The 144,179-nt window shown below is 33.9% G+C and overlaps 3 pseudogenes; all 3 read left to right on the top strand.

Moving 5' to 3' along the window:
• The first annotated feature begins 8,937 nt into the window (after positions 1 to 8,937).
• LOC149554493 (cellulose synthase A catalytic subunit 7 [UDP-forming]-like) lies at positions 8,938 to 16,660 on the top strand (annotated as a pseudogene).
• A 1,883-nt stretch (positions 16,661 to 18,543) lies between these two features.
• On the top strand, positions 18,544 to 37,384 carry LOC149554492 (putative cellulose synthase-like protein H3; annotated as a pseudogene).
• Positions 37,385 to 58,441: 21,057 nt separating this feature from the next.
• LOC149554491 (ABC transporter C family member 3-like) lies at positions 58,442 to 121,916 on the top strand (annotated as a pseudogene).
• The last annotated feature ends 22,263 nt before the right edge of the window (positions 121,917 to 144,179 follow it).

The raw sequence follows: 144,179 nt of genomic DNA, 5'->3' as shown, positions 1-144,179 counted from the left end.
AAGGAGAGGTTTTCATGGAAAGGATTTAAAAGAGATGTGTTCCAATATGTACAAGAGTGTGTAGACTATTAGCAAAATAAATTTGAACACACTTTACCTACCGAGTTACTCCAACCCTTGCCTATACAAGAACATAAGTGGAAAAGTATCTCTACGGACTTCATCACTGAACTTCCAAAGGTAAATGAGAAGGATTGTATCTTTGTGGTGGTTGAAAGATTGATGAAGTATTCACACTTCTTCATCACTATCTCCTTAGAATTTTAGGCCACCCAGGTAGCCAATTTATTTTTCAGAGAATTTTCTCGTATGCATGGGTTAACTCAAAATATTGTTAGTGATAAGGATGGTCAGTTTATTAGTATTTATGGATAGAATTGTTTTGGTTGGCAGGAACAGAATTGTCGCCAAGTACTAGCTACCACCCTCACATAGATGGACAAATAAAGATTGTGAACAAGTGGCTAGAATTCTACCTCTGAGACTACATTTTGGCACAACAACGAGCATGTGTCAAATGGATGCATTTGGGGAATATTGTTACAATACCACTTACATGTCCAATGGGACAACACCCTCAAAGCCCTTTATGGGTATGAATCCTTTTCATTTATTGACATAGTACTGAGTGACAACAATGTACCAAGGGCAAGGGACTAGCTTTAGGGAGGGCAAGACATCCTAAGATCCTTGAAGGAAAACTTAAAAAGGATGCAGAATAAAAAAAAGATGTACACTAATAGAGATTGGATCAAGAATTTTTTTGAATTTGGAGACTTGGTCTATCTCATACTCCAGTCATACATGAAATCTTCATTGAAGGAAAAAGGGAAAGGAAAAATGAAGCCACATTTTTATTTTCCTTATTGTGTAGCCCACTGCATCAATGAATTTTCCTATGAACTAGAACTTCTAGAAGGAAGCCACATCCATAATGTCTTTCATGTCTCTTACTTGAAGAAAGTTATGAGATAGAAAATCATAGTAACAACAGATCTTTCACCGCTTAATGAAGAAGGGAAGCTCATATTGGAACTAGTCAAGATCATCAATGTACAAGAGAAGACTCTACAAAACCATGCCCTAAAGGAATACTTTGTACGCTAGAAACATTTTTTCTTCGATGATGCAACATGAGAAGGTGAACATATTCTTCATCATCTCGCACTACATTTTCTTGAGGACAAGCAAATTTTGGGATGGGAAGGCTGTAATGTTCACATCATAAAATAAATAATTAATCAAACCTTTTTTTATGTGCCAATTAATTTAGTATATCTCAGACCCATTTTTATTTTATTATTTTTGTAGGTGTGGTCATCAGCTTTATTGTAAACCCTCAAGAAGTTCCTCCAAAGGATATTTAAGTACAACATGTAGGTAGTATTTGATATCTAATTTGGATTATTTTCTTTATACTATGAATTTTAGTTGGGATTCTCTCTTGTTTTCTATTTCTGAAGTGAAAGATCTTCCCTATTTGGCTCTCTTCAGTTTTAGTGAGATTCATCCTCACCCTATTCCATCACTGTATTACTTTTCTTTGGATTTGAAAAACTTGGAATACCATTTTATTTTGGAATATATCTATATCTATCTATGTTTATTATACTCTGGTACCTCTTATACAATTTCATGAGCTTTCCATTCATCTAGAGGGCTTAGCATTACTGCATCTAAAGGTCAACTCTATGTCACATTTCATGCTCACTGAGCACTTTGACCCATTTTTGTACAATAACTTCACCCTCACCATACAAACTCCTAAGAGAAATCATACAACCTTCAATTCCCCCTATATAAATTTCTATCTCCACCATATGGCCCCATATCTAACCCATACAGACTCATATCTAAACCATATGACTCCCTTTCCTCAGTCGTACGACCCATTCAGACTTCTCTATATGGTCTACTAGCTAAGACCCTGATTCGGTGGATAATTTCAGTAAAAATTGAACTGTCTTTAAATCTCCAAATTTTTGCACCATCAAAAATATCTCAGCATCCTGATTCCAACGCAACTTGAACAGAGCAAAAAGGAGTCCATTTGTGCAAGTAATGCTTGGTCAAAGTTTTGGTCAACAGGCAGACTAGAGAGCTAGATAAGGGGCAAAATCAGACCATCTCAAAAGTGGTTAACAATGGATTTCAAAATGAAGAGCCTAATGAGAGCTTTCCAACGGCGTTCGTTTCGTCAAAAACGGACTTCATATGTGAAAGTTATGGCCATTTAAATTTTGGAGGCAAAATGTAACTGTGATGATGTCATCATGATATCAGCAACTCAAGTGATGACACATGTCAAAAATATGAGCAAATAAAATAGTGCCACATGGCACCTCAAGCTCGAATTTGGTGGTTTAAAAATTTGTTGAGGAGGTTTGAAACATCAACCTCTCATTCCCTACTTTCCCTCCTTGCCACTAGACCATGTAAAGCATTTAGCAACTTTATAACAGATTTTCTATTTAAACTATGAATGCTGCCAAAGCCATTTGAAAAGATGCATAGGTGGGAGTTGAACCCATGAATTGGCCGCCCCTAAAATAGCTACATGCCAATACACCACTGATGTGGCTTGTTAAATGCATGGCAGATGTGTTATTTAGTCCATATCAAACAACAGAGCCCCCTTAAAATAGATTTATTTGTTATTTTTAACAACATTAACCCCTAAAATTATAATGCCAAAATATAAAAAATGGCAAAGGGGGTTATTTGAAGGGGATATTTTGTTTTATATCCTTAATTGATTTTGAGCCAATTTAGGAAAATTATTTTGTATAAAAAAAGGGGGGTAGGATGTCATTTTGGAGGGCAATCAAAATTGGAGAATTATTGTAATTCTTGAAGGAGACTTGTAGAGAAATTGATTTTTAGTGAAGTTTTGAAAGAATAGAGAGGTCTTGTAAGGAGATTTTTGAGCCATTCTTGTACATCAAATTTTTGTTGCTGTCGAAGTGCTCGAAGGAATGGACTTGGTGCATTTGTAATTGATTTTTGAAGATTAATCGGATCGGTCGCACTCTATTGGAGCTGACCCAGAGACATAGTCACACTTGTGGTGAACTTTGAAATCAAACTTTGTTTGCACTTTCTATCTTCTTCTCTCTCTCAATTCTATTTATTTCACCTAAAGTCTTTGATGCTTAATTTCATTTATGTATAATGTATAAAGACTTCTGCTAATTTGATTTTATTTAAGCATTCAATACTGCAATTAGTCTAGATCCATCCATCAGATAAGACCCAAACACTCCAACCTCTAGGTCATACATCACCGCTAGTTCACTTTGGGACAAAATTGGGTATACAATGGTATCATGTCTACAACTACACGGATGAAAACATCTCAATAAACTACTCCAACACTATCCTATTAAACTCCACCTATCCTTACAACACATAGGATACTATAAGAAGAATCATTACTATTTATTTGGAGAATATTCAAATGAGGCTATTTATGTACTCTAATAATTTATTAGAAAGTTTAAGCCTGGAGATAAATGAATAGATCCAACTCAATGAACTTGCTAAAAGATATAAATATTTGATAGATAAGATAGTTCATCCATAAAACAACTCGCTAATAAAGTTTGTTTTTAATTACTTTGAAATGTTTTTTAATTTGTAGAACTTTTAGATTATGTCACTTGAACTATGTTTGTTGATGAAACCTTTTTATATAGTACAAAGATCTAGTAATGTTATTCCCTACCAGGGAACCCGAAAGGACAAGACTTAAAGTTACTAAGTTTAGTGGATTTTTTTACATGTCTAGTTTACATAGCTACCATAACTTAAGTTCTCAAAGTCCTAACAGGTTCCTTAATGTTGTTCTTTAGGATACGACATCTAGATTCATTCACCTATCCACCTAATTTCATGTGAACTGTTTAGTTAACTACTTACCACATTTGAAAGGAAAACATTTCATTCTAATTCTATCATTCGAAATAAGAAATATATAGAGAATCATTCAATATAATTTAAATAAGAACATCTTTCTTCTTTCAAGACGAGTTTGCCTATTTCAAACCAATGAAATCATAAGTAGTAACTTTTCAATTCAAATAAGTACAATCCTAACTTCATTTACATCAAGAAATAAACCTTTTCAACATAAGGTGATTTTTTTTTTCTAGTAAACCTTCTTAACATAATAGAGAAAATGGTCAAGAACAACATTGTTTGGCTAGATGCAAGACATTACATAGTGATCCAAAATCTAACATTGATGGCTCCCACTCGCATTCCTATTCCTGTCGAAGGTTAAATTCAAATTGGGTTGTCTGCACCTACCACAGGTTCCTCTCCTATGTTTGTTCTTGTCGAGGCTTCTGCTATTGAGCTGGGTGTGGATCTTGCCATTCCCATCTATGCCTATGTTGGTGTGGGGGTGTTTGATGGTGAGGCGACAACCTCCACTATGACCAAGCTTGATGTGGGGGTGGTTGGTGGTGGGGCAGTGGCTTTTGCTACAACCTTGCTCCTTGCTACAACTGTTAGGGTTTCTAGCCCCCTTCCTACTATATGTGTTGATGGCTCTAATGTAGCCATTCCTATTGTTTCCTCTCCTACCCATGTTGCTGGTCACTTTTCTATCTCCTATGTAGATGTGGTGGCCTTTGAAGCTAGTATTGATCCGGGTTTGAGGATGGGGTCTCATCTGGTAGTGGTTAACTAGGAGGTTGTGCCTGTTCTTGTTAGTAAGTTGATTTAGCTTCACCTTGATTTTGAAATTGTTGATTAGGTCAACACATATTCTAATGATTTCTTTTCTATTTTTTCTATTTATCACTTTAGGGGTATTTGGCCCTCTCTTGTAGAGCTACATGCTTGAATATCCAAAATTTGGAAACCACTCATCTCCGATTTAGTTCAAATCTACCCTATTGCTAGGGATTTTTTTATTATGAAATTTGCTAATGTTGAGGATAGGGATGTTGTCCTATATCGTGGATTCTCTTGGGAGGAATGGTTCCCCCTAATGGCGAAACCTCGATATCTAGCTTTTGACCTGACTAGGGAATTCTTCAATAAGATTCCTCTTTGGGTTCATTTTCCAAATCTTCCCCTTCATCTATGGTAGGAATTAGTCTTGGAGACTGTGAGGGAAGGCCTTGGGGATTCCTTAATGGTTTATTAGGTTTCATCCAATGTCTTTAGGACAATGTATGCTTGTATCCTTGTGGAAATGGATATCTCTAAAGGGATCCCTACTATGACTAAGCTGCCTTCTCCAGGTGGTTCTTAGATCCAACTTCTTGATTATGAAGGTATCCCTTTTAGATGTAGGAAGTGTCACAATACTGGCCATCTTTTAACTTGGTGCTCTACTACTAAGGTCAAACCGAAGAAATTATCGTCTTGGTGGTCGGGGGCTTCAGATGATCATTATACAGTTCAGAAAGTTGGTTTAGTTGAGGAGGGATTGAATAGTCCTTCACATAATGATCTCACTTTGGTTGAGGATTCTGTTGATATCTCAGATGTTGTACTTGGTATCCACTGTATAGTTTTGTATCAAAGTGTAGTTGATGTCTTATCTCCTATTAACTCTGTGGTTCCTAACTCTTCATCTGGGGGATTTCTGGGGGTTTACAAGGATTGATAGAATAAGGCAGGCAAGGTGGACTATAGTTAAAAGGAAAAAAGGAAAGTTCTCCTATCCATCATTTGATATGTCCTTAAAATATCAAAATAAAGGACCAAAATGTAAATATTGATGGTCTATTTGTGCCTTGGGTTTTTTTCCCTCTTATTGGGATCTTTAATGTGTCCCTCTAGTTTGTCAGGTGGTTTTCCATAGTTGTCTTTAATTTTCATTGCTATATTTTTCTTGTCCCATTGTACAAGGTTTTGGGTCCTTTCAAAACCTATTTTTACTTAATCAAAACATAATAGAGAAAATGAAAAATACTGTGTGTGTGTGTGTGTTCATAATACAAATTCCCCATTTACATTCCTTTAAATTATCATCCCAAATTATATCACTTTTTCTTATAGTTACATATAGAACATTATACCTTTTGGGTTTTCAAATTTACATTATTCTTACACCAAATTGTCATAACAGAAAGATATATTCCTCCACACCCAAGCTTGACTTGAAACATGAATAGTACGTCAAAATGATTTACCACCCAATCACATGGACAATTTAAATGACCCACTCTCTCATGCTAGGAGATGGGAATATGATCCACATAGGTTCTAAGAAAATCTAAGATTAGGCTTCATTAAAAAAAAAAGTGAAACATTTACACAGACATCCAAAGACAACAAAATAAGAGAGGGCTTAGAATGCACTAGGCGAGTGTTATTACAATTTCCTTAATGTTGGGATAAACCCTTGAACTTGATGTAGGAGCATCGAGCTTGGATTTTGGTGGAGTTATGATTTTCATGGTTAGGGATGTGTTGGAGACACATTGGAAAACCTTTCCTCATGATTGTATAGAGATTGGATGGATTGAGTTGGAGTTTGAACCGTTTTTACCTTGTTGTTGGAGCTGTGTTTTTTGGTTTCTAGGTGCCTATTGCAAGTTGTGTAACTAATTTTTTGCAATAAATGAGAGGATGAAAATTTCAACCATTAAAGAGGGCCTATATTAATTAATTTTATAAAAGGTTCAAGGTCTAATTCATTATAAGTTGGGAGATATCAAAATTCTCCTGGAGTATCAATTTCTTGTAGTTTACACGATAGGTTTCTATGCATGACTTTCGGGATGGATGCACATATATCCTTAATGAATCAGAATTTAAAAATTTTATGGGTTGTATAGGACCTAAATTACTACCTTATTTTTAAAGGAAAAGTTCTAATTCAATCGGGGCTAGGAGATATCATGATTTTTTCTCAGGTATCAATTTTTGGACATTTAATTATTGTTGGAGGCCGACTTGTGGCTCTTCAAGTATTTAATGGTAGTTTTATTTAATTTTTAATTGCTAGGATAACTTGTGGCATAGTTGGGTATAAGTATGGGGTCTTTTGAAGTATTTTATTCATTCATTTGAAAGAGGAGTGAGTGTGGAGAGTAGCTGAAGAGCGAGTTTTTCCTAATTCTATGGACAGAGCATCGAATGTGAGGTAGTTTACAGGAGGAATATGATGGAGTTGTGAGTGTGTGGATGGAGTGTTTAATGTGATGCAATTTACACTTGGATCTTGGATAAAGTTGGAGCAAAGCTAGGGCTATAGCTAGAAAATAAGGAGATTGCTTGGTGGGCTTGCAAGCACAAGTTTAGATTTCCTTGGTGGTTTCTTCTAGATTGTTGTTATGTTATAGATTTGGGCTAGCTAGGATGTGTTTGGGTTGAATCTTGAGGGATCTTGCAAAAAAATTATTGTAATTGCTTGTATTTGGTCGTAACCAGGAAGGCCTTATAGCCCAACACATTGCATGTAACAATTATTTTATGAATAAATTATTGTAATTTGGTATCAAATCTTGCATTGTTATTGTGTTTCTGCTATGTGGTTATTTGTTGGGGGCTAGGACATCTCCTTGGGGACTCTCCTACCTTGTGTTGCATCAGAACTAATGACAGCATGCCACTCTTATGCCTTTTATAGAATGACATATAGTCCCAATACTCCAATAGGACAAGTGTGGCTCAAATTATTTTGATTAATCTGTTAATCTCAAACCCCTAATAACCCATTCATTTAATTAATATTTCCACTTGATTACAAAATCAAATGTAGAGTCATCCTAATCAGGGCATTGGTCTCTACTACATAGGATCCTCTAATGATCGCTTCTAGGTCCTAGCATCTATGGCAAGCCACTCACCTAGGGAACCTAACCCTACTCCACACTCATACCACAAGAAAATTCAAGAAGAATAAATAAGGAATCATAGCTTTTGATAGTCCTAAACTCCAAATCAAAACATTTTTAGAGTGATGTTTACTTAACAAAGTGTGTCAAACATTTCAACACTTAAGAACACATCACATAATAACATATGAGCCAGCAACATGGAGAATATTTAAAAAACATACTAATTCAACCCTACATGCCTCTGGCGACCTTAAGAATCATGGAACCAATGTAGGAGGTCTAACTAAGTTTCAAGGGACCTAATAGAGGGAAAAGACAAGTCATGAATTTCCATTGTAATATACAAAAATAAAAAGGGCTAAAAGAACCTTCATTGTTATAATAATACTTAACATCTAATTAGTTTAGCCATTCATTAATTCAAATTTAATAACTTAACATCCTAACTAAATTAAAGAACTATTAAAAATTAACCTTCATTGTTATATTAGAAATTTATTATGATATTTATATATTATAAATAGAATTATGTTTTAAAAAAGATTAAGGACAAGAACAAAAGTTGTCATGCCCTATTACATCATTGTATTTTTTGTGAGTAATACTATAAAAAAAATATAAGAATACAGTTGAATAATTAATATTAATAATTAATATTAATAATTAATATTAATATTAATTCTAAAAATAACATTTTATAAACTTCTTACTATTATACACAAGTAAACCTTGTTTGTGTTGATTCATAATATCTTTTATATGTAGTAGATAATAAAATAGTACAAAACTATTTATCTATTTCACATGTGAGAGAAACATATAATTTTCGTCCAATAGTCAACACATATGGAGTAGAAACTAAGCAAAGTGGCTTTAAGCAAAACAGTAGCATATGTTTATGTCATCTACAAGTAAAACCATAAGGAGAAAAAAGACAAAATCATAAGTAGCATTTAAATAACTATTGTACTATTATACTTCAGTAAAATATTTGATACCAGTGTGTATTACACATGGTATTTTTTCTACTATTGTCAAAACAATGTAGAATTTTCTCTTTATATAGAGCCAGAATGAATTGGCTAGAGTACAATCTAGTTAGCTTCTGTAAATGCATTCTGAAGTTTTCTGATCAATGGAGACAAATGCTTGCAGTTATGGTCCTTTCAATGAGAAAATCATATACAAATAGAATCTTAATATAGCTTATGTAGCCCTTCACTTGCTACTTCTACTATGTTTCCTATCCTATTGCCTACTGAATCCTTTCCATGGTTCTTTTGGGTTTTCAATGATAGCTTCTGCATGTGAGCTTTGCTTTTCTTTCATGTGGATTATGGAAGTTTGTTGGGTATAACACATATCAGAGAGGCTTTCAGAAAGGTAGAAATAAATGTTTATTGTGTAATAATATTTTTAGCATCAACTTTTCATATTATACTCTGCAATCTATCATCAGAATGAAAGAGATCAAAGATAAAATATTGTTCTTTTTGTTGGGTATATATGTGAAGCCCAACAGTTATTCTTTTAGTATGCACATTTTATTATTGTTTCCCTCTAATTGTTCATCTCTTGATTTCCTTTGGGACTCTATAAATATGTATTGGAGGTTCATTATTATGTATTGTATTCAAAGAGCTGAAGCTATAGCTGTGATGTAAAGTTCAAACATTTACATTAATAGAGATCTTCCCTGCAGTGTGGACTGTAGCCACAATTTGTGGTGAACCATGATAAAATCATGTGTTTGTGTCTTTTATCTTTATTGTTGTTCTATTCTTTCCAGTTTACACTTTTGGGGAACTTCACAATTGGTATCAGAGTGTGGCGTAGACGCTGGAAATGATTTTGGTGTTTGAAAATCCAGAGTCATGGAAGATTGGCGAGTGCAAAAATTCTTGGGACAAAATTTCAGTTTGTGAAAAGTTCAGATGTGTTTGTTACTAGTCAAGCAAGACTTGGTGGTAGCAATTGATGGAAAAGAAAAGAAATCGGCTACAATGAAGGATGAAGAGTGGGATAAAACTAATGAAAAAGAAAAGGAAACAATATTTCTTTCTTTATCATAGAATGTTTTATTCAATTTTCACAATGAATCTTTGACCAAGGAATTTTAGGATAAACTTGAAAGTATGTATGAAATGACCTTAGCTGCAAATAAAATATTTATTATGAAGAAGCTCTACAAGCTAAAAATGAAGGATGGGACTATGATGTCAAATCACATAAATGATTTGAACACTTTTCTATGTCAAGCAACCTCGGTTGGCATGACACAAGATGATGAATCTAAAGCTATCATCTTGTTGTGTTCATTACCTGATATTTGGGATCCCATTATTACAGTAGTTAGTACTTCTAACTCCTCAAAGAGCAAGCTGGTCTATGATGAAGTTATGAGAACTCTACTTAATGAGGATATGTGGAGAAACAACAAGGATTCCTCATCCGATGAAGCCTTGACGATGGTCAACACTGAAAATAGAGGAAGAAGCCAAAATAGAGGAAGGAACAATCATCATAGAAGATCAAAATCTGCTAGGCACTCAAGGTCAAGGGAAAGGAAAGGGGGAGACTGCTGGTTTTGTGGCAAAAGTGGTCATGTAAAAAAGGATTGTAGAGGTTACAAGAGAGCACAAGAACAAGTGCAAGAAAGTCAAGCCAACACCATATATAACAAAGATGATAGTGTGCTGATTTTATCTACAATGGAGACTACTTCAGCCTCATGGGTATTGGATTCTAGTGCATCATTTCGCACCACTTCATGTATGGAATACTTCTCAAATTATCAAGCAAGTAAGTTTGGTGAATTATACTTGGGTGATAATAAAGCATGTCAAATAGTAGGAAAAGGAGATATTTTATTATTTTGAAAGGAGGTGTTAAATGGCTATTAAAAGATATGTTTCATGTTCCAAAACTAAAGAGAAATTTGATTTCCGTAAGTCAGCTATATGCACAAGGTTTTATCACTTCTCTAACTGATTCATGGAAAGTCACAAAAGGATCCATGTTAGTTGCAAAAGGAGACAAGATTAGGAGTTTGTATATTGTAGAAAATATTGGTGAAGTGGGGGCTGCCATGATAGTTGAAGATAACAATTCTGAATTGTGGCATCAAAGGCTCAGTCACATGAATAAAAAGGGCCTTGCTATTATGCATAAAAAGGAGCAATTGATGGGGTTGAAATCAGTTGACATACAATTTTTTGAACATTGTCTCTATAGAAAATAGAAGCGGGTTAGCTTCTTGAGGACTAGACATGAAAAGAAAGGTACTTCTTTGGGACTTGTTTATTTTGATGTGTTCGGACCCACCAAGGAAAGCTCTATTGGAGGAGCAAACTTCTTTGTCACCTTTCTTAATGATTGCACAAGAAAGGTATGGATTTACATATTGCATAATAAATCTAATGTTTTCATAAAGTTTAAAAGCTTTAAGGCTTTAGTTGAAAATCAGATTGGCCACAAAATAAAGTGCTTGCAAATAGATAAGGGGAAGAGTTTTTCTCATTGGAGTTTGATTTATTTTGTGCGGACAATGGCATCCATAGAATTAAAATTGTTCCATTCACCCTGCAAGAAAATGGAGTAGTAGAGAGGATGAATAGAACAATCCTTGAAAAATCTTGTTGTATGCTTTCTAATGCTAGTTTAGGCAAGGAGTTTTGGATAGAGGCATGTAATACAGTGGTTTACTTAATCAACCGAAGTACCTCTTTTCAGTTGGAATTTGGCATAGTAGAGGAAGAGTGGTTGGGAAAGAAAATCTCATATTCTCACATCTAGGTGTTTGGATGTGAAGCTTATGTACATGTACCAAAGGAGAAAAGAAAGAAGCTAGATCCAAAATCACAAAAAGGCATTTTTGTGGGCTATCATGAAGACCAATTCAGTTTCAGAATATGGGGTCTAGTTGTTAAGAAAATCATTAGAAGTAGAGATGTTGTCTTCAATGAGAAGGTATTTCTAGCATTACACAAGGAAGAAAATATGGTATGTGAATATGCCCCTTTCTCTATTTTTGATAATAACTCTAATGCTGACAGAGATCAAAACAATGTTTCTTCTAGAAATTTATCCCCAAATTCAGCTCTAGTTCCTACCCCTCTTTCCACTTCATCCACTAGCATGTGGAGTCATTCCAATACTACTAGTGAATAGAGTACTGAAGAATTAGGCAATCACAATCTTAATGTGGAACAGGGTAATCAATACACTTCAAATCAAAGTAAAGTAAACAATCCTCTGCTTAAAGGTGGAGATTTTGGGATAGCACCTGTCTTTCATGGCAGTAATATGGAACTTCATAGTTCTAGCCCACATCACCAACTCTTTACTCCACATTCAAATGAAGTTTTACCCACTCATAGCTCCCCTGCTCACTCTTATGGTTAGCAACACACCTTGGATGTAGATATGGATAATATCTTTGCTAAACCCATAGCTCATGTTGAAAGACTTTGTGATAGTTCCATATCACATTCCCTATATGAATAGACCTTTAATATTGGTGTTGAATAGCCTAAAGTGTGCACAAACTATCATGTGACTAAACATGGAGTTAAAATATTTGGAGATAATGAGTGGCTCAACACTTGGCGTCAGGACATTATAAAAGACCACATGCATGGTTCCACCTATCACTAGTCTTAGTAGGTTAGCATGTCTTATTCAACCACTCCAATCGACACTCAAGACACATCAACCGTTCATTCCTGACACCTTTTTTATCGCATGTCACATAGTCCAATGCACAAGGAAGAACTATGATGTCACAAAAATGCACATAAGATTTCACCTTGGGTCCCCTCTCATGCTAAACTTCGTCGCACGTATCAGCATCATATCCACACAGAGCCCAATACTGATGCACATATTCCAAATCACATGTAGACTTCTTTTGATAGAGACAATGTCATTCCAAATGAATATGGTCATTGACAAGAAAGTGATGTGGCTCCAAACATTTAGATGAATTTGGGTAATAGAAATAAGGGGTTGAATTCATAAAACTCTCATAAGGACAATAGGATTGAAAGTAATATTCATTCCAATCCTAATGTGGAGAAAATTCAAAATATTAGTATAAATCACACTAATTCACAAAAGAATCATTTTACATCTTCTAAAGGTAGTGATTATGAGTCGATAAGAAAAAAATTTCATGAAATTGACAAGGGACATACTTATGATAGTATACAAAATAGTGATAATATTCAGGGGTTGAGAAAATCAACAAGATAGAGAAGGCTTCCTGCTCAATTCTCTGATTATGAATTCTTGTACTTCGAAGAAGCAGAGCAAGAACTTTTTCTTTTAGACCAAGTTGAAGCAACAAGCTTCAAAGAAGCCTACAAAGCATTAGATTCACACAAATGGAAGGCAACAATGTAGGAAGAGATGGATTCTCTATTACAAAAAAAAAACTTTGGATTTGGTTCCTTTGCCACCAAATAAAAAAGCACTCAAAAATCGATGGATTTATCGGTTGAAAGATGAAGGCAAAAATTAGAAGTGGTGTAAAGCCAAGCTGGTTGTTAAAGGTTTCGATCAGCAAAAGGGCATAGATTTCAATGAAATCTTCTCACCCATGGTCAAGATGACTACAATCTCGACTATTCTTGGTTTAGTTGATGCTCATGATCTTGAACTTGAACAACTAGATGTCAAAATGACTTTTCTCCATGGTGATCTGAAGGAAGAAATCTACATGATGTAGCCCGATGGATTTATTAAATGTGGTAAAGAAAACTTATATTGCAGATTGAGGAAGAGCTTGTATGGTCTCAAGCAAGCTCCAAGGCATTAGTACCTCAAGTTCAATCAATTCATGATTGAAAATAACTTCATTCGGTGTGAATCTAATCCATGTTTCAACTACAAGAAATTACCTGATGGTTCCTTTATTCTTTTATTGCTCTATGTTGATGACATGCTTATCACTGGCTCATCTATGTCACTAATTTCAGAATTGAAAGAAAAGATTTTAGAAAGGTTTTTCATGAAAGACTTAGAGGCAGAAAAAGGGATACTTGGCATGGATATTATCTGTGATAGACACAAGAGGGAAATAAAGCTTTCTCAAGAACACTATGTTCTCAAGGTACTAGAAAGATTTGGCATGGCAGATGCCAAATCGGTTAGCACTCCTCTCGCTAATCATTTCATATTATCTTTAGCCACGTGTACCAAGACACAAGAAGAACAAGACTACATCAAGAACATCCCATATTCTTTAGTGGTAGGTAGTCTTATGTATGCAATGGTTTGCACTTGTCTAGATATCACCCAAGCAGTGGGGGTTGTCAATAGATTTATCAGTAATCCAGATAAACAACATTGGGATGTAGTTAAGTGGATCTTAAGATATCTTAAGGGCAATCCTAATTTTGTATTATGTTTTGGTGGCAAAGACACTTCACTCAGAGGTTAACTAATTTAGATATGGCTAGAAATTTAAACAATAGAAGATCTACTACTAGTTATGTATTTATCTTTGCCAGAGCAACAATCAGTTGGCATCAAAGTTGCAACAAGTGGTCTCACTTTCTACTACCGAGGCTGAATACATTTCTCTCACTGAAGGAGAAAAAGAGTTGATTTGGTTGCAATGTCTATTTGGTGATTTTGATTCTCCTCAACAAGGACTAGCCTTGTATTGTGAAAGTAAAAGTGTCATTGACTTAGCTAAAAATGTAGTGTTTCATAGCAGGACTAAGCATATTGAGGTACGATATCATTTCATTCAAAGTAAACTTGACGAGGGAAAACTTTAGGTCATGAAGATTAACACCAAGGAGAATCCAGCTGATGCACTTACAAAAGTTGTCCCACAAGAGAAGTTCAAATTCTATTGAGCTTCTCTCAGCATTGTAAAGAAATAATAGTAGGGGAATTCAGGGGAGACTCATACATTATAGTAGTTGGACTTCAAGTGGGATTTTTTTGGGTGTATATGTGAAGCCCAATAGTCATTCTTTATTATGCACATTTTATTATTGTTTCTCTCCAATTGTTCATCTCTTCATTTCCTTTGAGACTCTATAAATATGTATTGGAGGTTCATTATTATTTATTGTATTTGAAGAGCTGAAGCTACAACTATGATGTAAAGTTTAGACATTTACATTAATAGAGATCTTCCTTACAGTGTGGACATAGCCACAATTTGTGGTGAACCACAGTAAAATTGTTTGTTTGTTTCTTTTATCTTTATTGTTGTTCTATTCTTTCTAGTTTTCACTTTTAGTGAACTTCACACATTTACGTAGTTTTTATAATCATAAAGTGAAGATATTATATATTTAGTCCTATTTGACACAATACAAAAACTTGGGTGTTATGTTTTTGACTTGTAGATATAGTGGAGAATCTGTTTCCAAGCTTCTTGTTGTGGATGTTATCATTAGTATAATAGAGCCATCTAAGGAGTCTACATTGATAACTACCAATACAGTTCTTTCTGTTCTTCCACTTGATTATCTAGTAGGAAAATGTGCTTGTTTTATCTCAGATGATGGTGCATCTCTCTTCACTTTCTACTCTCTTGTAGAGACTTTGAGCTTTGCCAAAAAATGGGTACCATTCTACAAAAAGTTCAAAATAAAGAACAGGGCACCCTTCATGTATTTCTCTAAAGAAAATGAGTGATATGATATTGATTTTTTCTGAGAATGGAAAAATATGAAGCTGATGGTGATTTGATTAAAATATAGAAATCAATAGTTCCTATGTTATTGAATCATCATGCATCCTTAACATTGTTCAATGATGTTTTGTACCTGATGAGTATGAAGGTTTCAAGAAAAGGATAAGCAGAGCATTGGAAGAAAAACAAGTTCCACCTGATTTCACTTCTCATCATAGTGTTGATGGGTTTGTATATAAAAGCTCAGATGTTAGAAACCACACAAGTATAGTACAGGTAATAGGGAGAGAGAATTTAAAATGCTTGTTTGTTATGTTTTTGTAGTATAATCTTTATTCAAGATAGTAAGAGTTTCTCTAGTTGATGAACATCTCACACTATTATTTGTTTACCCTAGATCTATAGGTTATTCATGAAAATAAAATGGTTCATGAAAATGAAGTTGATGCTCTTCCCCACCTCATATTTTTTTCTAGAGAGAAACTCCCCAAGATCAGCCTTCATTATAAGGTTGGCACCATGAATGTCATGGTTAGTAGATTTTCATTATTTTATCTTGCTAGAATTTGTTTACAATGTTTCTGGTATAGATTGTGTTTGAAAAAGTTTTAGAATAGTTGCTCAAAAAACCAAGTTGAAATTTAATAAGGCAATTGAGACTATATCTATTGTTATTGTAAATATAGAATATACAATATTGTAATGTCAACTATGATGTTCATAACATGGCATACACAATATTATGATGTCAACTATGATAGGTTTGAATGGTACTGAGTATGTACTATCACTTAACATGATTTTTATTGATATGATGTGGTGTTTAGTTTTCAAGAAAGAGTCTTAGCGTTGATGATAAATGCTCCTTTCACACTAAATTTTGACATTGATATGCATGTCAGTGATTGTAGAGCTATACAACATGCTATGTGTTTTTCCTTGATTGTAAATCAAAGAAAGAATGTGGTTTTATTCAATTCCCTCAAGCATTCCATAGAAGTCTCAAGGATGATCCCTTTAAAAACCAATTGAAAATACTCATAGAAGTAAGAAATCAATCACTATCTTTTGAACTGATTATTCATGATCTCTATAGCACTTTTGGTTGAGTTTATTACATGACTGTAGATGTAAAAATGGAGATGTTGGGTATTTGCAGGCTATTGAGAAGGGATCAAATGCAATCCAAGGCCCTCTTTAGTGAGGAACCTGTAGACACCTAAAATTTTCCAAATCATGTGTCTTGACCAATTAAATAAATATTTATTATTTATTTAATTCCCTTACCTTTAATTAAATAAATTTAACATTTATTTAATTATGTTCATCCTTTCTTGATTTAAATAATCTAAGATTTATTTAAATCCTAACCTATTCCCCTTGCATGCTAACCCATTCACTTTAATTAAGTACTTCATTTACTTAATTAATCCTTTCCTAATCCCACTTGGAATTGAATATTAAATTTAATCCTATTTGAGCACATGGTTCCTAACTTTAACCCTCATCTAACCTCACTTTCCTAACCTAACCCATCCTTCTAACTTAGGTCAAACCACTTATCCACTAATTAATCCTAGTTTCTCATATAATCACATCCTTAATCATTTGTACAATCCTAATCAAAGGATTAACAAACCCTAGTCACATGTGACATGTGACTCTTACACACTTAATCTTTTGTCCCCCGTCACATGTGAACCAAATGTCTCACACATGTGTGAGGAAACATGATCTTCCACACCTCTTACACATGTCATTGATCCATCACTTCCAAAGGTTTCTCACACATGTGTGAGGAAACATGAGCCTCCAACCCTCTTACACATGTCATAGACATGTCATATCAAAGGTTGCTCACACATGTGTGAGCATCTTTACCCCTTTGAATGGTCAAAACCCTAATCCATGTGGAGTCTACTTGGCCTCCACCTCATGGACACCTCATCGATCCTGAGGGATCCTAGCTCACCATCTTGCATTCAATCTTAGCCGTTGATTGCATCACTTTTCCTATAAAAGGAGAGCCCTCTCCTCATTTTCAAGAAGCACTATCTACCCCATTGTTATGCTACAGGAATAGTGAGCAACCACATCCCACAATAATGAAATCATCTACACTTGATGATTTCATGAGATTTGCATATGTGCTATTTTGAATAGTTTAATGCTATTTTGATTTCATGTTATGCTTATTTACATGTTTATCTTTCATATTTTGAGGTTTGCATGATCATGTAGGAATATATGTTAGTTGCTTAATGTTTATTCCTTTATTACATTTTTATGCAATACATTTTTATGTTTATTCCTTATCATATATCAAGAATGATATATATTACTAAATATCTTTTAATATCTTAATATTCATAATAATATTATATATTAACAATAAATATTTAATTATTTTTATATTTAGGTATAATCTTGATATCTTTGTTGCATTTTTGGTCATTGATTGTTTTTTGTGTGTTGATAGCATTTAAAACTGTGGGAGTCCTTTGGAAAACTCCTCATATCTAATAAAAAGACAAGAAATTATAATGTTTTTATATTTAGGTATAATCTTGATATGTTTGCTGCATTTTTTTTTGTTATTGACTATTTTTTTTGTGGTGATAACATTGTAAAACTATGGGAGTCCTTTGAAAAACTCCACGTACCTAATTAAAAAACAAGAAATTATAATATTTTTATATTTAGCTATAATCTTGACATCTTTTCTACATTTTTTTGTTATTGAATATTTGTTATGTGATGATATCATTGTAAAACTATAGGAGTCCTTTTGAAAACTCCTTGTACCTAATCAAAAAACAAGCGATTATAATTTCAATCCTATTTGAAGCAAGCTTTCTAGTAGTCACTTTTATAGTTGTAGACAACTTTGTTTTTAGGGGCATGGCAAATATTGTGTCTAATAGATGTTTGAGGCAATTATGATAAGGAATCTCCTCTTTTTAACTTTATTTTATTTACTAAGACTTTATTGTACTTGATCCTTTAATAATTTATTGTCTTTTCCATAAGCTTCATCTAATACTACATTATTATCTTTTATTAAATAAAATCTAATTTTAGAAAATGAAATGTGAGGAACAATCATGTTGACATGTGGTTCAAATTGTGGTTCATAAAAAGCTTATTAAGATTTGTTTTATAAACCCTATAAATATTTTATCAATAACATGTATGTCATGTTGCTTAAGTAAAGATTCCAAACTTTGCACCATCCTGTTCCTACGAGGCATTGAGGAAAGCATTTGGAGGATCCGATGTCCTAGTTGAAGCAACTCAGGCTATACTAACTGGCATTCCATGCAATAGCCATAGCCTTCCTTCCCTAGTTATAGAAAAATCTTTGAAGGTTGCTAGTTGTAGCTATGAAACCCAAACGTCTTGGGGCAAAGTGATAGAAGATGCATAACCTTGTTTATTTTCTTAAAATAATTTCTACTGAAATATTGTCCATCACCTTATATTAATCTTATCATATGTCCACTATCCATTTGAAATGTGAATTTTTGTTTTTGGATTTGATTGTGTATGTTTTTCAACATCAATTTTTTGGATCACACTATGTGATTCATCATTAGGATAAGAGAATGCAAGAATGGAAAATTAAAATATGCAAATTGATCCTCTTTTTCTCTTTAACCCACTTTGTTCAGGCTTGGTTTATATACTTCACTTTTTAATTCTTGCATTCTCTCATCCTAATGATGGATCATGGAGCGTGATCCAAAATATTGATGCTAAAAAAGAGTATTCACAATCAAATCCAAAAAAAAATTGTACATACCACCTTATATATTAGATATCTGATGCAACCCACAAAAATATTCTATAGCAGATCTATGCCAACTCACTTTTAACTTGTTGCAAGTGGGATGGATGTATGGATCTATAGTTGAGGATGTTATGATAGGACTAAAGATTCATAGCCTAGATTGGCATTCCATTAGTGTCCAACCCGATGAACTAGTTTTCATGGGATGTGCAACAACCACTAGTTTAGATACCCTTGTTTAGTAGAAGAGATGGGCAACAAGAAATATTTGTAACCAAACTCTGTTCTTTTATTGGAGTCAAACGAGGAATTAAGCTAAGGAAAAGGATATTTTTGTTAGAATTCTTTAGAATAACTGGGGGGGGGGGGTGTGAATCATTTTTTCAAGGTCTAGATATACCAATTGAAATTTTTCACTTAACTTAATGCACCCATTATACATTTATATCTGTATGTGTATCCAAGCTAATTACCAATACTTGCAAGTTACTGTTAAATCAACATGCAACAATAAAACATAAAAACATGAAAATTCATCCACACAATTGACATAGTGATTTAACATGGAAACCCAATTTGGCAAAAACCACCAGTAACATGCTGCTCCTTTTTCACTCTTCTGAAGTGATGCCCTATGAAAGGCCAACCCTGTTAAAGGTTACAATGCACATTGTTAAACGTGACCCAGTTAAGGGATTTCAATCACCTTGTTAGAAGTGAGCCTAGTTAAAGGACTTTAGGCCATTAAATTGGAATGCCACCTTGTTAAAGGATTTTCTAATGACTGTTAAGTCAACCTTAGTCCAAAGGATTTTACCCTAACTGATACAATTGTTAGAGAGTACAATATAGTATTTGATTTGATTTAACTTACAACTTATCTTGCAGATTTTAGATCTCAATTTAGTTCTCAATTCTACTTGGCTTTCAATCTCTACAACTCTGACAGCTTGTTCACCCTTCAAGCTTTTGTCTCCTTAAGCTTCTTTCTTGTTGTACCAATGCAGTCACTACTGTGGTCACTTGACAAAATAGAGTCTCTATTCTCTATTCTTCCTTGGTCTTTTCTGAGCTTCTTTATATCTTCTCCTTGGCACCACACACTCCAACTCTTTGCTTCATGAACAGTCATTCCTTAAATAGGAAATTAGAATACTTTTCGATTTTCCATCATCCAATTAGGGTTTAGACGAATTAGGTAGGATACAATGTTTCTACCCCATATCTTTTCTCTTCTAGAAACTTCCCCTAGAATCCATTTGAATTTTCCCAAAAATGGTTCACCTCAAATTTTGTACCACCAGCTCTTTAATCTTATCTTCCACATGGTTCATAGACTTCAAGAATTTTTTTTTGGCTTATTATTTGGAAAATCTTCAATCTTTACAATAATGCAGCAGCTTGACATTATTGATCTTTTGATGCTTGGCACATACTATTTAGCTCAACATCAACTGCATTTTACTGATGCTTGTCACCTATTGTATTTTTCTCAGCACTAACTCTGTTACTCGACACATGCTAGTATTTTCTTTTACTCAGTACCAACTAATTTTCTACTTGGCATGACTTATCTTTGCTTGGCACCTACTATCAACTTGGTCATGCTTTGCAAACAACCTTAGTATTTCTTAATCTTCTAAAGTTTCTAAGTATGGCCAACCTTTGTAGCTTCAAGCAGATTATCAATACATCATTCCACCATTGTCTTAATTGATCCTTGTACTTCATTACATTACCATAACTCAACCTTTCCTCTAGGTATTATTGTTACATCTTATTGATTAAATCCTCTTCATCAATCAAATAAATGATAGTCTTTGGATCTTATAAGCAATTGTCTCACCAGTAAATAGTAGGTTTGACATTAGTAACAAAACAATGATTGAAACACATATTACTTCAACAATATCTTTCAGCAATGATCTTTTCAATCAAATCTCAACAATCTCCCTCTTTGGCATTGATGGCAAATAAAATTGATCAACCAAATCATCTAAATGGTAAAACATGCTATTTAACCAATCTGACTAGGTTAAAAATAGTATGGAAATACCAAAAAGAAAAATTGTCTTAATAGTGTTTCTTGCATTAGCAATTTCCAACTTCTAATTAAGTTACAAATTCTTTTCATTCTTAGCTCCCTCTTACAAGATAGAGTATGATTTCTCCCTTATGTGTTTACCTCTAATCAGAAACATCAATCTTTTGATACCCTTTCTCTTTTATTGCTATTGCTCCCTCTTTAGTTATGCTCCTACAATTTCTCTCCGTTAGTTGCTTTCTTCTTTTTCTCCCTTTGGGTTTTCTTCCTCTTAGGTTATTGATCAATTTTTTCTATTTCTCCCTCTTTGAGAACAATGCCAAAGACATATCATCTTAACATCATATTATGCAGATATAGAATTGGTAGTATTTCTAGTTTCTCCCTCTATGACCTTTCTTTTGACTATTTTAGGATTTCAACACTTTGATTACTTTAAGCAATGCCTAAAGTAAGATATTCTAAATCAATTATTGATATGTGAAAATTAGGCTATTTGATGCAAGGTAGTCCTTTTGTTAATTAAGCAGCCTTTGATAGGGGTATCACCCCTAACTTACCTCTAAGATATTCATATGGATCCTTAGGTAATGGTTTAGTGAAAATGTGAGAAATTTGTTCTTTTGTATTGACATACTCCATCTTCACCTCTTTATTTTCAACTAGCTCTCTTACATAATGATACTTGATTGCAATGTGCTTAGTTTTGGCATGCATTACTGAATTCTTTGATATGTTTATAGCACTGGTGTTATCACAATAAAATATCATAGGTCCTATTATTTTTTCCTTCATTCCTTTGAGTAGATGCTTGATCCATACAATATTTGTGTAGTTTATAGCAACAACTACATATTCAGCTTTAGTTGTGGATTGTGAGGTACAACTTTACTTTTTAATTATTCTAGGTAACTAGTCTCTTGCCTAAGAAAAGTGCACCTCCACTAGTGTTTTTTCTGTCATCTATATTACCTCCCCAATTAGCATCAGTGTAGGCTCTTAAATCAAAATTTTCATTCTTTTTGTAGTAATTTCCAAACTCTTCTATTCCTTTCAAGTATCTCATTATTCTTTTCACTACCATCAAATGATTTTTTGATACCCTTTCTCTTTTATTGCTATTGCTCCCTCTTTAGTTATGCTCCTACAATTTCTCTCCGTTAGTTGCTTTCTTCTTTTTCTCCCTTTGGGTTTTCTTCCTCTTAGGTTATTGATCAATTTTTTCTATTTCTCCCTCTTTGAGAACAATGCCAAAGACATATCATCTTAACATCATATTATTTTCAGAAACATCAATCTTTTGATACCCTTTCTCTTTTATTGCTATTGCTCCCTCTTTAGTTATGCTCCTACAATTTCTCTCCGTTAGTTGCTTTCTTCTTTTTCTCCCTTTGGGTTTTCTTCCTCTTAGGTTATTGATCAATTTTTTCTATTTCTCCCTCTTTGAGAACAATGCCAAAGACATATCATCTTTAGAAACATCAATCTTTTGATACCCTTTCTCTTTTATTGCTATTGCTCCCTCTTTAGTTATGCTCCTACAATTTCTCTCCGTTAGTTGCTTTCTTCTTTTTCTCCCTTTGGGTTTTCTTCCTCTTAGGTTATTGATCAATTTTTTCTATTTCTCCCTCTTTGAGAACAATGCCAAAGACATATCATCTTAACATCATATTATGCAGATATAGAATTGGTAGTATTTCTAGTTTCTCCCTCTATGACCTTTCTTTTGACTATTTTAGGATTTCAACACTTTGATTACTTTAAGCAATGCCTAAAGTAAGATATTCTAAATCAATTATTGATATGTGAAAATTAGGCTATTTGATGCAAGGTAGTCCTTTTGTTAATTAAGCAGCCTTTGATAGGGGTATCACCCCTAACTTACCTCTAAGATATTCATATGGATCCTTAGGTAATGGTTTAGTGAAAATGTGAGAAATTTGTTCTTTTGTATTGACATACTCCATCTTCACCTCTTTATTTTCAACTAGCTCTCTTACATAATGATACTTGATTGCAATGTGCTTAGTTTTGGCATGCATTACTGAATTCTTTGATATGTTTATAGCACTGGTGTTATCACAATAAAATATCATAGGTCCTATTATTTTTTCCTTCATTCCTTTGAGTAGATGCTTGATCCATACAATATTTGTGTAGTTTATAGCAACAACTACATATTCAGCTTTAGTTGTGGATTGTGAGGTACAACTTTACTTTTTAATTATTCTAGGTAACTAGTCTCTTGCCTAAGAAAAGTGCACCTCCACTAGTGTTTTTTCTGTCATCTATATTACCTCCCCAATTAGCATCAGTGTAGGCTCTTAAATCAAAATTTTCATTCTTTTTGTAGTAATTTCCAAACTCTTCTATTCCTTTCAAGTATCTCATTATTCTTTTCACTACCATCAAATGATTTTTTTTGGGATTTGCAAAGAATCTTGCAACTATTCCAACAGATAATACAATATTAGGTCTACTATGTAAAACATATTGCAACTTACGAAACATTCACCTATATAGTGTTTGATTCACTTCAACAGAATCATCATTCTTTGATAGTTTCTATCCTATTACTATGGGTGTGCTTATTGGTTTTGAATCTTATAGTCCAAATGTTTTTAGTATTTCCTTGATGTACTTTGACTAGTAACAAATATGCCATATTCAAGTTGATAAACTTGCAGTCCCACAAAAAATTTGATCTCACCAAACATTGACATTTCAAATTCATGTTTCATCTAATTAGCAAAATCCTTGCGTAAAGCATATTTTCCTCCAAATATTATATCATCAAAAAATATTTTAGATAACCAAATGTCTTTACCTTTTTCTATTTTTATATATAGATTGTTGTTATCATCAGTTCTTTCAAATCCAATCTTCATAGGATACTTATGAAGTCTTTCATAGCATGCTCTTGGTGCTTGTTTCAAACCATAAAGAACTTTGTGTAGTTTACATACCTTACCCTTGTTGTTGTCATCAAAAAATCCTTTTGGTTGTTCTATGTAGACTTCTTCTTCTAGTATGCCATTCAAAAATACATATTTAATATCCATCTAATAAACTTTGAAACCTTTGTAGGCAGCATATGCAAGTAGTGTTCTTACACCTTCCATCCTTTCAATAGGGGAAAATGTCTCCCCATAGTCTATTCCTTCCTCTTGTGCATATCCTTTGCAAACCAGTTTGGATTTGTTTCTTGTTATTTCACCATTTTCATTTAGCTTGTTCCTGAACACCCACTTGGTACCAATCACATTTTTGTCATCTGACCTTGGAAATAAACTCCAAGTTTTGTTTTTCTCTATCTGCTCAATTTACTCTTCCATGGCTTTGTACCAATCATCATCTTCTAGAGCATCTTTCACTATCTTGAGTTCTTTCTATCTTGAGTTCTTTCTTGCTTAGCAAGCATGATTCATTCCTCAGTCTATTCCTTGTCTTTGGTCTAGCATCTTTGTTTCCAATGATTTGATCAGTAGGGTGATGTCTTCTAACATATTTGGACACTCTTGTCTCTATTCTTGTTTCTTCATTTTATCTTTTAGCTTCTGAGTCACTATGTATATTTCTATCAAGTATGTCAGCTTCTCTTTCAAGTATACTAACTTTAGAATCAAAATGTGTTGTTTCTTCATTCTATAACTCGACATCTGAATGCAACTTAGTTCTTGAATTCAACTTGATATTCACTGGTTGTAACTTGATAGTTACTAAAACTTGTTGCTAGTTCTCCACTTGATTGGTTTCTTGTTCTTTAGCAGACATTCCTTTATAGAAGTATACAAATGATTTGTTCTACTCTAGTTCTTTGATTGATTGTGCATCATGAGCTTTTGTGTATTCATCAAAATTTACATTTTCACTTTCCATAATTTTGTTAGTTTTAGTATTTAAACACTTATATGCCTTTCTCCTTGTGGAGTAGCCAAGGAATATTCCTTCATCACTTTTTGCATGAAACTTACCATTTCTTATATCTTTGAGAACATAACATTTGCTACCAAATATTTTGAAATGTTCCACATTGGGTGAGTGGCCATACCATAATTCAAAAGGTGTTGCATTAGTACCTTTCTTGATTTGTACTCACATAGCTATACTTACAGCTTCATTTTAGTACTTTAGAACAACGCTCTTTTCTATCATAAGTTTTCTGGCACAATCCATTATTGGCGTGTTTCTTCTTTTAACAATTCCATTTTGTGGAGGGGTTCTTGGTGTTGAAGTCTATCTTTTGATTCGTTTATCATTAAAACCATCTCAAATTCTCTTGATGTGAATTCTCCTCCTCTGTCTGATCTCAAACATTTCAAACTCTTACCTGTCTCTTTTTCAACTCTTGCTAGAAACCATTTAAACATTTAAAAGGCATCAAACTTTTTCTTTAAGAACATGACTATCATCATCCTAGAGTAGTCATCTACAAACAACATTATTTACTTGTCTCCTTTGTAACTTTACACTTCTATAGGTCCACACAAGTCAATATAAACTATCTCTAGTATCTCTTTAGAGGTGTAAATTTTACTTTTGAAAGTTGACTTAGTCATTTTGCCCAACTAACATTGTTTTCCTATCACATTGTTAGGTTTTTTTAGTTTAGGCAAACCTCTAAATTTCTTCATGTTGCTAATGTTGATCAAGTTATCAAAGTTGACATGACATTACCTTTTATGCCATAGCCAAACATCATCAAATTTCACCACAAGACAAGTAGCATCCTCTATATCAAGGTAAAATAGATTACTTCTAGTTTGGTCTTCTTTTCCTATCAATTTTCCATTTATTTCATATATCATGGCAATCTTGTTTCCAAATTCAACTTTGCATCCTACATTGCTTAGTTGTAACACACTCAATAGATTATAATTAATCCTTCAACATAATATGCATTATCACATGAGATATTTTTTATGAGCTTAATGGAACCTTTTCCTTTTATCAGACATGGAGCATCATTACAAAATCTAACACTATTTCCATCATAATGATTTAAGGTAAGGAACTTACTTTTATCTCGTGTCATGTGATGAGAGCATCCACTGTCAATGATCCACTTGTCATTTTTATTTACACAAGTCATAAGTGCAATTGTCTCCTCCTCATCAAATTCACCCTTCATTGCAACATATACTACTTCATCATCATGTTCATCAGATTCATCTTCTTCAACAATGTAGCACTTTTTGTCTTTGTCTTTATAATCTTTGTTGTCATTTTCTCTTCTATTTTTGTACTTGTTTCCTTGTAGTTTTTCTTTTGTGTACATCTTACAGCAATATGACCAACTTCATTGCAATTGAAACAAATGATGGGTAACTTACCTTTGAATTTTCCTTTACCTCTATGAAATCTTCTTACCAATAGTGCTTCCAATTGTTCAACATCTTCTTCATCTGTATCACTATCACTAGATGCATGCTTTATTTTTCTTTTCTTCTTCTATTTATTTTCATCAAAATCTTTTAACAGTAATTTTTCCTTAAAAGAAGATTCAAGACTTTCTAGTTTGTAATTGTCAAAATTGGATAATTCAAAAGTAGTGAGTCTTCCTACCATACCTTCAAGGGTTAGATTATTTCTTGGTATAGATCTCAATTCTTGAATTGTAGATACTTTAATAGCATAAACATGTAGTAATGTTCTCAAGACTTTACTTAACACAGTATCATCATCTATGTGACCAATAGCACCTCTTATTGTACTAACAACTTATTTTATCCTAGCAACATATCAAGCAATGTTCTCACCTTCTTCCATTCTTATGTCATCAAATTTACCTCTGAGGCTTTTTGACTTGGCTCTTTGAACATTTTTGTCTCCTCCATAGATGGTAGTTAGGGCATCCCACATATTATTTGCAGTGTCACATCCCTTGATGTCATCAAATTATGCATAGCTAAGAGCAGAGACAATCTCCAACATTTCTTGATTATGTTCCTTCTTCTTCTTCTTCTTCATATCTTCTACAGTAGGAGCTCCAATAGGATTGTTGGTGTAAATAGGTATTTACTATTTACACTTTACTTAAGTTTACTTAGGTTAGTGCATTATTTTATTATTTTACATTATTTTATTATTATTTTTTATGAGACACTTAGGAGTTTGTGCATCTTCTACAGTTGTCATGTAGACAACATAGAAGTATGCAACTCTAATTATGCACATGGTGTCTACACCAAAGGAGTTTGCATTATTCACTGAGTTGTCATGTAGACAACATAGTTTTTTGCACTCCTAATTTAGCACATGTTGCCTACAACACTGATGTGCATGTTTCACCTTTGTAGGCTTATCCTCTCATCATCGCACTTACTTTCGTGCATAATGGAGGATAACCCATATTTGGCGGACTTGTGCCTTGTTGTTGGACTTATCATGATGCTGATTCTGAGGCATTCTAGATGCATCTCAAAGGCCTTTATATTGAGGCACTCCTAGTGTACTTGTACATAGAATTGAATACTATACAGTTATTTTGATCATACTCTAGTCTAATTTGTGCTTGTGTTTTGAGTTCCTTGGTCTTGGGTAAATTCTTCCCTAAGGAAAATTCTTACATGGTATCAGAGCTAAGGGAGATACTCGTCACATAGCCATTGGAGACCTTGTTGCTTCATCTCTTTAAGGGACTTGATTCAGATCTAGAGCATTTGCAACAATTGGGAGCATCTAGAGCTGAAGCGGACCTCACCATTGCATTCGGAGTGAAGATCTAGTGAAGATTGACTATAAATTTGCCTATTTTAGGCCATAGTCAACCAGAAGGCAAATTTTTTTTGTAAATCAGAATCCGAAGGCTCGATTTGGAAGTACGAGTATGATCTATTTTGGTCTAATTAATTAATTATTTAGATCTTTTAATTCTACCATTCTTCTATTTTTCTCTGTAACAGACCTGGGTTGTCAAAAATTGGATCTGCATTTTGGTGGATTATTTAATTTGCAGAGACATTATTATTAATACTAAGGGCATTAATAATTCTACAGGTTGTACCCTCAAACAAGACCCAAGTCAGCAGCTTCTCGAGGTTGACCACATCTCTCCGGCAAGGACAACATACCCCGTGGTTAGGCTAACCTACCTAGTGTCCTAGTTAACTCTACGGGTATTGCGCTACATTTTTAAAAAAGCATAACAACACCGCACATAGCGAGTGTGGGACTAAAAGTCCCAACAATGGCATCAGGAAACAAATCCCAGCAATCGCAAAGGATTCTAGCATGACCGTCTTAATCTGGTGATCGAAAACCCCACAGTCTCTGTGACATGTGGCATCTGTGCATTGGTACCTCGCACCAGTCGTCAGTGCCTCAATGGACATGCAGCCACTACATTATTCACCCTACAACTATCACATGTGGTGCTCAACGAATCAAACACACACTTTGCAAACTTAGCGAACAGCCAGGAGTGACTGTGCATTCGACTATACATCTTGGACCTCGCAAATCAAACACACAGACTGAGTCAACCATCGAACATGTGGATCCCAATCATTGCTAGTTGTATCCACGTCAACATCAAACATAGAGACACATCCCTACTCAGTCAGATCACCATGCGGGCAGTCCACATATCCACTAGTCATTGGTTGTACCCTACTATGCAAGGTGACACATCTAATTTATCCATACAATCTGAACTAGACACATCATAATCCATACAACGTGACGTCATCCCACCTTGCGAAGAGGCTAACGTCATCAAACTTTGATCCTAAAATTGACAATTCTCTGACCGTCATTTCAGGGTATTTTTGAATTGCTATGATGGCCATTTGACCATAAAATTTAACATAGTGATTTCCTCTAAAAGACCCCTCTTCATATGCAATTTTTATTTGGCAGCTCAACTTCAAACAACCATAACTTGGTCATACGGACTCCAAATCAGGTGCAATTTTTTTTTTTGATTTTGGGTAAAATTTCCTAAATATTTTAGTGGTAAAGCTAGTTTCTGGTTTTGGTGCTTTGATTGGTCAGTATAAGCTTTTTTTGGTGACTGTACCTATCTAATCCTACTTTTTGCAACATCAAACACATCGTACGAGCTCATCTGGACTCCTTTTCAGGTTCTGTGTTTTTTCAAAGTGTATATTTTTTTGTCTAGTTTTTAGATCTGCAATTAAATTTTAGTCTAATTTGGACAAAAGTATCACTTTTAGAGATAGGTCTTGTTTTGCATTGTAATGCTTCACAATTGATGTAATTTTGAGCTACATTGTAATAGTCCAGATTTGAAATCTATATAGAGGTTGTAATCAAAAAAATCAGAAAGTCCACTTTGTCAATTTTGGCAAGTGGCCCATTGTAAACACACTATATATAAACTACCAAAATCATTTTTTTTTGGGGGGGGGGGGGGGAAGAGGGATTTTTTGATTGAGTGAAAAGGGGGGGTGTGTACTATGTACTGTGTCTCCTTTATCTTGTGTTCTTGCATTATGGGTTCTTTTTCAAAGTTAACTCCACATAATTATTCTACTTGGAAAGAAAACATTAAAGAGCCATTGGTAGAAAAAAGTTTATGGCGTTATGTCACTGGTGTAGCCAAGAAACCTCCTATTGATGCTGATGAAGCTTGTAAAGAAGATTGGGAATCCAAATAGGAGATGGCCTTAGGAACCTTGTTGAAAAATATCTCTGATACTATCAAATTTCACATTCGGAAGCTTACAGATAAAATAGATGTTTGGGATAAACTAGAAGCTTTGTATGAGAAATTAGATGAAGAGATGGCTTACACAATAGAGGTTAAACTTCTCAAGTTGGATCCTAGAAATTTTGACACAATTAAAGACTATCTTACCAAAGTAGAAATGTATAGGGCACAACTGAAGGATTGTTGTGAACCCATTAAAGATGGAAAGATGATCAAACAAATCATGACTCATCTTCCACCTGAATATGCTCCTTTTGTTTCTAGCTTTAATACACACAAATTAACAATGGGTAGTGCCTATGTTAAGCCTTCATTCGAGAAATTCTCAAAAATGTTGATCGTTGAACATGATAATCTAGTGGGTATGGGAATTCTCAAGTCTTCCAAAACCATAGCCTTGGTAGCAAATGAAGGTAATTCAAGTGGCAAAAACTCAAACAAGAAGCAGAAGCAATGGAAGGCCAAGCCACAAGACAACACACAACAATCATCCTCAAAAAAACAATCTTCCATAGGTCAATCTTCTTCCACTCAACATTCTTCTTCACAACAAGGAAAGTCTTCTTCCAAGAACAATCAAAAGGGGAACGATTCCAAAAAGAAGGAGAAGAAAACATGTTCCTACTGTAAGAAGAATGGACATGAAGAACATGAGTGCGAAGATAAATATATTGATGAATTGGTCAACATTATGAGAAAACACAAAATTGATGTTCCAAATGCATACAAAGAGAAGGGTTCTTCCTCCACTTCAAAGGGCAAGGGCCAAGATTTATTTTCTAGTACAAACAATCTAGAGGAATGGGTTCTAGATTCAGGAGCATCTCATCACATGGGTGCTTCAAGGGAGCAAGTTTCCTCTTTAAAAACTTCAAATGTACCTTACATCTATGTGGGCAATGATACTCAAATTAAAGTAGAAGGTAAAGGGAATGTTGAGTTAGAGAATGGCATCTTCAAGGATGTACTTCATGTTCCTAGCCTTAGCACCAACCTTCTCTCCATCTATCAAATCACTCACTATGGATGTGGCAACAAAGTAGAGTTCCTCCCCGACATACTAGTGGTGAAAAATCTAAAAGATGATTCAATAGTGGCGATTGGAAAGGCAAACCATGAGACTAGACTTTATTCTTTCTCACATTTTTTGCCTAAGTCCACATCTCTTTCCTTGTTGACTCATTCAAACACTCAAAGTAAACTATGGCATGAAAGATTTGGCCACCTTAATTATCACTACCTTCAACAATTAAGCAGCAAGGAAATGGTCATTGGTCTACCTCAATTCAAGTTTTCAGAGGGATTATTTCCAGGTTGTGAAGCAAGTAAACATCTCGAAGAGAAATATGACAAGGGGAAGTCTTGGAAGGCAACTGTTGTTCTAGAATTGGTACATAGTGATGTAGCTGGCCCCTTTCTAGTACCTTCTTTTGGTAAGGCCTGCTATGTTCTCACATTTATTGATGACTTTTCAAGGTACACTTGGGTCTTTTTCCTTGGTCATAAGAGTGAAGTCTTTTACAACTTTATCACATTCAAAGTTCAAGTTGAGAAGAAATCTAGGAAAGCCATCAAGATCCTAAGGACAGATAATGGCAGATAATATGTCAACTCTAGACTTATAGACTATTGCACACATGAGGGGATAGATCTTCAACATTCAGTTGCATACACACCATAGAAAAATGGTGTAGCTAAAAGAAAGAAAAAAACCCTTAAGGAAATGACTACTTGCATGCTTCAATACAAGTCTCTTGATCAAGTGTTTTGGGCTGAAGCCATGTGTTGTGCCAACCACATTCAAAAAAAAAGTTCGCATAAAGCCTTAGATGGAATAACACCTTTTGAGGCATGGTGTGGCAAGAAACCAAGTGTTAAGCACTTCAAAGTTTTTGGTTCTCCAGCATGGGCAAGGATACCTCCACAAAAGCGAAAGGCATTAGAACCACAAAGAAAACCATGCATATTTTTTGGATATCTTGATAATCTCAAGGCATATAAATTAATGGATCCAGAGACTCATGAAATATTTTATGAGAGGAGTGTTCATTTTGAAAAGACATGTCCAAGTTTGGCTTCTTCAACTCCTCCTTCTTCCTCCTATGTGGATAGTGATCATAGTGATGAAAGTGACTCGAAAGATGAAATTCCTCCAACCTTGACTCATAGGACACCACCTTCATAGGGTCAAAAAATAGTTGAGGACATTCCTTAATCTTCTTCCACTAAACCTTGTTGGGCACAACAAAGTCTTGATGTAGCAGGTTCATTGGTGGGAAATCCTTCAGACACTCGGAGGACTAAGTCACAACACAAGTCATTTCCACATGCATACATAGCCATTGCTCCAGATCCATAGTCTTTTAAGAAAGCATCAGGAATTCTAGAATGGGATAAAGCTATGGAGGAAGAATACAATTCATTGATGAAAAATAACACATGGGACTTAGTTCCCCTTCCTAAGGGAAGAAAAGTGGTTTGATGCAAGTGGATCTATCAAACCAAATTTGCAATAGATGGAAGTATTGATAAACATAATGCTAGACTAGTTGCCAAAGGTTTCTTACAAGTTCCATGTATTGACTATGTAGAGACTTTTGCACCAGTTGCCAAGATGAACTCCATTCACCTGACACTAGCAATTGCTACAACTCAAAGATGGGTTGTACACTAGATGGATGTTAAGAGCACATTTTTGAATGGTGACCTTCATGAGGAAATCTATATGGAGCAACCACAGGGGTTTGTACAAGATTCTACTATGGTTTGCAGATTAAAGAAGTCTATTTATGGTTTAAAGTAGGCTCCTCGAGCTTGGTATGCCAAAATGGATTCATTCCTCCTCTCAGTAGGTTTTAGAAGATGTCATTTTGATTCAAATGTTTACATTCTTCAGCAAGATGACTCTCACTTGATCTTAGTGCTTTATGTTGATGACTTGATCATTATAGGGAGCACTGCATCCATCATAACTAGTGTCAAGACCTCTCTTTAGGATAGATTTTCCATGACAGACTTGGGTTTGCTACACTACTTCCTTGGCATTGAGATCATATAGTCTTCAGTAGGGATTTCACTTGCACAACCCAAGTATGCTCTTGAGTTGCTTTCTCGATTTCACATGAGTGACTGTAAACCTACTCCTAGTCCCTTCCTATTAGGTGTTAAGCTAGAGGCTAAGTGCACAACTCCACTTGTTGATGCAACATTATATAGATAGTTAGTTGGTAGCCTTATCTACTTGACACACACATGCCCTGATATTGCCTTTGCAGTTGGTATGGTTTCACACTTTATGCAAGAACCTCACAAGCTTCATTGGAAGGTTGCCAAACGCATTTTGCACTATATCAAGGGTACACATACACATGGGATTCATTATGTAGTAGGTACAGGGCTTCAGTTGATTGGATACACATATTCAGACTATGTAGGAGACTTAGATTCTCGGAAGTCTACTTTAGGGTACACATTTCACCTTGGTTTCGGCCCTATTTTTTGGCAAAGTAAGAAACAAAACAATGTTGCTCTTTCTTCCATAGAGGCTGAGTATCAAGGGGCTATCAATGTAGCTATAGAGGCTCTTTGGTTACACCACATCCTAGAGGAGTTTGGATTCGATCTACCTAAGCCGATAGTTCTTCATTGTGACAATCAAAGTGCCATTGAAATCTGTAAGCATCCAGTTCAGCATCAGTGGACAAAGTACATTGAGGTTCACATGCACTATATTAGAGAGCTTATACATGAGCAGATCATTGCACTTTAGTATTGTCCTATAGCAGAGTAGGGTGTTGATATTTACACCAAACCCTTCACCGAGGTCAAGTATACTCATTTGCAAGATCTCTTGGGGGTACGGGATGTTGCAAATAGGGGAGTCCCTTGACCTCTCTCTTCTTCTTCTTCTGGAAGGGATTTTTTCTTCTTATGAGGTCTTCTTCTCTCTCTTTCTCTATTGTACTTATCTTTCTTTTTGGAGGAGGGTTTTTCCCATGTGGTTTTCCCTCTTTCTCTGCTTTATGAGAGATTGCATTGCATCATTTTAGCATTTCTTTTGTACATGGGTACCTAACATGGCCTCATAGCCGGGACCCATTATGCATTAGTGAGCTTAAGTGCATTCCCCTAAGTTGCACTTAAGGAGGGGGGTGTTGGTGTAAATAGGTATTTACTATTTACACTTTACTTAAGTTTACTTAGGTTAGTGCATTATTTTATTATTTCTCTTTATGAGACACTTAGGACTTTGTGCATCTCCTACAGTTGTCATGTAGACAACATAGTTTTTTGCACTCCTAATTTAGCACATGTTGTCTACAACACTGATGTGCATGTTTCACCTTTGTAGGCTTATCCTCTCATCATCACACTTACTTTCGTGCATAATGGAGGATAACCCATATCTGGTGGACATGTGCCTGGTTGTTGAAGTTATCATGATGCTGATTCTGAAGCATTCTAGATGCATATCAGAGGCCTTTATATTGAGGCACTCCTAGTGTACTTGTACATAGAATTGAATACTATACAGTTATTTTGATCATACTCTGGTCTAATTTGTGCTTGAGTTTTTGAGTTCCTTGGTCTTGGGTAAATTCTACCCTAAGGAAGATTCTTACAAGGATCAACATGTTCTACTGAAATAGTATTTTGTGCATGATCTCTTATTCCTCCAAGATGTAGTTTCATTAGACTTTTCCATGTAGGGAAGTTGTCTCTGTTAAGCTTGTGTACTTCTCTCTTGGACATCTTGATCTTTGTGCTTCTAGTACCTTCAAACTAGTTTAGTTAGAAAAATTAGCTCTGATACCAATTGTTAGAATTCTTTAGAATAACTAAGAGGGGGGGTGAATAAGTTATTCAAGGTCCAAATGTACCAATTGAAACTTTTCACTTAACTTAATGAACCCATTAAACATTCATATATGTATGTATATCCAAGCTTATTACCAATACTTGCAAGTTACTATTAAATCAACATGCAACAATAAAACATAAAACATGAAAATTCATCCACACACTTGACACAGTGATTTAACGTGGAAACCCAATTTGGGAGAAACCACTAGTAACATGCTACTCCTTTTTCACTCTTCTAAAGTGATGCCCTATGAAAGACCAACATTGTTAAAGGTTACAATGCACACTATTAAATGTGACCTGAGTGAGCCTAGTTAAAGGACTTTAGGCCATTCACTTGGAATGCCACCCTATGAAAGGTTTTTCTAATGACTATTAAGTCAACTTTAGTCCAAAGGATTTTACCCTAACTGATACAATTGTTAGAGATTATAGTACAATATTTGATCTAATTTAACTTACAACTTATCTTGTAGATTTTAAATCTTAATTCACTTCTCAATTCTGCTTGGCTTTCAATCTCTATAGCTCAGATAGCTTTTTCACCCTTCAAGCTTTTGTCTCCTTAAGCCTTCTTGCTTGTTGTGCCAATGCAGTCACTATTGTGGTCACTTGACGATGTAGAGTCTCTATTCTCTATTCTTCCTTGGTCTTTTCTAACCTTCTCTATGTCTTCTTCTTGATACCACACACTCCAACTCTTTGCTTCATGATCAGTCATTCCTTAAATAAGAAATTAGAATACTTTACCATTTTTCATCATCTAATTAGGGTTTAGATAGATTAGGTAGGATACAACGTATCTACCCCATATCTTGTCTCTTCTAGAAACTTCTCCTAGAATCCATTTTAATTTGCCCAAAAAATGGTTCACCTCAAATTCCTTACCACAAGCTCATCAATCTTATCTTCCATGTGGTTCACAAACTTCAAGAAAAAAAAATTTTCGGCTTATTTTTGGTGAGTCTTTGATCTTTATAATAATGCATAGCTTGGCATTATTGATCTTCTGATGCTTGGCACATACTGTGTAGCTCAACATCAACTGAAAGTCACTTGGCATCAACTACATTTTATTGATGCTTGACACCTATTGTATTTTTCTCTGCACTAACTATTTTACTCGACACATACTAGAATTTTCTTTTACTTGGCACCAACTAATTTTCTGCTCAGCATGACTTATCTTTTCTCAGCACCTATTATCAACTTGGTCATGCTTTACAAAAAGCCTTAGTATTTCTTAATCTTCTAAAGTTTCTGAGTATGGCCAACCTTTGTCGCTTCAAGTAGATTATCAATACACCATTTCACCATTGTCTTAACTAATCCTTGTACTTCATTACATTACCATAACTCCTTTCCTCTAGGTACTATTGTTACATCTTATTGATTAAATCCTATTCATTAATCAACCAAATGATGCAATTGTATCACCAGCAAGTAGCAAGTTTTACACTAGTGACAAAACAATGATTGAAAAATTCAACAATATCTTTGAGCAATGATCTTTTCAATTAGATCTCAGTAGTTTTATGCTTATTTCTGCCTATGGCATGTTTGGTCAGTACTAGTTATCTACTATGCCTTACTTCCTGCCATGAGTCTACTATATGATAAATCATTCCTGCCCAAAGTAAGTTAAATTAAATTTAATATTAATATCATATTATCTGTCTAAATTAAAACACACTATTAACTTATTAGTCATTGGTCCAATCATATGGTTATGGCATAAACAATATATCCTATGTTTTGATTCAGATAATCTTGAGGAAAAGATAAGTTTTGAAAAAGCAAGTCAATTTTGACTATTTAACAATTAGATTTTAGTGTGTGATGTTTACATCAGTCATTTGTTTCTTTGAGTTGGTGCATCTTTAATCATATTACTAAATGAATCTATGTGATTTTAGATGAACCACCCAAAAAAATCAAATCATAGAATGTGTCACTTAAATTATATCATAAAGATGAGCACTCATTTTTATTTACAAATTTGTATACCATATTTTTTATTTCTTAACATTAGCTTTACTGCTAATGCATGTTATAGAGGTTTCTTTCCAATAGCACTTGCACTGCAGTCTATGGATATCAACTTGTGCAGTACATTCTTCTTGGTTATTCAATGAGAGAGTGGTGGAATAACCAATTCATGTGGCTCATTGTGTGCACATCTTCATGTTTCATTGCATTGTTTGATGTTGTGTAGTTGTTGGGATTATTTGAGACAATATTTGTTGTGACTCCAAAGGGGTTAGAGGAATAAGAGAATGGTGATGAGGGAAAGTTTACATTTGATTCCTCTCCATTTTTCATCATACCAACTACAATATTATTATTAAGCTTAGTAGGCCTTGCTTGGAACATTGTCTCATTTATGGGTAGTGTTGGTGAGATCAAAGAGAGGCTATTTGTAGAGTACTTGTGCAATGTTTGGGTAGTCATAAATCTTTGGCTGTTTGTGAAAGGATTGGTTGGAAATGGAAAGAGAGGCATTCCTTGGAGTATTATCATGAAATCTTATGCTTAAATGGCTATTTTCATATAAGCTACACTAGCCTAACTCAGTGAAGGGTTTATTTTTCTGATCTTCAAATCTCACTTATTTAAGTTGTATGAATCTTCCTAGAAATATTGTTCTATCATAGAATTATTTATCTTTCATCCTTTCTAGTGAGGGAGGAACTCTTCTTCCATTATCATCATGTCTATAGTTCTATACTATTTCTAAATATGTATTTGTGGTCCACTGAATTCTTTAAGTATGAACAATTAGAAAATGAAAATCTTTATAATTATTAGAAATTTTCTTCAAACTATGGACTATTCTCTATTGTGAAGATCTCTCTATCCATGTTTCCTACCATTTCACAATATACTTCAGATCTCTATTTCATGATTTTTTTGTAAATAAACACACACACACACACACACACACACACACACACACACACACACACACACACACACATGCAAAAGTGGGCTAACCATTGTAAATTTTATAAATAAATAAACCTAATTTGAGAGCTCATCAGAGAAAGAACCAGGAAGAAAACTCTAAATCCTAGTCTAATTACAGAAGAGGAGAAGAAAAAGAAGAGAAGAGAAGAGAGGAGAGCCAATTTGAGGCATAACATAATGACATTTGTGAACAAATGCTGACATAAATTTCAAGACTTCTCATTCTCAATAAGCTCTTGCAATCATTTTCATTCGAAGAATTCAGTAGAAGGGCTAAAGGCTTCAAAATTAACATCATCACAACCTAGATTAGCAAAATTGAATAAAAATATATTAATAATTAAGAAATCTAGAAATTTGGATAATTTATTTTAACAAGAGTAATAGTTGTCATTAAAGTTGAAAAAGGGTATTTTTGAGTGTTGGAATTGGAATTTGTTATTTGGATTTTGTTGTTCTAGACTCATTTGGTTCAATAAAAACTAAAATTGGGATTGAAGTTGAAATTGAAATTTGATTTTTTTTAGGAAAAATATAAAGAGTAACATAGATCACAAGAATATTTACAGTATTGAATTTGATTAGCATCGAAAGGTTTTCCTCTAACAAAAAAATTTCAAGTGGATCTTTATTTTCATGGTGGCGAACAACTTAAACATGACACACTAATGCTTCATTCCTAGAGTAAAAGTGTTAAATAGTCAAAATTTGACTTACTTTTCCTAGCTTAATTTCTCGGTTAGTGTGTGATGTTTAAGGTTGGCCTTATGGTGGGCTTCAATGCTTCTGATATTGGAGTGCACAAGATGCTTAAGCTTTATGTGATCGCAAATTTCTTTTACCATTGCTAGAAATGGAGTGTAATCATCTAATCAAATGACTAAGGCATTATCTGATTGTAATAAATTTGACCAAAAAAGAATTATGCATTAATTTTGTCAAAAGGAATCATACCAACACTATCAAACCTTGGCAATACATCGTCACCTCTGAAGAATTTAGATCACAACAATACAGATCTTATCAACTATGAACAAACAACCATACTTTTGTGTATATCATCCTTTGATCAACATAATGTAAACAATAAGAATTTCTCATCGCGGGTCACTATATATCCTCAAATTGAAGCAGAAATACAACAAAAACCTACTATACAACTAGCGTGATTTAGTGGATTTGAAATTTTGATCAAAATTGTGAAAGTCAAAATGGGAATTGGAATTTAATTTCAATAACACCTATTTTGGTGGAATTGCAAATTTTCATTTTGGGGCTATAATGGGAGTACGGATTCCAATTCCTAATTCTGGTTTGGTGCAACAAACTGAGAATTAAAAACAAATTCTAATTCCCAATTCCTATTCCCATTGAATTCCCACAAATAAACGAGCCCTAAAAGTTGAAGTAACTTTCACAATCTTTTTTATTTCTAGAAATCATAAAATAATAGTTATCAAATTAATAAAACATAAAATACTACTATAAAATAAATCTAATTTGATAAAGATCAGATCCTTTTAAAATAGTTGAAAGTTTTGTCAAGATAGATGCCCAATTTATTGCCTTTCAAGAATGATTGACATAAAAGACCCATTTGGTTGAATAGCCCACAACAACATTCTATTTTGAAAAAATATGAGTATAAAAGATTTTGATAAAAAAATTGTGAAACGCAAAGAATCTCATCAATACAAGAACCCAACCCCAATGAGATTGTAGATATCTTTCATTATTCATAAGGATGATCAATATCATACAATCTATATGAAAAATTATCTTTTCGAAACCCATTCCACAAGGTTCCTTTAGAGCCATTAGTAGTTCACACAACCCTCCATTTCATTTTTTTATTTTATCCCCATAGTAGTATTACAAAAAAAAGAAATAAACCAGTCCAACACTATCCTATCAAACTCCACCTATCCTTACAACACATAGGTTACCATAAGAAGAATCATTACTATTAATTTGGAGAATATTCAAATGAAGCTATTTACCTACTCTAATAACTTATTAGGAATTTTAAGTCTAGAGATAAATGAATAGATCCAACTAAATGTTAGGAATTTTAAGTCTAGAGATAAATGAATAGATCCAACTAAATGAACTAAACAAGGTTGCTAAAAGATATAAATATTTGATGATAGGATAGTTCATTCATAAAACACCTTGCCAAAAAAGTTTCATTTTAATGAGTCTAAAATATTTTATAATTTTTGGATCTATTAGATTTTTTCCATGGAACTATATTTTTCGATGAAAACTTTTTATATAGTATAAAGATCTAGTAATGTTATGCCCTACTAGGGAACCTGAAAGGACAAGACTAAAAGTAACTAAGTTTAGTGGATTTTGTTTACATGTCTAGTTTACATAGCTATCATAACTTAAGTTCTCAATGTCATAACAAGTTCCTTAACATTGTTCTTTAGAATACAACATCTAGATTCATTTGTCTAACCACCTAATTTCATGTGAATTGTCTAGTTAACTACTTACCTCATTTGAAAGGAAAACATTTCATTCTAGTTCTATCTTTTCACATAAGAAATATATAGAGAATCATTCAATATAATTTAAATAAGAACATCTTTCTCCTTTCAAGACGAGTTTGCCTAATTCAAACCAATGAAATCATAAGAAGTAACTTTTCATTTCAAATGAGTAATGATAACTTCATTTACATCAAAAAACAAACATTTTCAACATAAGGTAAGAAAAATAAAATTCCATCAAAACTTCTTAACATGAGAGAGGAAATAAAAAATTCAACATATACATGTTCATAATACAAATTCCTCATTTACATTCCTTCAAATTACCATCCCAAATTATATCACTTTTGCTGGATAACTTTATGCCTTTTGGGCTTCAAAATCGCATTATTTTTACATCGAGTTGAAGTCACATAAAGAGATCTTCCTCCACACCCAAGCTTGACTTGAAACATGAATAGTACCACAAAATTATTTACCACCCAATCATGTGGACCGTAATGCCCCACTCCCTCATGCTAGGAGATGGGACCATGATCCAAAAGGGTTCTAAGACAATCTAAGGTTAAGCTTCGCTAAAACACAAAGTGAAACATTCGCATAGACTTCCAAAGGCAGAAAAACAAGAGTGAGGGCTTAGAATGCAACTAGATGAGTGTCATTACACTTTCTTTGATGTTGGGATAAACCCCTGAACTAATGACATCATGTCTCTATTAGACCTTCTATAGAATGACATATAGTCCCAATAGTCCAATAGGACAAGTGTGGCTCAAATTATCTTGATTAATGAGTTAATCTCAAATCCCTATTAACCCATTGTTTTAATTAGTATTTGTACTTTATTAAAATATCAAATGTACAGCCATCTTAATTAGGGCAATGGTCTCTACTACATAGGAAACTCCAATGATCACATTTGGCACTACAACATTTGGGGTTAGATTGTGATGGTAGGTTAATTTGTGGGTGATTTTCATTTTTTTTTTTGCAATTGTCCCTGACATCATTGCAATACTAACATTGTGTCACAATTTGATGCCCGCATGAGTATTAAAAAAAAGCACAACATAAATCATTATGCATTTTATTGATTGTGATATTGGAGAGCTACGACGGTCTTATCATACCCTTGTTGATCCACTAGTACCTTGTCATTGATTACCTTACCATTACAATTTTGATTGATTGATAATCATTTGATATTGGAGAGCTATGATATTGGAGAGCTATGAAGGTATTTTCATGCCCTTTCTCTTCCATTACCTTGCCATTCGATATATAGTCAAAGAAGAAATAATTGTGAGAGCTAGTTATTGGGTGGTCAACAATTGTTGGAGATGCTTTGGCAAAAACTATTGAGGTTTCAATTGGGAAGAAATGGGTCAGTCCTATTACAGAGTGGGAAGATGGGGGCTAAGGGGGGTGGGTGGCCTTGAAGCTAGATCGATGCCTTGTTTTCCATGTCCATACCCTTGAAGGTCTTGTCATGCTCTTGCTCTACCATTACCTTGTCGTGTTCGTGCCCTTGCCTATTGTATTAGGTATTTTTTGTAAAATTTATTAGGTATTCAGCTCATTCTATTCTAATTCTATAATGAGAGATCTAATTATATTCCTAATTTGATTTATTTTTTGTATTCTTGCAAAGATATCTCCTTTTCCCTTTCATATTGAATTTAGGCTTTGAGGTGTAACACTTAAGTTTTAGTATGCCAATTGAAACACGTCTGGCATTCAAAATAATGGAAACATAAAATTAGATTAGTGACTCAATTGTTAAGAAAACCCGAAACTGAGGTGTCATAGCTTTATACTTAAAGCAATTTGATAAACATGCTATTTAAGACATTATCACTTCTTCTGTATGCTGACCTTGTCTGCATATTCTTATGGATTGATATGCATATATTTTAAATTCGACTGTAACATTTTTTGACATGAATGTTCTTGTTTTAACAAGTGTACATTGTTTTAATGAATCTACAAAATATGTTTAAGCATATTGATCTCTGAGTTATGAATTTGTACTATGGAGAATGGAGAGCTTGGATACTAATAGTGATAGCCTGGTCCAAAAAAATCCTTCTTTATTATAGTATACATCAATTTTAAGATTTATAATTAGATAATAGTGGACAAATTTGACAACTTACACTTTTGGTTGAACGACCACATTGATATTTCTAATTTTAATACTCATTGCAATGTGAGTAATCCTTCCACTTAAAATGTTGATTGAAGATAATAGAACCACTACCATGAGAAAAATTTGCACTTCATTCATGAATATTCCAATTTACAACCGTTTGAAGAAGGTACTACATTCATCTTCACAACAAAGGTGCTCTCTGAGTACATGTATCTTCTGCACACATATTACATTTTCTGGACTCTCCAATTGGCATAATTCGGTAGAATGAATTCTTATTTTTCTGTTTGATATTGCCAACTTTGTTGTGGGTAGAAAAAATATTGTTGAGAGGAGGTTTGCAAGATCTTAATATATCACTATTGCATTTCCTCAGACTTTTTTTTGTCAACTTACAAGAAAGAGTTCCATGGATTGAATTATGAGATTCACGACATCTTGGCAGCTCACATTTAAAGCCCAAGATTTGAGCTGTTAAATGCTTTGAATCTCATAATTGAATCTTGCTTTGTTTGGTGTTGAAGCACATACAATAGGGTATCTTATTAAATCTATCATCTTGTATAGATATAAGCTCCCATTGAATATATATAAAGAACAATGATGATTCATTTGCATGATTCATTTAAATTATATCATTATAAAAGATCAAAGATCAAAGGTAAAAGGTCAAAGTCTAGGTTAGCTATTATGATTTGTTGAGATTAATTGTTATTTTATATGTCAAGATTGAGTAGACTCAAACTTAAGACCTCTTGAGAGGCTCACAAGTTACCATTGTGCTATAGGCTCTTGCCTAATAATATTATTTTTAGTTAATGTAATTCTCTTTGATTTGTATTTTTAACTACTTTGATTTTATCCTATTGATTTGATCCCTTTCAAGTTAACTTCTTTTTCTCAATACAACTATTGAAGTTATATTGTAAATTTAGGAGGATTAAGCATTATTCATTTTTAGAAGCCTCTTCGCTACTTACTTATTTTTCCTAAATTCAAGTTCCTTTCACATTCCTATAAATGTAGTTTAGGACTATCAAGGTATAGGAGGTAGTAACCATGAGTGCCCTAAAAATTTTATAAGACATGAACAATTGGCCATTTAGGGAAACCTTATCTTGTTTACCTTGTATATTAGTAATGGAGGTATAGATTATTGGCTCTGACTTGAAAATACCCAAGGATTCTTGGAATATTCTAGCAAGATATTTTGTAGTCAAAGACAAATGTATATACAACTCTAGATTAATTGTGGGAGAAACCTTATCTCTAAGAACTGAGGCAAGGAGAAGTGATATAACTACCACTGTGCCCACTACTATATCCTTGGACATTCCCAACAGATGTTTCCAACATTGCATATACTAGAGGAGGAACAAAACTAGAATCTGTACAAACATTAAATTCCCTCACTTAATTAAATTGGGATTCTCAAAATATTATTTTTTATAATATTCCTTGCAATGATATGTTATTGGAGTAAAGAAATCAATTCAACAAATAGATTTTCTGGATCATCTCCAATCTTGAACATAAATCTAATTATCCTAACATAAGCTTAAACCATGAAAAATTGGACAATAATTTTTTTTAACAAAAGATGATGCAACTAAAAATATATAAATGTCTATAATAAAACTAATTGTTGGATCCACTTTTCAAATATGACTATTTATCTATCTAGCTTTATATTCAAAGATGATATAGAAAGAAGCTTCACAATTCGAACTAGGGAAACATAGAGTCTTAGATCACGAGACAAAAATATTAATGTTGACACTTGAGATATAAAACTGCACTTTCCTTGAACAGGGAAAAGAAGACTTCCAAAGGACAAACAAAAATGTTACTCAATTATTGGATCATGGCAGTTTATTAACTAAGCCTAAAATGGTCTCCTTTAACAGTATCTTGGGCTCTTCATTAATTAGAACTTTTTGCATGTGACCATGTCTATTTATTTATTCCTATAGATTGCATCTCGGATAGGAGTGAATGTCTCTAACAACTAGGATAGTACTAGGACTAATGTAATAATGTGGATTTGTAGATTGTAGTTAGGCAAGAATAAGCATCTCTGGTAGTTAGTTTAGTTTAAAGACAAGTGTGAGAATGTCGGTTGAGCTCAAGAACTTTAGTTGAATTCATTTAGAACATATATATAGTCTCTAAGAGAAATCAAGAGTAATATAATGTCTAATAATTTGTTTGAGGACATAGCCATAGTCTTCCTACAACCTACCTTAGTTGCGAAGCTTTCCATTCCTAAAACTTAAAGGCAAAATAATATTCCATAAAATTTAAATGGCTTGAAATAGGGATCATAGCTATGGTGAAAAATGACAAATAGTAAGGTTAGAAACCATCGAAATACATTAGAAAATTGAGAGATTTGTTAAAAGGGAAGGAATACCAAATTTTATGCACAGTGGCATCTACAAGTCTAGAAGCTACCTAGAGTCCACTCTATGGCTGTAGAGACTGAATGTGCATGTATCTACTCACATGCATTAAATCTATCATCATGTGTGGACTTCCACGTGAATCAATTGCATTCAATGATGATGTGCACGCAGTTGTGCCTCCACTCCACATGACAACAAACTGCCACTCAATCAATATAACATTGTCTGGAAATTATTAGAGAGACTTGGTACTTCTAATTTGGGATATATATCACACTTCTCTACCCACTTTTATAAGGTGTCACAAAAAGATTCATGTGAATATTTTTTGTATTGTCCAATGTTATAAATATTGTCTCCCAACTATTCAAATGTGTGTACAAACCACAACTATTTTTTTTGGAAGATTTACATACCAACTTCCTTTCATAGAGTGTTCCCAAAAAAAATTATGTAATATGGTTTCCAAAATTTTCAGGATGTTATTACATTGTGTTGGATATTTTCATTCCTTTTTTATGAATGGTGTTCTAGAAGGTCTCATATGCTTTATGGATTTGAACTATCATTGTGGGGGTCTTGCAAACCAAATTTTAAAAAAATATTATGCTAAACACTTTAGGTTTAAACTATATTTTATGTTAAGAGGATATTGTAGAAAGATTCGTATAATATTTTCCTCAATTTTGTGTTAAGAGAGCATTGTAGAAAGATTCGTGTAATACTTCAACTTTATGTTAAGATGGTGTTGTAGAGATATTCATGTAATACTTGCTTCAATTATATAGGGTTTGACTATTTTGTAATGTGGAAATATGAATTGTGTTATAAATACTTCCTAGGATGTTCATAAGAAAGCCCATGGAGGGCATTTGAGATGTTTTTTGAGGGAAACATTGAAGATATAGGCTCTAGAAAGAATTTGGTTGTGTGTCAGTCAAAAAAAAATACATGCTCAAATAAATGAATATCTATATGCTTTAGGTATGATGTCTATATTAATATATTGAATGACATGTGTACTAATAGGCTGAAATAAAACATCATTTGGCTTTGCTTTTACCTATGATTTTCTTATATAAAGACAACCCAAATTGAGGGAATATTTATATTTTTAGAACTCCATATTATTTTCACATTTTAAGCAAATAGGGAAGAGAATGTGTATGGCTTGTGATCATTTGGATCATTTTGGTTTGTTTTGAGATATGTCTCTTCAACTTTAGTATCGATTTTAATAGAAAAATATAGTTGGTTAATGGAAAGGAAAATCAATAAAAAAAATATAATCATAAATAACTTTATTAAGAGAAGTAGTAACCTAAATCTTTACATATAGATTTTAGTATGCTTTTAGTAGAATAAATTCCTCGTGTAATGGGTAGGAAAATTAATAAGTTATTTCATACAAAAAATAAAATAAAAAAAATTATTTATTATTTTATAATAATAATCAATTCATATTAAGTATGTGAGCAAATGTTAATATGTATATATATGTGTGTGCATGCACATTTATATATTCATTTAATTATTGGCCCACAATCTATTAATCTTTCTATGATTTGTAATCAAAGATAGCCACAAAGGCACGTCATTGAGAACCTTCCATCCATCTAAATGATTTAGACCTACATATCATTCTTATCCATTAGATGTCAACCATAAAGTTTACCAACCCAATAATCCACATACAATTAAGAGTTGGCATGTATCATTTAATTGAAAGGTTAAAACAAAGAAAAAGAAACATAAAAAAATGTCATGAAAGACTCTCTCAAGGGTAAATGGAGATTAAAAGTCAAGTGTAAGTTCTAAAATATCTTGTACCAACTACTATTTTGGAAGATTTAAATGGAGTTCAGAAAGATCCAAAGTTAGACAAGAGTAGACCTAATTGCATAACTTGATTTGGTGAGAGGGGAATGTGGATATTAATGTGGGGTTAGTGATTAAATTATAGAGAAAAAAGAACTGAATAGAATAGTAATCACATATTCCCATCAAGGGAGGAAAATTCACAAGCTTTGCATAGCTTATGCCTTGCATCAATCATGGTAGATAAATAAAATTAACATACTGAAATTGAGAAACACAAGCACACTAAGACACTCACACAAAGAACTTCCAACACAAAAACTTCTGATGATTCTATGAATTATATGCACATTGAAAATCTCCACACATGGTTCATACAACAATAGAATTGAATAAGACCTTCGCCAGGAATACAAGAAGGAATCAAATAGTTTTTTTGAAATGATCAAAAGTGTGAGGGGATATGAATGGGAGAAAGATCGTCCAAATAAGTAATCAATATGAAATGGGATTTGTGTTGATGCGGTATTCGAGATATAAATGGAGCATATTTATAGAGATGAGATGTGATCATTGGGTGATAAATATGAAGAAAAAAGACTGATTAAATAGACAATTCTTTGTGTTTGATCATGCTCTGTGATTGGGAAGAAAGAGTGTTTAAGAAGAAGAAAAATGAAAAATGATACTTTTTGTAGTTATCATTTGTTTATTGCAAACAACGTATATAGTGTTTACACAAAATATATTTCATCTTTATATCAAGTTTTCCAACTTATTTATTGGGATTCACAAAACAATATATATTTATAACAAAAAGTACTCAAATGATACCATATGGTCAAATTATATTTATATGTCAGGTGACTGAAGAAATCCATGGTGATTTTAATGCAGTTCAGTGAAGAAACACCTTGTTCAATAATTCTACCATCTTCAAAGCCATATGTGCAAATATAAACATTAAGTACAACATGTCCAATATTTTTTTCAGATATACACATATTAATTACACCAAATTTTTCTTTTAAAACCATATGTGCAGATATAAACATTAAGTACAACATGTGCAATATTTTTGCAGATATACATGTTAATGACACCAAATTTTTCTTTCAAAATCATATGTGTAGATATAAATATTAAGTACAACATGTCCAATATTTTTGCAGATATACACGTTAATGACACCAAATTTTTCTTTCAAAACCATATGAGAAGACATAAACATTAAGTACAAGCAACTCAATAAGGGTACAAGAATAAGTTATTCCCATGAAGAAGGACCATGCCAAATAATACAAGGGAATTTGATCAAAATAGGTAGACAATCACTAGATTGTTGTCTAACTTTCAAAGAGAATGCAATTATAAATATTATTGTCCTTGCAAGAGTTGTAACGACTTAAAGAAAAGAAGAATCAAAATCAAAATAGCTCAGACACATTATACAGAGAATGGTCACATTGAAGGGGGTTTTATTATCATCCATTGGTAAGTTATTTGTTATATTGTTTTCACAATCAATATACATATGAACCACAAAATGAGGGTTTGATTATATCATCATTTTTATATAGGTCGATCCATAGGGTAATACGTGATAAGGAACATGGAGGTGTGAGTATTGAAGGAGAAGATCATGATCCCATTGAAGATGATGATCATGTGCTAGAAAACACATTTGAAGATGATCGTATGAATGCATTGATCCATGACACATTTGATACTATTGTTGCCGATGTTGCTACTGCTGATGATAATTATGATGAGGATGAAATTGTAGCTATCCATGATATACCTCAACTTGGGAAGGAAGGATTAGCCATATGTATAGGGAAGGAAATAGAGAGGATGATAAATTGGCAAATTGAACTACCTCTTTTAAGGACACAAGAACAACAAGATATGTATGCCTTCTTGCTTGCTTACTTATATTCTATTCAAAAAAATTATTAAAAAATCTGGGAGCATTCAGCTTCAACCAGAAAAATTTGAAATCTTAAAATTAATAAAACTTAAAACTTAAACTTACAACTCTAATGGCTGTATTCAAAAATCCCTGGAACAATCACTACTTCACAGGTCAAAAACAATAATAACTTATAGAATGACAAAAGATCCAACATTGTGACTATCGGAAAGTGCTTTGATGACTTTAGGGACATCAATATGGATGCATAATGATAACAGTCATTTAGCCCTCATTTATTATTCTGACAAGTTTAGTTGGTGGCTCTTTGATAAACGCGAGGAGCAAGAGTATGAAGTATACATGCACAAAATCCAGAGATAATTAGTAAGAGGGGATGGCTATTAAATGTTGGCTTAAAAGGAGAAGTAGTTAGTTTTTGGATGGATTTGACATGACCTATGACGCTTTTAAATCTTGGAGCGTTGTTCAAGTTAGCATTGCTCCTTTATACTGAAATTTGAGCGGTGTTGTTGACGGGCCTTTAGTTTGAAGCTTAATAGTAGTTATGGACGCATTATTTTATGTGGATTTTGATAGGAAAATGAAGTCATTTACAGGTCCATCAAGTTGGGAGAGAGTAAACGGTTTACCCATGGTTAGAAAGAAGTGGTTTCAATCGATATTGGAGTTATCAAAGTCCATTTTCAGGAAAGAAAAGAGGAACAAATTTGGATATCATTTCTATGTTCGTTGCATGGGGGTTGGAATTGAATGATAGTAGCCAAGAAGTGGATAGGATTCCGTGTGCTCTGTTTGATGAAGATTTACTTGGGGGGCTAGAGTCGATTTTGGAATGGTATGTCCCAGGGATTAGCGCAGATATAAGTGTGTGTTCTTTTTATTTAATGATGGTATGAAGGTGGGAATATGCAGGAGGAACAATAGGGCTAAAATGAAAGGTCAGTTGTGTAGGTTTTGGAACCAAAGGCAAAAATGATGGATATTTTTTGCATGGACCGTTGTAGCCTGGTAATCGAGATATCAAGTTTTGACATGGTTTTTTTTTGGCAAAAACTAGTTATGCATGTCAAGGATTATAGGCTATTTCACCAGTGTAATCTTTTCTTTACTTTCATGACTATGTATGAAGTTTATAGAACTGTGAGTAGAGATAGGCTAGAAGTAGCATTGATGGTTTATGTGTAGTAAGGAGTGAGTAGGAAGATGCAAAAAGAATGTACTATTTATTGTAATGAACCTTGGAAGTTTATGTAACTTTTAATTTCAGTATTAATGAAAAGCTTATTATGACAAAAAAATATTATAATTAATTTTTAATAATAATAAATAATTAAAAATAATTATGAAAAATATCTTAGCTTAACAAACAATAATACTTAACCTCGACTTCCTCCTAGTACCTATCAAAGAATTTTTTATTAGGGGTCAAGGGTAGTGAAGAAAATAATAAAACCCATTTCTCATACTCCACGTCTCCTACACTAATCTGTCTAAGTTATTTTGGGGAGGAAAGTGGTGCTCAAGTCCTCTTACTTAGAAGGGCCTTAAATTACCAATGAGATAAATGACTTTCTTAATACAATTTTCCCATTATTTTATATTTGATTAAGTATTAATAGTAAATGTTAATTAAAAATAAAATAAAACTTTATAGTTAGATTACTTTATGATTTTTTTTATTTTATGTAACTTTTCATAGAAGGGGTGAGTAAGTTGGCTCTATTAAAAAGTAAACTAATTTCTAACTAATTAATTATTATTGATTATTTATAATTAAGAATAAAAAGCAACATAATTTATTAAATCTATCAACATTATGTTAGTGTATAGAATATTGAACAATTGCATGTCATTTATTATATATATTAAAAAATAATTTTAACTTTGTCACTTATTAATTATTTAAAATTTAACTTTTAGCTTAAATATTTTACATTTATTTATAAAATTTATTGCTTATTAAATACTTACAATTTAACTTTCAACTTTGACATTTATTAAATATTTAAAATTTAACTTCGCCCTTTTGACACGCTTGAAATTAATAAACTCTAATTTCATTTAAATTACAACTTGTAATTCATAAAAATCTTTTAGTTTTTCTTTTATTTATTTTTTTAAATTATTTTATTCTATGTAATCACTAATTTCATTAATAAGGTAAGTTGCTAAATTTATTAAAAATTAAACTTATTACAATGTTAACTATTCATTTGTATATAAAATACCCTACTAACCTTTGATGGTATTAATTTTAAAAAGTGAATTACATTTACCATTCCAACCTTTTATTATTATTACATCTATTTGGAAAGGATCTCTCAAAATTAATTGTTTAATCTTTCTTTCTCCAATATGCTTGTTTTCATTATCTAGTTCTCCTATTTTTCAAATTTGAATCTCCTTTTTATTTTTTTATGCATTTTAATGACCCTATATTCTTGGTTACTATTGTTTGGATATTAACCTAAATCTAATTTTATTTCAATTTTAAAATTTCCTATGCTCCTATCTTAATGCACGTTGACTGGATAATTTACTTTGCATGAAAATAAGGTGCTTACACAAATAGTATATGGTCACTGGAGATTGGGTGTACCTAGATAAATTTTGAAGTTTTGGAGATGAACTATTGAGATCTCCTAGAACCGATCTCTCAGCTAATCCTCCTACTAAGATGAATTATTGAGATCATCTGGAACCCTAATAATGACAATCAAATCATTAAAAAAAAGATAGCACAATATCCCAAAATATAGTATCTAAATTTCCAAAAAAAATCTAGGTTCAAGGGTACCTATGTGGATCATAATATCATCTCCAAAACAACTTATTCAAGGATTTTAAGACATGCTTAGACTTGTATAGCTGAGTGGAGTCAATGCCTTGCACCCATGCACACCCGCATCACCAATCAATAACATGTATATACATCTACATGTGAAGACAATAATACAAGCAAGGAAGGGGAAGTGAAACATCATGATGAAATCCCACAAGAGTGAGTATGACTTCTTCCCATCTTTCATCATACATGTAAAACATAGTACATATGCATGATGGGTTAGCCAGAATCATTATCATGAGTTAAGTAAGTCACATATATAATATTAATGTAATTAATTTAAGTAAATCATATCCTAAAATCATAGCACAAACTATGATCCATAGCATGATACTAATCAGAGGTCTAAAAATCCAAATACAAATATCAAATTATATAATAGTGTCACTAGGACATCACATCTAGTGATACTAAGCATCTTACCTAGTTTCCATGCAAATTTGTTGCCATGGCCTTTCTTTTTGTTAAAGTCCCTCTCAACCTTCGATGATCCATCAATGTAAGGTATCAATTAGCATTGTGACATCATTAAAAACATTCTATCAATGTCAAATTTGAAATCCCATTCATAAACCCTAAGAAAACATAATAAACTAAGTTATATCATCACATTCATGAAATGCTTGACTACACTATTCTTCTATCCTTCAAGATTTTGTAATTATGGTGGTTCCTCTTGGGCATTTTGCATGCACACAAGATAGAATAAAAGGAATAGAGTGTGGTTAATTGATTTTGATGCATAATAATAATGATATGATAATAAGTCTGCAAGATCACCATGATTGTGTTGACTCTCTAAAATTGTATTAGTTGATAAACTCATATTATATGATTATGATTATAATGATTAATTCACCTTAGGATTGAATGAGGAGAGATGTTTTTCTTGTAGAAGTCCTCAAAAGAATCAACGGTTGAGATTAAAAGGTTAAAATATGAATGACTAATATAAGAGGGTAGGAGAGAATGAATAAGATCAACAAGTTAATTGAAATGAAGCGACAAAATTGAGTGATAAGTGAGGGTTAGGTAAAGATGTGGTAGTTGGTAACACATTTGAATTCAATGAACCTAGACATGTTTGAGTGATATGGATGAAGAGGTGAATAACAAGATGAATGACATTTTTCACATGTCTATGAACTTAGATTTCAATCCATATGAAGAAGCTAGAGGTTTAAGATTAGAAAGAAATGGAGGATAAAGTAATTAATTATATGGCACTTTTTCCTTTTTTCCTTTTTTAGTTTGTGTTCTCATTAACATATTTATTTGAGTTCATTTTTTCATCTCTTGGTCTTTTTGTATTTCTAGTTTTGTTTTCATATTTCCTTTCGTCTTTGTCATTTTTATTATATATATATATATATATATATATATATATATATATATATATATATATATATATATATATATATATATATATATATATATACAGAGAGAGAGAGAGAGAGAGAGAGAGAGAGAGAGAGAGAGAGAGAGTTTTCTCTAAGTGGGTTTGATTTACTTATTGTGATTTATTTATCTATTATGGTTCTTGTGTTGCATTAATTGATGGTTTGTAATTGGTAGTGTGATGATTGATGATCACTATTGTCATAGTATATATTTTCTTGCATGATGATAATTTATTATGTTGTCATTGATGTCGACTATTGACCTTGTGTTCTAGTATATTTCCTAGAATAATAATGGTGAGTAAAGTGTTACATTAAGGATTAGTGGTTGTGATCATTGAGAGAGAATTTGGGATGTCTCTTAAAGTGTTTATGGTGATCAATGTTGTTGTAGAGTAAGATGATCGGTGAATTAATATTGCAACTACTAGAATAGTTAGTGAGAAGTGATAGGTGATTTGATCGGTTTGTCAAATCTATGTGAAGTGAAGTGGAGTAATCATAAGATGATGTTAACAAGATAATGAAGTTGATATGGTCACAATAGAAACTTATTATCATTATAGGTAAAAAAACTCTAGGATAGAAAGGTGAATGGTGAAGTAGTGATAGGCTTGATGAACATCTTAAAAAAGAATGAGTTCCCAAGTAACAATCAGTTAGTTTCTGACTAGTGACCAGTCTTGAGGTTGTGGTGAATCATGATGTGCTAGTGGGGATCTAGTGATATGGATATGCATGTGGAGGTAATGACTTAACATAACATTGACCGAGAATAATATATGGAGAAGAATCTAGAGCAAGCAAGTGGTTGGTCAAAATATGTTTAACCTCTGGCACAAAATTTCATGAATTAGTTGGTACATGTAGACACCTAAATTTGATTACACAATTAAGTATTCCTATTTAGTCATCTCCTAAGGCATTACTGATTAAAATATTAAATATTTAAGTAATTTGTAACATCCCCTAGTCAATTAATTCAATTAATTAACTATAGTCCAATCAATAATCAAATGACAACCTATAGTCTGATTTATTTATTAAATTGAGATGACCCCTTCTACTAGGTAAATTTAGAATAATCTTAGAAAGAAAATATGATTTTCAAAAAATTGATTCTTGGTATAATTAATCATATTTGATCTAACTTGTAAGTATCATGCTTAAATTCTATAATTAGTAATTATAGATAAAATTCATATTCTCATTTATTAGGTCTTGTAATGGACAATAGATTTATGACTACTCAAGTTTGGACACGATCTACATGGGACCTTATCTTTCCCTAGCACGAGAGATTTACTCCTCCCCCTGTGCACACTCCCTATCCTATATGTAACTAATATAATGGTTCTTATAGACTTATCCATAATTTATTAACAATATTGACTAGACTCAAATTTGTATACTTCATCCCATTGTGAATTAAATAATTAGAGATCAAGTTTATTTCTAGTATTTATTTGTAATAATGATAATATTTTAAATTTGATCCTATCATAAATAAAAAATTTACAATAGAAATTATATGACATTCCCTTCATTACATGTACTTTAGATATAAATGTTCAATATTCATTATAATTATAAAGTATAATACTAATAGAACCATATTCTCATTTATAAAAAATATGCTAATGTTAATATTTTCTATTAATAAAATGACTTACCTTATTACCTTTTTGTTATAGGGTCCATGCCCTTGTCAAACCCCATTTCAACTGTTGATGTCACATCTATAACATGACATTGGAGGATCATACTCTACGTACCCCTTAGTGCCTACGATCTTCCATATCGCCCATCTTCCACATACTCCATGTACATTGTAATTTTGTTTTTCCTTTCAAGGGCTTTTTATTTTCTTTGCTAACATGGTGTAATCCACGTGGAAGTCTTGGATGGGTTGAACCAATAAGGCTCCCACTTTTTAAAAAAACTATTAATGATTATTAATCTTTACTTTTTGTCAAGGGGAAAGTTTAATTGTATTCATTCTTATGAGAACTATGTTTTATTTCCCCCTTCTAATACTATGATGTTGTGCACTAGTTAAATAGTCAAATATTTGCATCGACCTTTAGCCAGTGTCGTTACTTCTGTCAATTCTTCATTTGCTACAAAACCTACAAAATTCAGACAATACTTGTATCAAAAGTAAAAATATTTGTGTTTAAAAATTATATGTTATCACATGTAGTGAAAATGCGTGTAGCTCTATTTTTTTACATGGTAAATAGATTGCCAAGTCAATCTGTCATGGTGGCTTTTGTGGGCCCTATTAATCTGTGAGTTCCCATCAAAAACTTTTCGTGACTAATTCAACCATTTCTTCATGTATAGTGATCAACCTTCCAATAAATTTTCCCCTTTATCTAAATGGTGCAACTGATCAAATAAATTAAAAGTTTTTGTCAATAGTTCTTTCAAAATTTTATATTAGATTCTTGGGATTGTTATGAAGAGTTAAATTGAAAATATGAATCAGATTATTTTTTTAAATTTTTAAATATTGTAAATGATAAATTTGAAAATTATAAGATTCATAATTAGTATTAGTATTTGTATGTTTTACTATTTTAAATATTACAATAAAGAAATATTATGAAATTAAAAAGTATTTTTTAAATACAAAATATTTCTTAATTTAGAACAATTTTATTTTAAAAATGTGTATATGCAATAAAATTTGAAAAAAGATTGAATATAATATATTTATAATTTTATTATTATTTTTTTTAATAAATAAATGAATTCAATTTTATAATTGTTACCTTGATAATTTATCCAAAGAGTTAGAACAAAGTTTAATTTGGAGTGAGGGTATAATTTGAAATGTCAAACCACCTCTCTCTATGTACTTTTCCCTTTCTAGTTACTACTCTCTCACTACTTACTAGAGATACTCTCTCCACATAAAAATTATCTCCCCCTCTCTCTATGTACTGAAACTTTTCAAAAGTTTGAGATGAAGTTTGGATTTAGTTTCCACTCTAACCCTTTCCCTAATCTGAACCTGAACCCCAATTTGTATAACTGCCCCTAAAATACAAATTGAAAATACCAAAACCCATGACAAAATACATATACTAGCCCAACCATGACATATGGCATTGGTATGAGCTTGATAACACAGTTTACACCCAATTTTGGTATTCCATGTGTGTTTGGAAGCAGTGAGTCATCTGTAGATTGGTTTGATGACAATCCAATACAATGGAAACTAGCGAAAGACAACCACTACCCAGCCTACAAGGACATTAAATGGTGTTAGGGAATTGGTAATTTGTGCTTGTATGTTTTTGGCACCCCCAAACATTTGAAGCATGTTTTGAAAATTAACATAGCAAGAAATAATGCCTTGCATGCAAACTATTTGATCTAACATGAGGTGGTGAAATGAGTATTCATGTAGTTATATGCCATTTTCCAAAGAAATTTGTTATGAGAAAATTATTAAAAGAGGTGTACATTGTATGCCAAGTTGCTGACCTTTGATTAAACCACTTATCTCTACTCTAGATCATGGTATTGGCAACACATATCTCTAGTATAAAGCATGTGCAACATGTTGTTCAAATTGTGTGATAGATGTTCCTAGCCTACGCAATGTTTGACATATTGCCACTAACACTGGGAGATGATGTTTCATTTTGTACATGGTCGGAGGCTGCTCACAAAAGAAAGTTGTTGAATTCTCTAAAAAAATATGACTTTCCTTAGTAGTCCCTCAAGAAAATGGAAAAAACAACCCGTTGTGGTAGAGATTAGAGATTTGAAATATGGCCTCAATGATTTAATTTTCCCCTTTATAATATATGCTATGATGTAGTTCTGAACTACTTTTTGTAGTGAACATATAGGCTCAAAAAGAATTGTGCTACTATCAGATGTGAGTGTGATATACAATCAAGGCACATGCCTTAGAATTTTACAAAGAAAAAGGTTGCACCTGTCAACAATAAATAATTGTTGAGGATGTGCAAAGCATATCCATTGAGTGGAAAAACGGAAATTAGTCTCTGCTAAATGAAATCCTAAGAAACAAAGTCACGATTACCTTACATTAAAAAGTGACATGTGTCACTTATTGTAACCAAGTTAGAATGTTGTGTTTTGATTTCATAATAGGTTGGAATTGGTAATGAAATGCATTCCCAATGTCTAAATCCTAACATTTTAGGTACTTGTAAACTCGAAAAGTTGGTTATGCTAGAATATATTATAAATTCATGAACAAGGCATGTAATAGGGGACTTTTTGGAATTTGGAATAAGGGAACACTTATGTTTCCATGATAAGATAATTTTTGGAAAGCTTGTACACAGGTCGTCTTTGTAATGAAAGTTTCTTCTTATGTTCTTGGTGCAAGGAAATAAAGGAACGTGCATTTGGGTTCTTTGTCTATACTTTAGAATTGTTGAAGTGTTGATTATTTGTAATGAGTGTTTTCATGGTATTGTGCAAATGTTCATGAATTATTGAATTATCATTGTGTTAATGACATCCTTCAAGCATAGTTATTGGTTGTGTTCATTAGCAGTTTATGTTAATCTAGGGAAGCTTTGAAGTTGTGTGGTGCATTCATTATCAATAACATCTTTATTTGAAAATAAAAAATTACATCATATGAGAGAGTTGCCCCTCTCAAACATAGAGGAACATTATAATATGATAGTGATTAGTTGTGATCTCTCCCACTATTGGCACACTTTTCACTATTCACAGGGCGAACATGGTCATTTTAAGAAGTAACTTCACAATGACAAATCTATTTACCAACAATAATAAAAATAAATAAAAAAGAATGATTGTTAAATATATTTTAAAATTCAAATATTTTGTTTATTTTGGAGGAATACATATTTGTTCATTTGTTAATGATTTAAAAATTAATTTATATTAAATTTGATTTGATCCTTTTTGTTTCTAAATAAAAAGAATATAACTAAAATAAATAAAATTTATATTTAATATTTAAAAAATATTTCATAAAACTAAAGCTAAAGATATATATAAGGTTCTCAATAATGACAACTCTGTTATTTCTCACCTTAATACTCCTTGGTATATGAACTTGAACTCTCTTGAATGGCAAAAAATTCTTGACAGATTTTGGAAATCGCATATTCCTCCCAAAATCTTACATTTTAAATGGTAGCTTCTTCTCAATAGACTTCCTATTAAAAATCATGTTGGTGATGCTGAACTTTGTACTATTTGTAGGGTTCTTGAAAATTTAAGGCATATATTTTTTACTTGTCAATTTGCTAGGATTATATGGAAGTTTTTTGGAATTTCTATAGCTAATCATGTTCCTATTTTAGGCACCATTCTTGGCAACTTATTTGGTCTTAAAAAGGATGCTAATTTTTTCTGGAATATTCTATCCTCTCACATTCTTTGGTTTATTTGGAAATGTAGAAATGAGGAAAAATTTCAAGGTATTGGTAGATCCCTTACTTTGTTTCATTTGAAATTCATCTGTTTTAAGATTGTCTTGCAGATTTGCTGCATTATGAAGCTCGAGATGGACAAGCTAAAAAGATTCCTCCATGATGGGCTCACTACTATGTTCATTTATGAGATGAGGCATGGGTTGGAATTGGCTAGCATTCTTGATAACCAGACTGCTTTTGGAAAAGCTCTTAAGGAATTGCTCAAGGAAATACATGCGAACAAAGGCTCCTTTTCTGATAGACATGACTCCTTTGCTCAACTTCTCGAGCGAAATAAAGTCGTGTGGATGGAAGGAGAGCTAGGATGGACAGCTTGGTTCGATGATCATGATGATGTTTTGGAATAGCTTATTTGTCTCCTCTTTTTGTAATCTTGTTATCACTGCTACTTAATGTGTTAGTTGGCTGATTCAGGCTGAGTGTTGGACTTTGATCTTGGTGATTGAGGCTCGCCTCCCCCCCTCTTTTGATACTGTACCTCTTTTTGTTCTCTCGATTATTTAATTTAAAAAAAAAAAAAAATTTCATCAAAAAATAAATAGGAATAAATAAATTTTATACTAAAAACATATAATAGTAATGGTATTAAAATTAATACACTTTACAATAATATTTTATTTTAAATATATTTAAATACATGAAACATTCTTTTAAATAAAAAGAAAAATAAAAATACAATCAACCAAATTTACGTTTCATAATTACAAATATATTTCATAACAAACTAAATGAATATAAATTATACAAAGATATCCAATCAAAATATATAAGCGTGAAAAAGTTATTATTGAGATAAAAATCTTATTATAGAAATTTAAAAAATCCTTATATTATAAAAAGATACCTAAACGTCACATAACACTTTGAAAGAGATTGTAAAACAAGTCATTATGTTTATATGAATTCTTTACTAATTTTTTTAAAGGGTAATTGAATTCTAAAAGACTTTTGGAATCATTTGTATTTGTACATTGTAATTGATACATTAAATATAACATTTAATACCCTTATGACATATTAACAATTATAACATAACAATTATATATGATTTCATCTAACATATATCAAAAGCATAGAAATTAAGATTAATCAAGAAAATTAAATATATCTAAATAAATTTCAAATTCTTAATATAATTTTTTTTTATTTCTATAAAATAGATGGTAACACTCTTTATTTATTCCAAAATATATATTGAAATCTATTTTAAATTGAATAATTTTTATTATAAAATTAACTTTTTTCAATTAAAAGACATTTCTCATTCAAAATTGCCTTAACTTCATTTGAATTTATTGGATAGAAATGCTTTAAAAACTTTAAAAAGTAAGTTTAGCATTTACAATATTTACTAATAAAAACCTCATATTATTTATATGTTCAATTAAAAATTGTGTCTGTAAGGCCCACATAAACCACCTCAATGTTGACTATGCTATTTGTTTATTCCAACAAATATTATTTAATAATAAAAAACTCATATTATTTATATGTTCAATTAAAAATTGTGTTTGTAAGGCCCACATAAACCACCTCAATGTTGACTATGCTATATGTTTATTCCAACAAATATAAGCATACAGATGAATATTTTTACTTTTGATAACTTGTACTATCAGAAGTAAGTTTTGGCAGCACTGCCTAAAGATTGGTGCAAATATTTGGCTATTTAGCGAGTGCCATGAAGTTGATGAGACATTAGGGAACCCACATAAATAGGTCTCCATATTGTTGTGACCTCTTTAAAGAGTCACATCTCATGCTGACATGACGTCCATTAGATTTTAATAGAATTGATATGTGCATATTTCTTAAGGGTTATTTAGTAGATTAGAAATAAATGATTAGAGACTATTTAACATTGATTATAATATTAGTGAGATTATTATATATTGATTGATAACATATTTTTATATTGATTATTGTGATACATGATCAATATTATATTTTATATGGATTATATTGATAACATGCATTATTTATTATTTTTATATTACAACAATATTAATGGATTATAATAGATGTATTTATTAAATAATAATAATAACAAACATATTTATTAGCACGTTATGCTTATGGGTTTCTATGACAATATGGTCACTGTCTATTATTTATTATTTAGGCTTGTGACATAAATCTCTTTTCTCCTATTAAATTGAATAATTGCACTAGCTTATTTAATTTAATCACATTTTCCTCTTTTGATTAAATAAACTAATTAATTACATCTTCAAACCCTAGCCTAAACCTTTATCCTAATCTTAACCTAGAGGCTCAGACTCAACCCAACCCATTCACCCATACTAATCCATCTCATTATCTAATTACACCTTCTTAATTAATCCATCCAATTGCATTTTCCTAACAAGCCCAATTGCCTCCTAATCCATCCCCTAATCCAAACCTAATTACCTCCCAATCATTTACATAAATTAAAGCATTGGAATAAGAATTCCTATGCAAAACCTAAGTCCACCCTCATGTCACATCGCTCACATTCCCAACCATTTGCATTAATTTCAACCTTAAACGCCCCTTACACATCTCCTATATGTTCATCCCCCTAATAACTCATTTGTCCTCTCAAATTCCCCAAAATGGTCACATTCCCTCCAAAATTCCCTTGTCATCGCACTCACTCCCCTCTTGAATTTTTTTTTATCATGTCATTGGTTTCAAGGAAGAACAATCCATTTGCTTGCCTCTCCTTGCATCCTAGCCCTCCCTCACTAATCCCCCACCCTACATCTTGGCCCTCCATTTTTTTAGGAATTGTGAGACATAAATAACAATTACATGCAAATATAATCAATATAAAAAAACACACAAAAGAGAACACAAGACAAAAATATTTAACATGGCTCACCAAATCCCTGCGTTATGTCCACCAAACAACAAGTCCAATATTCTTATTATCTTGTTATTACAATCTGCAAACCCTTACAACTTAATATCACCACAAGAAGCTACTCAATTGTACATGAAAAAGATCCCTAACTTTGATGCTGTAAATATATGATAGATAGGATGATGGGTGGTGAAGGGGGGGAGGGGGTGGAGTGAATTACTGTCCTCTAAAACTTTTTCTTTTCCCAAATTAATCCTTTCTTTGTTCTTACTGTTACTAGGTTAACGTTAAACATATACTCGTTTGCTTGCAATTAAAAGTAAATTAACTAAATAGACTTCAACACATAAGCTCATGAGAACATAACACATAAGATAATGAATTTTGGTATCACAAAAACCATTGGTCAGAGGGAAAACTATGGTGGGGATGGTACCCACAAATCCATCACTACTGTAGTATGAGGTTTCCTTGTTAGGGCTACAATGTTTTTCACTTCTAGTGACTTACTCAGTTAAGAGTATACACTAAGATCTATTGAGATCTACCTTTCACAAGGATTTAATAAAACTCATCAAGTGTGTGCTTGGTTAAGAGTTTTACATAAAAGACTATTAAGTCCACCTTTTTCAAGGTTTTAATAAACTACTATAGTGGTTAAACAATAACATCAATGACTTATAGTAGCAACTTACTTTTCTGGATTAGATCCTCTTATGCTCTATAGTTATCACCTTCCTATGATAGATCTATGATTCATTATAACTCTACCTCTATCATGTCTGATCTGTAATTGTAACGTTGATTCCTTCCTTCGTACAATGCTTCCATCAATACTACCCTTTCACCATAATTCTAACCAACAACAACTTCAACATGTTGTCAACTGCTCCTTTTATAATATTATTTTTTATGTTTCACAACTTGACCTGATTAAGGTTTTAGAACCTTCTTGATTTGATCTTTGATTATGATTAACAGTTATAAAATAATATTTCCATCAATTTTTTTCAAATTTATTTTTCATTGGTCCATATTATCTCAAAATTATATACAATCTCTTCACATTCTTCAATAAAATCTTTACAAATCTTCACCTTGATTCATGTAAACCATTTTCCATGCTCAATATAATTAGGTAGCATTTAGATTTGTGCCAATCCAAACTTAGATTCCATCTTTATGTAGCTTAGTAACTATGTTGCTCTTCATTTATAACACTCAATAATTATTCACTCGACATCCTTTGTATAGCTTACAAAACTCTATGCTTGAGGTATATTGTATTCTTCTCTTCTTAGTGTAAATAGAATAACTCGATGTGGCTTGTGTTTTTAGTTAGAAGTTTTGATTGATGGAGGTATAAATAGGATAAAAAAGATACTAAGAGGGGGTGGAAGCTATTAGAATCTTAAACACTTAAACTTTTCACCAATTCACTCACATCTATCAATAAACTTGTGCATGTAAAACGTGTAATGTAAATCTTTTGTATCATATAAATCTGATCAATCATATGCATGAAAATGAAACACATAACACAATATTTGCTACCCAAAAACCCTCCATGGTGAAGGTAAAATTGGGGTGGGGATGACACCCACAAATCTTCTCTAGTGTAGTAAACAATGTTTGATCATAAGATATGATCTACCTTGTAAGGAGTCTTCCCTATTAAAAGCTTAAGAGACTACTAGGTCTCACCTTGTTAGAGGATTTAACACTTACAAAAAAGTAAGGACTCTATTAGGAGATTTACAAAGACCCACTAAGACCACCCTGTTAAGAGATTTACCTTGATTCAACTCGGTTAAAACTGATTTGGTACTTAACTCTCAATTTTCTCTATAAGCTAATTTCAAGTCTTCTCCTCACTAACTGATCCTCTCCTCTGATATGATATTTACTATCTTTCCTTTTCACTTCACTGCTATGAATAGGTTATTTACTCTATTAGATGATAATTGAACGCTTCAATAACTTCTAATCTCAATCGTTCACTTTACTTTTTGTTTGCATGCATATAGTTCTTCATTCTTTTCCTTGCTCTTGCTCACACATGCATCGCTTTGATCTAGGATAAGATCATCACTATTGAAAGAGTTTCATAAATATTTTTCTAGATTCTTCCATAATAGCTTCTCCATCTAAATCATTGATTGCACAATGTAGGGATTTTTGATCCATGTTATGTAAATATTCTATAACAACCTCTACATGTATTAAATATTCCTTCCAAGTCAGCCTCATAATCATTTTTCCTCAAACACTATTTCATTCCTAAATTTTATGTAAACTTCATATTACTCAGCCTTTACTATTTCCTGATGCTTGACATTGTTGTTTCTCAACCTATATTACTCTTCTGATGCTCAACATGTATTGTACTTGACACACACTATATAACTTGGCACTTGTATACTTGATACTTCCTTGGTCACTGATGAGCTTGGATTGATATTAAGATACTTGGTGACCATACAATTACTTGGCTCCTAGAGAGCTCGATACAAACTTGCTTATGTAAATGACTCTACCTATATAGAGTAACTTGCTCATAGTGATGATTGTTTGACTCTACCTCGTAAATGAAGTGGTTGACACTAATAGACAACATGGTTAGAGATACCAACAATCTCCCCCTTTGACATTAGAGGGAAAAACACTTTTCCATATTTACATCGTTACAATACAATCTGATAAATGAGCTCCCCCCCTAGGTCTTATGAATTATGCTAATAAATAATGAACAAACAATGCAAAAATAAATAAAAAATCCATTTTACCTTTATTCAAATCTACATTTCTCTCTTTTTCATCACATATCATTGTTTTTTGAACACTAATATCATTGTTGCTAGGTTGGAATGGGTCGAAGTAATCGATATTTTTCAACAAATTCCTTATGAACTCTAGTAGTCATGGATAATAAATGATCCCATGTGGTTATTCCTACCTCCAAAATAGTAATCTACAACTGTAATCTTGCATCCAAATTAATTAAACTATCGACCACTGAAAGATTATGATCTTCTATGATAAGATCCTAGGATGTTTTTTAGTTCTCTTTGCATGACCTCCAAATAAGGTATCATCATTACCTAAATAGAGATCAATTTGGATCTCATATTTCTGTTAGCTACTTCAAGCTCAACCAATGTGCCCTAAGCACTTAATAAATTATTGTGGTGATCAATGCTTGATCCCATTGACTCAGAAATAATGTTGTTGGATCTCTTTATCTCAGCCTAAATTTGATTTATTTGTGCTTGAATGTTGTTAGTAAATCTTGGCACGTCTAACAAAATTTTGTACAAATATTGTACCTTCTATTATAGCTCAATCATAGCTTGTACTCTCTCTTGTAGTTGCACTTTCTTCTTAGAAATGGTTGTGGAAAATTTTTCCACAACCTTAGTTTCAAATCTTTTAGTAGACCAATTCATTAGCTTCTCATTTGATTTCATACTCCCAACATTCACTTGATCAACTATATTTACAAGTTGGTTGATGATTGGTACATCATCTTCAAAATTTTAAATTTCAAAAGCATCAACAAAAATATGATTTACATCATATAGTACCTATTTTGCTTAATCTCTCCTCTTAGCTCTTCTTGTCTCTTTTTCTTCACCAAAACTTCTTGCAGAAAATTTGTTTGCTCCAAGGTGAGATTTTCCAGGTCCAATTGTGGTATCTCAATTATTTCATCCAGACTCACCTCAATATCTGGTGAAACATCTTTTATTGCTTTCCTCTTTCTACTAGGTGAAGGAGTGTTGTTGCTCAACATTGCCTTGAGAGTTGGTGAAGGGGTGTCACCACTTAGTCTTTCTTATGCATCTATGCTCAAGCCAACAATAGTTGTACTCAGTTGACTTCATTTGATTCTTTTCCTTCCTTAATGTGAGGTTCTGAAACAATCTTATTACTTACACTTGTTTCTTTCTCTTCACCATCTACCTTTCACTAGTACATGTTGGAAAATATGTGACTATGTGACTAAAAAATTTAGTTAGACCACTAAAATTTTTTGTCACACAACTAAAACTAATCATATTCCACTATTTCATTGTAATTTTTAACTATAGGTGACTAAATAAGTGACTAATTTGGTCATCAGGTAAAATCACAAGATCAATCAAATAAAAATGATTAAACAAACTACCAAATATATGATTAAATAGTTAGTCACCAATAATTAGTCACCTAAACAAAAAAAACTAAATAAATTATTATTACCCCTTTATAATAACATATGATAATATAATATTACACTAATATATAACTTGAAGTCCCATTTCACCATAAATTCTTGTTTGGACCAATGAACTTATTGTACAAGATATTCAACTACACTTCTCTTAGGTAAAAAGACAACTAAATAAGCAGCCTCATGGAAAACAAAAAGTGACAAAATAAACAATCAATTTGGTCATTGGGTTAATTTTTTTATAAATAACTAGTCATATAAATAAAAATAATCAGTGTAACATGACCTTGGGGGATATGGGGGTGAGGGGATGACAAGACATGGATTAATGGCAATGATTGAAAATGGCCTCAATTTGGGGATGACAAACAAGCATGAGGGGGCTTGGGGAGGAGTGGGAGGGAAAGGGTGCATGGGAGGGGGACACAATGTTAGGTAGAACTTGAAATGTTAGCAATGAAAAATCTATAAAAATACTAAGAAGTAAAATATCAAAATTACTAGTGCTAAATACTAAATACTTGGATGATTTATAAACATTGAATTTTTATTAAGGAATTACTAATCATCATTCCAAATTAGACTACTAAAAATTATCAAATGTACAAATAAGAGATTTTTATTAAATATCAAATATATCATAAAGATAATTATAATAAGTAAGCATGATTTAAAATTCTATTTCAATATAATATTCTTTATTTATTTTCAGACTATTATTTAAAGAGAAAGTTTAAGAATTTTATAAATTAAAAATATTAAATATTTTGTTATCTTAAATAAAAATTTAATACCCAAAATATGATTTTTCAATAGGTAGTAAAGGATAGGAGGGAAATGAAAATTTGATATGTTTTTGTTTTTGAAATTAAAAGCAACCAAAAACAAGGGGGTCAGCCCTTACAACCAAAATGCTGGTAGCCAACACATCACCATCACGAACCAACAAAGAATATTACTAAAATAAAAGCAAACTAAGAAGTAATTTAGCCACAATATTTCTACCCAAACTTCTAACCAGCATACTACTATGAATAGAAATAACTAAACTATAGTAGAAGTCCATAGAGTTAACTATACTACTAAAGTTTACAAAATAAACTGTTGGCATAGTCAGGCCAACCCAAGTCTAAGTAACAGCTAGATACTAGCAAACCAAGTAACAACATAATAACATAAAACAACTAGGATCCAATGATCCTTTAAAATTATAGACTTATTTCTCAATTTTTTTCCTTTCCCTTCACAGCCAAAAGAACTTGGGCCCAATCATCAGCAAGCAACTTGAAGAGAAGCTTATGATCCTCCATGTCCATCTCTATTTCTTCTTTCTCTTGTGCTAGCAATTGGAGGGTGGTGGCAATAGCATGAGTGACCTTTAGGGAAAATTTAGAGAAGGTAAACATTAACCCTTTGATTTAGTTGGGCAAACACCTCCATTTTCTTCTTGACCTTCTCTTTATTTTTAGTTCTTGCCTTTTTAGCTTCCTCTTTAGCTTTTTCCACCTGGTTATCATCCTGTGGGACCTTTGGGTTAGTATAAGCCTTGGCTCTTTCCTTGATTGGGGAGGAAATGGTAATGGGGAGGTATCCACTTTGTTACTATCTTTACAGAAGGTAATGGGTTGTAGGGTTAAGCTAGCATAAACATGGGTAGTCTCTGTAGTGATGGCATTTCCAACTAACACTTGAGTGTTCCCTACAGACATCTAGGCATTATCAATAGAATTGTTGGTAGAATTCTCACTCTTTTCTACCTCCTCCTTCCATTTTTCTCTCTTGGAGTCAGATTTATTCTCGTCCTCCCTCTCCCTTTCATTGTTCTCAGAGCTCTCTTCCTCCACCTCTTCAACCCTAAATCTATTAGATTTTTGCTTATGCTTTGCCTAGGATTTGGCAAGTCTACCTGACCTTCTCCTACACTTTCCACATCCCCCCTCTTCTGAGCCCTCCTCTTCCACCTCCACTGGTTTTTCTACTTTAATCGTTTTACTACCCTTATGTTCAACAACCACTTTAGGTTTCTTCTTTTTCTTATTTTCATGGCTAGGGGAAGGCCAATGGGGTATGAATTCTAGTACTAGTGCTGGTACTTGGGGGGGACTCTAGTGGTGGCATTGGCTATCAACAACCACCACCCTAGGGGGCAAAGGGCAAGATGGAATTGGTATAGGCAAAAAATTAGGCCTTGGTGAATAATGGCAAAGTTATGCCCCTTATTCTTCTTCTCCCTAACATTACTAACCATATCCTCCAAAGAACGTAGTAGAAAAAATGGGATAGAAATAAAATCCCTATTTCTAAAATGATTTAAGAGGGGAAAGTGGTAATAGTAGTAAACACCAAACCTACCCTGTAGCATAATATATTTCATGAGCACTAGGTAGACATCATCCCACAAAGCTGGTAGCCTATCCCTCTTAAATCCTCCTTTGTAGCACACCAATGCTTTGCCCTCCATAAATTTTTTTCTCATACTAGCCTCATCTGCCATTTTAGTGACCTTTCTCCATTTTCTTCCTCTCATAGATAGCCTAGTGGCCATGACAATTACTTCCTCATTTACTGGGAAAGTAATGCCATTTATGGTTACCTTGTAGTCATTCCATCCATTGACGAATTGGAGGGCACAATTCTCATCATACCCCACCATTGCCTACATGTAAGGCATAAATCCCCCTTCCTTTAACAGGTACTAGGTTGTCATCCTATCTTTGAAATTCTCAATTTTTGTGGGGTCTAGCCTATTCAAATCTCCACCCATTTCTTCCCTACTTTCTTTTGAATCCCCCACCTCAGTGATGCGCATTTGAACCTCCTTTTCTCTAATATCACCACTAATATTTTTAGCTTTGTACCTCTCTATGAAGAGCGAAATAGTTATACAAGCCCGTTTTCTAGACACTTCAAAATCCCATGCGAATTCATTATGAGAATCGTGCATGTTTAACATCATAATTTTTACACCCCTAACATCTCTGACACTTTGAATAATGATATTATTCATACTTTCAAAGAGGAAGCAATTTGAATTCTGCAGTAAGTTAGCATAATGGCAAAATGACACTCTCCTTAATTTACATCCATTCATTTTACCATTTTTACGGTGACGTCTTCTCCTCATTTCCCTAAAAGCTTCATTAAATTTAGCAAAATTCAACTTTCTAAGGAAGAAATTGCCAAATTTGGCCCTGGCCTTAAATTTTGTAGTTATAATTAATCAATACTCCCCCCTCTTTCCTTATGAATCAAGGTCATAATATCCTAATTTAGATTTTCCATATTTTTCTAGCACGTGACTATTGTTAATTCAAAACCCATGGCTATGACCACATCAGCCACCTTCTTTCCTACTCTGTAGATGTGTTGTAGGTGGACCTTTTCCATCCCTTCCAAAATGTGCCTAATGTCCATGATGATAGTTTTAATATTCCATCCCAATGGAGACACTCCATTTACCAAATCAATAATTAATTTGGAGTCCCCTTCTATTGTTATTTCCTTAACTTGCATTTTACTAATCAGCTAAAGACCCCAAAGCAAAGCTATAGCTTCTGCCAAATTATTACTTCCATCCCCCACCTTCCCAGAGTAGATTAACAACACTTCACCATTCCCATTTCTCAGCACTCCACCCACTGCTCCTATACCCCCTTTACCAGCCCCATCAAAATTTAGTTTGAATTGAGATAGGGTTGGTGGTTTCCATCTCATTTTTTTTCTCTTTAATGTTTTTGAGTTATCAAAAAGATAAAAGTCCTCTTGAACACCCCATTTTTCAGCAATCTAACCTTCTTGCCTACTTGGTTCTTCCTTTGGTAACTTACATTTGGCTACACTTAAATTTTCCTTTAGAAATTTCTCCATGATTCCCATAACTACTTCCCCAAGTTTTTCCACCTCCCTAAATATTTCGTTGTTTCTCTCTTTCCATATATGCCAGCAAATATATGGTGGAACAATTCTCCACAGAAAAACCAATTTTGGGTGGTAGAAGGGACAACTCCAATTCTCCACAAGTTGATACAGGTTGTCCTTTCGAACCTAATTCAGAACAAATTTCTCCCACACCATAGTCCAAATCTTCAAGGCATAGTGACATTCAAGGAACAGGTGAGAGATACTCCCCTCCTTTTCTTTGTAGAGACATCATTGGTTTGTGATAGAAAACCCCCATTCTTTTTAGATTTTCAAGAGTTAAAATTTTACCATGTTAACAGTCCACTTGGAAAAATTAATTTTAGGGAGAATATTACTAATCCAAACTTTACCCTATAATGGTGGGTAGAAGTCCTTACTAAAGAGATGTTTGTAAGCCTATTTGACTATAAATTAACCACTAGAAGTTAAGTCCCAAACTTTAGTATCCTCTTGGATCATAATTGGGGGTCTTTGTGCTCCTAATATCATTTCCAATTCCTTAATAAGCTAAATATCCTCCTGGGTGTAAGTGTCTTTACATAGTTTCTTCCACTTCCTCCCTTGATCAATATAGTGCTCCACCTTCCTTCCCATGTCTTCTTTTAGTAACTCTATTAGTCTTTTAAATTTGTTGTAAACTAGCAGTTTCCTCCACATCCAATTATCCTCCCAAAATCTAATACTACACCCATTCCCCACAATCCACCTTGTCCCTTCCCTTAGTAAGCTTTGATATGTTAACCAATACCACAAACCCAATCCAAAATATTGATTTTCTTTAACGTGGATAAGTGAAATTGTGTAATGCTTTGAATTTAGTCTGCATAATTTGTAGGGTGTCTAAAGTTAGTTTTGCAACTTTGGTATTGTTGGAGAGAAGGGAATTTCCTATTTCATTCAAACTTTAAAGCTACTATGGCTGAAAAAAAAAGATACATTGTTGAGGGTTATGGATGATAACTGCAATGAATATCTCTATGACTCAAAGTCTCAAACCATCCAAGGTACTGCTATTTTTCCCCTTTTATTCTAAATGAAAGGGTAGTGATTTATTTTTTATGCTTCTTGATTTTCTTATGTGAAAATCTATATCCAATCTGAAAAGTGCACTGATATAGAAAATTTTGAGCTTTTGGTACAAGTTAGACTACTATTGGTGTAATCCATGTTTATATTTAGGTCACTAGGTGAATTTTAACTGTGAAGTGAGACCATGATAAGAGGTTTTGACCTATTTTTTGGAGTAGAATCAAGGTGGACTTTATGAAAAGTAAATTTTTATTTTATCAAAACCTATGAGAAGCCAAGATTGAATAAATCAAAATATTACTATAGTAGATGAATGTGTACATGAGCTTTATTTTTCAATTACTATTTTAACATTTTGATATTTGATTTGGTTGCATGGGATATAGTTTTAGTTGTTGTTCAAAATTGGGGATTCCTTTTGTAGACACATGTTAAGGGGCTCCTACAAACATGAGTTGGTGGTGTTGATATCCACTCTTTCTATGCTCAATAAATTCTTCTTTCTAGCTCTAACTTGAGTGTTCTTGAATTACTATGTTAATTGACCTTTTTACTTGTATATTGTTATTTAATGTAGCTATAGGATGGATACATTTTAGTTGTTTTCCTATTATTTTATTTAGTTTTCCATTTAATCCTTTTACCATAGCTATAAATAGATATGGTAGAAAAGAATCTTCTTGTCTTGAGTTGATACCATATTTATTAGTACAAATTAGGATGCAATAAAATTCTTTTACCTATCCTTATAAATTTTTTTTATAAAGGTTGAATCTCTTAATTGTATCTAATGTTAATGTGTAGTGGCTCTTACTATAACCATTTAACACATCAAATTTTATGAGAAGTGTTGGGTCTTAGTGTGCTTTTAATGATTGGAGCATGTCTTTCAATAATAATTGATGGGAAACTCTTCTTCTTGTCTTAGTCAAAGGGGTTATTGTGTCATGGTAAATGGGTACTACTATTAGGTACTACTTGATTAGAGAAACTTAGTACTAAGGATTTTGTTATTGATGTACCAACCCAAAAGCCTAGTATGAGCACCATAAGCTCCTCAACTTTTGTAAATAATGTTTAATATTCAAAGGTCTGATCTACAAGAAAATTTCATGTTTCTATAATAGAAATGAATGAGCTCCCTAGATCTAGAAATAGCAATTTTGAAGATAAATTTCACAATTAACTCTACAAGTTATACACACAATATTTGTGTTTCTATCAAGCAATCTAATCTTCTAGTTTCTAGAAATAATCATTCCATATCTGTTGAGTTTATACATGATAATTTCACATTCAAGATGACTTAGCATTATTTTAGTATTAGTTACCATCTAGTGAATCCATCTAGATCCTTTAATTTAGGATCTATCATGAATGACCATGTAGTGGAATCATCTAGGTCCCATAATCATTCCAACACTATTAAAACTATCATGGATCATATAAAAAGAAAATATTTGATTAACAATATCTCAAATATAGGAAATCTATTCACTAGATCCTTTGGCAAAAAGGATTCAACCTCTTTGAATTAAAGATATTTCTTTAACTCTATTTCTAGAATTGATGTCGATATGGGGGATCTATCTAGCTCTTGCAATCAATCTTGTGACACTTGTAAGAAAGAAGTCAATATCCAAACAAGGAAAATCCCTATCAATAATATCTTTAACTCTGGAGAATTAGTTACTACCTTCTCTTGATAGAATAATTTTGTTCCATCGGCATCAAGTTCAAATAGTTCACCACAAACCAACGATAATTACTTAAGCTCCTCATCCTCTATTACTATAGACATTATGTAATAGCTATAAATACTAAAAAATTTATGAAGGAAAGTTTTTGTTCATTGATTACCAAGCATTGAAAAGTATAGCTATTGATATCCAAACCTATACTTATGTATTCCTCATCAAAAAATATTTTCAACTAAGGATTCCTACACAATTCCTTATCAGTCTTTTGCTAATATTGTACGTAGGACCTACCTATCGATAGGATTGAGATTATGGATAGCATGGGGATGTTAGGGATATTAAAATTGTTGTGATATCTTCATAGCTAGATTTATCTTCATGGGCATACCAAATATGGAAACCACATGTCTGTTAGTGTGGAAATCACTTTCCTATTCCTCGAAGGAGGGAGTTGTACATGTTCAACCAAACAGGGAGATATTGTTGCATTGTTGGTTTGCATGTATCCTATTTTTCTAACAAATACAAATGAAAATAACACACATCTTTAGAAGCACATTTTTTAAAGCTATTTTTGTGAATACTAACCAAGATATATATATCCCCTTGGAGATAAAATTTAGGGAAATAACTAACCATTTAGAATCAACATGTTCCCAAGTGACTCCTTGCACCTTTCACAAATGTTCAATTTCAAAGTGAGTACTAGTTTATGGACCTTGGTACTGGCCTCAAGATATTCAACTTTCTCCTACTAACGATCCATAGTGGTGACCAATAGATAAAGATGACCCATTCGGTGGAGGTATACTCTATGTGAAACACAAAGTTAGATTTTATTTATATGTTAATGTTTCAATAGGCTTCTAGTCTTTGTTGTCTCGTGTGATGCACAAGGTATCTAATAGAAGAAAAGGATTAAGTACTAGTATAAGCATAAGAAAAATTTGTGAATCTCCACTTTCTAATGTTTACTAGTTAATTAGGACAATTTCTAGATGATCCAAGTGTATAGGAATTTGCATAACTTATTGTAATGTCACTTGGAAAAATAGGATTGAAAATGAATTGGAAAAGTTTTGTGTATGTAAGTTCTCTTTGAATACTTCAACACAAATTGACCTTGACCTTTTTATAGACATATCTTTGCTTATTTACAATAGTTTTCTCACTTTCTAAGTATGCATCAATTGAAGGAATAATCTGCAATAATACCTTGGCTCTTTCCAATGTGCAAGTGGCAGTAGCATAAAGTGGATCTCTACTTAGTAACACTTATTGTATGGTTTGACACAAATTTGTCTTTGCAAAATCAAACATTAACATTGAAGCATATACATGTCATATGCCTATCAAGGTTCATGGGTATGAATTTTTTATCAAGTATAAAATAAAGCCTCTTAAAAAGATTTTCAGAACCTAAAGGTGTTTGCAACACATTTTCATGAACCAACAAAGCCTTTACAAATAATGGTTTGAGATTACCTCATGTTAATTTTTTACTTAGAATATCAACCTTTGATGCAGAGCAAGGTGGATTTTACTTCAACTAAGGATAAATGACCTTAATGTGATGTGAGATACAACTGTTTACTGTATAAGGTAAAAGGATACTTATCAGAAACCCCTCTTCTATCTTTGTAAAATCTCAAGACCCTCAAAATGTCATTCCACACACTAGATCTATCACTAATCAACTCTCTCACTATTCAAAATCTACACTTTGCATATCAATATGCATATGACAACAACTTATGGATTCTAAGGTGTAAAATAAACTAGTGTCTTTACAAATTTGGACATGCATATGCTTTGTGTATCAATGGTTTATGCTATTATTGCCCATATATACCACTTCTCTATCAATGAAACTCTTTCCTTTTTCTTCAAAAAATAAAAACTATATCAAAAATTTAGAATAGTATTTATTTGCATGCTAGGAACATTGTGATCATAGATTCTTTCTAGGTTTTGGATTAGTACAATTTTTTTCCTTGATTTTTCATGTTTTTTAGGTAGATATGATTTTGTGGAGTTTCAAGATGGCTTGCCTCTTCTATCAAACATTATTGCAAATGAACTGATGGCCTTATTAGTTTCCTTAGGTGTGATTTTTGAGATAAATCCATCAATCCTAGGATTGACTATGTTGGCCTAGGGTAATTCTATGGGTGATTTTATGTCTAATATTTCTTTGGCAATGAATGGAGGTGATGGAGTACAAATTGCTTTGTCAGGATGTTATGCAGGTCCCATGTTTAATTAACTAGCTAGACTGGGAGTTTCTTTGTTATTGGGATCTTGGTCTACACAATATGCTACTTATATAGTCCCAAAAGGCACCAATTTATTTTACACCTTAGGTTTTCTTATGGTTGGGCTTATCTAGGCATTGATTGTGTTACTATTGAATGACATGCACCTAAGAAAGTTGTTAGGGATTGGGCTTTTAACTCTATAAACTTCCTTTCTTATAATCAGATTGAGCAATGTTGTTGGGCTTTTCAACATTTCTAGTTTGTATTAACATTCATGATCCATATTGAATCATAAGAAATAACAATTCATGTATGGTAAAATTATTATAGTTTTATGCTTTTTAATTATTTCCTGCCCTTAAGTAGTATCCATGTATCAAAAGCTTCTTTCTATCAGTGGCATGAAGTTATGATGGTTTTGTCAACCAAATATTGTTTCTTCTTGAAGATTAGCAATAAATTTCTTCTTTTTGTATTCTTTGAGTTTTCTATTGCATGATAATTTATATGGACCCCTGATGTTGCCGGCTAAGGACATGCAAATTTTGACGTCTTACAAATGAGGTAATCTTCTATTGATTGATGCATTTTTATTTTTATTTACAAACTATTTCTTAGGTGGGGGCATGGGCATGAAAAATTAAAATATTGTATCATAGAAAAGACCTCATAAAGAGTAATTTGCTATAGCACTGAAATCTCTTATTTGCTTTCACCCAAAAACAACACCAAGAAAGCTCCATAAGGAGCCATGAAAGATAAAAAAGGAACTGTTGGCTTTGATAGTTACAACTCAATAACTATGAACAATAGTGGGAACCCATTAATTAATCCACATCTTCATCACTAATAATATATATATTATGATAGTTTAATGTCTCCTTTCTGAAGCTAGATTTAATTATAAATAATTATAAAATATAATATGTATATATTTAAAAGTTAATTAATTATGACACCTTCCACATATGATGTAAAAGAGGGGAGGGTTCATTCGAAAGGAGATAGGGAGGAAGGAAGGAAGAGGGGATCATAGGAATTAAAAATATTTAATAGAAGAAGAAAGGAATGGGAAGAAAATATAAGGACATTAATCTTTCAAATGGAAGTAGTGGTGAAAGGTTGGAACTCTTCCAAAAGAGTTGTAATAGTGAAGGGCTATGAATCTTACAAAGAGTTTTAATTTTGAAGGGTAGTGCCTTTTCAAAGAGAGAATTTATTGAAAGGTTATGACCTTCTCTGTAATTCACCACCCAAAGATCCTTGGAACAAGGATGAAATACAAGCCAAGATACTTTTTCTTAAAAAACAAGTATGACTGCGCATGACAACATCAGACACAGATCACATAGATCGCAACAGAAGTCTTAACCACCATCTTGACAACCAACAAATCTCCAAATACCACTACCCAAACTGACACCCACACAACAAGAAATGGAAAACCAAAATGGAAACTACATAAAGAATATAAGATCTATCAAGGCATGAAAAATTAAGTAAACCCAATGGGTACTATAATCACCAAAAATTGATCACTGAAAACTAGTGGAGATGCCCTTTGTTTTTTGTACAAGGACCAATAGTAGATAGATTCTCATGTGAGGATGTGCAACACACCACACAAGAACATGCCTTCTGTGTGAGGATGTGCACCAAAAAATGTGAGAAGGTACTTGGCCAAATAGCTAGGACACCCAAAATTGGTGTTGGGTTTCGTGCAAGAGGGTGCCAAAGGCCACAGGAGGAAACCCAATACACCACGTGAGATCTTGCATTCTATTGGTGTAAATAAGTATTCACCATTTACACTTACTTAAGTTTACTTAGGTTAATGCATTATTTTAATATTTATTTACTAGCCACCTAGGAGTATGTGTACTCTTGTGAGTTGTCATGTTGACATCATATGAGTTTGCACCTCTTTTATGCAGATGGTGTCTACAACATAGGAGTTAGCACACTAATTAAGCACATGGTGTCTACAACATCTCTACTTGAGATACACCTTGTCATTATTATCCTCTCATCTAGAATGATGAATAAGGTATGTGCTTAGTTCTCATGCTTATCTTATCTTCTGGTTCTTTCTAGAGACATTCTAGGTGCTTCCTAAGAGGCCTTTATATATAGGCACTCCTAGTGTGTTTGTATATACTGAATAGAGCAATGTATTAGGACATACTTTCATTAATTGATTATATCCATTTTTGGTCTAGAGTTGTGCTTGTGTTTGAGTTCTTAGTTCTTGGGTGAATTTTTTCCTAAGGCAAATTCTTACATGGTATCAGAGCTTGGAGATTTTATCATCACAAAGCCATTCGAGACCATTGTTGCTTCAGCACCTCAGACCAAATCCAGAGTACTACAGAAATTGGGAGCATCTAGAGCTAGATCTAACCTTGCCATTGCATTCAAAATGCTGATTCGGTGAAGATCGACTATAAATTTGGCTACCTTAGCCCAAAGTCGATTGTGAGGCAATTTTTTTTTGCAAATTAAAACCCGGAGCCCCTGACTTGCGGTTTGGGTATGGTCATTTGCAAATTTATTTAATTAATTTTGTGGGTCTGTACTTTGATTTCTTTGCAATTATTTTCATCAGTATTTTCAAAATTTTTTTTCCCTCTAGGTAGGTAGCAGATAATTTTTTTTTATAGAATCAGGTTGTCAAATCCCAGCCCTACACAGGTGAATATTTTGTTTGTGCCTAGAGGAATTTTTTATTTTGGGAGGACAATATTACGGCGAGCATTTTCAATATTTTATGGCCATACCAAATTCGGCATGCAATACCAATGACCCAACTGACGACCACTTCCAAAGTCACTGGCAGATTAAGCCTAGCCAAATAGCCACTAGTGGGCTCTTTATTTTATCATCCATGGCTCATCACTTTTAAAATAGTCCACAAACTATAATCCCATACATGTCGACGATAGCATTTAAAATCTAGCCCCTACACATGGAGTTATCCGGCCCACTATGACGTTTTTCAACTTCAGAATGGGGTTCTTAGTGCATTGCGATTTCAGCGCCTGCACATTGGTTTACTGGCAGCCTCAGCTCTTTCTGGCCACCCGCTGTATTTTCAAACTTCCCTCGCGCACAAACATTTTTTAGCGACACAACTCTCTTTTTTTAGCTATTGTTCAAACTTTCAACTTGCAACATGTGGACTCATAGCAACTACCACACAAGCACCTATAGTACACATCATCAGTGCCATGTGTCCTTGCCATGCAAGGACATGTCAGCTCAGAGTCCACGCCAATAGCCTTGCCATGTAGTCAGTTGCCCTGTTGACACCCAGGAACTACCACGTTTGCCATGTGGAATTCAAACTTTTTTGTTGCCATGCAAGATCCGTATAGTATGGATGCCACATCACCCTATTGTACTACCACGTTAGCTATTTGTACACCTAGTCACCTTGTCACATCAACCCAAGTGTTGATTTTTTGCTAACATCATCAAAGTATGAGGTTAAAATTGATGGCCATCAAACTGTCAAAACTAAGCATTTTATAACTACTATGAAGGCAATTTGACCATCAAATTTAAGCTAGCAGTTTTCCTGCCAAACCCGTCTCCAGATTGCTTTTTGTTTTGACAGCCTGACTTTGCAAGCCCATAACTAGGACATCTAGACTCCGATTCAGGTGCAATTTTTTTTGAAATTAGGTAGAATTTCTTGAATTTTCTAATTGTGGTGTTCTTTTCTAGTTTTGGTGTAGGGATTTTTCATAAATTATGTTTTTTGATGACTTTACCTAGATAATCCTACAGTTTGTAACTTCAAATGCTCCGTACAGGCACATCTGGTCACTCTTTTAGGTTCTATTTTTTTGAAAGTAATTTTTTTGGTCTACTTTCCGGATCTGTAATCAGATTCTTGAGTTGTGTGGACCAAAATCTCACTTTCAGAATTAGGGTTTTTTCCTACATTGTAAAGCTTTGATTACTTTTCAAAATTGTTGTACATCTGAGCTACTGTGCTTAGTGATAGATTTGGGCCTCAAAAGGTAGTTGTAAAAATAAAATTAGAAAGTCCACTTTTTTTCATTTTGACAAGTGGCCTATTGTACACGCACTACTTATAAAGTGCCAAAGCATCTTTTCAGGGGGGATTCTTTGATTCTTTGGAGGTTACATTGCTTAGTCCATCATGGGAGAGGAAGATTTGATTTATTTGACACCAGACAACTATCAAGAATGGAGTCAAATTGCTATTAAATTTCTCAGTCAACACAATGCACTACCATATGTGAGAGGACTTGAATACGATCCTAAGACTTCTTCCCTCATTGGTACTGTTCTCTTTATATATACAGATTATAAGGTTTTGGATTCACTTACTGACCTTAAGAAATCTGATCATTATTATAATTGGATGTATCTTTGGGAAATGTATGGAGATCCAAACATTCCTCCATTCCCAAAAGATCTCATACCTCCAGTTGCAGCCGACTCCTCTTTAGATGAGATCACACCTCTAGCTCCTATTGCTCCTACTGATCCTATTCCAGCCATAGATGCTTCAGATTCATTGTAACAAGACCTTATATGTGTTCCTACTCTACCTTCATGTGACAACTTCCTTTCTGCCTGTTGGCGCTCAAAATTGTAGCCCAAATTTTGAGCATCGTTGAAGAAATTGAGCCCTATAAATGTTTTTGATGTGATTGTACCTAGTTGTACCTTTGAGGCTTAAGAGGTTTTCAATGCTTCTAACACCTTCCATTTAGTGCGTCTACCTGTTTCACGAAGTTAAATCGCCATTCTGAGCCATTTCATGAAGTCCCATTTGGAGCAATTGTCAATTATGCATTTTTGCGTAAGTGTCAAACAATGAAAGGAGGCCTTGTTTGCAAGTGAATATCTCGCACCCAAAAATGTTTTGTGATTCACTGCTTTGGGAGTGTCTAGTGTCCATACCTAAGAACCTATGTTTTAGATTTTGAGTTGTTTTGAGTCTGTTTGACTAAGTTTTGAATCCTTCAAAGTTGGTAGTTTATTGTTTTCATGCTGATGCACATTGCACACAATTCTGGAAGGCCCTATTTGACAAGTTATAATTTTGACCCAGTTGACCCAAATTTTGAAATTCCTTTTGCAGTGCATTTTAGATGTTAGAGACTTATTATGTTTCAAGTTTCAGCTCATGAGGAATCTGTTTGATCAGTTTGCAAATGCGATTCCAAGCGTAATTTCTATCTTTTTACTGGTGTCAATATTTGTAGATTGTTTGGTACCCCTGTTTGGGACGTCATAACTTGAGATTCGTGACTGGTAAGATCAAATGGATTGTATTCTTACGTTTTTCTTTGAAAATACTCCAAGTGTGTTAGTTTTTAAGTCTTGACGAATTCATTTACACACTTTTCAAGGTCCATTCCATTTGCAAAAATTGTTTTTCAAACATTGTTTCTAGTTGTCAAAATCTGAGTAGCTCACTTTGACTGCTCGCCATTTGCATTCTGTTATTCATCATGAGCCCAAATTGGAAATCCATATTCTCCTCATGACAAAGAACCAACACCCCAATTTTCATTTCCCTAAGTGTCAGTTTACCTAGTTTTTGAAGCCGATTCCAAACCCAGTTTGTTGCTTTCTAACATGTTTAATTGTAGGTAATTACAAGTAGGCAACTTTGACGGTCAATATCTTTTGACCCTAGATTGCTCATGAGACAAGAATTGATAGGGTAAAAGTGTGTAGAACAAAGAGTTATTGTGCCAATTTTCAGAGCCCAGTCAGAGGTTTGGGTCAGTTTTTAACGCTAGTCAACAGACCTCCTGGCGCAAAATTGACATGTTGCAAATTAATGAAAAATGAGTTTTAAATTATAATTCAGCAGTCTAATTGGTTTCCAATTAGTCTGAGAAGGTCGGTGGATCAATTGGATGAATCAGGTGTTTGAAAACAATTTTTTTTTTAGCCGAACCCACTTTGGGGCCCGGCTAAATTCATCATATTTGTGATAGCCAATAGGAATTTAAGATGGCTTCTGTGCTTGAACTTTGGAAGTATGGGATTAGCACAACCCTATGCTCAAGGGATAATTTAGAGTTACTACATGGAAAGCAAGGATTTGAAAAGACTATTAGAATGTCACGCAAGCCTGCTAAGGTGTCATCCTTTTGTTTGTCATCAAGGAGTATCATTCATAAATCACATAAAGAGATTTATAAGGTGCCAACAAAATTGGGGATCTAGATTTGGCATGTGATCGATTTAATGATTACAACTCTGTTAAGTTGCTTGCAAGATTATTGGCAAAGAGCTTTTAATGTAAAATTTGGAGGGCATGCGTTCACAAGATTGTAAAGGAAAGTGAACAAATTCATGTCACATTATATCTTTGAAAAAATTATGGCTACGATTTATGCTATAGGAACCCACGACTAAGAAAAGTCAGAGGAGCATCCCACGACAGTAGCAGGGGACATTTATAATGTGATGAAAAATGCAAATTAAAGGGCAACTCATGTTGGAAAACTCGCATTTTATGAAGGTAAGAGCCGGCCAAGACAGCAAAATCGCAGCCAAAGTCTGCAGGGGATGACATCTTCTTTCACTGAAATGGAAATTAAAAGAAAGAGGCAACTTGCGGTTATAATAGGGAGTCTCACATGCATTTTATATTGAAAGCTCATACACGCAGCATGATCAAAATAAAATCCGCTGGCTGGAGTAAGGAAATAATCTATAGGCAAATCAAAGACATAAGATGGCATTGAAAAGGAGCCCACGCTTTCAAAAAGGAAAGACTACAAGCACATCAAATAGCAGCTCACGTAACATATGAAGAAGCCGTCTTTTTCCACTCAGTTAAAGAAGCTCGCAGACCAAGCAAAAATGAGGGAAGTCCTAGTCTAAGGAGCATCAAGTGAAGCACGCCCACTGTTAGAAGTCAGCGACATGTTTAAAAGAAGAGCAGAGGCTCCAACAATAAATGAAACCCAATGCAACATTAAAGAAAGAAGCTGTTGGCCAATAAAGGATCCACGACATACAAAAACAAAGCTACGCACACGGTGAGACAAAGTAAACTCGCATAGGTAGTAAAGAAACAATGCCAAATGAAGGGAACTCTACGCAAAGCTGAAGAGCCTATGCCAAATCAATAGCATGAAACACGCCAAATGAGGAGGAGCAGATCAATGCAATTAGCAGGGGGAGATTCTATATGTAAAAGCTCATGCCAGTATGTTTAGATTAGAGAAAGATCACGTAAGATAAAGGAAAATCCATGCCAATATAAGGACAGGGCATTCAATGGCACTTCATGCCAAAGCAGTGGACCACAGTTAAAGGAGAAAGGAGGAAATGCTTGTAACAAAAAGAATAGCTGCCGAACATGAAAAAGTAGTCCAAAGCAAAGAAGCCTTCTTAAGGCATACATAAAACACAATCCAAGGAGTCCGCAGGTATTTAAAGTGTAGGGCAGTCATAGCAAGCCGCTGTAAGCATAGAAGTGTACACGCATTAACAAAAGGGAGGCCGTCCATGAACTTAAAGAGGAAAAGCAATGAGTTTTCTATGGGTCCCTACCTATGCGCTAGTGGATGCCAGCTAGGTGATGATGTAAGCACAATTTTGACAAAACACGCAGGTATGATGATGTGGTGGTGATACACGAGATCACGCCACATGTCTTCATCCGATGAATGGCACAAATTTAAAAAATGAAAGTGATCGAGGTTTAAATAATGTGGGATTGCAAAAGTGTGACAAGTGGGGGTGGGTCCTTCTACATGATGATGTGGCAATTGACAGTGAATCTCAACCAAATGCTTAAGATCGCGCCACGTGGATAGATCAACACCCTGTGCATCCCCGCAAGATGGAGGTGCTCGATGATTAAGCGAAGTGGGTATGTGGGTGTGTGACACGTGGCACCAGGCCCACCCAGTGATGATGTGGCACTGTGTTTGAGAGGTCAACCAATCAACAATTGGCACCTGGCACTTGGTCAACAGAGGGTTGACCACAAATTTGAGGGCAAAGGGAAAAGGAATAAAATATTTTAAATGCCAAAATTTAAAATGTTTTTCAAATGAAGTGCATGTCGGATTTTTAAATTAAAAAGGATTAATTCTAAAGTTCAAACTTAGGGATTTAAAAAAAAAAAAATTGCAAAATTTGAAGTTGCAGACCTAAGTTTTTTAGCAGAGGGGGACTATTTTTCAAACTAATATTCTGGGGGGTTTTTGAGAGGCAAACATAGCAATATTATATATCGCCGGAATCGGGAGAATCTGAATTTTCTGATTATGTAGTTAGTTTTTACATAGGTAGTAGCCTGTTCGAGCTATACAATTTTTTCTCCAAGATTCCTAACTTGCAACTGAATTTAGGTATCAAAGTTCAAAACTAATTTCTTGTAAGGTAATGACTTGAATATAGGTAAAAGACCATGAAAATGCAGTCTAGGGAAAATTTGATTACTCTCAAGTCAGTTGAATCAAGGTTTTATCAGCATTCTTAAGGCAAATCAGATATTTTGGCAAGCAAGAGGTTTTCATCATTCAGAAATAGATATTTATAAATCAATTACAAAGTAATGATGAAACAAAATCAGATCAAAATAGAGAGGGTAAAAAGAGGTTGCTTCATCTTCTTGGGAAGGAATTCTGAGTGGACACTTGTTAGGCATACAATAGATCTAAGAATTCACTTTTTCCTATATTATTCCCTTTCTTTTTCATTGTATAGGTTCCAGTTTTTAGAGAAAAAACTAGTCACTGCTGTGATACCATGTTTTGGATCTAGTTTTGATGTGTTCCCATACTGTGATACCACATATTTTTTAGCAAATCTCTCTTGTATGAACAACAGTAGGAGGGATAATATAGATAGTTCAGATATGTCAGGTGTTTTCATGTTTTGATTGCATGCATTTGATTGTATTGTTTCAAGGAAATGAATACAAAGGAGCAAAATTTTTATTAGTTTCATTATGATTCTCATCTCCAGTCTTAGTGAATTTTCAATGTTTTATGATCTTTGAACAAAGAGCTTAGGTCATAGTTGTAGTCCCTTAAGGCTGTATGTTGTTTTATTGTTGCTTATGACTCAAGGAGTTATGTAAATGCTTTAGGGAATCAACAGGGTTGCAAGTTTATTGAGAAGGATATCATGTAAGAATGAGATTCAGATTGAACATGAATGTCTATTTACAAGGTGAATGGATAGATCATATATCTGAAGATACAAATATGTCTCAGATACCTATATGTATGTGATTAATTCATGAAATTTTCCAATAGATAAGGCACTAATTTTTTATAGGATCACTTGTTCATGCTATTGCATACTAGGGGTTTTGTTGAATTCAAAATCTTTTAATCAAATCAGTTCAATTTTTCATGTTTTGTAGTGGGCTGAAAAGGATTAACCCTCACTCAACTTATGAGATTCATAGATTTGCATTTAGCTATTGTAGATTTGTGTCATTTCATGTGTTATTAGGAGATATAAGGGGTTTACATCTGTAGTAATTAGGTTTAGATTTATGTTTCAAATACACTGGTACCATATCTCAGAACTTGAAGGTTAACTCGCCTAGGTCTAGCAGAGCCTGAAGTGAAGAAGGAGTTATGCCTCAAAGTTGGCCCAGGACTGCAGTCAGGTGCATTCATCATAGGAATTGGCTAGCCTTAGATGAATTCATCTAGTTTTGTGGTCATTTTCAAAACTATTAAATCAAGAGCCAACACCACCATTCCAGGCCTATTCATGGAGTCTCACATTGAAGATGTGGGAGACACTATTAATGATATTTTTCTTCTCTTTGAGGTGAATACTTCATTCATTACAGCAGTGATACATTCATGTACTTTAGCATAATAGCATACACTTGGTCTTCCAACCTTAGGTGATGACTTCTTGTCTGACATTTTAGCTCTATTCTTGGAGTCACACACATCAGATTTGGAAGACTTTTTTGATGATCAACCACTTCTCTTTGCTGAGGATGATCCTTCTATAGTTGTTGCGAGGGCTTACTCTGACCCTCATGTCCATTCTCTACATGATCAGTCTTTATAAGTTGATGTGATTGTGGATACCTATGTACAACATCTTCAAGGGGTCTCTTTGACATTAGAGAAGATTGTTGGTCTTCTGAAATAGGTTCTATATCACTCCTTGTTTGATCTGCACTTCTTCTCAGCTTTGTTGGAGCAAGCCACCATTAGTACCGACACATGGACACTTGAGCAGGTTTTAGCAACATCGGTCATCATAGAGATTCCTTCTCCATACAGGGGATGCATATCCTTTGTACCCTTGCATTTGTTTCTTCCAAAGGGGAGGAACATCATTTAATGGTCATGGATTAGCTTCTACATTGGAGCATTTCTCACTGGTCGACCCACTACTTTTAGGGGGGGACTACCTCATCTCCTTCTCCTTTTTGGGGGGGTCTTTTTCCTGTTAGGCGGTTTTTTCCTTCTTTAATTTTTCACTTGTATATACTAGATGTATGTTTTCATGGGGGGGGGGGGGGTCTTGATTAATCCATCCATCCATGCATCCCTTTTCATCTCTCTTTTTGGGGGAGGGTTTTTTCAATGAGGTTTTCCCTCTTTCTCCACTTTATGAGAGATTGCATTGCATTTCATTATGTAAATGGGTACCTAACATGGCATAGTAGCTAGGACCCATTATGCATTTTATCCTAGTTTTTGTGAACTTAAGTGCATTCCCCTAAATTGCACTTAAGGGGGAGGTGTTGGTGTGAATAAGTATTCACTATTTACACTTTCTTAAGTTTACTTAGGTTAATGCATTATTTTAAAATTTATTTATTAGCCACCTAGGAGTATGCATATTCTTGTGAGTTGTCATGTTGACAACATAGGAGTTCACACCTCTTTTATGGACATGGTGTCTTCAACATCTCTACTTGAGATACACCTTGTCATTCTTATCCTCTCATCTATAATGATGGATAAGATGTGTGCTTAATTGTCATGCTTATCTTATCTCCTAGTTCTTTCTAGAGACATTCTAGGTGCTTCCTGAGAGGGCTTTATATACAGGCACTCCTAGTGTGTTTGTATATACTGAATAGAGAAATGTATTAGTACATCAGCTCAGAGTCCATGCGAGCAACCTTGCTATGTAGACAGTGACCCCATCAGTACCCTGAAATTACTACGTCTGCCATGTGGAATCCAAACTTTTTTGTTTCCATGCAAGATTTGTACAATACAGATGCCACATCACCCTGTCATACTACCATGTTAGCTATCCATACACCTAGTCACCTTGCGATGTTAGCCTAGGTGCTAATTTTTTTGCTGACATCATCAAAGTATGAGGTTAAAATTGATGACCATCTAACTATCAAAATGAGGCCTTTTATAACTACTATGATGGCTATTTGACCATCAAATTTAAGCTAGTAGTTTTCTTGCCAAACCCCTCTCTAGATTACTTTTTGCTTTGGTAGCCTAACTTTGCATGCCTATAACTCAAACATCCAAACTCTGATTTAGGTGCAATTTTTTTGAAATTGGGTAGAATTTCCTAAATTTTCCAATGGTGGTGTTCTTTTCTAGTTTTGGTGCAAGGATTATTCAAAAATTGTATTTTTTGGTGACTGTACCTAGATAATTCTACAGTTTGCAACTTCAAATGCTCCGTACAGGTACATCTGGTCACTTTTTTAGGTTCTATTTTTTTTAAGTGTGTATTTTTTTAATCTAATTTCTAGATCTGTAGTCAGATTATAGGGTTGTGTGGATCAAAATCTCACTTTCAGAATTAAGGGTTTTTCCTACATTGTAAAGCTTTGATTACTTTTCAAAATTGTTGTACATCTGAGCTATAGTGCTTAGTGATAGATTTGGGCCTCAAAAGATAGTTGTAAAAGCAAAATTAGAAAGTCCATTTTGTTCATTTTGACAAGTGGCCTATTGTACATGCACTACTTATAAGCCAAAGCATCTTTTTGAGGGGGGGTTCTTTGATGCTTTGGAGGTTACATTACTTAGTCCATCATGGAAGAGAAAGATTTGATTTACTTGACATCAGACAACTATCAAGAATGGAGTCAAATTGCTATCAAATTTCTTAGTCAGCACAATGCACTACCATATGCGAGAGGACTTGAATATGATCCTGAGACTTCTTCCCTCATTGGTACTGTTCTCTTTCTATATATGGATTATACAATTTTGGATTCAGTTACTAACCTAAAGAAATCTTATCATCATTATAATTGGATGTATCTTTGTGAGATGTATGGAGATCCAAACATTCCTCCATTCCCAAAAGATCTCATACTTCCAGTTGTAGCTGACTCTTCTTTAGATGAGGTCAAACCTACAGCTCCTATTGCTCCTACTAATCCTATTCCAGCCATAGATGCTTTAGATTCAGTGCAACAGGACCTTTTATGTCTTCCTACTCTACCCTCATGTGACGACTTCCTTTCTGCCATTGCAGGCCTGTTCATGGAGTCTCACATTGAAGATGTGGGAGACACTATTGCTGATATTTGTCTTCTCTTTGAGGAAAATACTTCATTCATTATAGCAGTGATAGATTCATGTACTTTAGCACAATAGGGTACACTTGGTCTTCCAGCCTTCGGTGATGACTTCTTGTTTGAAATTTCAGCTATGTTCTTGAAGTCACACACATTAGATTTGGAAGATTTTTTTGATGATCTACCACTTCTCTTTTTTGAGGACACTCCTATAGTTATTGTGAGGGCTTACTCTGACCCTCATGTCCATTCTCTACATGATCAGTCTTTACGAGTTGATGTGATTGTGGATACTTAAGTACAACATCTACAAGAGGTCTCTTTGACATTAGTGAAGACTGTTAGTTTTTTGAAACAGGTTCTACATCACTCCTTGTTTGATCTGCACCTCTTCTCAGCCATATTGGAGGAAGCCACCATTAGTATTGACACAGGGACACTTGAGCAAGTTTCACTAATACTGTTCATCATAAAGATTCCTTCTCCATACAGGGAACACATCCCCTTTGCACCCTTGCATTTGATTCTTCCAAAGGGGAGGAACATCATTCAACGGTCACGGATAACTTTCTACATTGGAGCATTTCTCACTGGTCGGCACACTACTTTTAGGGGGGAGACTACCTCATCTCCTTCTTCTCATTTTTTGGGGGGACTTTTTCCTCTTAGGGGGTTTTGTGCTTCTTCAATTTTTCACTTGTATATATTGGATGTATGTCTTAATGGGGGGGGTCTCGATTACTCCATCCATCCATGCATCCCTTTTCATCTCTCTTTTTGGGGGAGGGTTTTTCCCATGAGGTTTTCCCTCTTTGTCCTCTTTATGAGAGATTTCATTATGTAAATGGGTACCTAACATGGCCTAGTAGCCGGGACCCATTTTGTATTTCATCCTAGTTTTTGTGAACTTAAGTGCATTCCCCTAAGTTGCACTTAAGGGGGGATGTTGGTGTAAATAAGTATTCACTATTTACACTTACTTAAGTTTACTTAGCTTAATGCATTATTTTAATATTTATTTATTAGCCACCTAGGAGTATGCATACTCTTGTGAGTTGTCATGTTGACAACATAGGATTTTACACCTCTTTTATGCACATGGTGTCTACAACATCTCTACTCGAGATACACCTTGTCATTCTTATCCTCTCATCTAGAATGATAGATAAGATATGTGCTTAGTTGTCATGCTTAACTTATCTCTTGGTTCTTTCTAGAAACATTCTAGGTTCTTCCTAAGAGGCCTTAATATACAGGCACTCCTAGTGTGTTTGTACGTATTGAACAAAGCAATGTATTAGGACATAATTTGATTAATTGATCATATCCATTTTTGGTCTAGAGTTGTGCTTGTGTTTGAGTTCTTAGTTTCTGGGTGAATTTTACCCTAAGGCAAATACTTACACATTCTTGCATGAGAAAGCACGATTTTGCACAAGATCCAAAGACAACAAGCTAGGAAACAAAAAGGTAAAAAGCTTAGAATAAAAGTTTCTCCACACTGGGGAGTACTAGATCCACATTTCGAGGCAAGGACACTCAAACAATAACTAAAAGATGAAAAGCTAAAATTTGAATCTAATGCGTAAACATAGTAGTGAAGGGAAAGTACAAAAGGTAACATCGTAGTGTACTAAGAAAACATTGCAATAAATAAAAATAATATTGCAATGAATAGTACAACCAAACTAAGTACACAGTTCCTCCTAAGCATAATAGCATCACAAGACCATCATGGGCCCTAGCCATCCCCTACATGTAACATCCCAAGCTGATGATCATATCATCAATACTATCATATAAGTATGTCACTATAAAATATGCTACAACATAAGCATAAGGAAATCTAACATACTAGTAGTAAAGCATAAGATAATCTTACAAATACATATAATATCATCTATCATATGTTAATCATCATAACAAGGAAATACGTCAGTAACTAACATCATCTAACATGATATACAAGCATTCCAATGAAAGTGTAAATCACAAGAAAGCATACTCTGGAGCGTGAAGTAGCAAGTGAAATCATCCAACAACAGTTGCACTAGAAAAAAGACCATCTCTATACACTGGTCCCTAGTAGTGGTATATGTAGCTATGCTGCCAACCACATGGAACCTGTAGGCCCACTCCCATTGTGTTGATGGAGATAATGACTCAATCACACACATAAAGTAAAATGTTCATGGCTAACACTCACGCCAAATAGTATGATGACTGAAACCTAGACATAGACAATGCATAAACTATAGGTCTTGGTCAGACAATTAATGGGCTATTAAGTAGGGGCTGACATCATGGAGAGTCACTTGGCATTGACAAGCCCAAGTTCGGATCATGTAGATTTAACTCCCTCAATGGAAGGCTCAAGCACATAACATTTTTCATTATCTTGAGTTTTATTACCACCTACTATTTTCTCTAGTTATCACTTAATTAAAGCTCTCTCTGCCAACGTATGGTGCCATGATCTCCAAGTTGTGAGATAGAAGCCCCCTCCATATGCTACCCTACCCTACCCATGCTCATCCAATGATGAGTGCACGTAGGCATGCAAATTACCAACCCAACCTCAATGATCATAACTTCCAAAAGTACCATAGAAGATCAAGGCCCGCAAGTCACCCAACAAATGTATGCACACATACTCGTGTGTGGCACACTACCATCATGAAGATCACAACACAAGGACTGGATGAGAACACAAAGCAAAAAGTCACTCAACTAAAAATAGACTCGTGAGGATAGATGCAACATGATCCCAATGCAACATAAAAGTGCAATAGTGGTCTAACTGACATCCAAATAGATCATCTAGGTCCATGACCAACATCATGCCAAGAAAACCCAAGAAAATAGGGTGGCACACAAAATGAGGTAAAACCCCCCAAAATTGGAAAAATTAAAAATTAAAACCCATTTGGTCTTTGGGTACAAAAATGCTAAAAATCCAATAATATTTGGGTTTGGACACCATATGCAAAAATAGCTAGCATAATGGCATGAAACCCCAAATCCCCATCCCAAAAACAGGGAAAATATTCATACCTAACCAACCAAATAGAATCAACAAACAAAAATGGAGGGGAACAAGCCTCCTAAAAAACTGCTACAAGAAACTAAAGCTAAAACAAAGCAAAAACAAGAAAATTGGAAAGCCCTACCTGACAACAAAAGCGGAAAAAAATGAAATTAGCTCAATAAAATAAATTGCCCACTGAATCTGCTAGAAATCTATACCTAAGCCAAATCTAATAAGACTGATCTCATGAAAATCCCATGCTCACATCTCTCAAAATGAACAAAAATCCAATCCTTCAAGAAGAGGATTTCAAAAAAGCTCCCAAATTTTCTAATTGCAAAATTGAAAAGTGAAAATACAAATCCCTTTTTTCAATACTTATTCACTTTTTGAGTGAATAGTCCATTAGAAAATAGCCAGTTAGACTATCTAGACTCAAAATTGGCCAAAACAAAAATAGGTTATTCCTTGTAATAGGAATTTACCTAAGGAAAAGCTGTTAGAAATTAAATTTGAGAAGATTTAAAGCCCAAAAACCTAAAATAATAGAAAATCACTTAATAACTTTCACGACAATGCGAACCTCTAAATGCACAGACACACTTACTATTCTAGTCAGATAATGTAGGTGAGTTTGGATTTAGTAATCACCAAAAGGTTTAATTTAAATAGTTAAATAAAGATACGTCGACCATATAGGGATGACATTGGTAAAATATGAATTGTTGAATCACTAACTCCATGTGCCACTGCTAGGGATATTATTCCTACACAGTAAAACACATGATCAAGTGCAATTACATATAATAACATAGCTAGAGAAATAATGCATTAAATACCTAATTAATCCATTTACATCACTCACATTTTCATAAAGCATAAATAAACAAGAATGAAGTAAATAACCATAGCATAAAATCCATCGCATAACATAATAAAAAAATATGTCCAAATACCAAATAATCAAATATCATCATAGATCTATTGTTGTCTCAAAATGGCATCAACATGCAAATATGATAAATTGAACAACATAGTAGTATAACATCTATGATACTGAATCAATGTATAATATTCAACCTTCAAGTCATCTCAAAGTACATAAATAAGAGTGCCAAGTATCTCTCAAATCAAAATAACAACAAGGTATAGAATGCAAACATGAGAGGCATTGCACTCTCAAAGGGCTGAAATTCTGAAGAGTTGTGACCCTTAATTTTTTAGTTAAATAAGTATATGATTCTGTCAAATACTTTGCATGTAAGGTCTAATTTTTTGTTTCTGGGTTCTTGTTTTATTTTTGAAGTTTGTTTTTCAACACCAATTGATGCCAAAATGCATAAACCATAAATAACAAGTTTCTAAAAAATCTCACTTTATTAGCCTCAACTTAGATCTATTATGGTCTGATACAGTTATAACTACAAACTAATATCTTCATATTTGAAGTTTATTACAAATAAAAATGGTTTAAAATGTTTTAGAGAAAGATGAAAGCATCAAGACAAGGTATGTAATGTTATCATTCATGGTGGGAGAATAGACAATCTTGTTTCTAAAGAGATGGTGAGTCAACTGCAGCTAGAGAGGAGGAAGCACCCACATCCATATAGGATAGTTTGGATAGAAGATGAAAAGAAGGTTTTGGTAAGAAAAAAGTTTAATAAACTTTAATATTGAAAAGTATTATGATGAAATAATGTGTGTTATTATGCCCATGAACATCTATCATTATGATATTGCTATCAGGATTTAACTGTGTAATTTTGAGTCAAACTCATTGACCCATGTTTCATGAGTAGTGATTCAACATGAATCCAGCTCTCATGAGAATAAATGGAACACTTAGTACTCATTGGATCTAGGTGATGCTCACAGGAGTGAAGCACTAGGACTTCCCGGGTCAATGAGTTTGACTCAAAATTACATAGTTAAATCCTGATAGCAATATCACAATTTGACTTGCTGTGGAAATTATCTCCTACTTATCAACATCTATCATGTTTTGGTAGGGAGGCTTTGGCAATGTAAGAACCCCACTAATTCTACCCTTAATTTTTTAGTTAAATAAGTATTTATTTGCATACTGTGAACATTTTGATCATATATTCTTTTTAGGTTCTAGATTAGTACAAATATTTTGCCTCAGTTTTTCATGTTTTTTAGGTAGATATGCTTTTGTAGAGTTTCAAGATGGCTTGTCTCTTTTATATGAGATCATTTCATATGCCTCTTATGGATTGAGAATGAGATTCTAATGACATGTCATACAAAATGCAAAGTATTACCTTTAATGATTTCTACACTTTTATGGGTTCATATGAAATATGAGTGCCTACTAGGATGGTTTCCATAAAATCAACTTTAATACTATTAGTGTAAATAATTAATTATTATTACACTTTACTTACGTTAATACATTAGCATATTAGTTGTTAGGTAGAAACTTAGGAGTATGTGTAGTCATATGAGTTGTCTTGTTGACAACATAGGAGTTAACAACTTATTTGAGAACATGGTGTCTACAACATCTCTTTCTGAGATAAACCAATGTAAACTTATCCTCTCATCATCACACAAACTCCTATGCTTAATGGAGGATAATCCACTCTTGGTGGACGTGTACTTAGTTGTGATGTTTATGTCTTTATTGAATCCTAGTCCTTCTAGATGCCTTTATATATAGGCACTTCTAGTGTGTATTCATCTAATTTCCATTATTATTTTGATCATTATTGAGATTCTCATTTGATCATCATTAGTATCTCTTTTGCTATCTATTGAGCTTCTTGGTCTTGGCGTTGAATTATTGCCTTAGGAAAATTCTTACATGGTATCAGAGCTAAGGGAGCTTCATTTCATGACCATTGGAGAGCTTCATTTTTGCTTCATCTTGGAGGGCCATGATTCATATCTGGATATCCATAGAAATTGGGAGTGTTTTGAGCAAGATCTAACCTCACCATTGCGTCCGAGTGGCCATTTCCATAAATTTTGACTATAAATTTGCCTATGTTGGGTAAAAGTCAAATCTATGGCAAAATCTTGATGGTATGGATTTGAGGTTTTTTTAATTTAAAAAAAAAGTTTCATTTTCTTTCTCTCAAATTTGCATATATTCCATTATTTGGAGATTTGGATATTTGGTGTTATTTGGTGCATATTTTCAAATCTCTATTATTTTATTTTGTAACATTGTGGCAATTTTTTTTTGCAAATCAGACTTGGAAGCTCGATTTGCTCATCTAGAGGATTCAATTTGATCTTCTTCAAGCTCTCCACAAGGAGATATATCAACTACTTGTCATCTTACAACACGGGTAGAACCAATCCAAGTTGAATCTTCCATTAGACCCTGGAACAATTGGGCTTTTGCTATAGTCGAGTCTAAGCTCATGGTAACATATATTCTTAGATTTTTTCTTTGTAGATCTCACTAGGGAAGAGTCATCAACCACAACTTCTCACTCAACTTAGAAAAAGCCAACATTGTGGGATTCATGGATGGCCATGCTGACGAGAGTAGCCACAACAACACATAATAGTAGAACAAGCCCTATGATAAGGCCTAGCGAGTCCACTAGCTTTGTAACAATTTAGAGTGTAGTAAGATCTTCCAAAGCATGAAGGATAGGGCACTTGATTTGCTGCGAGAACACCATAGCTAATGGGTAGAATTCTCCCCAAGAAAGAATTGTTCAAGAGATTCATTTCCTTCAGATTCTTGCACAAATTCATGAACTCTGGTAGGAGTGTACCGCTGAAAAAATTTGACCTCAGATCGAGCCTCTCCAAATTCTGCATACCTAGGATCTCGGCCCTCAAAGGCTTGACCAATTGATTGAATCCCATCCTATCTAAAGTGAGAGATCTTGCTGGTGCTTGGTAACATTGCTCTATAGAAGAAGCATATGAGGGTAAAGGCATGATCTATCTTGGTCGATAAGGAAAACAAGCGCATTGTTTGGGTCCAAAGACCTATTCCACATCAAACACATTGCAAATCCAAATCTCATTTTTAATTGAAGGTTATTGCCAATCAAGCTCATCTATGACATTTATTTTTGGCAATTAGTGCTCATCATTAGCTTTCAAGTTGAGCTTAGCCAAGTCCTTGGCAATCTAAGTAGGGCATCAACATAGATTTGACCTTGGCATTGGATCCAGTCATGTGTTTTTTGGTGAGCCATTTGCATCACCCTAACTTTTCCTTGGCACAAAGGGGATGTTTTAAATTTTCCTAGTCACTGTACAGTATGAACTGCCACGTCAGCTAGTCGGGCCAAATTTTTTGCTGACATCATCAATTAACAAGACTAAATTTGATGGTCGTTTGACCATCACAAGAAGGTCAAATTGCACTGCCAAGACAACTATTTGGATGTTAATTTTAGCATAGTGTTTTTCTTATGTCATTAGGGCAGACCCCTCACCATATGTAGTTTTGATTTGATAATCCAACTTTGGGAGGCCATATCTCATTCTTTTGGACTCCAAATCAAGTGCAATTTTTTTTATTTGTGCTAGAATTTCCTAAATTTTTCATTGGTGCTATTATTTTCTAGTTTTGTTGCATAGATTTGTTAGCAAAATTAGTTTCTTGCAGCTATAGCTATCTAATCCTACATTTTGCAACTTCAAATGCTCCTTATGGGCTCATTTAGACACATATTCAAATTTTTTTTTTTTTGAAAGTGCATAATTTTTTGTCTACTTCTAGATCTATAATAAGATTATAGGCTTGCGTGGATAGAAATAACACTTTCAAAAATAGGTTCTTTGTTGCAATGTATTGCTTTGATCAAACTTCAAAACTATTGTATATCTAAGCTACATTGCTAAATACCAGATTTGAACTCCAAGAGGGGGTTGTAAATAGAAAAATCAAAAGTCCACTTAGGCCCTAAATTGGCAAGTGGCTATTGTAATCACACTAAGTATAAAGTTCCTAAAGCATCCATTTGGGGGGGTTTTTTGATTGAGTGAGAAGGGGGGGTGTCTCTTGGTGTTGTGTGTTGAAATTTGATTGAAAAGATCATTTGGAAAGAGTATTGTTAAGAAGGTGATTATTGAAGAAGATTGTGTTTCAATCATTATTTTGTCACTAATGTCAAACCTACTATTTGTTGGTAAGATAGTTGCTTATATGATTCAAGCATTATCACTTAGTTGATTGATGAGGAGGATTTGATCAACAAGATGTAACAAAAGCACCTAGAGGAAAGTTTCAGTTGTGATTATGTAATGAAGTACAAGATTTAGTTAAGACAATGATGAAATGATGTATTGATGATCTACTTAAGGTTACAAAATGGTTGGATACACTTAGAAAGTTTAGAAGAACAAGTCAAATAAAGTTTGTTTGCAAAGCTTTACTAAGTGGATAGTAGGTACCAAGCAAAGTTAGTACAAGCTAAGCAAAAAGTTAGTTGGAGTCGAGTGAAAGAAAATTCTTGTGGATACCGAGCAAGATAGTAGATGCCAAGTGAATTTCAGTTGATGTCGAGCACTAGTAAAATCCAATTGATGCCAAGTGATTTTATAGTTGATGTCAAGTAACATAGTATGTGTTGAGCATTAGAAGATTGATAATGTTGAGCTACTACATTATGACAAAGATCAAAGATTCTCCAAATAAAAGCTAACAAGTTTTTTTTCTTGAAACTTGTGAACTAGGAGGAAGATAAGATTGATGAGCTGGTGGCACAGAATTTGATGTAAATCATTTTGGAGGGGAGTTCAAATGGATTCTAAACGAAGCTTCTAGACAAGACAAGATATGGGGTAGATACATTGTATCATACCTAATCTATCCAAAACCCTAATTTAGATGATGAATAATGAGTAGGAAAATATTCTAATTTCCTCTATATAGGAATGTCTAGTCATGAAGCAAAAGAGTTGGAGAGATTGATATCATGTGCGAGAACCTAAGGAGGAGAAGGAATCAAGGGTTTTGCTTCATCCTAAGAGAAGTGTCTGCGATGGCATGTTAAGCAAGAAGGCTTAAGGTGATAAATGCTTGAAGGGTGAACAAGATATCAGAGCTACAAAGAATGAAAGCCAAGAAAAATTGAGGAATGAACATTGATTTATAATCTATAAGTGAAATTGTAAGTTGTATCAAATCAAAGCTCTATTGCTACTCTCTAACAATTCTATCAGTCTAGGGTAAATCCTTTGGATTAAGGTTGACTTAACAATCATTGGAAAATCCTTTAACAAGGTGGCATTCCAAGTGAATGGCCTAAAGTCCTCTAAAAAGTCTCACTTTTAACAGGGTGATTGAAATCCCTTAATTGGGTCACATTTAACTATGTTTATTGTAACCTTTAATAGGTTTGGCCTTTCATAGGGTATTACTTCAGAAGAGTGTAAAATAAGTAGCATGTTACTAGTGGTTTTTCCCAAATTGGGTTTCCATGTTAAATCATTGTGTCAAGTGTACTAATGAATGTGTTGTGTTTCATGCTTTACATTTCTGCAATTTGATCAGACAGTAACCTACAAGTTTTAAGTATTTAGATATTCATTTGTATGTATGTATGAATATGAATGTTTTATGGGTTCACTGAGATAAGAAAAGTTTTAATTAGACATCTAGACCTTGAATAATTGATTCACCCCTCCCCTCCCCTGCCCCCCCAACAAATTATTCAAAAGAACTCCAATATTGTGTTCCTTTCTTCTTGATGTTATATTTCTTTCCTTGAATTATGGGAAACATTAACATTCCAAAATTAACACCACATAATTATGCCACATGGTTAGTTAAAAAATGGTGTGAATTAATGAATGAAGAAGTTTCTCAATATGTAGATGGATCTCTTCCTAAACCAATAGGTGATCTAGTAACTCTAAGTGATATTCATGCTTGGGAATTGGCAAATAGAAAAGGCCTAGGAATCATTAGGTTAGGGGTTGATAGGATACATCTAAGGAAACTTGGGATGCCCTTAAAAACCTATATGAGAAAGTGACTGAGGATGATGTCTATAATATTGAAGATGAACTTATCTCCCTAGATCTTAAAAACTTTGATTCCATCCAGGATCTTATCATTAAGGTGAATTAGTTGAGAACAAAACTTAATGATTGTGGTAGTCCCATTAAGGATGAAAGGTTGATTTATCTAATTTAGAATAAGTTTCCATTAGACTACTCCACATTTGTCTCTTCTTTCAACACCTCAAAGGCTACCTTAGGGGCTTCTTATAAGAAACTCATTTTTGATGACTATGCCCAGTTGTTAGAGGATAAACAAGTTAAGTTGATAACAATGAGGATTCTCAAGTCTTCAAAGTCTAAGGCATTGGTGGCTAACAATAAGAGCTCCAAAAATTCAATTGGTCAAAGTTCAAACAAAGGAAAGGGAAAAAATAAGAAGTGGAAAGATAACAAACAAGGGACACAGAAAAGTCACCACCCAAATCAAATCAACAACAAGGCAAGTCTTCTCCTAATACCAACAAAAAGGGGGACAATAATCAGGAAAAGAAGAAGTGTGCCTATTGTAAAAGAATTAGTCATGATGAACATGTGTTATCACAAGTAGATTGATGAATTGAAAAACATCATGAAGAAGCACAAAGTTCCATTGCCTAATGCTTGTAAGGAAAAGGGGTCTTCATCTTTAGATTCTAAGAGCCAAGGGAAAGATTTACTCACACACAGTGTCAATCAAGAGGAATGGATTATTCACTTAGGTGCCACACATCACATGGGGGCTTCAATGAGAGATTTTTCTTCAATGACACCTTCAGAGGTACCTCACATCTTTATAGGGGGTGACACTAAAGTGGAAGTTGAAGGAAAAGGTGAAGTTGAGATGGAAAGTGGAGCATTCAAGGATGTTCTCTATGTTCCTAATCTTACCTCCAACCTTCTTTTAGTTTACCAAATCACCACTATGGAGATGGAAAAAAGGTTGAATTTCTTCTAGATTCAATCATTGTGAAAAGAATCAAAGATGATTCTATGGTTGCAATAGGTGAAGCTAAACATGATTCAAGGCTTTACACTTTCTCTTCCTTTGAGCCTAAATCTAATACACAAGCCCTATTCATTCATTTGAATATAGAAAGAAAACTATGGCATGAGAGATTTGGACATCTCAACTACAATTATCTTCAATAGCTTAGTAGCACGAACATGGTTCATGGTCTACCTCAAGTCTAGTTCTCAGATGGTGTTTGTTTAGGTTGTACACTTGGGAAGCATCTAGAAAAAATGTTTCACAAGGAGAAGTCTTGGAGAGCACAAAGTATTCTTAAACTAGTTCATAGTGATGTGGTAGGCCCATTTCTAGTGCCATCATTTGAAAAGTCTTGCTATGCACTCACCTTCATTGTTGACTATTCTCACTATACATGGGTACTCTTCATGACTCATAAGAGTGAAGTGTTTGAATGATTTCTCACCTTCAAGGTTCAAGTAGAAAAGCAATCAGAGAAAGCCATCAATGTTATTTAAACTTATAATGGAATGGAGTATGTGAACTCAAGACTTATAGACTTTTGTACTCTACTCAAGAGGGATTTGACCTTCAACATTCAATACCATACACCCCATAGTAAAATGGTAATGCAGAAAGGAAGAACAAAATGCTCAAGGAGATGACCACTTGCATGCTATTACATAAGTCTCTTAATCAAGCTTTTTGGGCTGAAGCAATGAATTGTGCAAACTATATCCAGAATAGGAGTCCTCATAAAGCTTTGGATGGTGTAACTCCTTTTGAAGCTTGGAATGGAAAGAAACCTATTGTAAAGCACTTTAGAGTCTTTTTTTGTCCAGCATGGGCACAAATACCTCAATAGAAATGTAAGGCATTGGAACCTCAATGTAAACCTTGCATCATTGTTGGTTATGTAGACTCTCATAAAGCCTAAAAATTGATGGATCTAGAGACACATGAAATTTTCTATGAGAGGAGTGTACACTTTGAAGAAAGTTGTCCAAGATTTACTTCTTCAACTCCTCCTTCTTCCTCCTTCATTGAAGAGCATGATAGTGATGGCAGTGACTTTGAAGATGTCCATCCACAACCCAAATAGTGGCAATAGACAGATTAGGTTGAGGAAATTCCTTCTACTTCTACATCTTCTTCCACTATACCTAAATGGGCTCTGCAGACATTAGATGCAGTAGGACCATTGGTAGGGAATCCTTTAGATACTAGGAGGACAAGATCATAATACAACTCACTCCCTCATGCTTATATTGTATTTGCTTCCAATCCTCAATCATTCAAAGAAGCCTTAGGAATTCTAGAATGGGATAAAGCAATGGAGGAAGAATACAATTCTCTTATGAGAAACAACACATGGGACTTAGTCTTTCTTCCTAAGGGAAGAAAAATGGTTTAGTATAAGTGGATCTATTGGACCAAGTTTGTAGTGGATGGAAGTGTTGATAAGTATAAGGGAAGACTTATTGCAAAAGGTTTCTCTTAGGTGCCTAGTATTGACCACACTGAGACCTTTGCCCTAGTTGCAAAAATGAACTCCATTCATTTGACACTAGCTATAGTTGCAGCTCAGAGATGGGTTGTGCATTAGATGGATGTGGAGAGCGCATTCTTAAATGGTGATATTTATCAAGAGATTTATATGGAGTAGCCATAGGGGTTCATTCAAGATTCTACTTTGGTTTGCAAGTTTAAAATGTCTATCTATGGACTAAAACAAGCTCTAAGAGCTTGGTATTCCAAGATGGATTTTTTCCTTCTCTTAGTAGGGTTCTCTAGATGTCATTTAGATTTGAATGTCTACATTCTTCAGTGGGATGATTCTCACTTGCTACTTGTGCTTTATGTAGATGACTTAATCATTATAGGGAGTACAACATCCATCATTGATAGTGTCAAGTCTACTTTGCAGGATAGATTTTCCATGACCGACTTGGGTCTACTTCATTACTTTCTTGGTATTGAGATACAATAGTCTTCATTATGGATCACATTATCACAACCCAAGTATGCTTTTGATCTACTTTCTTGATTTTGCATGAGTGACTGCATGGCTACATCTACTACATTTCTTTTAGGTGTTGAGTTAGAAGCAAAATGTTCCACTCCACTTGTTGATGCTACTTTGTATAGATAGTTGGTTGGAAGTCTCATCTACTTGACACATACACACCCTAGCATATCCTTTGCAGTTGGCATGGATTATTGCTTTATGCAAGAGCCACATGAACTTCACTGGAAGGTAGCCAAACACATCTTACACTATATACAGGGTACACATACATATGGGATATGCTATGCAGCTAGTACTAGACTATAGTTAGTGGGTTCCATAGACTCAAACTATGCAAGGGATCTTGATTCTTGCAAATGTACTTCAAGATACATGTTTTATCTTGGTTTCAACCCCATTTGTTGGTAGAGTAAAAAGAAGAATACTATTGCTCTTTCATCTACTGAGGCTGAGTATCGAGGAGCTATCACTACAACTACATAAGCTATTTGGTTATAGGATATTCTGAAGGAGTTTGGTTTTGACATACCTAGACCCACAATAATACATTGTGATAATCAGAGTGCCATTGGAATCTCAAAACATCCAGTGCAATATCAACACACAAAACACATTGAGGTTTATATGTACTACATTAGAGAGCTAATTCATGAGCATGCCATTACATTGTAGTATTTTCCTATAGAACAACATATTACATATATCTTCACCAAGACCTTCACTAAGGTCAAGTATCTTCATTTGTGAGATCTCTTGGGGGTGCGAGATTTTTCACCAGGGGGGGTCACATGACTCTTCTCTTCTTTATTGTACTTATCTCTCTTTTTGGGGGAGGGTTTTTCTCATGAGGTTTTGCCTCTTTATCTATTTTTAAAGAGATTTCATTGCATTTCATCACATTGTATGTAGAGCTTTTCATTTGTACATGGGTACCTAACATGGCCTAGTAGATAGGACCCATCATGCATTTTTCTCTATCCTTTGTGAGCTTAAGTGCATTCCCCTAAGTTGCAGTTAAGGTGGGGTGTTAGTGTAAATAATTAATTATTATTACACTTAAATTAAGTTTACTTAGGTTAATACATTAGCATATTAGTTGTCATGTAGACACCTAGGAGTATGCATAGTCATATGAGTTATCTTGTTGACAACATAGGACTTAGCAACTTATTTGAGCACATGGTGTCTAAAACATCTCTTTATGAGATACACCTATGTAAACTTATCCTCTCATCATTGCACAAACTCTTGTGCTCAATGGAGGACAATCCACTCTTGGTGGATATGTGCTTAGTTGTGATGTTTATCTCTTTGCTGACTCCTAGTCATTCTAGATGTCTTTATATATAAGAACTTCTAGTGTGTATTCATCTAATTTCCATTATTATTTTGATCATTATGTTAGAATTCTTTAGAATAACTGGGAAGGGGGGGGATGAATCAGTTATTCAAGGTCCAAATGCCCTATTAATATCTTTTTAATACTTTTTAATGAATCCATACCCTTTTCATCTGTTCAAACTTAAATCAGGCATATAAGCAAATTACTATAAATCAACATGCAAAGATAAAACATTCAAGATCAACACATGACACAATGATTTACGTGGAAACCCAATTTGGGAAAAACCGCCAATAACATGCTACTTGATTCTCACTCTTCTGAAGTGATGCCCTGTTAAAAGCCTGCCCTGTTAAAGGCTTACAACACACTGTTAAATGTGACCTTGTTAGAGGATTTCACCAAACTGTCAGGAATGGGCCTGATTAAAGGTCTTTAGAACATTCACTTGGAATGTCACCCTGTTAAAGGATTTATCTAATGGCTGTTAAACCAACCTAAGTCCATAGGATTTATCTTACTGTTACAATTGCTAGAAAGTAATGATAATGGTCTTTTGATCTAATATAACTTACAACATACTTTGCAGATTTTAGATCACTCTTTTCAGTTCAATCCTTATGCTTGGCTTCAATCTCTTCAGCTCTGACTACTTGTCTCCCTCTCAAGCTTTGTCTTCTTGAGTCTTCTTACTCATCTTGCCGATGCAATCATCCTTGTTGTTGTCTATCCAAATAGAGTTCCTATGCTATCTTCTCCTTAGCACATTCTTTAGCATTTCATGCTTTTATGATTGACCATGGCTCTTTCTCTCACTATTCTCTCTCTTGCTTCTCATTAACTTATGTCTTCTTATATAGAAGTCTAATTTGCCTTTGCCACTCAATTCTCCCTCTCTAATTTTAGGGTTTCAAAATGGATTAGGTAGGATACAATGTATCTACCCTATATCTTGTTCTCTTCTAGAAACTTCACCAGTTGTATCTTAAAAATGTTCTACATGGTGTTCTATGCCACCAGCTCATCGTTCTTATCTTCCTTTTAATTCACAAACTTCTATATAACAACCTTGTCGGCTTAGATCTGGCGAATCTTTGATTTCCAAAATAACGCAGCAACTTGGCATTATTGAGTTATTGGTGCTCGACACCTCTATGTTACTCAACACTTGTACCTGCTCAGTACTTGGTTTTGCTTGGCACTTGGTTTTTCTCAGCACTTGGTTCTGCTCGGCACTTGGTTTTTCTCGGCACTTGGTTTTGCTCGGCACTTGGTTCTGCTCAGCACTTGGTTTTTCTCGGCAGTTGGTTTTGCTCGGCACTTGGTTCTGCTTGGCACTTGACTAGGAATTTGCTTGGCTCTTACTAACTTTCTTGGCTCCTTCTTTCTAATGAACTTAGTTTGAGCTTTACAAAAGACTTAGCTAAATCGTTAAATCTTTGATATGTTTCTATGTGCCCATTCTTTGTATCTTATAGTATGTCATCAAATACACTTTTTCATCAATGGCTTAGCTGATCCTTGTACTTTATTACAACATCATAACTTCAACCTTTCTCTAGGTGTTCTAGTTACATCTTATTGATTGCCTCCACCTTGACAATCAACTAATTGATAGTATTTGGATCATTAAAGCAATTGTCGTCCCTGCAAGTAGCAAGTTTGACATCAATGACAAAACAATGATTGAGGACATTCATTACCAGTTCCATTATTATTCCAACAACTTTTCTTATGATTATTTCAACCATTTCCAACAATCTCCCTCTTTGGCATTGATGGCAAACCAAACTGATCAAGTAATCAATTCAGTTACCACCAAGATTGTATACGTTAGCTTGCTACATTTTCACTACTGATCACATATATCTCCCTCTTCCATATATATCTCCCTCTTTCTTTTCATTGATCAGTTTTCTGCATATTTCTCCCTCTTTGACATAAATGCCAAAGATGTAGTATATAAGCTTTGGGTTCTTGTTGTTTTTCTCCCTCTATCACCATGCTTGTGACTGATTTGGAGTGTCTATTCCTTCTGTCATCCTTTGCATCAACCTGTTAATATTTCAATGATTTATTCCTGTTGATGCAAGGCAGCTTCCTTGTTGTCTTAAACTACTTGACTTAGGGGTATAACCCCCAACTTGCCTCTAAGATATTCATAGGCATCCTTGGGCAACAGTTTGGTGAAGATATCTGCAGTTTGTTCGTTTGTGTGAATGTATTCCAATTTCACTTGTTTGTCTTCTACCAATTCTTTGACATAATGATACTTGATTGCAATATGCTTGGTTTTTGTATGCATTACTGGATTTTTGGATATATTTATAGCACTTGTATTATCACAATACAATATCACCGATTTTCTTACTTCTTCTTTCATTTCATTCAATAGATGTGTGAGCCATACAATGTTTGTACAATTGACTGTAGCTGCCACATATTCTGACTCTGTAGTGGATTGAGATATACATGTTTGTTTCTTGCTAGTTCAGGTGACCAACCTTTTTCCTAGAAATAATGCACCTCAACTTGTTCTTTTTCTGTCATCAATGTTTCCTCCCTAGTCTACATCTGTATATGCATTGAGTTCAAATTTTCCATTCTTTTATTAGTATAGACCAAAGTCATCAGTCCCTTTGAGATATCTCATTATTCTTTTTACTACTATAAGATGATTTTCTTTAGGATTAGCAGAGAACCTAGCCACTATTCCAACTGCTAATACTATGTCTAGTCTACTATGTACAACATATTGTAATTTTCCAATCATGGATCTGTACATTGTTTGATTGACTTCAACTGACTCATCATTTTTGGATAGCTTATTTCCTATGGCCATTGGTGTGCTGACTAGTTTGGATTCCTCCAATCCAAATGTTTTAAGAAATTCTTTGATGTACTTTGATTGTGTAACAAATATTCCATGTTTGAGTTGATATACTTGTAATCTAACAAAAAATTTGATTTCTCCAAACATAGACATCTCAAATTCATGTTTCATTTTATCAGCAAAGCCTTTGCAAAGTACTTCCTTACCTCCAAACACTATGTCATCCACAAAGATTTTAGATAAAATAATGTCTTTACCTTCTTCTACTTTGATGTACATGTTGTTGTTATCATCAGTTCTTTCAAATCCAATTTGCACTAGATACTTGTGAAGTCTCTCATACCATGCTCTAGGTGCTTGTTTCAAACCATAGAGTGCTTTATGTAACTTACACACCATATCCCTATTGTTTTCATCAACAAATCCTTTTGGTTTTTCAATGTAGACTTCTTCTTCTAGTATACCATTTAAGAAGGCAGATTTTACATCCATCTGATAGACTTTAAAATCTTTGTAAGCAGCATATGCAAGTAAAGTTCTTACTCCTTCCATTCTAGCAACAGGAGAGAATGTTTCTCCATAGTCTATTCCTTCTTCTTGAGCATAACCCTTGCATACTAATCTAGCTTTGTTTCTGGTAATCTCACCATTCTCATCTAGTTTGTTTCTGAATACCCATTTGGTGCCAATCACATTCTTGTCAGTTGGTCTGGGAACCAAACTCCAGGTTTTATTTTTTCTTATTTGATCAATTTCTTCTTCCATAGCTTTATACCAATCATCATCTTGTAATGCACCATATACTATTTTGGGTTCAGATTGGCTGATCATACATGATTCATGTCTTAGTCTGTTCTTTGTCATTGGTCTTGCATCTTTGCCACCAATTATTTGTTCAGCAGGGTGATGTCTTTTTACATATTTGGATAACCTTGGCTTTGTCCTTGTTTCCATTTTTGATCTTTCAGATTCAGGATCACTATGCACTTTGTTGTCAGGTTGTTCTTTATCATGTATGCTATCTTCAGAATCAGATTGTGCATTTTCTTCATTCTGTAACTCAGCTTCTCAATGCAACTCGGCATTCACTGGTTGTGAATCGGTTGAAACTGACACTTGTTGTTGATTTTCAATTTGATTGTCATCATCCTCATCAGCAGTCATTCCTTCATAAGAATATACAAAGGTTTTGTATTCTTCCATTTTCTTTGGTTCTTCAGCTTGGACTTCTGTGTGCTCATCAAAATTTACATTTGCACTTTCCACAATTTTGTTAGTGTTAATATTCAAACACTTATATGCCTTACTTCTTGTGGAGTAACTGAAAAATATGCCTTCATCACTTTGTGCATCAAATTTTCCATTTCTAACATCTTTAAGGATAAAACATTTGCAACCAAACACTTTGAAATGTTTTACATTTGGTAAGTAACCATACCATAATTCAAAAGGTGTTGTATTTGTACCTTTCTTGACTTGTACTCGGTTCAGTGTATGAACAACTATGCTTACAGCTTCTCTCCAGTATTTTAGAGCAACATTCTTTTCCAACATTAATGTCCTGGCATAGTTAATTACAAACCTGTTTCTTCTTTTAGCAATTCCATTCTGTGGGGGAGCTCTAGGAGCTGACATTTGTCTTTTGATCCCTTTGTCATTACAGAATATCTCGAATTCATTTGATGTAAATTCACCACCTCTATCTGATCTTAGGCATTTCAGGCTTTTTCCAGTTTCCTTTTCAACTCTAGCCACATACCACTTAAACATTTGAAAAGTATCAGATTTTTGTTTTAAGAACATAACAGTCATCATCCTGGAATAGTCATCAACAAATAACATTATGTATTTATCTCCTCTATAGCTTTGTATTTCCATTGGACCACATAAGTCAGTGTGAACTAACTCAAGTATCTCTTTAGATGTATAGTTCTTGCTTTTGAAACTTGATTTTGTCATCTTTCCTAGTTGACATTGTTTGCACATGATATTATCAGGCTTTTTCAATTTTGGTAGACCTCTAACTTTCTTCATTTTACTGATGTTGACTAGATTGTCAAAATTGACATGACATAATCTTCTATTCCACAACCATTCATCATCAAATTTTGCAAGTAGACAAGAGACATCATCCATATCAAGGTAAAACAAATTACACTTTTTTTGATCTCCTTTTCCTATCAATTTTCCATCATTGTCATAGATTTTTGCAGTTTTGTTTCCAAATTTCACTTTGCAGCCTATATTGCCTAACTGTGAGACACTCAGTAAATTGTAGTTTAATCCTTCAACATAGTATGCATTGTCACATGAAATTTGTTCTGTGAGCTTAATGGAACCTTTTCCTTTGATTTGACATGGAGCATCATTACCAAATCTAACACTATTTTCATCATACTGAGTAAAGTTAACAAACTTACTTTTGTCTCCTGTCATATGATGTGAGCATCCACTGTCTATGATCCATCTGTCATTCTTGTTTATACATGTCACCAGTGTTGTGGCTTCTTCTTCATTAGATTGGTCCTTCATGGCTACATAAACAACTTCATCATCATTGTCATCATAATTTTCTTCAACAATATAACACTTACCTTTTTCTTTGTAATCCCTCTTGTCATCATCTCTTCTGTTCTTATATTTGTTGCCTTCCTTGGAATCCTTTTTCTGTGGACACCTTGCAGCAATATGACCTACTTCGTTGCAATCAAAAAAAATGATAGGAATCTTACCTTTGAACTTTCCTTTGCCCCTGTGAAATCTTCTAGTGAGCAGTGCTTCCAATTGTTCCACATCTTCCTCATTAGTGCTACTATCACTAGATACATACTTCATTTTTCTTCCTTTCCTTGATTTCATCTGTTCGACATCTTTCAGTGATAACTTGGCCTTAAAAGTAGATTCAACATTTTCAGGTTTATAGTTGTCAAAGTTAGATAACTCAAATGCAGTGAGTCTACCTATTATACCTTCAAAGCTTAGATTATTTCTTGGTATACATCTGAGCTCTTGTATTGCTGATACTCTAATAGCATAGATAGGGAGCAAGGTTCTTAAGAACTTACTATTAACAGTGTCTTCATCTAGTTGACCATTCAAGGATCTTATTGCACTTACCACTTCCTTTATTCTTGCACCATACTGAGTAGCATTCTCATTTTTTTCCATTTTCATATCATCAAACTTTCCTCTAAGACTTTCTCTTTTTTCTCTTTGTACATTATGATCTCCTCCATAGATGTTTGATAAGGCTTTCCACATTTTGAATGTAGTGTCACACCCTTTGATATCATCAAATTCAACATAGCTGAGTGTAGAGGCAATTTCCAGTATTGTCTGGTTGTGTTCTTGCTTTTTTTTCATGTCTTCTATAGTAGGAGCACCTGTTGGATCTATATGTTCAATGAAAATTGAATTTTGGGCATAATCCCCTATGGATCCAAGATGTAGCTTCATCAAACTTTGCCATGCAATAAAGTTGTCTTTGTTGAGCTTGGGAACTTCTCTCTTTGGCATTTTGATCTTTTCTGCTAGTAGTCCCTTAAAATTGAATCAACAGTCAGGCTCTAATACCAATTGTTAGAATTCTGTAGATTAACTAAGAAGGGGGGGGATGAATCAGTTATTCAAGGTCCAAATGCCCTATTAATATCTTTTTAATACTTTTTAATGAATCCATACCCTTTTCATCTGTTCAAACTTAAATAAGTCATATAAGCAAATTACTGTAAATCAACATGCAAAGATAAAACATTCAAGATCAACACATGACACAATGATTTACGTGGAAACCCAATTTGGGAAAAACCACCAACAACATGCTACTTGATTCTCACTCTTTTGAAGTGATGCCCTATTAAAAGCCTGCCCTATTAAAGGCTTACAACACACTATTAAATTTGACCTTGTTAGAGGATTTCACCAAACTGTTAGGAATGGGCCTGATTAAAGGTCTTTAGAACATTCACTTGGAATGTCACCCTATTAAAGGATGTATCTAATGGCTGTTAAACCAACCTAAGTCCATAGGATTTTTCTTACTGTTACAATTGCTAGAAAGTAACAATAATGGTCTTTTGATTTGATATAACTTACAACATACTTTGCAGATTTCAGATCACTCTTTTCAGTTCAATCCTTATGCTTGGCTTCAATCTCTTCAGCTCCGACTACTTGTCTCCCTCTCAAGCTTCATCTTCTTGAGTCTTCTTACTCATCTTGCCAATGCAATCATCCTTGTGGTCGTCTATCCAAACAAAGTTCCTGTGCTATCTTCTCCTTAGCACATTCTTCAACATTTCATGCTTTTATGCTTGACCACGGCTCTTTCTCTCACTATTCCCTCTCTTGCTTCTCATTAACTTATGTCTTCTTATATAGAAGTCTGATTTGCCTTTGCCGCTCAATTCTCCCTCTCTAATTTTAGGGTTTCAAAATAGATTAGGTAGGATACAATGTATCTACCCTATATCTTGTTCTCTTCTAGAAACTTTGCTAGTCGTATCTTAAAAACATTCTACATGGTGTTTTGTGCCACCAGCTTATCGTTCTTATCTTCCTTTTAATTCACAAACTTCTAGATAACAACCTTTTCATCTTAGATCTAGTGAATCTTCGATTTCCAAAATAATGCAGCAACTCGACATTATTGAGTTACTGGTGCTCAGCACCTCTATGTTACTTGACACCTGTACCTGCTTGACATTTGGTTTTTCTCGGCACTTGGTTATGCTCAGAACTTGGTTCTTCTCGGCACTTGGTTTTGCTTGGCACTTGGTTTTGCTCGGCACTTGGTTCTACTCGGCACTTGGTTTTGCTCAGCACTTGGTTTTGCTCTGCACTTGGTTCTACTCGGCACTTGAGTAGGAATTTTCTCAGCTCTTACTAACTTGCTCGACTCCTTCTTTCTAATGAACTTAGTTTGAGCTTTACAAAAGACTTAGCTAAATCCTTAAATCTTTGATATGTTTCTGTGTGCCCATTCTTTGTATCTTATAGTATGTCATCAAATACACTTTTTCATCAATGGCTTAGCTAATCCTTGTACTTCATTACAACATCATAACTTTAACCTTTCTCTAGGTGTTCTATTACATCTTATTGATTGCCTCCACCTTGAAAATCAACTAATTGATAGTATTTGGATCATTAAAGCAATTGTCATCCCTGCAAGTAGCAAGTTTGACATCAATGACAAAACAATGATTGAGGACATTCATTACCAGTTCCATTATTATTCCAACAAATTTTCTTATGATCATTTCAATAATTTCCAACACATTATTGAGATTCTCATTTGATGATCATTAGTCTCTCTTGTCCTATCTATTGAGCTTCTTGTTCTTGGTGTTGAGTTATTGCCTTAGTCAAATTCTTACAAAGACTATCCTTCAACAACACTACTACTTTCTTTGGAATGCACGTGGCATCTATACCATTATATTTGATACACTATCAGCTAGAAGTTGCACCAGGGTAGATAAAACAAGTCTGTTGATTTAACTTTGTTGTTTAATAACCTTTTCTACAATAGGATTCAATGAAGTGTAAATTATATTTTTTTATGCAGGTGAAAACAATTATCAAACAAAGAAGAGTCATTGAACTATAAATGTGGTGTTTCATAGTAACATTCCTTTCATTGCTTGTTCTTTAGTTCTACTAGTCATTCTTGGTTCTACACTATTACGATATGAATCATTAAGTGGTAACTACTTATAATGTCTCTTTAGTTCATTTGGCTGAATTCTATTTCCTCTTATTGGGGTTATTAAGAGTCGCATGTGATCTTTGACACATTCATCCATCCCCATGTCTTTGGTATACATCCTAATTATTTAATCTCATGGTATGAGTACCATGATAGCTTTTCTATTCTCTGAATCCCCTACTTTTTCCCCTTATCAAAATGAGTGCTTCTACTCATAGAAGAAATACTTTCTAACAGTAAAGGTTTTTATGCTAGTTAGATATGTGGAAGAATCCTAAAATCCTTTATTCAACATACCATAATAACAAGGGAGCAATTGGGTGCTTAATTTAGCATGGGATGCCAAAGGCACTTTCTTGTGTTGGATATGCACCTAATGGGGACCTGCACAATCACAACGCTGTGATGTGGATATTTAAAAATTTCTTAGAAGAGTAGAAATATGCATCTCATGTCCCCAAGGTTTGAATCTCAATAAACATTAGATCCAAATTAGGTAACAACTTATTCCACTTGAAAGAATCATCCTGTATTCTCTTCTACAATTAGATTTATCTCCATTTATATTCATCATGCATTCTCTTTTGTAATTAGATTTAACTTCATTTATATATGATCAAGAATTCTTTTGTATATATACTCCTTACATTTTGATAGATCCTCGGAGAAAATTTTGATTGAATTATCCACAAAATATAGTGTAGATGATTTAAAATTTATGCTAGCAAATCTTGTTGCTAGGTTCGTAGATCTTGAGGAGTTATGTTTGGGGGGAAAATTTTATTACACCTATCAACTTTTACTGTTTGTAAGCCACACTTAGGCTTAGTGCTGGTGGTACACTAATGAACTATTTGTAGGCGTCTTGGAAGATTTCTATATAGTTTTATATAATTGCTCATTGGTTGAATTCTTTCTATATGATTTTATTTATTGCCTCATTGCTCGAGTATTGTCCTAATCCAATACATTGATCCATCAAAGTGGGAGTCATCAAATGTCTTGGTCATTAAGTTTTCACATTTGTCTTCCTCCTTTATTGACCACAACTTTTTCACATTTTCCCACCTCCTTTGTTGCACATTAAGTTTTCCATGCTCGTTTACTTTTCCACATTCATCTCACTGAGTATTTGGAATTCTTCCATAGTCCTCCCAATTTTCCAACTTTTTTACCTCCCACTATTAGCCTGACACTTTGAATTTTTATAGGTTTAGAATTTCTTTTGATATTTTGTGTCCATCCATTAAAATAGGGGACTCCCTTTTCTATTTATTTATTTGCCACCAATCTCTCCCTAATTCTTAGTAAATGTATGATAATTTCAAGCCAACATAGAAGATCTCAAGTCAAAGAATAGAGAAGCTCATGCCAACAATACCAACATCTACAAGGGAGCAGCTCATGCCAATTGTCTCCAAAAATTATTGGTCAACAATTGATTTTATTGTTGACATAGTGTCTCTAGTATTATTGCATATCTTGTTCATCTTTTTGTTGATCAATCATGAGTTAAAGTTAGGATCTCTCATTTTTTAGTCAAGTTCTCTAACACTAAGATACCAAAACTTTTGGAGATAAGTAAATCTTTGGTTCAAATCAAGTTCTTCAACATCTCCTTGACTCTATGCTGACACTCTGGAATTCTAGATTGGCTAGGTTTTTCTGGCTTGGGTTTGGCAGGGTCTTAACATATAAGATTTGAATTTAGGAAATTCTTGTAGGAAGGATGTTTGTTGTTGAATTATTGATCTTCCTAATGAGCAGCTCATCTTTGATTTTTTTTCAACTTGTATTACTACTAATTATATATTTTTCCCTTCTTCCAAAGATGTTCTTCTTCTCAAATTATAAATCAAAATTTAAGAACTTGAAAAAATATATTTTTTCTTCATGTCTTTAATACATATTTATGGTGATTAAATTCAATATATATGCTTTTTATGTAAATTCATGACATCAAAAATTCTATGAGAAAGTTTTTATGTTTCATGGAATGATGTAGTTCATTTGGTCAAAGGAACTGTTGAGGATAGGCAAAGATAAGCAACTAAGAGAACTCATAGATAGCATCTTAGGATCTTACATGTGGCATGCGCTTGCAATTGTGCTTCACTTGGTCTTTGTTATTTATCTTCTCACCCCTTTTTCCTAGAAAACATTTAGATTTTGCACACTACGATGAGAGTCCTCTATTTTGAAACCTAGTTCTTTCAAGAAGTTGCAATATGGGATATTGGAGTCGAAGGAGAGTATGTTTTTCAGGCCATAGCTTGGGCCATCATTTTAGTCTATGCACATTATTCTCTTAATAAATAAAGTAAATAGAAGCTCCCACTTCTACTTTAGATGTGGTGGATGTTTTTGTTGATTGTTTATGTATATTTTTTGTTCCTCAATATTCATGAGATAAGAGATCAAAATCATGTTACCTCTAGTATTATGGTTGAAATTGTGGCTTTCTTCCTTTCAGCCTTCTTGTGTTATGCAATTTTTTGTGGCAGAACTGGTAGGAGCTCCTTAACTCAAAGCATTGAAGAACCTCTCTTGAACGATATTCCAATTTTTTTTGAAAAATATAAGCCAAAAGTTACTCCTTATGCAACAACAAGATTTCTCAGTAGGATCTCATTTTCTTGGATCAAACCTCTGCTTGATCTTGGCCATAAGATGACCTTGGACATAAATGATGTACCCCAACATTTAAATGTTCACAAGGCTGACCATGTTTATCATAAATTTAGAATTTAGTTAGACACTAAATGTAGTGGCTCATCATTAGCAAAAGTGTTATTTCTCATTGTTATGAGGGATGTACTCTTCACAAGATTATTGTGTTAGATTTGTTTTAGAATAACTCAGGGGGGAGGGGGTGAATTAGTTATTCAAGGTCCAAATGTCCTATTCAAAATTTTCACTAAGTCTAGTGAACTCATTCAACCATTCATTCATCCAATCTTTAACTTATCTAATTAGCAAGTTACTATAAATCAACATTCAAGCATTAACACATAAGAAATCAATACATAACATAGTGATTTACATGGAAACCCAATTTGGGAAAAACCACCAGTAACATGCTACTCAATTCTCACTCTTTGAAGTGATGCCCTGTGAAAGTCCTGCCCTGTTAAAGGCTTACAACACACTATAAAATGTGACCTTGTTAGAGGATTTAACCACCCTATTAGAAGTGGGCTTGGTTACAGGACTTTAGAATATTCACTTGGAATTACACCCTGTTAAAGGATTTACAAATGGCTATTAAACCAACCTAAGTCCATAGGATTTTTCCATATCTAATACAATTGCTAGAGAGTATTAGAAAATCTTGACTTGAATACAACATACAACTTATCTTGCAGATCTCAGATCACTTCTCAGCTCATACCCTTGCTTGGCCTTCAATCTCTACAACTCTTAATAGCTTTCCCTCCTTTCAAGCTTTGTCTCCTTGAGTCTCCATACTCAATGTACTAGTACAACCATCTCTTCATGACCACTTGTAGAAGTAGAGCCTCTGTGCTCTTCCTTCTCCTAGATGTCAACTCCTTGACACCCTTTCAACCACTTTGCAAATTTGGCTCTTCAGCAGCAACAATATTAGCAACTTTTAGCTTCTTGGTCTATGAATCCTTAAATAGAAGTCTTGGAGTTATTTTTCCTGCTCGATTCTTCCATTCTTTATTTTCAATTCACATGGATTAGGTAGGATTCATTGCATCTAACCCATATTTTGTTTCCTCTAGAAACTTCATGAATAATCCTTTATAATTCAACCAAAAATAGCTTACATAGGAATCTATGCCAACAACTCATTCACAAAATTCAATGTAACCACTATGTCAGCTTAGATTTGGAAAATCTTCATCATTTGAAATAATATAGCAGCTCAGCACTATTGAAATATTGGTGCTCAGCACATACTGTGTTACTCGACATCAACTAAGTTTTTCTAATGGTCGGCACCTGAAGATCACTCAACACACACTAGAGTTTCCTGTTACTCTAATCCTCCTGAGAATTTTCTTGGCTTCAACTAAATTTCTTAGCACTCAGTAAAGATTTTAGTCCAAGCTTTGCAATCAACCTTGTTACAACTTCTTCCTCCAATGTTTCTAGGTGTGACCAACCTCTGTATCTTTGAGTATGTCATCAATACATCATTAACCATTTTCTTAATTGATCCTTGCATTTCATTACAACATCATAACTCAACCTTTCCCTTAGATGCTCTTGTTACATCTTGTTGATCAAATCCTCTTCATCAATCAACTAGGTGATAGTACTTGGATCTTACAAGAAAATGTCATTCCTACAAATAGCAGGTTTGACATCAATGACAAAAAAATGATTGAAAAAATTCTTTTACAAAAATCTCCCTCTTTGATCTTCAACAATGAGCTTTTTCAATCAAATTTCCAACAATCTCCCTCTTTGGCATTGATGGAAAACCAAATTGATCAGCCATTAGACTAAACTATTCAACCACAAGCTAACTAGCTGAGAATAGTAAGTCAAATGCCAAAAAGTAAACTGTAGCTTCACATCTCCTTCTATTATTCTGATTACTTCATTTCATCTTCTCCCTCTTTGCTACTATATCCTTGTTCTTTATCTTTCTCCCTCTGTATTTCTCATCTTCTGCTATTCTAATCAACCTCAAACATTATCTTCCTCATACTATTGATTAGATTCTGCTTTACTTCTCCCTCTTTGACAATAATGCCAAATACATGTTAGCATCTTAGTATGTAGGTGTAGCTTTTACAGGTTCATTCAATTTCTCCCTCTATCACCTTACTTGTGACTGATTTTGAATTTTAGCACTTCTACTACTTTAGGCATAGATCCCAAAGTAAACATCTTCTGCATAAATGTATAAAATCTAAATAACATTCTACTCCTTTGATCCAGGCATACTTGCTTTTGCTTCAAGTAGTCTTAGCTAGGGGTATCACCCCTAACTTACCTCTAAGATACTCAAAAGCATCTTTAGGTAGTGCATTTGTGAAGATATCAGCAATCTATTCCTTTGAGCTAACATATTCCATTTTCACTTGTTTGTCTTCCACTAGCTCTCTTACATAGTGATACTTAATTGCAATATGCTTGGTTTTAGCATGCATTATAGGGTTCTTTGATATGTTAATAGCACTTGTATTATCACAATAAAGTATCATAGGCTCATTTACTTCTTCCTTCATACCTTGCAGCAAGTGTTTGATCCATACAATATTGGTGCAGTTTATAGTAGCTACAACATATTCAACTTCAGCAATAGACTGTGAGGTGTAGCTTCGCTTTTTGCTTGTCCATGTAATCAGCCTTTTTCCTAAGAAAAGTGCTCCTCCAATGGTGCTTTTTCTATCATTAGTGTTGCCTCCCCAATTTGCATCAGTGTATGCTTTCAATTCAAACTTCTCATTTCTCTTGTAGTACAAACCAAAGTCATTAGTTCCTTTCAGGTATCTCAGTATTCTCTTTATTTCCATTAAGTGATTTTCTCTAGGATTGGCAAAAAATCTAGCCACTATTCCAATAGTTAATGCAATGTCTGGTCTACTACGTACAACATATTGCAGCTTGCCAATCATTGACCTATACAATGTTTGATTTACTTTAGCAAACTCATCATTCTTGGATAGTTTATGGCCTGTTGCCATTGGTGTGCTAACTAGTTTTGAGTCTTCTAGCCCAAATGTTTTGAGTACTTCCTTGATGTATTTGGATTGGGTCACAAATATGCCATGCTTCAACTGATGTACTTGCAATCCAACAAAGAATTTAATTTCTCCAAACATTGACATCTCAAATTCATGCTTCATTTGATTAGCAAAATCTTTACATAAAACATCTTTTCCTCCAAATATTATATCATCAACAAAGATTTTTGGTATCAAAATATCTTTACCTTTGTCAACTTTGATATACAAGTTGTTGTTGTCATCTATTCTTTCAAATCCTATTTTTACAAGATATTTGTGCAAACTCTCATACCATGCTCTAGGTGCTTGCTTTAATCCATAAAGTGCTTTATGTAGCTTGCAGACCATGTCCTTGTTCTTTTCATCAAAAAATCCCTCAGGTTGTTCTAAGTAGACTTCCTCTTCTAGTATACCATTCAGAAAAGTAGACTTTACATCCATTTGGTAGAATTTGAAACCTTTGTATGCAGCATATGCAAGAAGTGTTCTTACTCCTTCCATTCTTGCAACAGGGGAAAATGTTTCCCCATAATCTATTCCTTCTTCTTATGCATAGACCTTGCAAACTAATTTGGCTTTATTTCTTGTTATCTTGCCATTCTCATCAAGTTTTTTTCTAAAGACCCATTTTGTAACAATCACATTCTTATCAGTTGGTCTAGGAACTAGAGACCATGTTTTGTTCTTCTCAATCTGATCTATCTTTTCTTCCATGGCTTTATTATAGTCATCATCTTATAGTGCATCTTTTACTATTTTGGATTCAACCTTACTTAGCAGACATGATTCATTCTTGAGCCTCTTCTTTGTCATAGGTCTAGCATACTAGTCACCAATGATTTGATCTATAGGGTGATGTCTTCTTACATACTTGGCCAATCTTGGTTCAGTCCTTCTTTCCATGTTTGATCCTTCAGTTTCAGAGTCATTTTGTTCTCCTTCATCTGGCATTTCATCATTCCTTTCTTGCATACTATTTTCTGAGTTAGAATGTGCATTTTTTGCATTCTGCTGCTCGGCTTTTGAATGCAGCTCGACATTCATAGGCTGAGACTCAGTAGATACTAAAGTCTATTGTTGATTCCCAAATTGATTTGCAGCATTGTTTTCAATTGTAATTTCTTCATAGAAGTATACAAAGGATCTATAATCCTCTAGTTGCTTTGACTCATCAATCTAAACTTCTGCATGCTCATCAAAATTTACATTTGCACACTCTACAATCTTGTTAGTGTTAGTGTTCAAACACTTATATGCCTTACTTCTAGTAGAGTATCCAAGAAACATACCTTCATCACTCTTAGCATAAAACTTGCCATTTCTAGTATCTTTAAGAATATAGCATTTACAACCAAAGACTTTGAAATGTTTGACATTAGGTGAGTGACCATACTACAATTCAAAACGTGTTGCATTTCTATCTTTCCTGACTTAAACTCTATTTAGTGTATAGATTGCAGTACTTACAACTTCTCTCCAGTACTTGAGTGCAACATTTTTCTCCATCATCAAGGTTCTAACACAATCAATCACTGACCTATTCCTCCTTTCAGCAATACCATTATGCGGTGGAGTTCTTGGTGATGATGTTTGCCTTTTGATACCTTTGTCATTGTAGAATATTTCAAATTCTCTTGATGTGAACTCACCTCCTTTATCTAACCTTAGGCATTTCAGGTTCTTTCTTATTTCCTTCTCAACTCTAGCCAAATACCACTTAACATTTTGAAATGTATCAGATTTTTGGTTTAAGAACATAGCAGTCATCATCTTGGAATAATCATCTACAAATAGTATTATGTATCTGTCTCCTAAGAAGCTTTGCATTTCTATTGGGCCACATAAGTCTATATGAACTAACTCTAGTACTTCTTTGGAAGTGTATGTTTTTCTTTTGAAACTAGACTTAGTCATCTTCACTAGTTGACATTATTTGCCCATTGTGTTTTTAGGTTTCTTCAATTTGGGCAACACTCTAACTTTGTTCTGCTTGCTAATGCTGATTAGATTATCAAAATTAACATGACACAACCTTTTATGCCACAACCACACATCATCAAGTCTAACAACAAGAAACATTGCATCTTCCATATCAAGATAAAATAGATTACTCCTAGTTTGTTCACCTTTTCCTATCAGATTTCCATCTGTGTGAACTTTGCAACCTACATTGCCTAACTGTGTTACAGTCAAAAAGTTGTAATTTTATCCTTCAACATAGTATGTATTATCACATGAAATTTTCTCTATGGGCTTAATAGAGCCCTTTTCTTTGATTTGACATGGGGCATCATTACCAAATCTAAAACTATTTTGATCATACTGAGTAAAGGTAATGAACTTACTTTTATCTCCTATCATGTGATGTGAGCATTCATTGTCTATGATTCACTTGTCATTCTTGTTCACATAGGTAACCAATGCTATTGCTTCATCTTCATCTTTGTTTGATTCATCCTTCATGGCTACATAGACTACTTCATCATCATTCTCATCAGAGTCTTCTTCAACAATGTAGCATCTCTTGCCTTTCCCTTATAGTCCTTACTATCATCCTCTTTCTTGTTCCTGTACTTGCTTCCTTCTTTGTAGTTCTTCTTCTATGTACATCTTGTAGCAATATGACCTACTTCATTGTAATTGAAACATATGATAGGGAGCTTACCTTTGAATTTTCCTTTACCTCTATGGAATCTCCTAGCTAGTAGTGCTTCTAACTATTCCACATCTTCCTCATCTGTGCTTGTATCACTGGATGCATGTTTTCCTTTTCTTCTCTTTTTTCTTGATGTGTCCTCTTCAATATCTTTTATTGTCATATTGTCCTTGAAGGTAGATTCAAGGTTCTTAGGTCTATAGTTGTCAAAATTGGATAGCTCAAATGCAGTAAGTCTTCCAACTATTCCTTCAAAGGTTAGTTTGTTCCCTTGTACACACCTTAGCTCTTGGATGGCTAAAAATCTTATAGCATAGTTAGGGAGTAGAGTTCTTAAGTATTTGATGATAGCTATTTCTTCTTCCAATTTTCTAGCTAGACTTCTTATTGTACTCACCACTTCTTTCATTCTTGCAGTGTACCTGTCAGCATTTTCACCTTCCTCCATCTTTATGTCATCAAAATTTCCTCTTAGACTTTCTCTCTTTTCTCTCTAGACATTATAATCTCCTCCATAGATATCTGATAAGGTTTTCCACATTTTGAATGCAGTGTCATAGTCTTTGATGCCATCATATTCAGCATAGTTAAGTGCAAAGGCAATCTCCAACATTGCTTGGTTATGCTCCTTTTTGTTCAAATCATCTATAGTAAGAGGTCCTGCTAGAGTTACATGTTCTATTCCAATTGAGGTTTGTGCATAGTCACCTATTGATCCAAGGTGAAATTTCATCAAACTTTGCCTTGCAACAAAGTTGTCTTTGTTAAGCTTGGGAACTTCTCTCTTGGACATCTTGATCTTCCTCCATTTAGTACCTTGAAACTAAATTAGCAGATGGATCTGATACCAATTATTAGAATTTCTTTAGAATAATTGGGAGGGGGGTGAATTAGTTATTCAAGGTCCAAATGTCCTATTCAAAATTTTCACTAGGTGTAGTGGACTCATTCAACCATTCATTCATCCAAGCTTTAACTTATCTAATTAGCAAGTTACTGTAAATCAACATCCAAGCATTAACACATAAGAAATCAACACAACACAGTGATTTATGTGGAAACTCAATTTGGGAAAAACTACCAGTAAAATGCTACTCAATTCTCACTCTTCTAAAGTGATGCCCTGTGAAAGGCCTGCCCTGTAAAAGGCTTACAGCACACTATCAAATGTGACCTTGTTAGAGGATTTAACCACCTTGTTAGAAGTGGGCCTAGTTAAAGGACTTTATAACATTTACTTGGAATGTCACCCTATTAAAGGATTTACAAATGGCTATTAAACCAACCTAAGTCCATAGGATTTTTCCATATCTAATACAATTGTTGGAGAGTATTAGAAAATCTTGACCTGACTACAACATACAACTTATCTTGTAGATCTTAGATCACTTCTTAGCTCATACCCTTGTTTGGCCTTCAATCTTTGCAACTCTTAATAACTTTCCCAGTCTCCATACTCAATGTACTAGTGCAATCATCTCTTCATGACCACTTGTGGAAGTAGAGGCTCTGTGATCTTCCTTCTCCTAGATGTCACCTCCTTGACACCCTTTCAACCACTTCATAGATTTGGCTCTTCAGTAGCAATAGTATCAACAACTTTTAGCTTCTTGGTCTATGACTCCTTAAATAGAAGTCTTGGAGTTCTTTTTTGCACTTGATTCTTCCATTCTTTATTTTCAATTCGCATGGATTAGGTAGGATTCATTACATCTAACCCATATTTTGTTTCCTCTAGAAACTTCATGAATAATCCTTTAGAATTCACCCAAAAATGGCTTACATAGGATTCTATGCCAACAACTCATCAACCTTATCCTCCAACTCATTCACAAAGTTCAATGTAACCACTACGTTAGCTTAGATTTAGCGAATCTTTATCATTTAAAATAATGTAGTAGCTCGACACTATTGAAATACTAGTGCTCGACACATACTGTGTTACTTGGCATCAACTAAGTTTTTCTAATACTCAACACCTAAAGATCACTTGGCACACACTAGAGTTTACTATTATTCTACTCCTACTGAGAATTTTCTCAGCTTCAACTAACTTTCTCAATAGTCACTAAAGATTTTATTCCAAGCTTTGCAATCAACCTTGTTACAACTTCTTCCTCCAATGTTTCTAAGTGTGACCAACCTCTATATCTTTGAGTATGTCATCAATACATCATTAACCATTGTCTTAACTGATCCTTGCATTTCATTACAACATCATAACTCAACCTTTCCCTTAGGTGCTCTTGTTACATCTTGTTGATCAAATCCTCTTCATCAATCAACTAGGTGATAGTACTTGGATCTTATAAGAAAATGTCATTCCTACAAATAGCAGGTTTGACATCAATGACCAAACAATGATTGAAAAAATTCTTTTACAATAATCTACCTCTTTGATCTTCAACAATGAGCTTTTTCAATCAGATTTGCAACATGTTGGTGTTGATAAGTTTTTTTTTTCATATGTTGGTCCTTACTTTATAGATAACTTTATTCAGTATCTTGTTAAAATGGGACAATTTACTAGTGAAGGCATTATTCTAGCTTGTATATTTCTTCTTGCAAAGCTTGTGGAATCTTTGTGACAATGGAATTTGAGCTTCAAAATAGTTCACATATGCATATATATTAGGGTAGCATTGACATCATCTTTATACAAGAAAGGCCTAATGCTTTCCAGTCTGTCAAGACAAAAGCATACAAGTGGAGAGATAATCAATTACATGAGTGTGGATGCTTAGTCTATTGAAGAGTTTAGTTGGTATGTTCATGACATTTGGGCTGTACCTTTGCAAATTCTTCTTGCAATGGTTATTCTATATCAAAACTTGGGATTAGTCTCTCTTGCAGGAGTGGCTGCTATAATGTTAATAATGATGGAAAATTATCCACTAGTAAAAATGAAAGAAAATTATAATAAAAAGATCATGGAAGAAAACAACAATAGGATCAAGACTACACCAAAGACATTGAGAAATATTAGAATCTTAAAATTGCAAGAATGGGAGTCCAGATTTCTCCTAAAACTTGAAACATTAAGTGGAGAAGAATGCAACTGGCTGAAATTTTTTTTTTTTTTGCATTCTCTGGGACAACATTTATTTTTTGGGTAGCACCTACCATTGTGTCTATTATATTTCTTGGTACATACATAATAATAGGCATGCCTTTAACAATGGGCATAATTCTCTCTACACTTGCAACATTCAAAATTAACAAGGAACCCATTAACAACCTTCCTAATTTAATAGTTTTTATCGCTCAAAGAAAAGTTTCCCTAGATCACGTAGCTAATTTTTTGAAATAGGAAGAGCTGTAATAAGATGTAGTAAACAAAGTCTCCAAAGATTCAATTGACTTGGCAATTGAGATCAAAGAAGGGGTATTTTCTTGGGTTCCTAGAGAACCTACTCTAGCTATAAGAGGTTTAGATGTCCATATAAAGAGAGGCATAAGGGTTTTAGTGTGTGGAACCATTGGTTCAGGAAGTCAAGCTTCCTATCTTGCATGCTAGGGGAAATACCCAAAATGTTGGTTGTTGTGAGGATAAGTAGCACTAAAGAATATGTTAGTCAAGCTCCATGGATATAAAGTGGAAAAATTAGATAAAAATTAATCTTTGGGAAGGAATGGGAGAAAACCATGTATGAGATTGTACTACAGGTTTGTGCATTTAAAAAGATCTTGAATTGTTCCCTTATGGGGACCAAACATAAATTGGAGAAAGAGGAATAAATCTGAGTGGAGAGAAAAATCAAAGAATATAGCTTGTATGTACTTTATATCAAGATGTCGATAGTTATCTTGTCAATGGTCCTTTTAGTGTTGTTAACACACATACTGGGACACACATTTTCCAAGTATGATGTTCTTGAGTTTATTTGTTTAATTATTGAATTGAGTAGCGGGAATTCAAAATTTCTCAAAGTAAAAATAGTAGGGTTTGCATATGTCATTGTACAAATTTTTAATATATTATTATTTTATTCTCTATAATAGATTATATTCTTGAATTTGATAATCTAGTTATCAAATTGAATAGGAGAAAATAGCATTCACAAAGAAAAAATAAAAGAATTTCTTTTTTTAGAAAACCTAAATAAATAAGAGTATGTTGTCCCATAATATATCCTAGATTAATATAATTAATGTGCACCCTAGTGTTTCATGTTCATAATTCCAAAATGTTGGAAATTGTAGCTATGATAGAGATCTTTATCCTTAGAAATATGGGCATTATTACTATACAATCATTTTTAGTTGAAGATGATTATATGGTAATAACTTTCTCTTCAGCTGAAGAGAAAGTTACTTGTGTGTAACTTTCTCTTCACTAGTCTCAAAAAATACTTCCTGAGTTGTTCCCTTCCCACTTCTAATTCTTGGAATGATGGCAATTTTTGCTATTCCTAATAGATGGAGAGGACTATAACTATTACCTATGATGAGTTATACAAAATCTCCCAACTCCTTATGATTTATATGATTATTGATGCAACAATAGTGAGAAGAGATATGTCTATTTCTTGAGTTCTTTTGATAGCTTACGATAGCTTACTTGGCACTTGAAAATAGAGAAAGTTACATGGGTAGTCAATGTACGTGCCATTTATTATTATTATATTTCTCTTGAAAATTAATTTATACAGATGAGATCCTAATTTCTAAAGAAAATAATGAGAAAAAATAGGGGGTTTTCGGGGATCTTCTTTAACTTTCTAGTTGTAGTTAAAACTTTATATCCCTTAAAACATTTAGTACTTGGGGCAAGAATTTGTTTTTGAGTTGTTTGGAAGGTTTGCTGCAAGTGATTTCAATTGTGAGTCTCATGAGTTTGAAAACAAAGATGTCACTTGTTATGAAATGTGATAGGTGTTCAGATCTTAGGATTACAATGTGCTACTTTATTGTTTCAAGTAGGTAATGTTGGTTAATCACCATGTTAGTTTTATTTCACTTTGCTATTATGTTTGGTTAATTTAAAGCTTTGAATGGAAGTCATATCTACATTTATTGAATATCTGAAATGCATTTTGAAATGTTAAATCCAGTTGTTAGTTGATCAACATTTACTAAAATATATATTGTTAGTTTAAGATATAAAGCCACAACTAATATTGATCCACATCTTCTTGATGTTAAAAATCTTTTCCAACAAGTTATTGAGATGCCAAAGGTAAACTTATTATCTCGTCAATGTAGATTTATTAATTTTTAAGTTCTCTCCTTTCTTTAGCAAGTATTCTTTCTCTAGATACCATTATGAGAATGATAATTAAAGTTTTTGTCACCTTGGTTTGAGGATATCCAATACTAACATTGTTCATTTTTCCAATAATATCTTATAATGCTTTATTTATCTAGTTATGTGGTGGATGTTCTTGAGGAAACTAAACAAAAACAAAAGTGTGAATGGTAAATATTACATTTCTTCTAATTTTGCACTGTAAGTTTCTTGTCTTTGGTAGGTAAAAATGTGATTTATTAGATTTCATTTGTAGGATTTGATATTATTTCTATATTACTAGATTTTTTATTTCTTTGTTAGATATTTAGAATCAACACAACCACCTACAACCCCATCATAATGTTTGAACAATGGCATCAAAGTTCACAAATTCTCATATTATTATGGTTATCCTTGCCTTCATTGTCATTGTGGATATGAAGGAAGTTCAACAATAGGAAAGAATTTCCTTTTTTGTGGTTGAACAAACCTTTGGAAGTTCTTGGCTTAGTTACTTCCATTTTATTTGAGGAGCTAGTGTGCTCATCCATTAAAGAACATTTAGTGACAATTGATGAGGTAGTTCATTTATTTAGACAAACCTATTTGATTGCTTGCTTTGAATGTGAGGAAATTTTTTGTGTTCTTTGATTGACATACACAAATATTTTGATGGATAATTTTCATTTTCTTTGCTTAATTATTTTGCAAATAAAAATTTTTTGTGACAATTTGTGAGCTCTAGGGAAACAAGACTTTATGCATATACTAATGTGTGTTTCTCTTTTCATGGTTCTGTGCATTTTATAGATATTAATGCATATATAATAGAAGTAAAGATGAGTTTTCCCTTTTAACTATGTCATCAATTATGAATAACACTGTATCAAATTTTGTAGTTCAAAATTGAAGGAACATATGAAATATTGTGTGGATCATCTAGAAGAGATCAGAAAGCCTACAAAAGTGAAGGCATAGGTATTTGAAGTGAAGGGTGTTATAATGGACGATATTGACAAGGTAAGCCTACTTGTCCAAATGCAATATGGTATAAATATGATTTTAAAGTATATTTTTCAATGTGTCAGGAAATTGTTGTCAGCATGAGTTGTGATATTTTCTTCTACAACTATGTGGTTTTGTTTTTTAAATATTGACACAATATTTTCAAACTGTTGGTGCTAAAAAATTGTAGCCCAAATTTTGCACACTGTTGAGAAAATTGAGCCTTATAAATGCCTTTAAATGCCTATGTACTTGGCTGTACCTCTGAGGCCTAAGAGGTGTTTAATGCTTCTAGCACCTTTCATTTTGTGTGTCTACTTGTTCCATAGTGATAAATTTCCATTATGAGCTATTCTGTAAGATCTCGTTTTAAGCAATTGTTAAATCTGCATTTTTACCGTAAGTGTCAAACAGTGACAAGAGGCTATGTTTTCCATTGAATATCTCACACCCATAAATGTTTCATGACTTACCACTTTGGGAATGTCTAGTGTCCATACTTGAGAACTTATGTTTCATATTTTGAATCGTTTCGAGTCCGTTTGACTAGGTTTTGACTCCCTCAAAGTTTGTCATTTAATATTGTCGTGTTGATGCAATTAGTTCAAAATTCTAGGAAGCACTATTTGACGTGTTATAACTTTTGACCAGTTGACCAAAATGCTAAAATTCCTTTTGCGTTGCATTGTAGATGTCAGAGACTTATTATGTTTCAAGTTTTAGATTATGATGAATCCGTTTGATCAGTTTTCAAAGGTGATTCCAAACGTAATTTCTATCTTTTTACTGGTGTCAGCATTTGCAAATTTGTTAGTACCCCTGTTCATGGCATTATAACTAATAATCCATGATAGGTGAGATTGAATAGATTGTATCACTATGTTGTCCTCAAAAAATACTTTAACTATGCTACTTTTCACATCTCGACAAATCCATTTGCACACTTTTCAAGGTCATTTCTATTTGTAAAAAATGCTTTTTGTCAGTGTTTCCTGTTTGCAAAATCTGCGTAGCACACTTTGACTGCTCACCATTTGCACCTTGTTATTCGTCATGAGCCCAAATTGTAGATCCATAATGTCCTCATGACAGAGTACCCGTGCCCTAGTTTTCAAAACCTCAAGTGCCCATTTGCCCAGTTTTCAAGGCCAAAAGCAAACACACTTTCCAATTTTCTAACATGTTCATCTGCAAGTGATTTTAAGTGGGCAACTTCGAAGGTCGATGTCTTTTGACCCCAATGTCATCATGAAACGAGATTTGGCAAACCTGTTGAATGTTTCAAAGAGAATAGAGATCCTAAGTTTTGGAGCTCGGCCAGGTGTTTATGACAATTTTTAAAGCCAGGCAACGAGCCTTCTAACATAGATTTCACAGTGGTGCAAAAATGATTCAAACAGAGTTTTAATGATCAATCAGTAGTCAAAGTGGATTCCAATCAGTTTGAGGTGACGTCTAGAGTAGGGGCAACCCGTCGATAAAGAAACATGCAGCAAGGAAGAAGGGAGATAAAGTGAATCAATGCCTATATTTAATCACAGGTGCTCGATCAGTGATTAAAGATCTTGATGAAGGAAAAAAAAGATGATTAGGTAGATGTGATTGCTAATCAGATGAAAGAGCACAGTATGAAACTTTATGTTGTTGTTCTCCAACTGAGACTATTTGGACTGGCAAGCTTAGATATATTCCATAAAATGTCTCTCTTCTAAAAAGGTTTTCTAAGAGAGCACAGGTAGAGATTTCAATTGTTGAAAGTCCAGTATCATTACTAAGTGCAGTAAGAGCTCAAAATCTTTCTTTAGTGATTATATTTAGAGGAGACTTGGAGTTGACTCTCATGATCAAAGTTAAGGTGTGGTTTTATAAAAAAAAAATTCAAGAAAGGGTTCCCAATCTAAAGAAATATTCAGACAAAGCACCTCCAAATGATTCTTTAGCATCACGAGAAGTGAAGACTAATATTGAGTATAAAAGCAAGGATAGATCGCTGCTTGTAGAGGGAGTAGCCTGCAACATCAATAGAGGAAGCTATGTCACAGATAAGGTCAAAGACAAGGAACCTCAATGCAAAAAGCCAAAACAAGGGAATCCACAGCTTCTCAAAGAAGCTACATGCAAATGGAGATGCTAGTGTCTGAAAGAAGTAGAACACACATAAAAAATAAGGGAGCTACAACTTCTGAGGGTGCAGGGGTATTGACACCTAACAATCCATGTGAGATGTAGTAGAATGTTGAAAAAGTAGTCCACGACATGAAAAAAGAGAAGATTGCTAGTTTAAAAGGCAATGAGAAAAGAGGTAGGGAAGGCATTAGAGATAAAGAACCTCCACACTGGAGTTAAAAGGGAAGAAACACAGTCTAAAAGGAGGTGCTAGACACATCTTAGAAGCCTACCATGCAAAAAGAAAAAGGCATCACAAAGCATGTGCAAGAGTACCCTACGCTAGATGCATAAAATTATGCAAGTCAAAGGAAATTGAACGCATGCTAAGAAAGGATAAAGAAAAGATGCACTAAACAGAGCAATCTATAAAGAATGAAGCTCACACCAATGAAAAAGGCAAACCAATGCATAAGAAAAGCATTCCGTTTGCAAAGAGTACCCAACATAAATGATGTAAGCCGCTGAATGAAGGAAATAGCTGGCAACCAAACAGAGCAGAGCATCAGTTTAATAAACAAAGGATATGAAGCCACACCACGAAAGTGAGTAGGCAGCTAAAACATGACACCCCATGTTTTGGAGAAGGGGGAACATGTGGGTAAATAGAGGGAGCCATTTCAAAGCAGGGGACTTTGGAAGGGCACCACAAGCATCAGAAAAGAGAAGATAACAGTCAACAACAGGGGAACTCCATGTTAAAGCATTCCATCACCATACACGCATAGAAAGGGGAGGTGAAAGGAGCAACAGTCCATAGTAGACAAGGAAGCACCCACAAAGAATATGCTGTGAAGAGAGGCACGAGGAAACTGATGGCCAGAGGTCAAAAGCCATTAAGAGTTTAGTCCCACATTGAGTGGGCAATGATTTCTTTAGTCTTTTAAATAAAAATCAACACATCAACTAGAATGAATTAAAGAAAAGGTCTTTTGTAAGCCACAAGCTTGCATGGGCCCTCATAGCTAACCTGGAGATGTTAGCATGACATAAGCAAAATTTTAGACTAAGATACACGTAGGATGATGTGGTGATGGAGCTTAAGATTGTGACATGTGTCACGATCAACGGTGGGCGCATGCCCGCATTTCTAAACTACATGTTGGATAAACAAAGTAGGCATGTGGGTAGCTAACAAGTGGCACCATGGGCCCAGTTGGCGATGAGGTGGAAATTGATAGCATTTGATGGCGGATGTGTAAGATGCTTCCATGTGGCAGATCTGACTATCAACGCATCTCCACAAAAAAAGGTTGCAAGGTCATTAAGAAATGTGGGCAAGTAGGTGAGTGCCACATGGTGATGAGGTGGCAAGTTGACCAATCAAAGGCTTCCACATGGCACCTGGTTAGTTGACCCCAAAATGCATATAAAGGGAAAATAAAAATGTTTAAAATATCAAGATTTTATCATTTTTCCAAATATGTAAGATGCACATCACTAAATTCAGAAAGGGCTTTTAATATAAAGTCTAAACTTTAGGATTGAATTAAATTTTTGAATTTTTAATCCCTCAAAGTGACAGACCTGACATTTCTACTAGAGGAATATTTTTCAAACTAGCTTTTAGGGGGTTTCCAATAAGCAAAATATGCGATGCTATATATCACCGAAATCGGGAGAAGATGAACTTTTTGATTCTGAGGTTAGTTTTCACATAGGAAGTAGTGTGTTCATGTTATTTGAGGTTTTCTCTCAGATTCTTATTTTGCAACTGCATTCAGGTATTGAAGCTCAAAATTGATTACTAGTAAGGTAGTGAAAATTTAGTTTGGGTCAAAATTTTATCAATTTCAAATCATTTGAACCTCAATTTCACCAGCATTTCATTCAGTTGATTGATATTTTAGCAAAAAAAGTTTTCATCATTTCGACAAAGATATTTGCAAATTAGTTACAAGATGATGATGAAAACCATATCAGATCAAAATGGTAGAAAGAAGAGAGAGGTGATTCAGTTGCAAGAAATTGAATTTCAAGTGGATAGGTAGCAGTTGCATAACAAATCTGGGAATTCACTTCTTGCTATATCTTTCTATTTTTCATCATTGTAAGGGTTCCAATTTTGAGAAGAAAATCACTCACTACTAAGACACCATTCTTCAACACTTCTTCTTGTATGAGCAACATTTACGTTTTAATGCAAATAGTTCATATTTGTGAGTTAGTTTTCTGTACATCTTTCATGTATTTGGTTTTAAGGAAAATAAATAAAGTGCAGCAAAGGGTTTTAAATTTAGTCTAAATCTTGTCTCATATTCATGGATGTGTAATTTCTTCTAATTTGTGAACCAAGAGCATGAATTAGGTTGCATTTCATTTTGGAATGTATGTGGTTAAAATATCTTGTAGATGGAACAAAGAGCCATGCAATTGCTTGGTTTTTATCATAGGGTTTGTAGATTTCATGATGGGATCATTTGAGTATGAGATTCAAATCTGAAGCAGATGTCTACTCACAAGGTGAAGGATAGATCAAGGATCTTGATGTAGAGATACATCTGAGATTTCTAGAAGATGTATGGTTATAATTCATTTAATTTCCCAATAGATAAGACACTAATCAGAGATAGCATCATTAGGTTTTGTTGCTTATATTTGGGTCTTGCTGATATCAACATTATTAATCAAACACTTTTCATCCTTCATTCTGAAGAGCTATAATAGAATGCCCTCATTTAGCTTATGAGATTCATAGCTTTGCATTTAGCTACTATAGATGTGTGTCATTTCATGAGTCATTAGGAGAAATAAGGGTAAAATCTACTTAATAGATTCGAGGATGTGTTTTTGCACTAGTACGGTATCATTTGAATCTGAGGTCTACCTGCTTAGATTTAGTAGAGCCTAAAGTAGAAGAAGGGTCATGCTTTATAGTTGTCCTATAGTCAGAAATGGCATGTTGAAAATGGGAGTTAGTTACCCCTAGATATGTCAGTTTTTTAGTCGAATAATTGAAAACCCTCCAACGTTTTCAAACACCAACAAAATGGCGACTCTACTAGGAACTCTATGAAGAATTTCATTCATAGAAGTACTGGAATGTCTGGTATAAATAACACTATCATGAAGTGTTTTTCATTTCTTTGTTGAAGATTCATGCACCCCAGTTAAGTTTTATCCATTTGTAATAGTAACTTCAAGGGTGAATCCAAATTTGTGGTTATTAAGTTTTATTTCTAGTCAATTCACCCAAGTGTTGTTTGTAAAGTATTGTTGCAATTTCAAAGTCAGAAGTGATCAAAAGTTTGTCTCTCTTCAAAGTGTTGGATGATTTTCAAGTCTCATAAGTTGAAAGATGTAGTTCAGATCTGTTATGTTGTAAATCATATGTTTTAAATATTTCTCACAATTGTGAGTGGTGACTCTCTATAAAGGATCTCTAAACTAGTGTAGATTGGTTACATAAAATTGCTTTCAAGAGTTTTCAATTGAATCAGATAGATCTGAAAGTTGTGTCAAATTTTAAATAGAAAAAGAGAATATATGAATTTCTGACCAATAAGTTTCAGAGTGTTGTTGATTTGTTATCATAAGAATTTTTAATGATAAATGTGAATCACTATTGTGATTTCATTTTTCTCCTCAAGGAGATGGAAACTCTATAAGGATATGATCAATGGTGTGAGGAATTGAGATCAGCACCAGGCCAACCAACAAATCAATGTTTTCAGCAGCAACACCAAAGGTATTTTACAATTTCATCTGATTTTGTTTCCATGAAAGTAAGCTTTACATATGTGTTCTCCATCAAGTGAGTTTTAGCACTAAGAAGAGGAGAATAGTTTGAAAAGTTTCATACACTTCATTGATTAAGATTCAGCTTGTTTTTTTAAAGTTTTGAAGTGTATTTGAAGCGTTCATTTGGTAGAGGGTTGTGTAGATCTCCTGCAAGTTGTAAATCAGAATTTATTATGGGTGAATGAGTTTCATATTTTAGAAATAATGTTGAGTTTTATTTCACCTAGTATGCAGCCGGTTAGTAAAGTTTCTAGATCCATTTCTACCAAGAGATATATGCCATTAATTTTCAATGGTATTCATGGTTTCTCAAATGTCTTTCCTAATGATGTCTGAAATAAATTGCCTAAGTTTTCCGGGAACCATACTATTTTAGCTAGTCATCATGTTGAATTGTTTAGTGATTTGATGGGTGACTATGAGATTTCTCATGAAGATGTTCACATGAAGTTATTTGTTCAAACCTTGGAAGGAGATGCTAGAGAATGGTTTTCATTTTTACCAGCACTTTCTATTTCATCCTAGAGTGAGTTGCATTCTACCTTCATGGAGCAATTTGAAGAACGGTAAGCATATCTGATTCCTATAATAAGTTCTTGAAGATCCACATTGAGAGTGATGAACTTGTCCCTCAATTTAACATCATATTTGCAAAATTTCTAAATGAAATTCCTGAGAGTTATAGACCCGATGATCAAATGTGTTTAGCAATCTATTTTGATGTATTTGATAAGAAAATGAATTATCTACTAAGGGATAAAGAACCACATACATTATATCGGGCTTTTATGACCGCTAGGGATATTGAGAATAATATGAATTATGGATTGATTAGAGGTCATTTTGCTATGAATGATTGCCAGTATAATGGTCATGAAAGAAAACTTGAACATGGTGTTGATGCTTCAGTTTCAAATAAGTATATCAATACCCCTGTTGTAGGTTTTAATCAAGTGAAAAATTCATATCAGAATATGTGTATAAGTAAGGTTAGTTTGGTTGCAAATGATGACACACATGTTCATGATGTTACAGCAGTAGGATGTATCTCAGACTTTGATAGGGTTCAGCACTGTGTTGATTTTATGAATCAAGGTTAAGTTACAATAGTAAGTTCTTCTCAAGATGATTATATGTATGATGATGTAACTAACACTTCAAGCTTTGACGCTGCTACACCTATATCTCAATTTTGTGCAAGTGAGGAGGCTAAGAGTTATGTCTATGATCATGAGTTTGGTGTTGCTGATCTAACATGCTATGGAGAGAAAACACAAGAGGAAGAGTGTGAGTCACATTCATCTCAATCACAGTTAGAAGAACAAAGTGCATATATTTCTAATGCTTCAGCAATAGATGGTGATATGGATCAGTCGATAAGAAAGAAATGAATTATCTTATTGAGAGGTTGCATCATGTTGAGAACATTATTTCTGAATTTGAAAGACAGTCATATCAATGTGAGTATGATGAAGCTAAAAGTCATCTTTCAAGTGATAATGAAGTTGCTGATCCATTGTATTATGAAGAAGCATCATATGAAGGAGATTATGAGAGCGATTATTCAAATCATAGTGAGGAAAATGACATTATATGTTCACCTTCACATGAGTCTGATGCTGATTGGGAAGAAGAAAGCAATGATGGTAGTGAGCATTCATCCGAAGGTGAAGGTATGACTTCTTTTTCTGAATCTGAAAAGGAAAGTGTATCTAAGTTTTTGCGTCATACAAATTAGTTAGCCAATGAAGAATTTAAGAGTGATTTGTCCTCAAGGTATGAAGATAAAGAAATGTTGAGTCTGGTTAATGTTAATGATTTTGAAGACTTCAGTAAAGGGTTGTCAAGTGATTTTACATTAGATAGTAAAATTCCAACATGTAGTACGGGGTTTAGGAGTGAATCAGGGTTTGTTCATAATGGTTATCCTAAACAAGATAATTAAGAGAATGTTATTATTGACACTATATGTCTAGTAGAAGAAATAGTAAGTGAGTCTTCATATAATTTTAATTTTTCTTCATACACTGAAAGTCTCCATGAAGACAAGATGGGTAATGGTTTTAAATTATATACTAATGCTTTATATGATGAAAATCTTGAGGATGATCAACCCATTTTTTGTCAAGATGTTCAACAAGGATCACTGCATGGAGTCATTAACCCATTGTTTGAAGAGGACATGGAGGTTTCAGGTTTAGCAGGATTAGATGCAAATGATGAAGTGTTCGATGGAGTTGAGTTTGAAGAGAAACCGACACTCCATGGTAAGTTCTATGATGATTCAAATAAGGTAAAAGCCAATCAGCACTTCAAATATGAAAATACATTAGAAAGTTATGAAATGTTTTTAGATTGTGATGATGATGTTATGTGTGAATACAAATTTGATTGCTCATTTGATATTCAACCAACAACACTTGAGGAAATGCAAAGTCAAGGTGAGTTGAAAAATCATGATATATATAACTCTTTATATAAAGTTGAATATGAGCACTTTGTGTTTCTGGTAGACAACATGCATGAATTAGTTAGTAGGGATGAGTTTCAGTTTGATGTCGGCATTCATGAGCATGTTGGTTTTATTTTTCACAATGAGCAAGAGGTTAAAGTTATGCTAAGTTTTTACATGCATTATGAAAGAGAAGGTATTGATTTCATTTTACCAAGTGTTGAGTTTCAAGATGTGTATCTGATTGGTGAAACTGATATGAGAAGTAATTTTAGTTTACCTCATGAGGAAAGGAATGAAAATTAGGTGTATGAAAGTGGTAAAAAAAAATTTGAAGTTCGGTGGCTCGAGGTCATCGCGTGTATATATTAGTTGTAGTTGTTTCCCTGCTTCCAATAAAGTTGTTTGAGAAAAGTTTTGGGAATGGTCTACTTCTCCTAGAGATCTAAAATCTTGCCATGAGTGCAAGGGACATGCATCCCCAGACAGAGCCACTGTTGGCGCTAAAAAATTGTAGCCCAAATTTTGAACATTGTTGAGAAAATTGAGCTTTATAAATGCTTTTAAATGCCTATGTACTTGGCTATACCTCTAAGTCCTAAGAGGTGTTTAACGCTTCTAGTACCTTTCTTTTAGTGTGTCTACTTGTTCCATAGTGATAAATTTCCATTCCGAGCTATTCTGTAAGATCCTATTTTGAGCAATTGTTAAATCTGCATTTTTACCCTAAGTGTCAAATAGCAACATGAAGCTGTGTTTTCCATTGAATATCTTAGACCCAAAAATGTTTCATGACTTACTACTTCGGGAATGTCTAGTGTCCATACCTAAGAACCTATGTTTCAGATTTTGAGTCATTTTGAGTCTGTTTGACTAGGTTTTGACTCACTCAAAGTTGGTCATTTAATATTGTTGTGCTGATGCAATTAGTTCAAAATTCTGGGAAGCCCTGTTTGAGATGTTATAACTTTTGACCAGTTGACCTAAATGCTAAAATTCCTTTTGCATTGCATTGTAGATGTTAGAGACTTATTATGTTTCAAGTTTCAACTTATGATGAATTCGTTTGATCAGTTTTAAAGGTGATTCCAAATGCAATTTCTATCTTTTTACTAGTGTCAGCATTTGCAAATTTGTCAGTACCCCTGTTTGTGGTGTTATAACTCCTAATCCATGATAGGTGAGATCAAATGGATTGTACGACTATGTTGTCCTCCAAAAATACTTTAATTGTGCCAGTTTTCACGTCATGATGAATCTATTTGAACACTTTTCGAGGTCATTTTTTTTTTGCAAAAAATGTTTTTTGTCAGTGTTTCCTGTTTGCAAAATCTGAGTAGCCCACTTTGACCACTCACCATTTGTGCCCTATTATTCATCAATTTCCCAAATTTTAGATCCATGATGTCCTCATGATAGAGTACCCCTGCCCCAATTTCTAGAACCTCAAGTGCCCATTTGCCCAGTTTTCAAGGCCAAAACCAAACACAATTTCCAGCTTTTTGACATGTTCGTCTGCAGGTGATTTTAAGTGGGCAACTTCGAAGGTCGATGTCTTTTGACCCTGATGTCTTCATGCAACAAGATTTGGTAGGCCTATTAAATGTGTTAGAGAGAATAGACATCCTGAGTTTTAGAGCCCGACCAGGTGTTTATGACAGTTTTTAAAGCTAGGAAATGGGCCTTCTAACACAGATTTCACAGTGGTGTGGAAATGATTCAAAAAGAGTTTTAATGATCAATCAGTATTTAAAGTGGATTCCTGTTAGTTTGAGGTAATGTCTAGAGTAGGGGCAACCTGTAGATAAAGAAACATGGACCAGGAAAGAAGGGAGATAAAGTGAATCAACCCCTATACTTAATCACAGGTGCTCGATTAGTGATTGAAGATCCGGATGAAGGAACAAAAGATGATTAGGTAGATGTGATTGCTAATTAGATGAAAGAGAACGGTATGAAACTTTATGTTGTTGTTCTCCAACTAAGACTACCTGGACTAGCAAGTTCAGATATATTCCATAAAATGTCTCTTTTCTAAAAAGGTTTTCTAAGAGAGCACAGGAAAATATTTCAATTGTTGAAAGTCCAGTGTCATTACCAAGTGCAGTAAGAGATCATAATCTTTCTCCAGTGATTATATTTAGAGGAGACTTGGAGTTGACTCTCATGATCAAATTTAAGGTGTGGGTTTATAAAAAAAAAACATTTCTAGAAAGGGTTCCCACTCTAAAGAAATATTCAGACAAAGCACCTCCAAATGATTCTTTAGCATCATGAGAAGTGAAGACTAATATTGAGTACAAAAGCAAGGATAGATCACTACTTGTAGAGGGAGTAGCCTGCAACATCAATAGAGGAAGTTATGTCATAGATAAGGTCAAAGATAGGGAACCTCCATGCAAAAAGCCAAAACAAGGGAATCCACAGCTTCACAAAGAAGCTACATGCAAATGGAGACGCCAATGTCTAAAAGAAGTAGAACACACAACAAAAACAAGGGAGCCGAAACTTGTGAGGGTGTAGGGGTGTTCATGCCTGGCAATCCATGTGAGATGTAGTAGAATGTTGAAAAAGTAGTCCATGACATGAAAAAAGAGAAGATTGCTAGTTTAAAAGGCAACGACAAAAGAGGTAGGGAAGGCATTAGAGATAAAGAACCTCCATGCTGGAGTTAAAAGGGAAGACGTGCAGTCTAAAAGGAGGTGCTAGACACATCTTAGAAGCCTACCACGCAAAAAGACAAAGGCATCACAAAGCATGTGCAAGAGTACCCTGTGCTAGATGCATAAAATTATGCAAGTCAAAGGAAATTGAACGCATGCTAAGAAAGGATAAAGAAAAGATGCACTGAACAGAGAAATCTATAAAGAATGAAGCTCACACCAATAAAAAAGGAAAACCAATGCATAAGAAAAGGATGCCATTTGCAGAGAGTACCCAACATAAATGATGTAAGCCATTGAATGAAGGAAACAACTGGCAACCAAACAGAGAAAAGCACCAGTTTAATAAACAAAGGATATGAAGCCGCACCAAGAAAGTGAGTAGGTAGCTAAAATAGGGTGCCCCATGTTTTGGAGAAGGGGGAACATGTGAGTAAATAGAGGGAGCCATTTCAAAGCAGGGGACTTTGGAAGGGGACCACGAGCATGAGAAAAGAGAAGATAACAGTCAACAATAGGGGGACTCCATGTTAAAGCATTCTAGCACTGTACATGCATAGAAAGGGGAGGTGAAAGGAGTAACAGTCCGCAGTAGATAAGGAAGCACCCACAAAGAATACATTGTGAAGAGAGGTGCAAGGAAACTCATGGCCAGAGGTCAAAAGCCATTAAGATTTTAGTCCCAAATTGAGTGGGCAATGATTTCTTTAGTCTTTTAAATACAAATCAACACATCAACTAGAATGAATTAAAGAAAAGGTCTTTTGTTAGCCACAAGCCCGCATGGGCCCTCATAGCTGACCTGGAGACATCAATATGACATAAGAAAAAATTTAGACTAAGATACACATAGGATGATTTGGCGATGGAGCTTAAGATCATGACATGTTTCATGATCGATGGTGGGTGCATGCCTGCATTTCCAAACTGCATGCTAGATAAACAAAGTGGGCATGCGGGAGGCTGACAAGTGGCACTACGGGCCTAGTTGGCAATGAGGTGGAAATTGACAGCAGTTTATGGTAGATGCGTAAGATGCTGCCACGTGGTAGATTTGACCATCAGTGCATCCCCACAATAAAAAGTTGCAAGGTCATTAAGAAATGTGGGCAAGTGGGTGAGTGCCATGTGGTGATGAGGTGGCAGGTCAACCAATCAGAGGCCACCATGTGGTGCCTAGTTAGTTGACCCAAAAATGCATATAAAGGGAAAATAAAAATGTTCAAAATATCAAAATTTTATCATTTTTCCAAATATGTAAGATGCACGTCACTGAATTCAAAAAGGGGTTTTAATATAAAGTCTAAACTTTAGGATTGAATTAAATTTTTGAATTTTTAATCTCTCAAAGTGACAGACCTGACATTTCTACCAGAGGAGTATTTTTCAAACTAGCTTTTAGGGGGTTTTTGATAAGCAAAATATGCAATGTTATATATTGCCAAAATTAGGAGAAGACAAACCTTTTGATTCTAAGGTTAGTTTTTGCACAAGAAGTAGTGTGTTCATGTTATTCGAGGTTTTCTCTTAGATTCCTATTTTGCAACTGCATTTAGGTATTGAAGCTCAAAATTGATTACTAGTAAGGTAATGACCTGAATGTGGCTAAAAGGTAGTGAAAATTCAGTTTGGGTCAAAATTTGATCAATTCCAAATCAGTTGAACCTCAATTTCACCAGCATTTCATTCAGTTGTTAGATATTTTGGCAAACAAAAGTTTTCATCATTTTAGCAAAGATATTTGCAAATCAGTTATAGGATGATGATGAAAACCATATCAAATCAAGATGGTAGAAAGAAGAGAGAGACGATTCAGTTGCAAGAGATTGAATTTCAAGAGGATAGGTGGCAATTGCATAACAGATCTGGGAATTCACTTCTTGCTATATCTTTCTATTTTTCATCCATTGTAAGGGTTCCAGTTTGAGAAGAAAATCACTCACTACTGAGACACCATTCTTCAACACTTCTTCTTGTATGAATAACATTTGCATTTTAATGTAGATAGTTCATATTTGTGAGGTGATTTGTGAGTTAGTTTTCTATACATCTTTCATGTATTTGGTTTCAAGGAAAAAAAATAAAGTGCAACAAAGGGTTTTAAATTCAGTCTAAATCTTGTCTCCTATTCATGGATGTGTAATTTCTTCTAATTTTTGAACCAAGAGCATGAATTAGGTTGCATTTCATTTTGTAACGTATGTGTTAAAATGTCTTGCAGATGGAACAAAGAGCCATATAATTGCTTGGTGTTTATCACAGGGTTTGCAGATTTCATGATGGGATAATTTGAGTATGAGATTCAAATCTAAAGCAGAGATATGTTCACAAGGTGAAGGATAGATCAGGGATCTTGATGTAGAGATACTTCTAAGATTTCTAGAATATGTATGGTTATAATTCATTTAATTGCCCAATAGATAAGGCACTGATTAGAGAAAGGATCATTAGGTTTTGTTGCTTATATTTGAGTCTTGCTGATATCAACATTATTAATCAAATGCTTTTCCCCTTTCATGTTGAAGAGCTATAATAGAATGCCCTCATTTAGCTTATGATATTCATAGCTTTGCATTTAGCTACTATAGATCTATTTCATTTCATGAGTCATTAGGAGAAATAAGGGTAAAATCGGCTTAATAGATTCAAGGATATGTTTTTGCATTGGTACGGTATCATTTGAATCTAAGGTCTACTTGCCTAGGTTTAGCAGAGCCTGAAGTAGAAGAAGGGTCATGCCTTATAGTTGGCCTATTGTCAGAAATGGCATGTTGAAAATGGGAGTTAGCTACCCCTAGATATGTCAGTTTCTTAGTGGGATAATTGAAAACCCTCCAGCATTTTAAAACACCAACACAAAGCACACAAACTATGTGATGGGAGGACAAATATTATAGAAGAATTGCTTTTAAAATATTGATACAATGTTTTCAAAGAACACAAACTATGTTCTGGGAGCACAAATATTATAGAAGAATCATATTTAGAAGAATGCCATGGAAGTCACTAGTAAAAAACTAGAACTAATTGCTAGTCTAGGCATGGGAATTTGGGTATACCTATAGGGTAATATTTTGGGGGGGTTTGGGAACATCTGGACATCAAATAGAGCATATAAAGTCTAGTTATTGATTTTTTCATTCTCCTTGCACTCTCTTTTATCTTGATGATGGATCACAGAGTGTTATTTGAAATGTTGATGTAAAAAATTCACACAATGACATCTAGAAATAATAGCTAGATATTTCATGGATTGTGGAGTTTTTTCAGCATTAAGAGTACATACTGAATAACTATGTGAGATACATATAATGTAAATATATTTAGATACCATGAAAACCTCTGAATGAAAAATCTTATATAAAATTTAGATTAAATATCAAGAGCTATACTTCTAACAATGTCTATTTAGGAAGAAATATTTCAAAGACCTTAAAGGGAGTTAATGTAATTATACAAGAATTTGATGGCATAGTGTACTATGGCTAAGGAGGTTGTGTATGATCAAGCAATGTGATGTGATGTGTATGGGCAAGTTCTTATATTGTACCATTTGAATATTTTCATGTATAGTATGTGACTGTAAATATTCAATGTGATAAAAGAATGAGGTGTTTGAATAACAAAAAGTTAATGATTTTGTGTTAAAGGAATATGTAATTTTCAACAAAAAATGGAGTCTTCATTGGTAGGTCTATTTATGTCTAAAGGTTGAACTTTACAGAAAAATGAATAGTGTTATAATCAAGTGATGATTAAGACTAATTGTGAGTCATGATTAGATATTTAAACTTTTTTGACAATGGTGATGTTTAATTAATATGATGATTAGTATTTCTCACTATATGATAAGGAGAAATATGTATCATGTATATAGAGAAAATTTATCTATTTCTGAGTACAATAATCAATTATACTTCCATCTAAGAAAAAATCAAGATAAAGGTTCACTAATTATATATAGAAACTAGGTATAAATCACTAAAGAAATTATTGGGATTAACTCAAAAGATAAGAACCAAGGAAATGTAGAAAATTACACATTGTATGATCATTCTTTAAGGGGTGCTAGCTCAATGGAAGAGCACCTGCTTTTAAAGAAGATGGATGGTGGTTTGATTCTATCATACCCTATAATGACCAAATACACTATTAAACATACTACTAAATATTTGATTAAATATACTACTATATGTGCTACTAAATGTACCACTAAACATGTGACTAAATATACTAAATATGAGACCACATATATGATTTAATATTCTACTAAATACGTGATTAAATATACTACTAAATCAACTACTAAATATACCATTATATATACTACTAAATATACCACTAAATCAATGATCAAAATTAGTGATCAAATACATCACAAAAATTGCTTAGTAGTAAATTTAGTAGTGTTATAAATGACTAGATATTAACTACAATTAGTCATGTGACTAAGTTTAGTCACATTTATACAAATTTTAGTGTTTTGTTTAGTCACATATTGTTGTTTTTGTACTAGTGTTTGTATCTTTGAACCTTAACCACTTGGCCTCTAGAGTGTCAGGGATGTTGGCTTGTATAGGGGAAATGTTTCCTTGTGGACTTGACACACCTGAGATTTATCATCTTTGATGTTTACAGTGTTTGTCTCTTCTATCTTTTTTTTAACCCAAAAATACTTTTCGAAATCAACTCATCTTGCTATTGTACAACTTCTTCTTTATTTTTTAGCAACAAAAACATAGCAACAAATCTTATCCTATTCTATTTCAAAAGCATATCCTTTAGCTCCAATGACAAATCAGTCATAACTCTGACTAATGCATCAGTTCTTATCTTTTTCTCTTCTATTTCTACCTACTGCCATCTCCTTTCTAGTATATCAAATAAATCTTTGGGTATCCTTTTCTCAATTTCACTAGGAGCTAATTTATGATTATATATCATATCCATGATAGCATCCTTGATCTTAGTTTAATCAACATTTTTTAATATATCATACTTTAAAAATCTAAAGTTAGACAATCCTGAAGATCCTTGTAGATTTTCACATACCTCTTCAATGGATTTAGATAGGCCTTTAGGTGGTCCTCTGACCAATCTCCTTCTTCTAGTTTTGGGGGCACTGGGCTCTGTAACTTCTACTACCTTCTTCTTTGTAGACCACTTGGCACTAGTAGTTGTCCTAGTCCTAGGCTTGTTTTGCGGTGGAGTAGGGATGCTTCTCATTGTCATATTCTTCTTTGTTCCTTGAGACTTCTTGGTCGATGAAATGACGAAAACTAGGGATTTTACCTTGTCACCTTCTTCTTCTTCCTCTTCCTCATTACTACTATCTTTTTATTCTGCTTCACCAAGACCTTATGTCAATTGTAATGGTTCTTTTCCAATGCCTAGGGTGCCCAGTTTAGCTTCAAGATCTTCAATCATTTTCTTCCTTTGCTTCTCCTTGGAAGCTATTGTGATACTCACAATAATTATTTCATTTTCTTCTTTATATTTACCAAAAGGTCTCAACATCTATCTCTTCTTTCAATAGTGCATCAATGTTTGCACTCACTACATCACTATCAATCTCATAATAAAAAATTTGTAACCAAGCCTTCCTCGGCTTCACTACCTATACAAAATTGTTGTCCATATCAACAAGAAAAAATATTTCACTATAATATTTTTTGACCAACTCTTCTTGTATTCTCATTCTAGTTTTCATCATTTTCTTGAATTCATAAAAATAGCATTCATTACACTCTTAAAATTTTCTCCTAATTGAGTAATATACTTATTTATCTGTCTTGTCACTAGTTGTCTTGCTCCCATACAAAAACACCAACACCAGGAAAATAATTTTGTACATAAAATAAAATACACATAATGAGGGAACCAAAATTACACATTGAATTCTTCTCTTTTCTTATAGATGTCATATTCTTTGCAAGTTGTAGTCTCTGTAGCTTAGCAAGATCATACTCATGAGATTTAATTACAATATTCTACACTTGATCCATGACCATACAAGGCAATTCAATCTACTCAATTGATAGAATTTGTGAGCAATAACCCTCACTAAAAATTTAATTAATGGATCAAAGATGTTTGTAATGGACATACCACATCTATTCCACTCAGCTCTTGTGTTTGTCTCAATTTCTTCATGAATCAGGATCCGCATGGTTTTCTTCCTATCTAGGGCTAGATAGTCGATAACCCTATAAATAATTTTCTTCATGATCTCCACTAATCCATTCTATAACCAGTACTTCATGTTATAGGTTATGCTCAAAAAAACTTTAATCCATTCAATCTTAAAATTCTTTGGGAATTCTAGGGCATGAGTTAACCCTTTCCTCTCAATAATTTGAAATTCATCCTTCAACATTCCATCATTGCATAGCTTCTTATAAGCTTCTCTAATTTAATAATCTCCTACTTCTCCAATTTTACACATATAACAACTTCTGACATCATGGACCATAACAATTTAGGTGGTATAGGGGATGACACACCCATTGAGTCTCCTTTCATAGAAATCTCTAGAATAACATAACACTTTCATGGAGGACAAGCATCACTCTTCACCAGTTGGATTCTCTTAGCCTCTTGGCTCATACCAATGGTTGATGAATATAACATGTTTTTAGTTAGGGTTTGAAGTTCTTTCTTCTTTGGATACTTGACACAGTTCAAATCTTCACTAGGTCAAGCTTCTTGATCAAATTGCTCTTGAAAATTTTTGTAGTTGGTAATAATTTCCAAATCTCTCTATGCTCTAAATAATATGAATGCAAGGTATATTATAATATCTTTGAAATTCATTATATACCTTCTTTTGATTGATTTAGGGTGGTGTAGGAGCACCTAGGTGGGTTAAGGAAGACCTAGGGCTCCCTTTGGGATTTTGGCTTGTAGTGGTTCTAGCCTCACCACTAGGAATAAAGGGACTCATGTAGTCCTAAGTATGTGAGTGTTAGGTTTGATAGGTCAAAGTTTCTCTTAATTACATACTAAGCCAAACCAGATGTTTTGTGTCCTAGAAGAGTAGAATGGACAAATAGAGGTTTTAAGGCCATATTTAGTTTTTTAAAGTATTATCTTGACATTATAGAAGGTTTCTTGACTTTTCTATTTTGAGGCCTTAACTCCTTAAGATGTAAAAGTTGCTCAATTGTTGTCAATGTTGTCAATGACAACATTTCTTTCATTTCAAGCAACTTTGTCTAGATGGTGTTATCACTGTCTAAAACCATTAGGAGCATGGGTGGAACACCTATATGAGGCCATTCTAAACCTTCTCAAGGGGTTGGAGAAGTTTGCTAATGGATTATATAGACTATGTAACAAATTTTTACTAGAAATTTTGAGATTTTGAGTTTTTTTGTCCAACATATGGATTATATTTTGATCTTTTTGAATTGGAAGAGCTACTATAGGTTGATTGAAGATTCTATATGGTTTTATTTTTTCATTTTATTAGGGTTTTTTTTCTTCGTTAATTTTTTTTATTTTCTACTAGTATGTTGTCCTGAATCAGACTATGTGCAAAGATGGAATCATAGGGCCACTTCCTAATGTAGGTTTTGTATGACATTTTGGGATCTAGAACATGACTCCATGTAAATTTTTTACAGTGGATATGGACCCTAGAATTCTAAGGAGATATTTATGAAGTGATGCCCTAGGCAAGTCCTAATAACTTGGTTAGGGATCACACAATAGAGCAAGTGGAGTTAGAGTGGTTAAATGTGTCTGATACTTCAACTTGAGATTGGAATATGCTAGAATGTGTTGTGGAGTAACCCAAAACCAAATGGGAAGCCTTGTTGAAGTCCCAAGGAAGGTAAAACACTCTTTCCATAAGACAACAAGAAAAACCCTTAAAAACTTTGTTAAGCCTAAAATTATGCATGTATAGTATAGACAATTTGGGAACCCTAGACCCCCAAAATCCTCAAGCATCTATGAAGGGTACTTGGAATGATGGTTTTTTGGGTTCCTTGTTAAGAATTTTTTCAAGATAATTTGGTTTTTTTTAACATTTGGAGGGATAATTCTTGTAGCCCTATTTCAAGCATTTGAATGTATTATTGCTTAAGAGTTGGAATTTGACTAGGGTTTATTGATTGATTTTGGTTAGAGATCTTGTGGGGAGTCCAAGTACATTCCTAGATAACCATCCACCAATTTGGGGATTCTAATGATCATGTGGGGTAATTTGTGTTGAAGGAGAGTTAGCAAGTGAAATTATTCTACTTGGTTGATGTGTACCAATTGAAATTTTTAGGATCTACTTGGTTAGAGTCCTAAAGATCATAGAGTAAGTAGAAGCCCTATTTGGTCTAGTGTATAACCTAAGGAGACCCTGAGGGAGAGCTTGGGGAAGTAGAAAGATTGGTTGTCACATCAAAGTGGTTTCAGAGCAAGTTAAAGACTTGGGAAAAATGGTGTATGTCTATAGCTACCTAAGAATCAATAGGTAAGTCTAGTATGGTGACTAATGCAAATCTGGCCAAAGAAGTTGATGAGAAAAAGAAGAAGAATAGGCTCCTTGAAGTAGCCTTGGAAGAGGTGAAGACAAAATTAGAGGAAGTTGCTGATACAGCTAAAAAGAATGAAGAAGAAGACAATGAGAAGGGTAAGGAGGTAGCAGAAGAGGATCTTGTACCTAAACTTGACCCTATATTGAATGGAAAGCCCTTCTTGAAGGCTATCAAGGTCCTAAGAGGAAAATATTTGAAATTTGTGCCACTTTTTAGTGGAAAGATGGATATTGATGCAGTGATGGATTGGTTGGATGGCGTGGAGAACCATTTTGAGTGTGAAGGGGTATCAGAGGCACAAAAGGTCAAAGTGGCTAAGTCAAGACTTAGAGGCTTTGCCT

The sequence above is a fragment of the Cupressus sempervirens genome, chromosome 5, assembly GCF_028749045.1.
Source record: "Cupressus sempervirens isolate cs-2001-9-10 chromosome 5, ASM2874904v1, whole genome shotgun sequence".
Classification (NCBI taxonomy): Eukaryota; Viridiplantae; Streptophyta; class Pinopsida; order Cupressales; family Cupressaceae; genus Cupressus; species Cupressus sempervirens.
This window is presented reverse-complemented; position numbering and strand designations above follow the sequence as displayed.